This window comes from Micrasema longulum, unplaced genomic scaffold, assembly GCF_059751315.1.
Source record: "Micrasema longulum isolate JH-2025_06_02 unplaced genomic scaffold, ASM5975131v1 h1tg002305l, whole genome shotgun sequence".
Taxonomy (NCBI): Eukaryota; Metazoa; Arthropoda; class Insecta; order Trichoptera; family Brachycentridae; genus Micrasema; species Micrasema longulum.
The window spans coordinates 479-104,083 of NW_028279457.1; the positions used below are offsets into that span (position 1 = coordinate 479).

At 30.8% G+C, this 103,605-nt stretch overlaps 1 protein-coding gene across 1 annotated transcript; it reads left to right on the forward strand.

Annotated features, from left to right (window-relative positions):
• Window positions 1-2,034: 2,034 nt before the first annotated feature.
• Window positions 2,035-78,896, forward strand: CASK (peripheral plasma membrane protein CASK; the record flags this gene model as incomplete). Its single annotated transcript, XM_088239915.1, has 10 exons — window positions 2,035-2,103; window positions 8,131-8,160; window positions 11,079-11,177; window positions 12,196-12,334; window positions 16,105-16,155; window positions 34,297-34,416; window positions 59,635-59,757; window positions 69,997-70,104; window positions 74,125-74,300; window positions 77,930-78,896. Coding segments are annotated over 10 exons (1,095 nt in total), but the record flags the coding sequence as incomplete, so codon positions are not given.
• Window positions 78,897-103,605: the final 24,709 nt, after the last annotated feature.

The window sequence follows — 103,605 nt, forward strand, 5'->3', positions numbered from 1 at the left end:
ATTCTTAGTAGGTGAATCCTTGTCTATAAATAATTGTACAAACTCAAATCGTCGTTTTTTACATTTCGAAATCTAACGTTTATTACTTTTTAACCGTTATATTATATCGAGATTTTTTTCATTTTTTGCTGAATCAAAAGTTATACTTACTATATATATATTATATTGAAGGTTTTTGTGTTTTATTGTATGTTGGTGTATATTTGTATGTTTCAAATGTGTCTTTTATTCTTTAAAAAAAAAGTCACTAATGACGCTTCAGTCAATGGCGCATCCGACATTTGCTATTACTTAAAATTGCTTTCAAAGAGCGTGCTTAGGAAGTCACCGAAAAACACATAACCCAAACACACATTTTCCGGCTTTTTCCTTTTCCGGACATTACTATCATTCTACATCGACTTCAATCAATCAATTAAGTATTTACTATTTACTAATCCCAAGCTAAATATTTCAAAATATAAATGGTAGGGCTTATATTTTTGTACAAAAGTATTATTAACATTTAATTTCTGGCTCTTATAAATTGTATTTATTTTACTTTTTTTCAATTGTATTTGCACATCGGCAGGCTTTAAGTATGATGTCAATTTCATGCTACCAGTCAATAAAATAAAATGTGTATTTATTTTTTAGTTTTAATATCATTTGAAAAAACAGATAAAGCTTTGATAAATAAATTTATATCGATACAAGTCATCAATAAAAAAAGGGGATAAAAGGAGAGGAAGAAATAAGAGTTAAAAGAAGATGTAAGAAATGATTTTTCAGATTTAGTCATGGCAGAAAAAAATATGGATGTTCAATTATTTTTATTTTTATTAGTTAACCTTTACTAAACATGAAAATATACATACAGAAATGATAATAAGAACAATTCAGGTTTAACTTGTCAAAAAAAAGTCATGTTCTTGTGTTTGGCAACTTTACAAAATAATTTAAAATAGAAACAAAAATGCATAGCAAATAAAAAGTAGGTAGTAAATAAAGAAACAATTAAAAATTGAAAAAATACGTAGTAACACTTAAAATTAAACTAATAAACTAATAAAAAAACAAAATTATTTCATTTACGTAGGCATATATATATACATATATAACGTTACATATTGTCTGCATATCGTCGCGTTGGATAAACAAGATTCTATCAAACAAAATATGTTTTTTTTACTTCTAACTTTTTTAGTATTTATATATAAATATCTATTTTCCTCGAAATTTCAAAGAAAAACAAAATCAATCCTTAACTATTAATTAGTTTATTAAGACAATTTTAAAAAATGCTAGAAAAAATAATGTCTTCATTTCAAACTTCCATGTCTCAAATAAATCATGGATATACATAGAACCTTGTTTCCCCAATGCGACGATATGTTTCGAACCAAAAAAGTTGCGAGGGGTGTTCACTTACCATGCGTTAGGTCTAAGGTTCGATTCCTGAGAGGGGCAACATGAAATATTTGTCTATAAGTTGGTTTTACACTGCTAAATTTCACTGTCTCTGGATTAGCACCTGAGCGTTTGCGGCGCGTTGTGAGCGCAGTGAACTCAAATATACGACAATTAAGTGTAGTATCCATAGTGAAAGCGCGAGCGCGGCAAAGCACCACTACTGCGCCCTTTCCGCGCCCCAAACGCTTCGTAATATATCCATGCACTTGTACTGCCCGCCAGATAAGAATGCTGGTACGCTTACACAGTGACCGCTGTGTAAATTATGTGTTAACGAAGGCATTGAAGGAGATACATTGCATGTACTTTACGGGTTTGGTGATTATGATTATCGAATAATGTATTTTATTTATTTTTTATTCAATTTAATCAACTACAAAAAAATTGTAAGAAAATAAATCTTTACATGTATAAATATTTTTTGCTCCTTGTAAGATTAAGCTCGACACAACAATATTGAATTTATACCCTTTAAGACTTAACTGTTTAATTAAGACATTTTGAAATAAATCTCTAATGACAATAAATCCGTATGGCAGGAGGAATTGCGCATTTCAATTAATTAGTTTAAATTTATTTTAGAGAGAGGCACGGGGTTCTGTGACCTTCAAGATCGTCCCTTCCTACAGATCTGCCCCACCCCCCTGTGAAGTAAGTATCTTTTCATCACATTGCTATTTTACCCTGATTTATTTTCTGTTTATTGCTCCGGTCTTGTTTAAGAAAATTATAATCGTTGTCCTTAACTCTATTACGATACCTAGGAAACCTATACAGAATGCAATGAATATGTATTAAAAGAGTTAGGAAGTTCAGTGTTTTTTATATATTTTTTTATTTTATAAGACTATTGAACTAATACAATTTTTTTTATAGATCGTTTTATCAGCGCAATGATTTTTTGAATTTTCGTATTTCTGAATTAACTCCGTGTGCGACGGCAGAGGTTCCCTTTCGCTTATTCTTGATCAGTTCAGCCCATTGGTCCGTTGACGGAAGGCAAACCGGAAATCTTCCATAACTCTCTTCTCATTGGTTGATTCATATGAACTAGCTATAGTTTCTATACAGGGTGTTCTTTAAACTCTGTCACATCTGAAACCACGATGATCAGTATGGGCAAGTAGACATATTAGCATATTTAAAAAAATATTTAGAACGAAGAAAATTTAAAAAATAAAATATTTTAAAAAACCATTTGTTTTTTTTTAATATTTCATTTTTTAAGATTTTAGTCGTTCTAAAAATTTATTTTCATTTGCCAATATGTCTTCTTGCTCATACTAATCATCCTGGTTTCGGATGTGACAGGGTTTAAAGAACACTCTGTATATCATTATCATTTTTAGCATGAACACTTATTTTATTGTAAATTTGTTTATTTTGTAAATTTATTGACAATTATAAGTTGCTAGAACTTCACTCGTCTATGCACTTTGTAGCTGCAAGACGATTAGTAATCTAGCTTCAATAGGTAAATGTTATCTTCTGCCAAATATCTTCACTTAGTAAACGGGGTTTAGAATTCCAACTGTCCATACGCTCAGTAGCTGCAAGACTTGTTGTAATCTAACTTCTATTTTTATAAATTTGTTTTTTTATTTTATATTGTAAAATATCACTAGAACTCTAAACTTCGTTGTCAAATAAAAAAAATGTACATAGGGGCTAGATTTCTTATTGTCCATGCGCTCTGTAGCTGCAAGACGTGTTGTAATCTGGCTCCTATATATCATAATTGGAGACGAGAAACTAGAATCCCAACCATCCATGCGATCTGCAGCTGCAAGACGTGCTGGGATATTTATTTATTGTACAGCGCCTTTAAGGTGATATTCACAAAAATGGCGCTTTATAAATTATCCATAAATAAACTAGTGATGTAGTTTTTAATTAATACATTTTTTGTTATTTTTTTCGTCCATTTACAAGAAACTTTGCCGTACAATTTAATGCTTCAATTTTTACTGCGCGCAAGAAAACATTTGTTGTATCCAATTTCCCGTGGGGCTGAAGTTTTTCATTCAATCATTATTTGAAAGGTTTTTTTAACATCCCATAATAGTATTTTATCCATTGTTTTCTTCGAACATATATTTTTTCTGATATTCGAAAATGAAATAAAAATAGAGTTAATACTTTATGTATTTTTATAATCATTATTTGATTGTTTTTTTTTACTGTAAAGTACTCCTTCCACATCTCGAAAACCATTTTAAAGATTAAGAGTCTTCTAATCGGTTTCAACCATTTTAAAAGAACTTTTCTTTGTTCAAAATCGAGAAAGGTTATATATATTATTTCAATTTTATAAACCGCGATTTAAATTTAATTTTAGTCTACCGCTTTCATTGCTTCTTTTGCTGCGAGTTTGGCAAATTATATAAAGTGATTTTGTCGGATATCGCAATTTTTTCTCAAGATACTGTTTTTGTTTCGTAGAATTTTGGTAAGATTAAAAAAAGAAAACAATTCTTTAGTCTTTTTTTTACAATCCCACTATGACATTTTATTTTTTTTAAATCCTGTATTGTTAGAAAGTTATTTTTAAGTCGCAACCACTATGTGATATTTTAAGTGTTTGTTTTTTTTAAGATGAAGAAAACAAGAGGACAACAAATTAGTCAATAATGTATTCTTCTTTATTATTTTACATAAAATTAGACAATAATTCATGGCATCTTTACTGTACAGTACACTGCAAGAACATTGCGAGCAGCTTCGGTAGTTTTATTCTCTAATGCTCACTTTCGTCTACTTGACATTCCATTTTGAAGGCTTGTAATCAAATAAAATAATAAGTACAAGGTAAAAGCAAGCACAATGTCTTGTAGAAAAGAAAATTTCATTTCGAAAGACGTATAACTTTTACCTTTCTTTTCGATTTGGTGCTCATTTTTAAATTTTATAAAAAAACTGACACAACTTATGTCGATAATAATAATCATAGTTTATTAACAAAAATAACAATTACTTTATCTACTTCATACACACTTAGGTAATAGATTTCTCTGGATCATGTCTAGTCTACCTAACTAGGTACAACCTGTTTTAAGGCAGACATTTTTACGCAAAAAATAATCAATAACATTACTTTCTACTTGTTAATTTACTATGCAGTTATACAATATAAATTTATTATTTAGAAATGTATTTTGAGTAAATTTTCCGAAGATTCTCGTCGTAAACCCAGTAACCAAATTTATACAAATTTATTAAATTGAATCTGGGTCATGGTTTTGCAATCTTTGGGTAATATGTTAAATATTTTGGGGATAAGAAACCTGAAATTTCTTTGCCCAAATTCAGAGATTGTGATAAACCCCATGACCTATCCTCTGGTTTGACTTCTGGTAGTGTGGGAGTGTTCTTTTTGGGATTTGATAGAATAATTTACTTTCACAAATATTATTATTCTAAAAATATATAATTGCCTTATATCTATGATATCAAATTCATCAAATAACTTGACGCAAATAATACCTGATGCATTCATTTAAATCATAAACTACATATTTACATTGATGTTATAATACACACCTCAAAAAAAAATACACAATTAAAAACCATTTATTGTAATTTAATAATGTTTTGGAACTGTACAATGAAATTATCGTGTTCTGAAACCGGTCGCCACATGATTTTTAGATTTTACCCAAAATATTTGCATAACTTGTTACATTGCTAAGTACCGAAAAACACGATGTTAGTGCTAAAATATTATGTTTATAATTTTTTAATTGTATTATTTTATCCCGGCTTAGTCACAATAAAACATATGAATAAAACAAAAGTTACATTTTACTCTAGGATCCCTATTATTTTGAACAGAACAACACCGGGTGTAGTGCCGTACGAAATAATAAAGTATATTCGCCAACACTAATAATTAGCGGCTGGCAGTGCTGGCACACGCGCTGGCACATACGCTGGCGCACGTTCCGTTGGTTGTCGGTTTTTTAACACACACCAGGCACTGGTCATCGCATCCACACGTTGGCCGAGCTTTTAGTACGCCATGAACTACCGGAAAGGGTGCACGATTTTTGTTCATTTTTGACGTCTGCATATTAGCCCGCACCGACGGGTACTGAACGACTCGCCAACGTGTGGGCTGTTTAGCGATTTCATTGCCAATACGCGCGCTAGCGTATTGGACAAAGTATTGGCCAGCGTGTAGAGCCGCCTTAAGACAATTAAACATGTCTAAATAAATTGAGTTTTTCTACTGACATTTCTTGGTTGAACTGCATTTTAATTATAATAACAAAAAAACTTATATAGTTTTATTCCACTTTTATTAATAAATGTTTACCGGTGACTGGGTTTCAAACTTAATATACATTCAAAGAAAACTTAAATTCATACAATTGTTATTACCTTATACATAAATTATTTTAATTTATTCTTTTTTATTTCCATAATTGTATAAAATCATGATTTACAACCCCTGTTGCACTTGTATATTATAACATAGAAATATGTTTAGTCTCCCACCAGTCTGACGATAAAACCCAGTCACTGGTAAAAATTTATAAATAAAAATGTATTTTAATTATTACAATTTAAACATGTTTTCTCAATGCTTGCTTAAACTCGTTTTTATTTCAATATCAGTACCTAAATATTTGAAAAAAGTATCGTTTTTCTGATGTTGAAAATGACCAGGCACTGTCTTTAAAATAAAGAGGTTAAAACGTCTAAAAAAAAAGGAAAATTGACTGTGTAAATTTTTTACTTTTTGTGCAGTTGTGATGGTACTGAAAGCCAATTATTATAAAAAATTACTTTTTTTATTTTTTTATTTGTTTTTAAATTATACTGTAAATTGTAATGTTTTTTCCTGGTTATGGTCCTGTGGAGTTCGTGGACTCACGGATTAACAGAGGTCCGAGGTTCAAACCCCGCTCTATCACAACTTTTTTCTATTCTCATAGTCATTTTCTTTTTGCCATACATATGAAACAAGAGATAACAATAAGATAAGATTACCAATGAAGAGAAAAACAGAATCTCAAAACTCATTGTACAGGGAATTGAAGCTGTACAATGAGTCAACTGAAGGAATAAAGGAGATAGATAAGATCGAAATACTTCAAATTAATTTGAAAAAATATGTTATTGTGAAATTTTGATAAAAAAATAGTAATGTTATTAAAAGTTTATATTAGTTCTTAAGATGTTATGAACTAACTTAATAAAGCATAAATAAATAGTAAATTATTTACAACTCGTTAAAAAAGACCCAATTTTTTTTTTGGTTTTTCGTAAGAACGCAAATATTTATTTTTCAGAAAAAAAAACAGCAAAACAGTTTACTGAGGACGTTCAAATAATAACATAAAAATGTAGGAACATAAAAATGAAAATGTTTTAAACATGAAAATAAAAACAATGAGAAGAGTGATTCTGATTACTTTTTAATTAGCTAATCTATGTAGATTAAAAACATTGTCCAAAAACTTATTAATTAAAAAAAAAAAAAATTAAACCAATGAAAATATTTCGTTGAGTGCATTTTTATGTGCTTCTTTATTATTAGCTTATGCAGAAGAGATAATTGCATTTGAATGTTTAAGAAATTAAAAAAAATATAACATTATCATGTTAAGTGGTAGAAGTTAGGTTATTTTTAAAATTACAACAAAGAAGCATTGTTTACCGCGTGTCACACTTGACATTTTGATTACTTTGTCAATGAGGTTACTGTATATATATTTTTTAAAGAATCATTTGCGTTTTCATGATTTACTCAAATATTAAATTTTGAGGGCCATTTTCAACGAGATGTGAACAACTCACTATTAAAAAATAGGAATCATGCAATTCAATTTTAGGATTTCATTGGTTGCGTGGTTTTAGAAAAAAAAATAATTATAGAATAATGAGAATGCGGTAATCTTTATTATTTCCTGTCTACAAAAATTTTGACAACCCTAAAATATTGTTGATAAACTTTATTAATAAATATGTGTAAAAAGTAACTTTGCAAGAAACACTAGTGCTAAAGGAAAAAGGGTAACAGACATTTAAATCCATGATATTTGGGTGATTTCTTTAAATTTCTGTTTATGTTAAAACACGATATATTTATTTTATTATAATGAATTACCACAAAGTTAGTGCTTCAATTATAAATTTTATAATATATTTTTATTTTTATTATTATCACCAAAATCTTTTTTATTGGGGTCGGACAGTTTCTGCAATATTTTTAAGTATGAAAATAAATTTAAGGTGAAAAATGCTGAAAGCTGTCAACCCACATGGATATTTTTAACATTATGTTAGAAAAAAAATCTCTAAAAAAGATTGTATCGATCTTTTTGGTTAGATGCCTTAAGGAAATTAAAAATTCACCATTAATGATGTGGCATTTATCAAAAAGTCAAATTCCGAAAATTGTGGGTTAGGTGGTTTCTGCATAACATGGTCCGTTTAGTAATGTTATTATAGAAAATGCCATATGATTTCAAGCCATTTTCTGGAATCCTTGGTAGTTATTTTAGTGATTTTTTCTTGTTTTTCTTGGTTTAAGCTAGTGGTATTATTTTTTACTATGTCGACAAACACGCTGGAGCGGGTTTGAGCTAAGGAGATATGGGGATTATGTTGTTTTTGTTACAATTCGTTGATTTTTCGCTTTTCTGATATTATATGTTGTGTTTTTGTGGATAGCTCTTCCGGATTAGGCCTTCTCCCGTTCTAGTAAGTAAATTAATCAAAATTAAAATCACATCATCATTTGCATTTTGATGTAAGACATTGTACATGTTGTGATTAAACACAGATTGTGAAGGAGTTTATTTCGAACTCACATATCAAAAACAATTACAAACTACTACAGTACTGTTTCTATAACCTTTATTTTAAACAACCAACAAATTGTATTTTCAAATATATCATTTCTATATCGTCGCCGTTCAGGCAAAAATCACTAACCCTCTAAACACAATTTAAAAAAAATTCGATTTGAATTTTTAATCAGATTATTGTGTATTGCAAGTTTTTTCTATGCAATACAAGTCCGTCCTGTCTTTTTTATAAATTCCATAGGTAATTTTTTCTATCAGATACATTTTTTCTTTATAAAAATAAATATTTGCGTTCTTATAATTTACGCAAATATTTAATTTTGAGGGCCATTTTCAACGAGTTGTAAATAACTCACTATTAGAAAATGGGAGCCAAGTTGGGGTAGAGTGGGATTCGAACCACGGACCTTTGATCCGCGAGTCCGAGGCACTAGCCACGGGACCACAACCCGATTCATATATCTAGAAGATTTTTAATGCGGCAAGATGGCTAAAATTTGTTTGTTAACTTTTGCTTGTTTATAATCTAAAAAATGCAAGCTACTAAAGGAAAGAAATATTAGAAATAATTTTTATTTTGTGGTTAAGAAATAATTTTAATTTCAAAAAATATTTTTTAACATGTTTTTTTTAATGTTTTATTTTATAATAACATTAAATCTCATAGTAAAAAAACAAATAATTCGGATTTACGTAACTTTTTTCTAACTCAGTTACATTACTGACGTTTGTCTCTTAAAAGAACATAATTTTACGCTTCTAATGGCATATTTAACTGAAAACTGTCATTTTTTAGTTTTGTGACTTTTATCTGAATGGCGAGAACATTATGTGTATCCTGCGACAAAAAAATTACAAAAAAAATGTTTATCGTCGTCTGTTGTATCTAGAAAGTACGTTTTAAACCAAAAACCTTTACAAATTTTAAATTAAGCTCTAATATAATTTATTAGCGCAATTACACGCCAATTTTGAATATAGTTAATTAAAATCGTGTTTACGTTATTTTAATAAAATAAGTAGAGTTGGCGTTGTCTGCGAGTGGGAACAAAAAACATAAGTTGTATTAAAATATTGATTTAAAAACAATTAAGCCTCATTAAAATATAAACGCATTTGAAAGCATCGCAATCCAGTTCTTTGAAAATATTGTACGTATTTTTTTATTTTTCTAAATGCAATCCTACCAGTAAATCACTTATCCGATAAATAATAAACTTCTTCACAATCTTGTCACCTAATTTGCTTGTGTCCACTTCACTTGTTTTATTCGTGTTGTGTTTTGTTCGAGAGAAAATAAGCCCGTCTTATCAATTTGTATAGCCGTAGTTTTTGATAATAATTTAAGCTCTTTTCTATTCATTCGACTTTAACATTTTTACATTTTTATTGTATCTTATAAAACATAAAACCAACAGAAAAAAATCAACTTTTATATGATTTGCCATTTTTATACCATATGCTGTATTTACCTTCATATTTTATGTGTTTATCTTATATTATTTTGCAGTGATGATTAAATCTTTTTATTTATTAATATTCATCTTAAATGTCTGCACTATTGATTCGCACGCTAGTAATTTTGTTTACTCGTCTTATGTTTAGTTTATTTTTAAAGCTTCATTTAACATTAAATAATTAATATTATCATTTTAATTGAGATACAGTCCTTGCATCCACAAAGACACAATATTTATTGTTTTATTTTTCATATTTGCATTGGGTGTGTATTTTATATACTTACATTTTTGATGAAAAATATGTTTAAATTAATTCACTTAAAAATAATTTTATAGGATTTGCCTTTTGATGACGTTTATTCTATATATAATAAATAAAAAACTATTTTATTTCTATGTTTTTGTAGTGAAAAAAGTAATTTTTCTTTATTTTCTTATCTTTCCTGTATAAACAATGTTTAAAATAGTAACTATGTATATATTACACACACTTTGAAAAAAGTCGTGATACTTTTTAAGCTCAGTTGTTAATTTAAAATATATATATATATTTGTCATCATAAAAACATGAGATATTTATTTTAAAAAAATTTAAAAATATTTGTCTATAATATCTTACTGAGTTTTCTCTGTCTGCCGGTTTTGAGACGCATCCGTCTCTTTGTCAGGACTCTATTTACAATAAAATTCAAATACCACTAAACACCTTCACCATAGTTGTTGTACAACAATATAAAACCAACTTGCTGATAGGACACAAGCTGTTCAAAACTAACATCAAAGTACTCTTATTAAAATAAAATTATTTCGTGTATGCAAGTTAGTGTCAGCTTCTTGTAGCTTGTGCCCTATCAGCAAGTTGGTTTTAAACAAGAATTTTTGTGAGATTTCTATTGTGAAGGTTTATAGAGGGATTTGCAAGTTAGTATTACTAGTGTTCTAACGAAAAGGCAGGTACGTCTCGAAACTGATAGACAAAGAAAAATCTGTGTATGATTACATGTAAATATTTGCTAATAGATATTTAAATGTTTAAAATACAAAGTAAATGCTTATGTTTCTTTAATAATACTGAAATTATACTCACTTCGTGTTGGTTTTAAAAGCTTTATTTACAAAAAAAAGTAAATTTTTAGTAAAATCTATAAATTTTCAATAAAATATATATATATATTTTATAATATATATTTTAAGCAAATTTTTTCACTCACGCCCATCGCATTTTCACTTTTTGTTTCTGTGTGATAAAATTCAATGTTCCGAATAAGTATGTTTTTTCACGTAATCTTTTTAATTATCGTTCTTCAATGAATTATTTTTCACACGGAAAATGTAACTTAATAAATTGCAGATTTTTGTACGCGCTCAGTTCGACTACGATCCACTCGACGACGAGCTGATTCCGTGCGCTCAGGCTGGTATAGCCTTCAAAACTGGCGACATTTTGCAGGTAAGAATTTTTCTTTACTAAAATTTTCCGTGCCTATAACGCTTAGATATTATCCGTGACTATATCCTACTGAGTTTTTCCAAGGTATACCTGGTTACTACAGTTTAAAAACATTTTTTTTTAACAGTCAAAGAACATTCTTTTTATGTTCCCAATTACACCCCAGAAGGGCTACCTCTGTGTTAAACAATATTACTTTTGACATTGATATTTTCCACGTCTCTGACGGAGGTTTTAATGTAAGATCACTTGTTTGTAACATTTTCTAAAATATGTATGTACGTATTATTACATATTTTACCTTCTAGAGAGTTACATATATTATGTGACTTACATATATTGCAACAGAGAAAAAGAAAATTTCAAGAATAGAAAACCTGTATTCTTTTATATACATATAGTTTAAATAAAGGTGGCCTCTGTGGTGTAGTGATTGAGACATTTGACTCACGCATGGATGGTTCCAGGTTCGATTCCCGGTGAGAACACTAAAAATAAATTGTGATTGTTTCAAGCCTGGGTGTTAAGTGCTGACAATCCACCACTGTAATTGGGCCTCCTGGTCTGTTATGCTGCCAAAAATATGCAAAAATATGGATGTCTAGGCTTTCACGGGTGCATATAACCTGTCATTGACTGGTTTATGTGGATTTAATTTTACCAAAACATTTAAAAATCATCAATCAACATATGGAAGAATAAAATAAATATGGATCTTCAACATTCATTGCTCGTTCCATCTCAGCACAAGACTTTTAGTCTTATGGAGTTGGGACTTATGTTTCAAATAATATGCAATAAACGAATGTATGTTAATCAATAAATGAATAATGTTAACAATTTTACCTGTGTTCAAATAATAATATCTGATCACGCAAACCAGCTAACGACAGGTCCTGTAAATTTATTTATCTCTGTGTTTTAGAATAGGTATGATCATTTGTTATTTTTTCGTGGAAGTATTAATTTGCGTGTATTCTTAAGCATTTTAAACCTTTCTCATTTTAATTTCCTCCAGATTATAAGTAAGGACGATCACCATTGGTGGCAGGCTCGCAAAGATAATGCTGCAGGATCAGCGGGACTAATTCCATCACCAGAACTTCAGGAGTGGAGAGTTGCATGCTCAGCTCTGGACAAAGGAAAACAGGAACAAGGTAATGTTCTTAAATAACACTTAGCCGATCCCTAGCTCTGAGCTTAACAAAACATTCAACGTGACAAATCATCACATTTTGTTTGTAACATTTGTAAAGATCGTAAAGCTGGAGTTCGCTGCTGGTACAATTGTACCACTAACTGGTTTATATGTATGCACGTTCAATTCACCATGTTTAAATACAATGTTTAAAAGTAATTCGTAGTTTAAAGCTCTTGAATTTAAAATATCTTCCAAAATAATGGAAATTGTGATTAAAGCACACTACCATACATACTATCACATTCTTCTGAACAGCATTCTCTTGCTTTATGATCTCTATCATCATTTGGTGTTTTAAAATGTACATATTTTGCAATAAATAGAATTATACTCCTTGTACAGAGTGTCAAATTGACTTTTTTATTTATTAATAAATCATACGTACATTTAAAACGATTCAACAAGCTTTCAAGATTGCTTTGAAGATACAAAATTAATAATGTTTCAACAATACTTATATTTATTTCTCAATACACTAAATATTTAACACCGAGTACGTTTACTTATGCATACTTATTTTTTAAATCGATTAGTTCCAAAAAAAGATAAAATATTTTTAGATCTTTAAGTAACTACATCTTTCTTTTAAGTTAAAATTATTTGTTACTTTTTTGTGTTTTATACGATTTTTAATACTAACTTATATATTTTATGCAAAATATTGTATATTTTTCATTATTTTTGTGCTACCATTAAAATCAAACCACTATTGCTTTTTGCATCACCAAAAACACAACTTATTTCAGTCTTATTTTGGACAGGATAATTCACGTAATTCCATACATTTGACGTAGGAAACCTTGTTTGATTGTACATTTTCACCCAAAATTCCTAGTTTTTCGCACAAAATTACAATTCACCAAATGTTACCAACGCCATATGAGTTTTAATTTCATGTCTGGTTAAAATCCTTTACGAAATTTTAGTTACGACGTGTTTCATTACCTACTTTGTACAGTTATGTGTGTTTTTGTATATTCGCTCCATTATTTTTAATACCCTTAACCAAAGCGAACTTCAGCATTATTCCTTGTAATCTTGTTATTTAATGAAAAGGTACACTACACTTTGAATTAAAATAGGATATTACAATATCCGCGAGGAAACGGCTTAGGAAGTAGAAGTAACTCCACGTGCATTAATTATTTTCTCACCAGTACTTAAGTTAAGTACGCTCCAGTAATCTTAAGAACTTCCTCTGGATATACGGCTGTTGTAATATGTGGAAACATTGTTATGTATAATTAATATCTGGTGAAGCTGAATTTTTTTGTTTGCTCTGCAAAATTATATCAATCTTAGCGCACGGCATCTTAATTATGCCAAAATTAATCAAGCTTGTCGTTTGCAAATTGGATTGGAAGGGAGTTTTTAATATATTCTGCTGTTTTGTACGTAAACAGTGGAATAAAAAATACAGCACTTTTGTCAGGTACAAATGCTTTCAAATAATGTCTGTTTTGATTAAATTTTATTTATTTTAAGGGTTTTTATGTTTAGTTCAAACAATGCCGTTTATTTGGTGGTGACACTGTTTTCTTTATACTTATCTACACAATATCATCTTTATGTTGAACTTTTGTGTGTTTATGAGTCCCTTTATCTTTTTGTGTTTCTGTAGTTCTTTTATTTATATATATTTTTTAAATTTGCTGCATCTATGTGATTATTATTTCAAACTTCTGTGAGTTGAGTCTGTATATTTCGATGTATCTTTCCTTGTATTTAGTTTCATTATACTCCTTCGGTGTTTTGGATTATACTTTAGATGTCTTTTATGTGGCATGCCTTTTTCTTGAAACTGGCATAGCTGACTACCTGATTACATTTTTCTGGAAGGCTCTGGTCTTCGGGAAAAGCAACCCTGGGTCAGTACTTCATAATCCCATCTCCTCATATTTTCTTTCCTCTCATTTAAAATGCAGTTACAGATGCCGTATTAACATAATTTATTATCAAACCATGATATTTGTATAGAAACCTTTATTACGATAAAAATTACTCTTCGTATTCTTATTGTATACCTTCTATCATTGATACCTCTTATATTGTTTTATTCCTTCTAATTATTTTAAATAGTCTTTTATCCCATATTAGTTATTTAATTATGCTTTTTTTTTTTTTTTTTAATAATGAAAAATATTTTTTAATTGAATTACATGGATCTTAATTTAGCTTTTTTCAGCCTTACAATTTTTTTTTAAGTAATCTTCTATTACATTTTTCCTTCTTTTTTATATTGTTTGAATTATACATCAAAACGTCGGTTCTTTTTGTAAATTTTCAATCAATTACCGCAATTTTCGTTTCTTTTCTTATGTTTCTTACGTAATTTAATTTTAACAATCCTTCAGAAAAATCAAATTTTTCATATAATATTAAAAACTAGAAAGTTGTTCATATATTAAATTCAGGCTTTCTCGTTTATTTTTAAACAGTTGATAATTTTTTTTTCTCTTTAATATTATCAATTAACTAGTGTTTATGTTCTCATTTTTAAAGTTAAGAAATCTTTTTTTTAAATTGACTGCATAATCTAGGTCGGGTTATATTCTTAAAATTAGTATGAATCCATTTCATGGGACATTTCCTACGCTTACGAGATCACTCTTAATTCTTAAAAATGAACTTGTAAGTTCAATGCATACATTTTTCAAATTCATGCATAATGAAATTTGCTGATCCAGTGCAAATCGAATTAGTTCATTATCAACGAAAGTTATCATATTCAATGAAGATTATGCTGAGTAATCAGTAAACTGTTATAAAAAACTTTGGGATTTAATATAATATTTATTGCGTTACATGCTTCATTTAATGCATTTTTGAAAAACCAAATAATTCCATTAAAATGTTTTATTCTTAAAGCTATTTAGCTATTCAGCTCATCTGTTCATCACTTCTAAGCCTATTTGTAAAACTGGATAATCAGGGTATCACAAAGTATACTCAATACGAATCTTAAAAATAATATTCAGGCTTTATGCTTAAGGCAGTATGCCCGCCTTTATATATGTTGTATACGTATATAAAGTGTTAAACAAATAAATATATTTATTCATTAATCTGAATAATCACGTAATCAAATCGTTTTTTTAGCCAGATTATAACACTGTATACTCATGTATAAAGCAAAATAATCAGTTTTTTTACAATCTACGCATATTTAAAAAGCAGAATAATCATCACATTTTGCGCGTATTATTTACGTAGCTAAATAATCAAGTTATCACTTCTATACGTACGTATGCATGGGAATATTCGAATTATCTCTATTTACACATATTTATGAAGCTGAATAATCAAGTTGTCACAATCTACACGCATTTGTGAAGCTGAATAATCAGGTTGTCATAATCTACACGCATGTATGAAGCTGAATAATCAAGTTGTCACAATCTACACGCATTTGTGAAGCTGAATAATCAGGTTGTCACAATCTACACGCATTTATGAAGCTGAATAATCAGATTGTCACAATCTACACGCATTTATGAAGCTGAATAATTAGGATACCACATTGTACACTGAAATTACTGATAATATTTCAAAATAAAGTTATTTCATTCTATATACACGTAAGATACATCTGAATAATCAATATATCTCATTTATCAAGTTGAATAATCAACTTACCCATGAAATATATAGGGTTGTCTCTTTCGTGTTCATCTCTCCCGTTTCGTTTGTGTTGAATGTTTTGTTTTGTTGGCGTTGTGCTCGCAGAGATGGAACCAGGATGTGTTTCCCACACAGAAGGATGTGACAGCACTACAGGTACATCATCACCACCACATTGTTTCTTATTTTGTCTTATCATAATGCACATATTTCCTTGCACGATATCACAGACTCTGTAAAAATATACTTCTTTACGTTAACGTAGATTTTTCGCAAGTCGCATGCTATTATCCCCTCTTATTTTTTGCTAACAATTGTTTCGATACGCTATTTTTAAACTGTTACTACGTATTGCTTTGAATTTTAGAAGATAAGAAAAACACTTCAAAATTGTTTTAAAAACTACCCTGCCTCTTTTTACAAAAAAATCCTACTATCCTATATAACACGATTTACGATTTTAACACCACATGGAAATGCTAATATTATTAATTAGATCTATGTAAATATATATTCCCGATCGATCATTTTAATGTTGATTTAATAAAATAATAATACTTCATAAAAAAGTTAAAATGCCTAATGCTTTTTTTCCAGTTCTATGTGCCCTGTACCAATAAAGTTTCCTCACTGTGGATATTTATTTCTCCATAGCAAAATATTTATAAAATGACATGTCCGCTGAAAATACGTAAAAATCTTATACGTAATGGTGAATTTAAATATTTATGTATTTTTTAACATTTTTACATCAGCTTAGTATTTTATAAAATTACATTTTAATGAATACAGTTATATTTTTATTATTATGAATATAGTGTATGTTGCATGATTGTCTTGTGTGACCAATTTTATTTGATTTTAAAAAACACAAAAATTCCAAAATTAATTATTAGAATACTCTACGTTATCCTATGTTATAGTCATCCATTTCTTCAATTAAATAATTTATTGTACTTTGCTTAAATCTTTGAAAATACTGTTTTCCAACGCGCTATCTTGGTAAACATGGGTGCAGTATAAAAAGGGTAAGGGCATTATAGGCTATATATTTCCCAAAGCATCGAATGTTATTCCCGATTTTTTTATAAAATATATTGTATACGTGTGTTTTTCCTTATTGTTGACGAACTAAGGTATTTAAGATTTATGATCAGGTAGGATGAAAAAATAACTCATATTTCTCTTTATTTAGCCAATAAAATATTTTTACGACTTGTGTTATTTATGACAAGGGGGAGATTGCAATATTTTTTTATATGATTACGAAGCGTTTCTATTTTGATGAATTCCCTGCAAAAAAGGAATTTGGTTACTATTTCTTACTATCCGCTTCTTATTATATTTTTGAGTAGGTATTGTGGAAAATTTGACATATAACAGCAAACAAGTAAAACATTCAATTTACGTCCATTATGGTGTTTTGTAATACGATACCCCGCTTCAACGTACACATATATAAATTATCAAGAATGTGTAAATAACATTAGAGTACAAAAAAAGTGAACAAATTTATTTTCTCCTGTCGGTACATGGAGATTCAGCTATGTGCGTTTTTTTTTTCAAATTTGAAGGTATTGAAAAATTTACTAAATACTAATTTTAAATGATTTCACTCTATTTGTATAATCTAATACATCATTTACTAGTCATTTTCAGGAGTGAGGCAAAATTGCGTCCTTGCACTGTCCATATTCGTTATATTAATGAATTTTATTTTATGTAAATCAATATCACCATCCCAAAGTATTTAAATGGCCTTTTACTAAAGATGTGTGACTTGGAGTACGCAGACGATGTGGTTTTTCTTTAAAAAATGAATGCAGGAAATTGTTTTTAGGCTACGAGAAAATTCTGCTCATCTGGATTTTATATTAATACTAAAAAGACCATGATCATGTGCAACAAGTCCTGTCCTGATCCTGATCATTTACTTTTCTTAATAATGGTCAGGGGATTGAAAAAATTAACAGCTTTAAATACTTGGGAGTTCACATGACAGGATGGTGGCATGCACAAACAGCTCACAGCTTGCCTAAGAATTGTGTAAGTATGTACATCTGAAGCTCCTTCTTCCATAGTTTCTGTTGAGGAGTAGACAACGTGTCCAGAAATATTTCATCCAGGAAAAGGAAAATGTAAAGAGTGGATGGTATTTGAAGGGAAGGTTTTTTAATAACTTAATGGTGTGTTGTTGCGCGAGTTGGTGCTGAAACCTTGTCGGTAAAATTGGCAGCCATGATGGTAGCACGGTACGGTTGGTGTCTGAAGCTGGCGGTTTTGGTGAACGCTGGCACAGCTCGGTTGTAGATGTTTGTTGGTAGCACTTAACTTGGGTAATGTTAGTTGGGTACTGGCAATTTATTTTGACAAGTACTTTCACGCGTAAATATTGTTGCGTGGAGCTGCGCTATAAAAAAATGGGAAATAGGGCGGGTATGGATAGGTTGAGAATATTTGGAACAATATATACAAATATAGTTGGTCCAAACACCCTCTCTAACTCAATTTGTGACCAATCTTTTCGAATGTCTCGTTTTTTAATTTATAATTTCAACTGGGCAACAAATTGAACATTTTTAGTCCAAGAAATTTATAATTTCAGCTTTTTTGAGCTGAATTCAAAAATGTAAGCCAGGAACTATTAAATTAAACTTCATTATCTTAAATAGATGCGAAGGTTTTCACGGTCACTGTTATCAATATGTTTCTTTTTTGAGTGATACCGTGTGTGTTAGATTTGTTCCGACGTTTCAGCTACCATTGCAGGAGCCATCTTCAGGGTAAACTGAGTGAACTCTGAAGTTTACCTTTAAAGTTTACCACTCAGTTCACTCTTAAGATGGCTCCCGCAATGGTAGCCGAAACGTCGGAACAAATCCAACACACACGGTATCACCCAAAAAAGAAACATATTCATTATCTTGAATTTATTCATTTAACTTTTTGTGCATAATGTTATTTTTACACTGGCAGGCTTGTTGCCATATGCCAATTTCTTCCAACCAACTAATAAAATAGTGGGCACATTAGAATGATTTAAATGAAAACTTATTGTTATGTACACATAACGCAGAGGATATTAAAGATTTGAATAGACTGTAGTTGCGTAGGTTAGTCTGTATTCAGCGCATTATTTTGCAATATCTTACAAACATCGTATAATTTAGAAAAAAATCGTAACTATGGGTTTCCGTAAAGTGAATATTGCAAACAGGGGTTCGCCTGAATTGTTAGAGATATGACTTATTTCCTAGAATTAGACTGTGTTTTGCGCTGTGGGCATTATTCCGCTATCTCTTACAAACATCGAGCTTATAAAGTACCTACAGTATAACTCCGTAAAACATTCACGTTCAAAGAAAAGCATTTCTTTTTTGAAAGAATAACAACGTGACATAAATCCTGTTCACAGTTATCTAGGATTTCTAAGGAATATATGTTTTACATGAATAACGCTTAAGCTCTATTTTAGAGGCTTGTTAGCAGGTTGAAAAGAGAACATAGTATTTTTTATTGTACAATGCAAGAAAACAAATATGAATTGTATTATAATGGTTACTTAATGGTCAATTGAACGGGATAAAGACGGGGATCAGGAGCGTGTGGTGACTTTTTCGATTATGGAAACAGACACTTGGTACATACATAAGTAAAATTATATTACTACTAACACAAAATACGAATTAAGTGCTTTGAAATAAACTAAAAAGCAATTTTATGCCATGATTTCAGCCTAAAAGAGTTAAATTTCATAACTTAATTTTGTAAGACCATCTTGTCTGTCAACCGATTTAAGTGCTAAATTTGTTATAAAACCGCCACAATACATGGAAAATAAACCTGGATTGGTTTGGATTTGGTTGGAATTAATTCCACAGAGATATTAAAAATCTCAATTCGCCTATGCGCGGACTTATGAAATTCAGTACTCGGGGACCGCCTTAAAGAAACCGAAACACTTACGCAGTTCCATTTTTCAGAATCAGAGTGAGCGCAGTGTATTTTACATCAGTCCGTCGGTCGGAAGATTGTGTGTACCCCACAATTGCCGTTATTTTTCAGAAGTTATTAATGAATAAACATCGGACCCATCTCAGATCACTACGATTGAAAACAACAAACTAGTTAATAAAAAAAATATTTCCTGTGGTTGTTTAAAAGATAAGTCAACGTAAAGCTGATTTCATTCAATAAAAAAAAGCAGATGCTAACTTTTAAGATGTCAATTTTTATGGAAGCATTAGTTTCATTCAAACTATGAACGGGCCCTGCATGACGGGGATGCATGTTGAGAGAGCAAGAAAAGTAAGGGAGAGTTTAAAAAGTATACATATTTAGTATGTATATTTTTGTAGTATTTTAGTACCTGTCAACCTTCGTTCGCATTTTTAGAGGTAATTTCAGTGCTAACTGTGTGATCTTAATATCAACCAAACATCATTACTTTTTTATGTCAGTTAACTCTGAGGTTTTTTTAAAATAAATAAATTCGCTAAGATTTTATTTTTAGAAACTTATAAACAGGCAAGAAAGAGAAGATATGGAAGAAAGTTATAATATTTTATATAATACACCACAACACTATTTTATTGACCTTGTTTGTGTTTGCTACATATTTATATATTCTTTTTGTTCGGTTTCCTACATATATGTTTCTTCATGTAACTGTTGTAATTTGCTTAGGCCGTATATTTAATAAATTGACAAATATATAAAACACCCAGACCGATTGAGAAAAAAAACATTTTTTTTTTTTGCAACTGGCGGGAATCGAACCCGCGACGCCAGTTTCACAGTGTGCCCTCTAACCAACTGCGCCTTGGCGCCTTTCATTTTCGGCGCCGAGTAAAAAAAAAAAAAGTTTTTGTCCTTCCTTCTGGCTTTTGACTACACCAAAAGCTTTTTAATTTGATCCTTGTGACAATGCATTTTGTTTTAAATTTTTTTTCAAAAAGTTTTTACAGTGATAAGAATATTTATGGTAATAATATGAACGTGTGTTATTTTGCCGAAATTACAGTTGTATCAAATAGGATAGGACATTGAAGGAAGTAACTTAAAATACAGCGAAGCACAGACCAATATAAAAAAATATTTTTTAGAATTTTCTTGGAACGGGGGGGAATCGAAACGGCGACGCCAGTTTAACAGTTGGTCGTCTAACCAACTGCGCCACGGTGCAGCGCCTGTCCATGCTCGGAATATTAATGCATTCCATTATTTTTATACATTTTTATCTAATGACTTTATTGATCGATAAAATACGAAAAATTCGCCTTCCCCCTAATTGCCTCTTCTTACGCCTACGTTTTTTCCGCCGACGACCTTTCAGCTTTATTTAGGCGAACTAAGGGACGCGAGATTGATGTGGCAGGGGGCGAAACCGCTGGCTTGCGATAGGGTCTCCTAGAAGAATCTGGTGATGTCCACGTGTGAGATAACTCCGCCTTGAAATGTACCGGTTAGTGCGTTTGACATACATGCCTGAGGTTTTGGATTCAATTTCAATAAGAGAATAATAATTTATGAATTAATTGACGTTATTATTTTATAGTTTCATAATGAATATTCTTTAAAATAAGCTGTTATTTAAATACTAATGCAGTGCCCATTGCATTGTAGGATGGGGATAGAGAAATAAAGATAAATCTTTATTTTGAGTATGTCAAAATGTTTGCAAACAGTCTGGATTATAAGCAGTGTGTTAAGTGGCCACTTAAACCAGTTGATAGCGGGTCATAAGCTCAGTAAATGCCTAGACTTGAATATTCCATTCTCAAAAATATTCAACGTTTCTGTTAACGTTTTCAAAATAATTCATTTTGACGTATAAATAACTCACTATTAAAAATGCCAATCAAGTTGTGACTCTAAATTCATGAGTACGCAATACTAGCCACCACAACCTTCTTCAATGTGTATAAAAACACTGCCATTTTACAATAATTATGTAAAGCAAAATTCTGAACTTTTCTGTGGTTTTAATATACTTATCATTTGTATTTTAATGTAAAATATAAAGTACTCGGTTAAGTAAAGAACAGCTTTAAATTTTACTTCAGTTATTACTTAGGTTACTAAAATTAAAAGCATACAGGTTTTAGTAGCAAAGTTTTATTCATGTGGGTTTACCTAGATACTTTTTCTTGTTTGAATTTGAAAATCTTTAAAACTTTTCGTTCAATTTTCGATGTGAAATCTTATTTTTGCGTTTCTGATTCTTTAAAATATTTCCATTCAATTTAAAAGCCTTCTTTTGTGAAGTTATTTAAGTCCACGTTATAAAAAGTTCATTTTAACTAAACAGCATTACTATTTTATGTAAGTAAACCCTTAGGTAAATGGGAAAAAAGTTTTGGTACTCCCCTTTGGCTTTCGGCTATATTTCTGGTAGTTGACCACGAGGCGAACAACACCCTTAACGGAATATAATGGAAAAACGTGGAATGATTTTATTTGTACATACATTCTTACCTAATATACTTATTTATCTTACTAGAGAGAGGGGGAGAAATCGAATTATGTTAAAAATTAAATGCTAAGAAAGAGCTTTCATCAAAAGAAAAAACGCAGTCAGATTTTTTTAGAAAAACAGATATAAATGCATTTCAGCATTATTTTTTTACTGAGTTATACTTATAGGTATCTTAATAATATTTAATAAATAAAATAAAAATATAAATAATAATAATAAATGTAACAAAAAAATATCAAATAGAAACAAAATTTAATTAAATAAATAATTAAAATCGTCGGGTTTCTGTCATAAGTTAGTAACTACAAATTTTGGAAAAATGGATGTCATCATAAATGAAATCAAATAATTTTTGTTTAGAAAGTAAATAAAATTATTTTGTGTTTAATGAATACAAAAACGAATGTTTTGTAATATTAAACTTACAGATTTATTTGAATTGTTGATTAGGGATGAGCTTTTAACATTAACAGTGTTATTACACACAAAGTCGAAATAAACGGCGCGCGTGGATGAGAAGATGTAGGAATGTACTAGAAGCGAGGTCTGAATGGAAATACAGACTGATATGGCGTTCTATCCTTTCTGCCCAACGCTACGGGGAAACGGCTTGATGGTTTGTTTGTTTATTTGTTTGAAGATATTTAAATTAATCCGTCCATTTCCATAAATCTTTTTTCATACAATTCTTTGCATCAGACTGAGAGTCTGATGTTTAAAGCTTTCATTCGTTTCGAAATATTTTTTGTATATTTTTCTGCGCTTCCCGAAAGCAGCTTTTCTATAATAAATGAATTCTCGGCGAGAATTTTTTTCCAAACCTTATCCGCCATTTTCTCGTAAAAAATAGTAGAACCTCTCAGGTGTGTTTTTATTCGTCTTTGAGATCTTTTGAATTAACTATTACGTGGAATGTCATAACTTTTTTAAGTACTCGCATTCAGAAACGCTGTAAAAAGAATGGGTAATTGAAGATAATGGTAATTTTTTATACACCTGTACAATCCTTAAATTTGTTTATATTGTAAATTTTAGCCGTGTTACTCGCGGTTGTTTTTTTTAGATATAATACATCTAAGCGTTCAATTTATATCAAATTTATGTGTTTTGAACAGGGAGTTTAACGTTAATTTGATTATCAATTTTTTTTCCTATGTTCATCCCTAATATTTTTAGCAATTTTAATAATTATATTTATCGATGGTAGAATACTTAACACTTCCCTTTCCTGTATTTCTACATTTTTTCTCTTTTACATCTTGATTACAAATGATGATTACATACCAATTTTTTAGCATCTTAATATGATTTAAAATGGTGAGTTATATCAGTAATTGCATTATAAATGTAAACAACCAATGTCTTAAAAAGTTAAATAATTTTTGTATCTGGAAGGCATGTTTTCAAGAGATTAAAGTGTAGAAAAATATGTTAAAAGGAGAGAAAACGCGGGCAACATAATAAACGACGAACTAAACACAGTTATTGCTGATAAAAAAAATAACTGTTGAAGCTAAACTGGCAGGTCACAACAGAGTTTTAGTCCCAACATTTAAGTTTGCAAGTGAAACATAGAACGATCTCTTCAAACGTGTGGGAAATCAATGCATGACAGGGTTACGAATGATGAAATCAAGCGATAGTGCAAATCTGAGACGGGTATAATTGATGAGATTAAGAAAGGGTCTCTAAAATGGTTCGGTCATGTAGAATGAATGGATCACAAAAAAAATGGTAAAACAGAAAAATATGACAAGAATGAACGGTAACGTGGGACGAGGACGACCAAAGGAAACGTGACGTGATTAGAAAAACCAAAATGTTAAGTTTGGTTATGTCAAAACCTGGCAGAACAGAAGCACATGTATGAAGAGATGTATGAACGTAGAAGAAGCTAGGAATGTATGGCAGGATAGACGTGTATGGTGGTCCATCCTCTCTGCCTATCCCTTCTGAGAAATGGCGTGATCGTAGTAGTAGTAATAAGATTCAAGAGAAATGCCGGATATCCAACTTGAAATCTCTTGTACCTACGTTAGTCTAACACAATAATCAATATACAAGTATGTACTATTAGGTAGACACGATTCAATTAAATATTTTTTTTAATTGTTTAATGTTGCATCTTTTGGAATAATTAAAAATTAATATTTTTTGTAATATAAATTGCTGTATTTCTACCAACTAATATTTTTTTTTTCAAATTTTAACATTATACAATTTCTCGGGCACAATGATGCTAAAAAAACAACGTATTGTTCGTAAGTACACAGTACATACGTACAGTATTGCACATGAAATCGAGGGCATCGTTTTGCAGTACATTTACATCATTCCTACCATGAAGAAATGAACAACAAAGGAATGTGGTCCATAAAGAGACCACAGGACGCAGCCAACATCAGTCAGCTCGTTCAGTCAGCCCAACAGGATCAGTGCAGTTTGCTCAGCTCCAACATGTAGTTCAAGTGCAGTTACTTCAACCCATCATCGCCGCTACGCTCGCGCTACACAACCAAGTGCTGTATATTATTCGCCATGTGATAAAAACGCATTAAACAGCAACCTCGTGTCTTTTCTGTCAATCTCTAACTGAGGTAGAAACTCCAACCAACCCTCAACAACCTATTCCTACGCATATAACAAAAGGTTTACATGCATAAAGGTATTTTCTATTTTCAAAATCTTCTTCTTCTCGTGCCGCTCCTCTCGGAGGTTGGCAATCATTACTTGAACTCCTCTTGATCTTGTGCAATTCTGATGAGCATTACTGCTTCTTTTTAATTGTTATTAACGCCCCGCCTACCACCTTTCTTGCCTTCCACTGCGAGTTGCAGAATGGCATATTTTTCTTCACGGAATATGAGGCCAAAGAATACAGCTTTTCGTCTTTTGACAAAAGTTAACAGTTCTCTGTATTCATTACAATCTGTATATTTTTGTTGGACACAAAAATTATTAAAAATTTCAAAAATAAAAATAATAATTTTTACTTTATAATTGAAGACATGCGTAGTTATGTGACAAAAACAAAAAGCAGAGATATCTTGGGTTGATGTTTTGAATACAAATATAATTATTGATAACATTACACATTCATTCGCTGTGAAAATCGATTATCCGCTGCTTTTTAATGCTGTTGTTGGATTTATGTAAAATGGCGGTACATTAAGTTTTCATCCATGGAAAAAGTATTTACCTTAATGCCTTCATCCACTCACGTCTTCAATTATAAGTTGAATTACTATTTTAACAAAGCCTAAAGTAAATTTAACTGAAAAATAAATGTGTTTTTTGTTATAAAACTTTATATTTATCATTTAATCTGAAAACTTCGTTGTATATGACTAATCTGTGGTTTATTTGTTGATTTACAAAAAAACATTTCGTAATTATTTGTTCAAGTTTAAATTCACTTAAACATTCCGGAGTTAAATTAAACTGGTTATAGTAGTATATTTCACATAGTTTTTTATTGCGTGTACTGTTCGACTGTCTAAGCCACCCACAAAGTCTTTTTTTTATTCGTTCGTTTTACACAACCTGAATATGAAATAGGCAGAACAAAAACCTTTCAGATGGCATATCCAAAAAGATCTCACGGGTCACGGGTCGAAAATATACGAGATAACAAAACAGAAAACGATTTTTTCTTTCCAATAAATATTTATCGTTTTCATTTACTTTATTTCCCTCGTTTCAGATCCTTAAATAGTATTTCAAATGTACATAATTAGATAGGGGACATCTTGCTAGACCACTAAAATCAATTCCGACTATTTACTTATCAGTCACATATTCATTGCATCATCGCCATAAAAGCTCATCATAATCATTATCCCCCCTCTACCTGCACCCGATGGTGCATATACTGGGACACTGGAACACTAAATGCAGCGTGTCTTGAACATCTGTTACATGAAGGTATGGTGATCAGCCTTGTCTTTTAGGTACCAGACGAGTTACAGTTTAATATCACAGTGTTAAATCACCTCTGCCAGGAATCAAAATCGTGCGGTAGATCAATGCCCCATACACTATACTACGAGGCCGATTTATCACTCCTTGAATTCCTTTTTCGGGATTTAACCTAGCCTAGCCAATCGAGTCGAAAACACTCGTGCGAAGTTCTGGTTATTCTTGGTTTTCTTGGTTTTTTCACACACAAAACTGTGTTTTTCATCCGCCTGTTTTACATCGCCTCTGCCAGGAACGAATCTGAAACCTTGATCATGGTTGACGAATGCACCAACCAGAAATTTCTGTTGTTAAATCGATTGTTTATTTTGATTTACGTCTTCCAACCTATTTTGTTGACCTCCTAGTTCCGATAACATCTGACTCTGGGAACACCTCAAAAGAACATTTTGTTAACACTTTTCCTTATTGTTAGACCAGAAGTGTGTCAATGTTTTTTAAGGTAAAGCTGAAAGATATCAGCATATCCAATTCTTGAAGAATTCAATCGTTTATTCTATGGGATGTGCATTAAATCTGCAGTATTTTGCATCAGCCTTACATTTAAAATTTAGTTTTAGTGCTGCAGAACAGTGTTTTTTTTAATATTTTTTAAATACATATTGAAATTTGTTACCCACTAAGTCTAAAGACTTTTCGGCAGGACACATTTTTTTTTAAGACAGGTTTTTTTTTTACAATATTTTATTTATATTATACACATTTATTTATTATTGTTTTACAGACACTATAAAGTGTTTAGAAGATATTTTTTCTTTTTTTTTTCAATTGAAGATCTTTCACATTAATGATGGTTTGTAGGAAATCATTGAACAACCTTGGAATAACGCAATTTAATGTTTGTTCTCCGAGGTGATTTATTTATAATTCAGGAAACGTCCATTAATTGGGTTTTAGTTTTTTGTCTAGTGTTGTGATGGTGGGAAACTCTTTTTTTTTTATTCCGTATCAACTAAATCACTTACAATCAATTTGTAGTCACAAAGTGGTTTTATCGGCAGGACATTACAGAATTAAAAAAATAAAAAAAAAAATATTAAAAAATATTTTTTAAATACACCTTCGCCCGTACGTTTCGCCTCACGGATTATGAAATTCGGTACTATCCCTTTTAGTAGCCTCACCTGAATATCATCAATTTTACCCAGAAGAGACTGGAAGTAGAATACGAGTAGATTTCCCCTTATTCTCTTAAGCTCCAGGTTTTAGGCAAAATGAAGTAAATTGGGGTATTAACCATTTTTTTTAATATGAAATATTACTTTGATTGACGACTTTTTTTGAATCTCCACATTCTTAACCGGCCCGATTTTTCGCTTAAGCCCTCGGTACCTTTAAAACGACAAAATAATAAATGTGATAATGCGACATATTTATTTTTTGTATTTTATTCTCAAAAAAATTATTTTGCATAGCTCAGAAAAATAATAGAGCGGAAAAATGGTTTTCGTGGCAATAAAATATGATAACTCTTACATTCTGTGTTTGCCGGGAAAAATATTTGTCGCTGATGTTTCGCCAAAACGGGAGAGAAAATCACAGATATTTTTTTCAGTCTACTATTTTTATTAACCTTCCGTCTTTCGCAAAGATTAAATGGGGTGTTACTTGGAAAATTTTCAACATACGCAAAAGCATAAAATATTTTCAAATAAATTAACGTTTACAATGTTTTTGTTGTCTGTGTAAAATATGAATTAAATTTTTTTTTTTATTCACATATATCGCTTGCATACAGGTTTATCAAAAGTAAAGCGATGAAAACTTCGGAGGCCTCTAAATTATTTTCAACGCGTACAACTGTGCTAAAGTTTCATTATCATCATCATCATTCCATGTTCGCTACCTAGTTGAATTATATAGTATCCACAAATAACCTTCATGCATCTGTGTCGGCTGCCAGTTCTTGTGCGTCCTCTCTAGTCAAGTTCTCGTCCCGAAGTTCTGACATAAACTGCCGACGAACAGTCAGCAGTGGACGTCCAGGACGTCGAGAACCTGATGCCTTGTAAAGCAGGCAAGCCTCGTTAAGACTCCCAGGAAGCATCCCCAGTATATGGCCCAGCCTACTGTATTGCCTCCACTCTATGACAGTTGTAACCGGAGTTTGCTGCTTCCATTATCTTATTACTTCATTCCTTACAAAGTCAAACCATCGAACGCCCAAGATTCTTCCTATACACCTATTCTCAAGACTCAGTATTTTGCTGTTTTAAGCTCTAGTGAGGTGCCACGATTCGCATCCGTCGAGAAGAATAGGTGTTATGCAGGCGTTATATAGGCGTTGTATAGGCGACATTTGGTTTTCACTGAATAAATATCCATTACCATCCAAACAATATCAGATGATCCGAAAGATTAAAAATATGTCGAAAATCCTGTAAGCGCACAAATATTACATATTATATCTGAGTAGTCTAATCGAAAAAAATACACTGGGCCCCGATAACAACGGGAAGTTAACTCTTGTGTGGCTGTGATGTAACACTAGTCGACAAAGGACACAATACTTAATATATCTATCTTATTTTTTAAATTGATGAATTCGTATTTTTTGTAATCTTCTAATGGACATTTTCACACCCGATTTGGAGAGCAAAATTTCTAGAACTATGCCAAATGTTAATACAAAAAATATTTGTCCTTGCTACGAGAAGAATGAATGTCCGCTAATTCAGCAACACATCTATACAAGAAAGAGCACGAAGATATAATTCATAACAAGGAAGACAGGGACGCTGTTCTGTGGCGGGTGTTGTCTAAAACAGATTTAGTCTTCAGTCGGTTGATGACTGTGATGAGGGATGCACGCGCGTAACATGGGCGGCGTATTTGTGATTTTTAATTTATTTTGCTATAACAGAGCAACATTTTATGTTTATCCGCATTCATGAGGGAAAAGGAATTATTAAACAGTACGATTTCATGTTTTTTTTGTTTTAAATATCTGAACTTTCAAATATTCCGTCTTTTGCTAGTGGTAACACGATGTTACATCACCGCGCGTAAAGGGATTATTTACCACAGTCTTTTAAGAGTTAACAGAGATCTTCGACTTCATTAAGTAAAAACAAAATTTACGTTCGAAGATGTGTATATTTTTAAGAATATTTATTCTAATCCCCCTGATCCGTAGTAAGTCTGCAAAACTATCAACGGACAAATATAAAGGTGTGACTTTTCTTCGTACAAACGTATTGCCGTATTTTCTCTCTGCATTATGGCACAAGAGCAATATTTTTTTAAGCACTATATATATCCACCGTTGGCGAGTCCCTGCAATTTGTTTTTTTCTCTCTATAAATAGTCTTTTATAGGAGCTAAGATCATCCAAAAACCCTTAAAAAAGCCTAATCTGTCGTTTTCTGACGTACAGTATACATATATGAAAAAAGCAAAAATTATCGGCACAAATTTTTTTTTCTGATTCTCTTCCTTTTTAAAATAAAAAAAACAAAATCGGTGCCGTTGTCTTTTTCTCGACGCGCGTCGCTTGAGGCATCTGCGAGATTGACAGAGAAAGAATATATTTAAATACCCATTCATCAAACCGCTGTACGCTACATATCCTCTTTAGTGTGTATTTGTTGACGGCTATAACGCACTTTGTGGCTTTCTTTGCTTAAAATTTCGGTGCGTGAATCCTTTTATCAAATGTTACAAACCAGGAATACGAGAAGACGGTTCTATTGTTATAAATCTATAAAAATTTTATAAATCCTAAAAAATATTTCAAAACGATAGTGTATCCTTTAAACATGGTTTTTATTTTCGTGACAGGATAGGGCAGTTTTACGAATTCTATTTTGTAATCGACAAAGTTGTTCCAATAACTTCTCTGCGTAAAGGAATTTGGGTGTAATTTGTGGAAACAAGAGACATTCTAGAATGCTTGAATATTCTAGAACATTTATGAAACTTTAGCTTTACAGGTGACGGAGGTAACAATTTGCAAAGAGAAGTTGTTTAATATTCCTTCTGTCCATTATTTCTTCTATAATATAATGTCTGTCTAACCTTGAGGAAGGTTGGAACTTTATGGACGAAGGCTTTGAGAAAGTAACTTTAAGCATTTTGAATTTCTTAATCACGGCAGCATATTTAGGTCCGTGTCTCAAATAATCACAACAATAAGTAATGTAAATTTTCATCAACTTTGATCATTTTATCAAATTATACGTCTATGATCGAATGAATACGTATATTAATTTTAATTTTATAAACTTTTGGTGCGTTTTGTGTGACAAGGGATCGGGATGTAAACCACGTATTTACATAAATTAATATTTCTTTACAATATCTTTGTCTCTTAAATTACATGTTAGTATTTATAAAAATCTTTCTAGGATCAAGTCGAGTATATTTTGAATACAAAAAAAAGCACATACGGAATTCGAATGGAAGATATGGAATCCCTATTTTGTTAAGGATATCAACTTGTTGGAAAAAGTCCAAAGACGAGCTACAAAGTTGTCGCCGAGCCTAAAACGGCTTCCATATGTGGACAAACTCTCAATCTCACAACGCTGCAGAAACGGCGAGAAAGGGGTGACCTGATAGAGACATACAAGATACTCAGCAGTCACTATAGCTATCCAAATTTAGATACCATGTTCAGGCTTAAACAAGATGTTCGTCTTCGAGGCAACAGTCTCAGACTGGAGAAAACGAGATTCAATAAAAATCCACGGAAGCATTTCCTGAGCAATAGGGTTGTTGATGGTTGAAATAAGCTACCACAAGAGCTGATCTCAGTGTGTAGTCTCAATGGGTTCAAAAATTGACTAAATTTGTTTCGGAAAAGTTAAAGTGCGCCAACAACTAACTTTTGTTTTAATAGATTTAAGCATATCAGCTTTAAGCTGCTCGCTTAAAATGAATATAATAATAAAAATATACACATACACTGGACCCTCTTTTTACACGGTCTAGAAATAACGCGGTAAATAATTTAATTCAAAAGAATATACGCGTTATTTAATTTTATTTTAATATATGTGAGGTCTAAGGCAATTTCAACAGTTAACTGAAAAAACGTACGTACAAAAAAATTAACACAAATAACATAAAACTATGTAGCAAAGACAAGCAAAGGCAATAAAATAATAGTATACAATATATTTAAGCTAACCCATGCCAATTTATTTTCATCCCACACTGTGTTAGATTTAGCGAAGAGATCTACGAAAAGCCGGAAGATACGCATTCTAGATATTGGGGCATAAAAACAAAATGTGCTCGTAGAAGATTTGATAAATAGCAGATTTTGACTTCTGGTGAAACGGTTGGGGACATGAAAAGAAATCGATTGCAAGAGAGATAGGACTTCACGTATAGCATTACGTATTTTGAATATGCATATAAGGTTCATCTCCATTCTACGTTTCTCCAATGAAGACAGATAGAGAGGTTTCTATATTCCAAAATAGGAATAATAAGCCTCTTGCAATCCGAGCAACCATGCCATATTTCTTATAAAACGGTATTTAACAGACTCGATATGGTCAATATGAGTCATATAGAATGTATACCAAACCGGAGAAGCATGTTCTAGTTGGGGTCGAACTAGTGAGCAGTAAAGAGTTTTGATGGTATTAATATTTTTTAAGTTCTTTGTCATTCTATTGATAAAACCAAGAGGTTTGAATGTTTCGTTTATAATATTATCAATGCGTTCACGATAGGAGAGTATACTATCCAAATTAATGCCAAAATCCTTTATATTCGTTATCATCATTCCATGTCTGCTCCCTAGTTGGGGTATATGGTATCCACAAAGAGCGTCCATGCATCTGTATCGGCTTCCAGTTCCTGTGTGTCCTCCCAGGTCAGGTTCGCGTCCCGTAATTCTGACATAAACTGCCGACGAACAGTCAGCAGTGGATGTCGAAAACCTGATGCCTTGTAAAGTACACAAGGCTCTCAGGAGGCATCCGCATTATATGGCCCAGCCAACCGTATCGAATCCGCTTAGTGACAGATGTCACCGGAGTTTGCTGCGTCCATTTTTTAATACTTCATTCCTCACCGTTATAGTAATACTATTCGTTTTTAGAATTCTCTGTATCGCTCTGTTACGTACTAGGCGTTAAATGTATTATGATAGTGATAGTAAATAATCTTTGAGACAATTTTTTTAAGAATTTGATTGTCATATAAAGTTTTATTGTCATTTAAAAATCGGGTTGTGGTCCTGAGGCTAGTGTTGCGGAATTACAGATCAGAGGTGTGAAGTTCAAACCCCAATCTACCCCAACTCGATTACCATTTTCTAAAAGGGACTTGTTTAAATCCCGTTGAAAATAGCCCCGAAATCGAAAAATTTACGTTAATCACAAGAACGCAATTACTCATTTTTTTTCAAATTAAACATTTTCTTTTAATCAAATGAACAAACAGTGAATAGTTTACAACTTTATTTTTATGTTATTCTGTAGTTTTTACACAAAGAAACATATCCGCCATTCTTATTTTTTGCTAAACTTTTTTTCACAGTATCTAATATGTAAAAATAGGTTCTAGTTTACTCAAATATTATTTAATATTATTGGATTTCATTCTAACCTTTTAACCCTATTTATTAACTGTACATTAAATTTGATTAACATTTCAGATTAATGAAAAGAAATTTTGTCGGAATTCCTAATAATCGATAATCAGTTCTTTTTTTAAAAATAAATATTTGTGTTTTTATAATTTACCCAAATATTTCAATTTTGGTGGCCATTTTCAACGAAATGTAAATACCTCACTATTAGAAAATGGAAATCAAGTTGGGGTGGAGTGAAGTTCGAACCTTTTTCCGCTGATCCGTAAGTCCGCAACACTGGCTACGGGACCAAAACCCGATTAATGTTAAATCTTAAACTTCTTATATTCTTATTGTTTATTTATACATATATCAATCTGGTGGAGAGGCAAAAATTACTATGCGACATGTAGCCAATTTTTCAGAAGAGCCGATCAATGTTTTTTTTTCAATTAATAAAAAATCTCATAGTTTACATTTTTATTTAAATTATGTAGTAATCATGCTAGTATAATAGGTAAATATGAGTTTTATTCACCAACTAAAAAAATAATATGTATTCAATTGTGTCTAATGTAAAACTGGCTACATATCGCTTAGTATTTTTTGCCTTTATACCGTCGATATATGTTAATGAGACAAAATGGCACATTGTTAGAAAAATTTCTTGTTATGAGAATAAGCTCAATATATGTAGGGTTTGGCAAGTTAAGGTGCCATACAAAAAATAATACCACTTAAGTTGTAATCGATTCCTTTAGGGGCAAATGCCTGTTCCAAGGAACCGATTTGTTTTTTGTAAAAAAAACAGTATTAATGTTTATGATAGTGGACAAAAAAAGGAATTCATACATGATTCGATGGAATCGCACAATATTTCATTAACGTGTCTACAGATAATGATTGTTGATTCTATTTCATTAATTATATTGAATTAACAAAATGTTCTGGGACATTTCGCTTCCCTTTTTTCCTATAATTAATGTTATCACCACATAGACTAATCAACAACTATCTCTTAAAACATACTTACTGGGATAGCTGCTGAATTACACATATGTAATTATTTTTTTTTATTTTACGTAGAAGTATTCAGAAAACAAATAACCATAATATCTATAGAGGAATTAAACTGTTGGCGCTGTTCACACAAAATTTGTAACACATTTTGAAGTCAACAATAATATAATACCTACCATTTGTCAAAGTGTTTCCAAAGCACGCCCCTGTCTTTTTTGTCCCCTTATTTGATTAGTTTTGCCATTGATAAGCTCTGTATGTTTTAATGTTGTTATTTTTGTTCCGTTTGCAGTCAATTGTTCCATTTTCGCCCGAAAGAAGAAACAGTATAAGGATAAATATCTTGCTAAGCACAATGCAGTCTTCGACCAGCTTGATCTTGTGACGTACGAAGAGGTCGTCAAATTACCCCGTAAGTACTTTTACCATTTTATAAATTATTTTGAACTTAATTTCTTGTTTTACCTTTTTATTAAATTAAGCAATCCAATTTAGATGAATTATTAATTTTACTTTTTGAAAAATTTATTTACTAAAAGTTCAAATACAAAAATATATACATGTTTGCTGGGTTATTTCTAAAGCGATATCTTCTTGCCATTAAAACCTGATATTTAAAAAATTCATCAAATTTATGTTTTTTTTTTGTGTGTATAAAATATAGGTGGTTAAGCCGTTTGAAAATGTGTCACTGCATAAATGAATTCCTATACCTGTCTCCTTTTCTCTCGCCAAATTCAATCCTGTTCCTTTTCGCACCTGTATGAAGTTCCAAAAATGATTTTTTTATTAAAATTGAAAACATACTACACATAATTTCATATAATGTTTCCAAGGAGTTTTTGTAAAAAACCCATTTAAGGACATGCAGATTACAATATTTATTTACATACGTATTTATATTTTAAAACTATAATATCATTTACAAAAGCAAAATAGAAATTAAGATACACTACAAACTAAACGAGCATGAAAAAGTTTCAAAAATTACAAAATAATTACTTTACATGCAAATAAGGCAAAGAAATGAATTCAAAATTATATGTACATAATTTAAGCTATAAAAGAATAAATTAAAGAATTAAAGAGTTTAAAAGTTACACGAATGTACATAATGCAAGCTGTATAAGTATGTGATAAAATTTAAAATAAAAAACATTTTTTAAATTAACAAAATATATGTATTTAATTTGTAATTTTTCACCTAGGATCAGTTTCCGCTTGGAACTCAATGGAAATACACGTTAATCGCAAATCAAAATCAGTAAATACGCATCGCTCAAAAAAAAAATGTAAATAATAAAAATACCAAAATATACTGTAAAAATGAAAATACCATAAGTATGGAGTTCTGGACGAAAATCTTTAAAAAGTTCGGTCCATTTCAATCCAATTCCTATTATTTTAACAATAATTTGAGTTTGTCCAAATTTTTGTAGACAAGGACTGGATTCAACTCCCTAGGGAGCTGTTTATATTAACATATTACAACAGAAAATTTGGACAAACTCAAAATATTGTTGATAAATTACCTGGTCCATGAAGAAGTATAGAAATTGAAAAAATAATATTTTCAGGCGTTGCCTAGTATTTTATTTTATTTTATTTTATTTTATTAGGGAAATCAACAGTTCTACATACATATTTTTAGTAAACAAACAGATATAGTGTATAAACTCAGAACTAATAACAGATTTCCACATAGTATACAAAGTTAGTAAAGAAAATATATATTACATATCAAAATATATTACATATTAGTATGTAGGTGAAATAATTTAATTAGATGAATCTCACCCGCACAAATAAAGGTTTCAGCTCTTTAACTTCACAAACATCAACAGATGAAAGAATTGAAGGAATATAGATATTCAAATATAGGCAGAATGGTGAATGTTACACAGTGTGTAAAGTGGCCACTTAAACCAGCCATTGACAGGTCATAAGCCCTGTAGATGCCTAGACTTCTATATTACCTTCTCTTAAATGTTCTTCATCTCTGTTGTAATATCCTATTATTTTATTTGCGCTCTGACATTGTAAAATTAAATAAACGAACTTTCGGGAACCAGCTTACGCATCGCCAATAGGAACGTATTTATTTTAAAATAATTGTGTTTTTTTAGTGGACAGAAGGTGTTCTACATATAAACTTATTCAGAAAAAAAAGTTTTACACATATGATAAGGAATATGGGATCAGGTTATGAGTTTGAAAGGGGGCAGGAAATGGATTCAGTAAAGAAAAAAAATGTAGGACATTTTTGGGCTCTAAGAATATTATAATAATGTTTTAGACGTTTCTTAAAAGTTGCCGAGGAAGGAGAAAATTTGCGCACTAATTACAGCGATAGATTATATTTTATTCATAGTAAAATCTGATAGTTAAGATTAGAAAAAAAAAATTGACACTACAAATCAGTTTATTGGCAACATTTTTTTTATGAAGAGTTTGCTCATTCCAAAGTCTGGCAATCTGAATGGTGAAGACAAGGAATCGGTGAAGAATAAAGTCGTATGTCGAGGAATGGAAAAGTGTTCTCTCGTGAAAAATATGTAATACTAATTAAATTTGGGAATCTGGGCATTTTAATTTAATCTCAATATTTATTTATATATTCTAAATTATTTTCAAATGTAATTGATTTGTAATTTATTTGTAAATTTTTTTTTGTTCCAAATTTTTTTTTGTATTTAAGTTTTATTTTCCTCAAATGTGGAATACGAGTTATCATATTATGTAAAATAAAAATTCAAGTGCATAATATGCTAGACGGAAAATTGACGGAATATAGGTATACCAAAAAGGAGTGTTTGGTCAGTTCAATGCCTCTCAGGCATTGAGTAACTGATAACAGCGGGATTTTAGAGTTTTAGCGGACTGTATGGAATTGTTACTCACTTTTAATGTTCTTCCGATTTTTTCTTATATGAAGCACTTCATTTGCTGCAGCACGTATACCGGTATCGTGTAGATGGTGTAGATGATGATGAACTGTACAATTTAGTCTATTCATAACACACTAAACTTCACTTTGTTCGAATATGCTGACGCAGTATATGATAAAGATTTATCAGAGAGGTGAATTTTCACATGTAACTTTCTCGCAGAACGGTAGAAGCAACAAAAATATATATTTGCGTTTTTATGATTTACCCAAATATTTCATTTTGAGGGCTATTTTCAACGAGTTGTAAATAACTCACTACTAGACAATGGCAATCAAGTTGGGGTCGAGTGGGGTTCGAACCATGGACCTTTAAGCCGTGAGTCCGAAACACTAGCCATGGGACCACAACACGATTCAATTTCGTAGACTCCGTTTTTTTATTTTAACCAAACCAATATTGTCGTTTGTAATTTAACACATAATACAAATAAACAATACATGATAACATGACTAATTGAGATTGAAATTTATTTCAAAAGAGAGGGAAAACATTTTGGAGAAGGGAAAATAGAACTCCAGGCACTTACAACTGTTATTGGCTGACCACTTTACAAACTGTGGTAAATAAACCATTTTGGTTATGTTTAAACATTTAAATTTCCTGACCTCTTTCATCTGTTGACTTTTGGAAGTAAAAGATCTGAATTCTTTATTGATGTGGGTTAAATTCATCTAGCTAAATTATTTCACCTACTAGGCAACGCCTGAAAATACTTTTCAATTTTTGTATTTCATTTTAATTCTAGCCTTGTCTACAAAATATTTGTATTAACCAATTAAATAAAAGCTAATGATTACTTTGCGAAAGTAAGTTATTGTGTTTTTGAATTGAATTTGAATGAAAATGCAAGTAATTTATTTAATTTATAAGAGTAAATCATTATTTTTACGTTTTCATTTTGTATTTTAATGCAATAGATTTTAGAATTCCTCTATTCGCTAGCAGAATACCCAGGTGTGCGAATATTGCTTACACTTTATGTAGAAGAACATGCGAGCTGAAATCGTATTATTTTTATTCGTTGTCTAGTCAAATACATGAATTCAATTTCAGTTTCTGGTTTGGTTCCAGAAACGCCCACCAAAATGTACTAGTTTATGAATATCTTCTTGTAATACCGCAAATTTTAAATACATGATATACTGAAAATTATTCCCTTAGGTTTGAAGTTCAACAGTTATGTTCATTACTTTTCTTGCTCCAGAACAGTCTTTATTGATTATATTTCAAGCATGTTACAATTTTAGTTACCAACTAAGCCTAGAACCTTTCGGTCGGAAACAATATTTTTTCAACAGATTTGTTTTACACACATACATATTTAATCATCTTAAAATACATCAATCTTATGTACGTGTGATGTCACCAAACTCCTGTTAAACGGCTGAACCGATTTACGTGCGGTTTTTTGAATAACAATTATCTTTGCGCTGCGCATTTCTGTAGATCTAATTTTCAATCTAATCTCTAAAAAAAAGTTAGGAACATAAACGTTTTATTCATCGACCACCTACCAGAGTTGCATTCGACGAGAATGCATAATATACAAACTAATTGGGATGATGCTATTTTTTTGCAAAAAAAAAAATTGTAAATGAATGTTTACAAACAGCAATCGTTTTTTGTGGATCTTAATCAGATTCTTTTCATAAACTCTTTATAATTTCTACACATTTATTTCTTTTTAATGGATTTTTGTTCGTACTAAAAAAATATTTACTGACATTCAATACGTTTTTGCAAATCGTAAACCTTAACAAAGAGAACCCATGTTAGAAGAGCTGAGTTTGACATTTAAAAAAACAGTTCTGAATTTAAATGCCATATATTTATTTATAAATTGATTACATATTTATTACCAGATAATTTATATGAAACTAGAGCATTTGAATGTGCATATGGAATATTTTCCGGGTTAGGTTAGTTCAAAGTTCAAGAACAATGGCGCGTGATAACTACTTTTTACTACAGTGTGGATATCTGTTAAGGATATTCCATCTTTCCTGCATTCTGCTTCAAGATTATGGTGTTGCAAACTGAAAAATGGGCACTGAAATAACAGATGTTCTATACTCTGTGAAGAAATATCATCGCATGGACAATAGTCATCATTCCTTAATTTAAACCTATATAGATAACTTCTCATAGCTCCGTGTCCGGTAAAAATTTGGGTCGTTTCGAAAGTACTTTGGTGATGATGACGGAAGTTTGCTGCATCAGCCAGCGTTGGGAAAAACATTTTAGTGATTTTACCTGCAGAAGAAGCGCGGTAATGATCCTCCCAACGCTGCTGCGTATTTTGTGTTATACAGCGTTTAGCAAAGCTAAGGGGAAATTCTGAGAAGAAAGGTGCCGTTCTTTTACAAGTTGCGGCTCTTGCTGGTACTCCTATATGAGTCCGAATCTTGGCAGCTTACTGACGTTAAAAATACGAAACTTCCGAGTTTTGAAAGTAAGTGCCTCAGTAAAATATTAGGCATAAGATGGTTCGATTTCATAACTAACATTGAAGTCCAAGAACGGACAGAGCAGCGTCCTATAACTAGCGTTTTGAGAATGCAAGGGTGGACCTAGCTTGGATAAGTGCTGCGTTGCCTCGGCAGAGCCTCAACTTAAGCTGCCTCTTCTTCACACCTGCTGGCTCCCGCCATCCTGTAAGACTGTCAATGACGATCTTTCGGCATTTTTATGTACGCAGGATTGACGACGGAGAAGGTGAGAGTGCTGGATTAGCTAGCGATTGGATCTCTAGAAGGCGCTTGGTGATGTCCACATGCTCCACTTAGGAGCGCATGTGAAAAAGAAGAAAATAAATCGTATTGTGAGTGTAGGAAACTCTTTTTTCCATCGAACCACAAGTCACCAAATTGATTTACCGGCAGAACATCTCAGAATTTCAAAATAACGCCTTCGCTGAGGTTTTTTGCCTCAGGGATTAGACTTTTCGGTATTATTCTCCTTAAAAGTCCTTCCTTAATGTACGTATTTTTTAAAATTTGACATTAACGAATTTATTGTTTTGTGTGAGCTAATGATCATAATATGCTGTAGTTTTCAATTCAGGAACTTCCTTTTTTGTTCTTGTTCTTAATAAAAAAAGATTTTATGAGCTATAAATCTTTTCGTGGCAAAGATGTACATTTATCTGAAAACCGCACTTAAATGGGTTCAGTAGTTATTCAGTCCATCGAGGACAACTATTAGAACATTGCTTTAAATATATATATATTTAGATTTGTTACACCAGTAAAATAAAATTAAATTAAATTAAATACATAAAATCCTGAGATGAAAGAGTTAAAACTTAATTTGCGGAATTAATGCTCGAATGAGTTATTAATAATTGAGTCGCAAAATCAACCTCGTTGAAGACTTAAGTTGAGAAGTTTTACGGCGTAAATAAATGCCTTTAATAATGTCTTTCGTGAAGTTTTCAACGCTTCCCTTTCTAAACTGATGCGTCCCCATTAAAGTTATTTAATACTGACAACTACACCTTTTTTACTTGTAAAAGTTATGAGTTTTAGTTCTGTGATGTTAAGCGCCAATTTTTCATGGATTCTTTCACAATCCATCTCGTCCGTAGCCCTCGGTTTGCAAAGCATAAAAATGATAAAACGTTTATTTTTAGTCATAGAACTGTGAAATTTGTCGTTTGAAACGACTGTCTTAAAGTATTAACTGCGGACATTATTTTTAAGATGAAACATCGCTTTTATTACTTAAAACTTTCTTGGAGACGTTTCACAACTGTTATTGTATGGTTTTTTTCTGTTTCTGAAAAAATATGATACTTTTTTGTGGTAAGTCGCAAACCTGAAAACACGAAATTATCATTACATAATGAGTAACCCCAGTGAAGTCACATTATTTTAATTATGAATCATTATTAATAATGCGAAAAAAAATAATAATAAAGTAGTATTGTTTTCAAATGACTTTCACTTATGTAGACGGAATGTCAAAGATATAACAATTAAGATTAAAAATACTAGTCTAACTCACTTATCGCCGTCCGTATTTCAACAAGGCATATCTCGTTTTTTGTCGAAATTAGCTATGATTATTTTAATTAAAATTAAGTTTTTTTATGGAATAAATAAGCATCATACTGTCTTGAAATATTTTTTATAAAAACCAGCAAAATACAGTCAGATTATTTAAAGGCGAAAACTTTCCAAACAAATTCTTGAAAAGTTGTTTCAAAATTTTTTTTAATCGAGATACGCTTTTTTGAAAGATAGACACGATATCTGGACCTCAGGACCCTAATTACAATGGGAAGTTAACATTTATCTTTAATTTTATCTACAAAGTAAAATTAAGTTTTCTGTATGAAAAGCAGAATATGCATCCATTTTTTTCTTCTAAACATGTTCAATGAGGAACTTCAGCCCTACGGGAAATTGGATACAAAAAATGTTTTCTTACGCGGGGTAAAAATTAGAGCATTAAATTGTACGGCTAAGTTTCTTGAAAATGTACAGAAAAAATAATAAAAAATATTTTGATAAAAACGCACTACTTTAAATGACGTCACTGGTTCATGTGAATCAACCCATTATCTGAGAGCTATGGAAGATTTCCGGTCTGCTTGTCGCTTCTGGACCAATAGGAAGAACTGAATGGGAATAAGCGGAAATGAACCTCTGACGTCACACGCGGAGTTATTTCAGAAATACAAAACTTTAAAAAATCGTAGCGCCGATAATACGATATGTAAAAATTTAAAAAAATAATTTTTGACATAGTTTAACAGTCTATTAACGAATAAAAAATTTGAAAAAAAACACTGAACTTCCTCATTACAGGTTAACGACGAAGATAATTTTAATGTTTATGCATATACTCATTTTTGTACACAAATATAGGTTTTTCTATATAGACAGTTAAAGATAACTCTGTTAACTTCCCATTGTAATCGAGGCCCTGGTATTTATTTTATATCAACACTTAAATGGTTTTTTTACACTGGAAATACTTTAAAATAACTCTCTAGTATATATTTTTTTGTTCCAAGGGCAGCACGCAGTATTCTTTTGGCAGATTTTATTTAACCTTTGGTCACTGTCTCGTTTTACCTTATTAAAAAGTGTGTTTTTTTTATTATCTAATTAGATTACGTTTCTTTCTCTCAAATTTGTATTCTCAGTACTTAGTATTTGTCTCAGGGAACTCGACATTTTGTCATTTTGAGAGATTTTGGTGGACAAAATTAATTATCTAATATACCTAAACATATGATTTTCTTATGTGATAAAGTTTATTTGAATATTACAAAACATTTTTTTTAAATATTTATAGTAGTTGTCGAGATATTAATTAATCAATAGCAGTTTGCAACGCCAGTCACATCACAGGAACGGGCGGGTTGATAAACACTTATTTGGTCAAATTAACTAATGAACAATTTTGTAAAAGAATATTGTACTTAAATCTACAAAAATGTAAAGAAAGCAGCCAGCCATAGAAAAGTGAAACATAGATAATAGCACTTTTGCAAAAATAATGAATAACCAAATCTACACCACAGTTGAAATGGTTTTTACTTTGACGAATATTTAATTATATAATTGACCAGTTTGAAAGGTCTTTGAAGTTTGGCTGACCACACAATTCAAAATGTGCATTTGGGAGAAAACATCCAGTCCTGCTAAAACTCCAATGTATCTTGTGTCATTATGTACTGAACAAGTTAGTTTATAATTACATTCAGTTACTTAATTAACTAATGTAATAATAATGAAGAAAACAGCTAACCTTAGTAAACATCTGAAACTTTTTAAGACAGGTATAATGTTGAAAACAAACAATAGTTGTGGACGTTTTCTGCCTTTTATAAAAAAAAATGTAATTCAAACTTTATTGCTAATGTTGACTATGGCTGTTTTCTGTTAAATGTGTTATTAATAACCATCCATATTGTTAGATTTTTCTAGTGCTGTGGATGTTTTCTACAAATTGAAAATTCCGTTTTTGTGACCAACACTTTTTTCAGGTGATTATGTCAGTTTTTTGTATAAAAGCGGCCTGGTTGTTTTTAGCAGAACATAGAATTGACCTTACTGCACCCGATAACACCAATATCAATCGGTTTTTTAATTGTGGACTAGCGCTTTTTGTATAACTATTTTCAAATATAAAATCGAATTAATCAATTTGAAATGTATCCAAACCAAACTTAAGTAGTTTACTTTTAATCTGCGTCCGGGCGGAAGACTTTTAATTTTATTTTAATGGCGTTGCATATTAAATTTGATGCTTTTGTCGACGTCATGTTGAATTATTTTATTGACAAACTCGTTCGTAGTACGCAACTAGGCCCAACTGTCGGGTCTGCAACATAAACATAGGTAAGTTTAACAGTTTCAAGAACGTTTTTTCCTTTCTCGTTTAAAAACTAAAAAGGAGAATCCCTCCACTAAACGATCAATTCTCCACCCATACTCATACTGCTGTCACCAATTCAACAACAGGCCTCAGTCGTGCACTACAAATCGATTCCGTTTTTTTTTTTTAAATTAAGTAAAAGGTTGTACATAAATGGATTCTTGCTCTCTAAGATGGGTTGGATATTTGTAGGAAAAGAAATTAAGTCTTGAAAAAGGTTGTCATTTGGTCATTTATTGGGCAAACAAAGAAGAGGTGGTTGAGATCTTCATCTTCAAAACGACAATCAGAAATGGGTGAATTAAATTTTTTTTATAATTTATTGCCCAAAAAAAATTATGTTCGAAACTCGTTTATTTATCGTAGCTGCTCCAAATTGAATTTACTTTGTCCCCGTTTAGATATTTTTAATTCAAAATTTTGTGACTTCAAAAAAAAACTTTTTGAAACACTGTAAAATAAAACATTTGTCAGTTTGTAATAAGTTTATGTTCCTTTAATTATGTTTATTTTATTATAATATCAAAATTTTGAATTGGTCAACTATATTATGAAAATCCCTCTCTTCCACTCCTCCACTCTATTTCCTTATCTTTTTCAGAGCTCTTTTTTTTCTCATGTCTTATTGATTATATTATTTTTCTCTTTACGGTGTAACATGTTCTATCATTATATTTGTGAAAATTTTTAACTGGATGTATGTATTATTTTTTAATTGTTGTATTTTTATATAACAACTGTTGTTTTTCCTTAATAAATAAAAATAAACATAAAAAAAAAACACAGAAGACTGCTGCAAGATATTGCGTTGATTAATACACTATTAAGCGCTTTGTCCAGTAGCTCAATCACAAATAACTATCGACGTGCTTAAAAACATGCTAAGCATTTGAGCAATCACAATGAACAATAATGAACATTCAACAATGTTTGAGTATGTCCAAATGCTTGCAGGCTGGCTGGATTTCCTCCCTAGAGAGTTGGTCATGTTTGAATTGAATGCCGGATGAATCTCACCTTCGTGATAAAGGTTTCGGCTCTGTTACTTCACAAAAGTCTACAGATGGAAGAGTTGAGGAAATGTGGATGTTCAAACATGGGCAGAATGGTGAATGGAACACAGTGTATAAAGTGGCCACTTACACCAGCCGATGACAGGTCATAAGCCCTGTAAATGCCTAGACTTTCATATTCCCTTCTCAAAAGTGTTTTCCTCTCTGCTGAAATAAATTTAAATAATGAACATGCTTAAGTTATCACAGTCATAAGTCACCGCGCGTGTAATCTCTAAGTCAAGGCTCGTGTCGGTTTGTTTTTGTTTTCTTCGTAAATACGTACAGTTCACTGGCGAAGAATCGGCATTTACTAAAAATAAAAATACAATTTATTGCATTTGCAAAATACTAAGGAGTGTCTAATACAAAAAAGTGAAAATATAATTACTAATACTATGGCGACTGCTTTTCTTGACAGTTGGCTTGCCAACCGCCGGCTAAATGCAATAAATAGCATGATAAATTATAATGTTAATAGTTATTAAAATGAAATATAAATAAATAAAATGACTAATACTTAGGACGGGGTAAATAGTTAGACATTTAAAGCAACTTTGTATAAATGTATAATTTTGTGTATATGACATGATAATGAATAAATCAATAAAATTATGTTTCCTACCCTTTGTAAAAATTAAGGCATAAAATTGTACGGCGAAGCTTCTGAAAAATGTAAGAAAAAAAATAAAAATGAACCACTTTGAAAGTAGTCATTAGTGCCTTTGAATCAACCAATGATAGATTTCCGGTTTACGGGCAGCCAATTCACCAATCAGAACTAACCAAAGAGAACTTGCGTTGTCACTTGCGGAGTAATTTCAAAATTACAAAACTTTAAAAATTCATAGCGCCGATAATACGATACGTAAAAGTATATTTTTTAAATAATTAGGCTTGATTTTATATTCTATAAACAAATGAAAAAGGAACTTCCTCATTCTAGAGTGAGCTCGCCAAGATACGTGGGTATGCAGATAACTGTAGATATGTTGTAGGTAACAGATGTTGTTGGTAACAGATGACTGCAGATATTTTATTGTTACCAACAACATACCTACACTCCTTACAAAACACCAGGTTTGATTATTGTTAAGGTGGACGGGAAATATTTATGTTAAATGTGATTCTACTGTTTTTAAAATGTAAATCTGAATACCTTACCTTCTATGTAACTAAACGATCTAGTTAAAAATAAATTGTAGCACCAATGCAGTACCCTATGCATCACTACGGTCAGATAAGGAAATAATGGTAATACAAATATTTATATATATAAAAATATTTCTAATACAGCAATATTAATTTGTGTAATGTTTTTCAACTTTTATAAATTTACTGAATTAATTACAGAGAATTTAAATTTTGAACATTTATTGTTAATTCAATCGTTTTATTCTTTTGATCAATACGAACCTGTTTATATTTAAAATATTCTAATTTATTTATGTTTTTGTGTTACAATCAAATTCCAAACTTTTATCGAATTTATTACGTTCAAAGATAATACCTTACAGAGCTTCGAAATCAAATTGAATCATCTCTCAATCCTTTTAATATTCAGTTTACGACCCCTATCAATCATGAATTTAAACCGTATTTCTAAATTTATTTGAGAGCAAACCGATGTTTTTCGCGAGGTTTCAAAACATACTTTTGCCTCCCTTTACGTTCAATCAAACCCCTTTGTTTCTATTAACTCGTCTCAATTACTTTTTAAAACGTGACCCTTTGTTGTGGAATTTTCTTCATCAGAATTATAACCAAGTGATTTTAACTCATTTTTATTTTATTTTATTAAAATTAATTTTAAGTGTAATATTCTAACAAAATGTGCATACAATCTATACCAGGAGTTCCTAACCTTTTTGTACTCTAGAGCACATTTTAAAATATCGGTAGGGTAGCGGGCACCACCTATTTTAGATCGACAAACTCCTTCCATAACTTCTCATTTTTCCATAATTTATTTTCTTTTATTCATAATTTTTTAATAAATAATGAACAAAAAAGGTTCAAAAAAAATAAATTATAATTTAAATTGCATACACACAGAGAAACGTATTTACAAAACGTAAAAAAAGTAAACAAAATGCTCAAATACAAAGAAAACATGTAATATCAAGATGTCAATGTGATCTTTGGCATTGCATATCATTGGCCAGTGCCTCGTTATTAGGGAAGTATGACAATAATTCTGTTTGCAAACAATCATAAAGATGCTCATCGGTGAGTCGAGATCTATACCTTGATTTTATTAAGTTCATGTTTGAAAACAATGATTCGCATAAATATGTCGAACCGAAAAATGATTCAATTTTTAGGACAAAAAAAATAAAAATAAATAGTAATTGAATAACAATATAATATCAATGTTTTAGCGCACGCCTGTTCTGCATTGTATGCATACATGTATTATAACAAGGACTACAATTATCCCCACAATCATAATAGATTATCGCTTATTAATATAATAGATTACGCACCTCGCTTTTAGTACTGTCAGCAAAGGAACAACTCATACATACAATATCGCAAACATACGAACGTATTTAATAAACCTAGGCACTCAAAAAAATGAAAACTCTAACAAATTAATAAAAATAATTCACATTTTTAATTTATTTTTATGAAAAAATTCTGTCTCTGTCGAATAGTGGCGGGCACATACGAATCGTTCCGCGGGCCCCATGGTGCCCGCAGGCACGGGGTTGGGAACTTTTGATCTATACTAATATCATAAATGCGAAAGTGTATTTATTTGTGTGTACTTCATGTCTTAACAGAACGATTGAGCAAATTGATTTTTGCTAGAGATATAGGAAATAAAATAGGTTAAAATAAATACGAAACTTCTTTGTTTTTAACCCCTTTTTTTCTACTGACCGGTTTCAAAGCCACACAAGCTTCTTTATTAAAATATTCATTTGATATATATATATATATATATATATATATATTTGAATCGGATTGTAGCCCGTGGCTAGTGTTGCGGACTCACGGATCAGAGGTTCGAGGTTCGAACCCCACTCTACCCCAACTTGATTTCTTTTTTTTAATAGCGAGTTATTTACAACTCGTAGAAAATGGCCACTAAAATTGAAATATTTGGGTTAGTTATAAGAACGCGAATATTTCTTTTTACAAAAAAAATAAAAAAATACTTAGTTAAGTACATTCTTAACCAAGTATACCTTGATAAAAAATCTTGTTTACCTATGTGTACCTTAGTTATACCTTGATAAAAAGCTTGTGCAGGTTTAAAACCAATTGCTGGAAAGTATAAAAAAATAGTGGTTAAAAACAAAGTTGCTTTACATTTATTTTATTATAATGGATAACCACAAAGTTGGTACTTCAAACATTTTTTTTTGTAAAATAGTCTAGTGAAATATGGTAAAAATTAGCAATATTAATTAAAAGTGAATAGGCGGTGAAAAATAATCAATTTGAAATGAATTCTTAAAATTTCTGTAATTTATTTGCTTTTTCTATGGTTAGTTTGGTTTGCTTTTCATTTTGGTTTTGTAGTAGGATTTTGGATTTGTAAACAAAATGGCGATGCTACGTCGCTATAACTAACTGATCATATTTCTTGCACAGCAATAGTTGGACGACCAAGCTCCTTTAATCCCGATAAAATATATTAGGGTATTAGAAGCAATCTTTGAAATCTCCACAAAAAATGGAAAAATTAGTTATGAATGACAAAATAAACTAAACACATAACCGACCAACTTAAATAATAGCATAATCCATCTCTAAGTCTTGCAAAAAAAAACATTTTACTACTTGACACCGCAAACTTAGCATTCTCCGTTGAGATGGTAAAGCATAATTACAAATCTCACAATTCTTTTTTCAAAGTTTTCGGCAAATATCTCAGTAATTCCTACAATTGAGATTTCTAAGTTAGCTTCTAATACCCTGATATAATTTTGCCAGGAAAATTCTTATTGATAAACGACACAAAACAAATTAATTAAATCAATTATTTATCTAATACCGCGTGAGCGAAGCCCCGGGTAAAAGCTAGTATTATATTATTCAGTAGAATTTTGGTAGTGATATAATGCCATCACTCTAAAATATATTATGTTGAAATAAATAAACCATCACGCCATTTTTCCGTAAAAGTAGGCGGAGAGGATAAAACGCCATATTGCTTTGTTTTTGCAAACTGACCCCGCCTTATGCACGCAAGCCGATTATTCCAACTTTTGACCTGTCTATCTTCAAATATTTGTTGGATTTGGTCATGCTGTGTCTTATTCGTTCTTCCTGGATTTCCGCGTCCATTTACATTCCCATCATCTTTTTATCCGTTCTTTTGCCGTTCTTTCGCTCTATATTTCCAAATCAACTCTGAACTCTTCTCTTGTCGATAATGCTAATCTCAGTCGTGGTGGACGGGTTTCAACGTTAATTAAATGTTTAACAAAAAAAACATGTATATTATTTAACATTATTTTCGCGCCCAGCGTGCACGAGGCGCTATATTAGTACTCCGTTGGCAGCGTATCTTTATACTTTTTGTTACATGGAAAGAAAGATGTTCAGCCTTACGTTTCGGATGCCAGTCCAGGAACAATGAATACCTCAACTTACCCAAAAACCGTATGAGAGAGGTTTTCGTTTATACAAAAAAAAACATATTTTTGGCAATAATCAAGTCACTTTCAATTTTCAATTTATTAAACCTTAATTTTGATTGAATTTAAATAATGTATTATTGTCCCTCATGATCATATTGCTATTACTCGAACAGAAGCAAAAACTGTGTTGATGAACACCTTAGAAACTAATATTTCACGTCAACCCTGCCATGAATTGAACATAGGATCTAAAGTATGGCGAATGCTCCAAACACTGGACTGCTAAAAGACATATCTCAATGTGATTTATTTTAAAGAAAAAATCCTTGAAGTATGAAAACAAAATTAAAAGCATGCCACATGTTTTTTTATTTTTTTATTTTTATTCAGAGGATACATTTTCAATCGGTTTTCAATACTCGGTTTTTTTTAATTCCACCCGTGTTGGACCAAAATTTTAATAATGCAATGTAACTGAATGTGATTACACCATAATATTTGTATATTTTTTGTAGGTTTTTTCAAACATTTTTATTAGGTCATGAGCCGCTCCATAAATGCCTAGTCTTTCATTATATCTTTCTCAGAACTGTCCTCCATTTCTATTGAAGTTAATGCAGATGTGAAAAATATTTTATGGAGGCGGGTCCAAAACGATTTTAGAATTGAAAACAATTTGGCAAGGAATCCACGCCATTTGGCTAAAGAAGCAATGTCACTGTGTCATAACGTATATTTTTGAAGAATCCGACAGTTATGGTGTCTTTTAACAAAAAAGTCGTCTCGCCGAGAATCGGAAGATATAACCCATAAAAGTGCAGTCCAATTTTTAAACAGATGTAATACGAGGTTTTGTAACAAAAGAAAATGAAACCAGACGTTTAACTACGTAAGAATAACAACGTTAATTTAATATTATTTATATTGAATAAAATTACCAAAGAGTTGCTATTTATTATTATCTATTATTATCTAGCTATAAGTATCTTTTATATTATTTGTCTATTATATTCTAAATGTAAACAAGGAATGTCTTGAAAAAGTAGAAGAATTTGTGTATCTGGGAAGCATGTTTTCAAAAGATGGAAGAATAGAAAATGGAGTTGAAAGGAGAGTGAATGCGGGCAGCAAAATAAACGGCGCACTAAGCACAGTAATTGCTTTAAAAAAATATGTCAATTCAAAGCTAAACTGGCAGTGCACAATGGAGTTTTAGTCCCAACACTTATGTATGTAAGTGACACATGGAACTGGCAGAGGAAGGATGAAAGCCGAGTGAACGCGGTCGAAATGCTATCTCTTAGACGAATTTGTGAGAAATCAATGTATGACACGGTTACGAATGGTGAAATCAGGCGTGAGTGTTAATATGAGTCAGGTATAATTGATAAGATTAACAAAGGGTCTCTGAGATTGTTTGGTCATGTAGAACGAATGGATGACGAAAGAATGGTTAAACAAGTCTATATAAAAATGAATAGAAACGTGAGACGAGGACGACCAAGGAAGACGTGGCATGATCAGGTAAACCAAAATCTCAAGTTTGGTCATGTCAAAAGCAAACAGAACCGAAGGGCATCTATGACAAGATCTATGAATGTGGAAGAAGCTAGGAATGTATGCCAGGATAGACGTGTGTAGCAGTCCATTCTCTCCGCCTATCTCTACAGAAAATGGCGTGATAGTAGTGGTAGTAGTAGTAGTAGTAGTCTACAAGTGCCTTGGTAGATAGAATTGTTGTCTCCGTACCAAATACAATTTAAACCTTATTCACGCAATGAAACACCCATACGTTTAAATTTTTCTACCAGTAAATTTACCGCACGGAGAGAAACGAAATATTTTCACGATATTCTACTCATTTAATTCTTTGAACACCGTTCCTCGCGGTTTTATTGCTACATAGTAATTTCTGCCAACCATCTAGAAAAGCAATAAATTAAAATAAAAAATATTTACGATCATTTTACATCGGTAATATACAACAAGCATAAATGGTAACTAATATAATTCATTTAATGCCAATCAACTATTATTTTTGAAATACAATTATTATTACTCTTTCAAGGTATTGCTTGTAAGGTATTTTTATTTTACACGAATAATGCAAAAGATCCGTTTTTTGAATGAATTTTTCGAATTTTTTTATTATTTTATTATCTGGGTCTATTGTTTAAGCGGTGATTTTTCCCCAATAAAATGGATAAAAATATTGTAAAATAAAGTTTCAAGTCAAAAAGTTAAAAAATTTATTAAAAAGTTCGAAAGATGTGTAGGTAGACCTTTTTTACATATAACCCGTATAACGCATGTGTCCACGACCGTTGAATGTAATAATATATAATTATTATCGCTCATTTTTATTTTCTGTCAAAACTTTAAAATGAGTGGAAATTTATTTTTCAAAATTACTTTCAATTTAATATTTACATTTTCGATCAGTTATGAATTCTTAATTATTCTATTAAAATTGTAATAACGTTTTTTCACATTAGAAATTGCTTTAAGGAATCTTTATTATTTGCTAAGAAAATACAAATGACCCTGAGAATATATTTATAATATCACATAAATTTCATTCTTTTTCTAGCATAATATTATGTATTTATGTTATTATTATTATGGATAACTTATAAGGGTGCTACAGTTGCCTGCTAGTTAAATAATGATAAGAGGGTGGATTTTTGTCGGCCTCGTGGTGTAATGGTCAGCGCGTTTGCCTGCCATGCGACAGGTCTCGGGTTCGATTCCCGGCATGGTTGATATGAAATATTTATTCAAAAGGGTATTTTCACACCAGCATATTTCATAATCCCTGGACTGATACCTGAAACGTAAGACTGATTATCTTACCTTCATGAAACAAAAATGATTATGATACGCTGCGATTAGTGTACTAGTGCAGTGCCATATGCACCATTAGGTTCAGAGAGTGAATGATGATAATGAAGTGGATATTTATAAATACTTACCTTTGATTTATTAAAATGTTTGACCAAGTCAATGCATATAATATTTAAATAATGAATAATTATCTGTAAACTTTTAATTACATTAAATTTAAAGTAATACAACAGAGATGAAGAACATTTTAGAAAAGGGAATATAGACGTCTAGGCATCCACTCGACTTATGATCTGTCGTTGGCTGGTTTAAGTGTCCACTTTACACACTGTAACATTCACCATTCTGCCTTTATTTGAACATCTTTATTCCTTCGATTCTTCCATCTGTTGACGTTTGCGGAGGTTAAAGAGCTGAATCCTTCATTGTTGCGGGTGAAATTCATATGATTTAATTATTTCACCCACGAACCTACTTGGCCACGCCTGAAAAAAAAAATCAATTTATTTTCTTCTTGAACCAGGGGTGATATTCCAAACACTCTTGCGGCCGTAGAAAACACTTTAATCTCACGTATTTACATACAAAATATAAAAAAGTTTTTTCTACGGCCGCAAAAGGGATTCAGAATAGCACCGCAGGTGGATTTGTCAACAATGTTTTGAGTTTGTCGAAATTTTTGAAGACAATAACTGGATTTAACCCCCTAGGGAGCTGTAAATACAAACATAATACAACAGAGATGAAGAACATTTTAGAAATCTAGGCATCTACAGGACTTGTGATCTGTCATTGGCTGGTTTAAGTGTTTACTTTACACACTGTAACATTCACCATTCTGCCTATATTTGAACATCTTTATTCCTTCGATTCTTCCATCTGTCGACGTTTGATAAGATAAAGAGCTGAAACCTTTGTTGTTGCGGGTGAGATTCATATAATTCAAGTATTTCACTAACATACGAGGCAACGCCTGAAAATTACATTACACTTAATTTCAAAATGACGTAAATGATGTACCAAAACACGTCTTGCAGATACAGCGGTTAAAACTCAATCTCATGTTAAATAGGTTCATCACTTAAATTTCATACGTGAATATGGTATATCAGGTTATTTTAAAGATTCAATAATAAATGTTCGTCTCTCCGCCTTATACAATTCACATTTTATATCTTTAAACGCGCATACGTACATTTATGGCAACCGATATGCATATTGCTGTTTTAGTATAGGAAATTTCAAACAGCTATAAAACTAAGCAAATCCACTTCGGAGATACTCAAGAAACCAATTCCAGTTTTATTTAAGACTAGCAGACCCGTCAGACGTTGTCCTGCCCGAACGTTGGCTTGCCTGCTATTAGTTTGAAAAAGGACTTTTCATTGATAAGCAGGTACCTAGGTACTTGTTTGTGATTAAATTACAAAACTAAAAATTTATAATAAAAGTACTCATAGTTAATTAACAAAAATAACAATTACTTAAGCTACTACATACACACTTAGGTCATAGATTTCTCTGGATCATGTCTAGTCTGCCTATCTAGGTACAACCTGTTTTAAGGCAGACATTTTTATGCAAAAATAAACAATGACATTACTACCTTATAATTCATTTACTATACAGTTATACAATATTAATTTATAAGGAATGTATTTTCAGTAAATTTTCCGAATTTTCTCGACCTAAACCCTGTAACCAATTTTTACAAATTTGTTTAATTGAAGATATTCAAATATTTCATTTAAGTAGGTACTTGTTTATGGTTGAATTCCAAAATATATATCTTTTTTTTTTCAAATGTGGCATTTTTTTTGCAAACGTCCTGTCTTCTCACGAACAGAGGGGTGTACTTATGTGGGAATACGATTTTAAAATGTATGTGTTTAATATATTTTCATTATTATAAAAAATCCAGTAAAACGAAATAAATGGGTAAAAATCTGATTGAGATCCACAAAAAACAAATGCTGTTTGTAAACATTTATAAACGAAAAAAAATCATATACAAAAAAACAACATAAATAAATTAAAATAATAAATTAAAAACATCTTTCCATTATTTTGTAAATGCATTCTCCTCAAATGCAACCCTGGTCGATCGATGAATAAAACATTTATGCTCCTTACTTCTTTTTTTACATATTGGATTGAAGATTTTAATATCTACGAACACGCACAGCACAAATATCTATATTTCTCTGAAAACCGCATATAAATCAGTTAAGTCATTTAGGAGGAGTTCAGTGACATCACACGTACAAAGATATATATATATATATATATAGATATAGATATATATATATATATATATATGTCTATATATATATATATATATTATATATATATATATATATATATATATATGTCTATATATATATATATATATATATATATATATATTACAAATAAAAATAAATCTGCATTTTATTGTTAGGTAATAGTTGTATTTTGCAAAAACCTATGAACTGTGTAACACTTCATGCCTTGATGCCAGAAATCCCCTGACTCTGTCAAATTAAATCATCGAAAGGGTCGAGGATTTCAAATACCTGACAACTTTAAAAAAAAACTGGGATTGTTTCTAGGAATAACAGGCGCCACATTCAACTGTATGAAAGCTGTCTGGAGATTGGATATTTACTTAGTGAAAACCAAATTCCGCCTATATAACGCCTGCATAACACCTATTCTTTTCTATGGATGCGAATCGTGGCACCTTACTAGGGCCCGAAACAGCAAAATACTGAGCTTTGATAATATGTGTCTTAGAAGAATCTTGGGTGTGCGGTGGTTTAACTTTGTGCGAAATAAAATAATAAGAAAACGGAAGCAGCAAACTCCGATGACAACTGTCATCAAGCGGAAGAGATACGGTTGGCATGGCCATGTACTGCGGATGCCTCCTGTTCTCGACATCCTAGAGGTCCACTGCTGATTGTTTGTCGGCAGTTCATGTCAGAACTACGAGATGCAAACCTGACTTGGGAAGATGCATAGGAGTTGACTATCGACAGAGATGCCTGGAGGATCTTGATGGACACCATATGTTCCAACTAGGGAGCGGACATGGAATGATGATGACTTGTATTTTTGTTCCGTTTCCGGGCGGATGAAGAATACAGCTATGTGTGTGTGAAGTAGAACCAGAATCCCGAACGAACGTTTTTTTGGTTTGATGTTGAAGAATGTTTAATGGGCGCCCCATTTGGACAAATTTATGTCGTTTCGAACAATTATTTTTGGTGATTATAAATTAGCAGTGGCGTCTTTGATACCAAATTTCTAGTGAAGCTCAGATTTTAAGCATAAGTATAATATGCGTAAATGTTAAGTAGGTACCTATAATAAATAACACAGTACGGACCATGTTGTAGGCATCTTTCAGCAATTTTATATTGGTTGCTAGTTTTTTATCTACATAATGTGTTGATATAATGCGAATTAAAATACATATTAGGCACTGGTGAATAGCAATGATATCTTAGTGAGGCTCTGCCTCACTTGCTGCTCCTTCGTCCCTGTAAATTAGCTTTTACCCGCAACTTATGATAAATTAAATGTTTTACCAGTTAAGGGTATTTTATGGAGCAAAATTATTATCCAACAGATGTTCAGCTCGATATATAAACATAAATTAGAACACAGCTATCTAACAAGATTGACATCTGTTGATGGCCTAGTAGTACCAAAATTTAAAAATAAATATGGACAACGTACGTTGGATTATATTGTTCCAAAAGTATTCAATTTGTTGCCACTTGACATGAAAACATGTCATTGTAAAAATAAAATTAAGTTTCTATTACGTAAGTGGTTAGTAGATAAAACGTTCCTTTATTGATTTATTATTTATGTAATACATTTCTTATATTTTTTATTTATTATTATTTTTTTACATTTATATACTTTTTAAAAAAAAATTTTTTTAATTTTTTTATCCCTCATTGAATACATTTTTGTTATTTTCTTGGGTTAACCTTTTCTTTTCTTTTATTACTTTCTTACTTTCATATTTCATTTACATTTTTTAGATCTTAATTTTAATATGTACTTTCAATTTTCTTACTAATTTTTTTGTTCTGTAGATATGAATTAAAATTCTCGATTTACTTTACTTTGTTTAATTTATTTTTTTATCTTGTTTTGATTACATTTATGAGCATACACTATTTATATATATGTCTATTATTTTTTTTTTCTTATATTTAAAATATATTTAAGTAAATTACTATTCTTTCACATTAATTGTATTATTTTACTCTATTTTCTTACTTAAAAAAAATAAAAAAAATATCTTTAAACTATTTTTATGTTTATTATTTTATACGTTTACAGTATTATGTCTGTACTCTTCTTATTTGATTATTAATTAAAACTAATGTCTGAGCACCCGATGACAAACTATTATTGAATAGTTTATCGGGACAAAATATATCTTAATACTTTGTTTTCTTTATAGTGTATTAATATTGTAATAATATGTATATTTTACTGAATAAAGACTCTATAAAAACTTAATTCGAATGGTATTAGGAATTAATTAATAATTAGTAATTAATTAGTTTTGGCGTTTATTAATAGGAATTTTTCCTTTATAATGTCTATTTTTTCGGGAAAGAAAGGAGCTTGAATTGATTACCGATCCTCCAACTTTCGCTATGAAAAAATATGGCAGTACGTTAGTTTGTAGTGACGCGCGATGTCGCATCATTATTCTGTTCACGAATCCAAAATCCTACTACAAAACTAAAATGAAAAACAAACCAAACTAACCATAGATAAAGCAAGTCAATTATAGAAATATAAAGAATTCATTTCAAATTTATTATCTTTTATATCCCTTCTTACCTCTTATTTATTTTTAAATAATGTTGTTCATTGTTGGCATACATTTTTTTTCTTTATATGTTTTTAATTCGGCATGAAAAATAAGTATATTTTTACATTGCCAATTTCTTCGGCTATCTCTAAACATAAAAAAATATGTCGATCGATAGCTGCGTTGAGACGTGAAGGAAACACAAACAAACATACCTACGCACTTTCGCATTTATAATATTATTCGTATTTATTTATTTTTGTTCATTCAACATTACACTCGTTTACATATTCATGAACTTATTAAGGCTTTTTAGGCCGTGTTCATGTTAAGCCATAATACCTAACAAGTATAAAAAAATATTATAGAATATAATAAATTATGGGGACGTGTGATGCAATAGAATAACAATCCAGAAAAATAAAACATAAATGAAAAAGAATAAACCGATAAATAATGATATTCCAAAGAAGATAACATAAAAAAAATAATCAGTAGCTCAATAACAAATAACTATCGACGTGCTTATAAGCGACGTGATAACAATTTCTCACCATGGTTGTTTATCGTTTTAGCGATCACAATGCAACATCCGTAAACACCTAATATGAAATGTCAAAATATTTACGTTTTGCGACGTATAACCCCGCTACGCAATCATTTGATTTTCACCGGTATAAATATGGAAAATATTCCAAAACTGCTATTTCTTATTTATTTATTTATTATTTATCATGCTATTTATTTCATTTAGCCGGCGCGCGGCGGTTGGCAAGTCAAATGTCAAGAAAAACAGTCGCCATAGTAATTGTAATTAAATTTTCGCTTTTTTGTATTAGATACTCCTTACTTTATTACAAATGGAATATATTGTAATTTTTTTAATATTGTACGCCGATATTTCGCGAATAAATTGTATTTATTTAGGAGGAAAACCATAAACAAACCGATACGAGCGTTGACTTAGAGATTACACACGCGTTGACTATGACTATTGTTCATTGTATTCGCTCAAATGCTTTGCATGTTTTTAAGCACGTCGATCGTTATTTGTGATTAAGCTACTGATATAAATATTAAATTATAAATCATTCAAATTTTGTTACATTCATAATCAAATATATAAAAAATAGAATCACTGAAATATGTATTAAGTATATGAGTAAATAAGTATATTAGTATTAGCATAATTATGGATTCGAGATAGATGGATTATGTAGGTAAAGCTGAGAAAAGCATTATCGACAATAGCAGGAAAAATAATCTGCTTTGGTTTGGAAGTGGAAGCAAATGGAGGACAAAAAAACGGCAAAAAGATACACGATGCGAACGTTGATAAACGCAAAAAAACTAGGCAAACGCAGAAAGACATGGCAAGAGCAAATTCAAAAGATGGGCATGTTGAAAGTCAGAATTATCGTGGTGCGTGATAAGGTGTACAAAGTAGAGGAAGCGAAGTATGTATGCAAAAATAGTTATATGACATTCCTTATTTCCTACCCCTCCGGCGAAATAGCGTGATGATTTGTTTTTTGTAAATATTTTTGTTTTTTATGTTTTTATAGTTGTTCTTTTGCTATAAGGAATGTAGCATTTTAATATGGCAAAATAAATAATTAGGCTTAAAATATGAACAATATTTTCAGTTTGTCCAAATTTTTGTAGACATGGACTAGATTCAACTCCCTTGGGAGCTGTTAACATTAACATATTACAAAGAGATGAAGAATATTATAAAGAAGGTACTATAGAAGTCTAGGCATCTACAGGGCTTATGACCTGTCATTGGCTGGTTTAAGTGGCCACTTAACAGCTCCTTAAAATATTGTTGATAAATCCACCTGGTCCATGAAGAAGTATAGAAATTTAAAAAAAAAAAAAATTTTCAGGCGTTGCCTAGTATATGAATCTCACCCGCATAAATAAAAGTCTCAGCTCTTTACTTCACAAACAACAACAGATAAAAGAATCGAAGGAATATAGATTTTCAAATATGGTCAAAATGGTGAATGTTACACAGTGTGTAAAGTGGCCACTGAAACCAGCCAATGACAGGTCATAAGCCCTGTAGATGCCTTAACTTCTATATTACCTTCTCTAAAATGTTCTTTATCTCTTTGTAATATGTTAAAATATGAACCCTGAATTAAATTTGGCAGTTGAAAAAAATTTCGTTTTTTTTTACTCCAGTTTAGAAGTTACTGCTATATTATTTTTAACATACATAAGGTTTAAAGAATGTTTTTTATTAGTATAGGAAAAAAATGCCACTTGCAAAAACATAGTAAATTTTTTTTTATTGAATACAAAAAAAACTTTTTTACTGAAAACATTTATAAAACAAACACAAATTTCAACATGTTAGGTAGGTAGGAATCAGGTGAAAGAGAAAAAAAAAGTGGTGTCTAACGAGAGTCGAACTGTCAAAATGTGAATGCCGATTTAGGCGGGATTACGAATGGAAACCTAGCGGAAAAATAGATGCCATAGAGAAGACGATTTCTAGCAATTAGAAAATAAAAAACTGTCATTATTTCTTAATTTATTATTGGAAAAATAAAACCGGAATGTGAGTGTTCGTTTAAACATACATACGGTCTCAAAAGGTTGAGGTCCAACTGCCACAAAAAACTTAAGACTGTAGTTACGAAAAAAGTTTGATTAAAATAACTTTGAAATGGATTGCGTGAAGAAAAATAAAATAAAATAACCCGGTTCGACGAATAAGTAATATTAAATGTCACCTGTTTTTTTTTATTTAGCTTGTTTTAATGCAGCGCCTAACTGCCCAAAAAATTCGTGTTTTTTCTATCAATTTCATTTGGGGGCTAAATATGAATTGGGTCTTTTTTCTGTAATGTTCTAAATATCTGAATAAATAAATGAAATATGCATATCTAATCATGCCAAGTCTTCCTTCATGGTTTTTGTAATATTTGAATATTGATTAATGAGTGAATAATTATTTTTTAGTGTCGGATCCCGCATTCCACAGGAAGACTTTGGTTCTACTTGGAGCTCATGGGGTTGGAAGACGTCACATCAAGAATACCCTCATAGCCAAGCACCCTGATCAGTACGCCTACCCAATACCACGTAAGTTTAATCATTTATAACATGTATACTCTTTTGGGAAAGTTGTGTTACGGATTGTATAAAATATGTCTTCAAAGAGTTTTTTCCTACATATTAAAATATTTGACTGAACATCGCACGGAAAGCAAGGCCGGTCAACAGAGGGCGCTGTCAAACATTACTTAACAAAGAACACCAAACAGATATCTCTATTTTGCACGCCGACAGCCCCCAGTGATTACGTGATTTTTAATCTCTAAAGCTCTTAATTTAAATTACCTTGTAAACTCGAAACGTGAAAAGAAACTCGCACAATAGTAATATTCATTAAATGTTTTTTTTTTCGTTTTTTTACAATATACATAAGTGATAAAACAGAGTATTAAAAAAATAAAGCATAATTACATGGCAATGAAATACATATTAATAGTAAACAAAAAATCCCACAAAGGCATGGCCTGTTCGTGGGTATTTAATAAAAATGACCTACATCACTCTTAATCACTGTAATGAAATGCTAATTTTTTTTCGAGTTTATTGCCAAATAGCAATTTTACCAATCGACCATAATATCGATAAACATGAAAACGTAGATATAGGTAATTATTTACAATCAACAAAAAGAAATATTACACAGCAAATAGAAATCGCAATATTTTTATGCATCAGGAGGAGTTGATTTATGAAAAAAAAACCGTTTGCACAAAATATTTTAATTAATGTATCCATATCAAAAAACGTATTTATTTTTATCCTACATTCATTTTTATAATAGAGACCTGAATGAGTTCTCTCTTTTTCCCGAAATATGGTGTTTTCTACTAAGTATCTCTTCTAGTACTCTATCTTTACCTTTTTACATCGGGCAACAAAGCCAACTTTATCGTTAAGCTCCACTATTAGGCTTGAAATGACAGTATATGTTTTTCTGCCGATGTGTAAAAAACATATATTTTTCATAACGTTATACATGTTGAATTTCGTGCCAAAAAAGTGTATTTGCCGGGAATTTTTTTTCTAAAAAAATTTTCTGCACATAGAATAATTATGGAGACATATTGAAATAACATGCAGAGATTGGTTTTGACGCTTTAAAAATAATGATTTTGATTTTGAAGATAAAGAAAGCGATGGCGTACAGAAAAAGTTTGAAGACAAAGAATTGGAAGCATTATTTGATGAAGACCCGTGTCAAACGCAAAACGAACTTTCAGAGTCATTAGGAGTTGATCACGCAATAGTTTTCAAACGTCTAAAAGCATTTGGAATTATTCAAAAGCAACGAAATTGGGTACTGTACGAATTGCAGCCAAGAGACGTCTAACAATAACAGTACGAACTTGTTCAAGTCTTCAAAATAGTTTTTATGTCTAGATTGCCTAGGTACAATTTTAGTCAGAAAAGAATGGATAAATTCTAAATTACAAATTACTTCGAAAAACGAACATTAAATTGCGTTGTTCCAGGGTTGTTCAATGATCTCCCACAAACCATCATTAACATGAAAGATCTTCAATTGATAAAAAAAGAACTGAAAAAATACTTTATAGTGTTTGAAATATCTTCTAAATACTTGTGAAACGGTTATGAAATATTGTAAAAAAAAACCTGTCTTAAAAAAAATGTGTCCTTCCAAAAATTCTTTAGACCTAATGAATAACATATTTAAAAAATATTAAATAAACGCTGTTCTGCAGCACTGAAACTAGAAAAAATCTATTGCAATTTTAAACTAATAATAGTGATTAGTATGATTATCTATTACTAGTATTTCTTTTACCGTTTTTAACATATAATTTTCACGGTATTTTTTTTTTACAATAAGATAATACGTCATAAATAGTTCTTGAGTTATGTGCTTAAACAAAATATTCCACAACCGCAATCTTGCTAATAAATAAATTTTACTTTTTTTTTAAACCTATTTTTCATCACTATCATTTATGCTTTCTTGAGATAAAAAACAAATAAAATAGACCATGAAATATTTTTCATAAAGACGTCTGAGGTACTCGTATTCTTAAAATAACAACCCGAAAACATTCCCTTTGCGACACTATCCCAATTGAAAACGGACTCAAACGATCAAGTGTCTAAAATTTAAGGCTCTAGATCAACTCCTAGACGTGAAAAATGTTCGGTTTTCAGGAACAACTGGCCGAGGTGCTGAAATCGGTTTATTCCGAGGGTCAAAGAAGGGTACAGTCTTTTGTAAAGGAAATTTAAGGCGGTTGAAAAGAGTTTATTTTACATAACGTAATTTTGCCGGTGAAAATATTTTATTTTATCTTAGTGTAGAGCTGGAAGTCTCGGGTTTTATTCCCGGAAAGGACAACATCGTGTATTGATTCAAAAGGTGGTTCTAAATCAGTATTTTTCAACCTTTTTGAATGCGCGACCCCTTTCTAAGTAAAAAAAAAATCTAGCCATCCTCCAGGATCTTAACTTCATTATACTACCATCAGTCAGAAATTTTACCACGTCTTTTATTTTCTTGCTACTGGGACCATATTATTTTTACTAATCGAAAAATCAAGAATAAGGCAAGAGCGGGTGCAGACGGCCAGATAAGTATAAGATATACTTAAAATGGAATTTGATACGCATAAAATTGACGTCTTCAAGATGAAGAGATAAAAATAATATCCAAATTAGAAATTATTTGCCACATCCTACCTATGTGAGCTTACATTGGTTATTTGCGTCTCAAAAATAGAAACACTAGTTGGTAGACTGTTAAAAAAAAAATTAAGAATAACAAAAATAAGAAGGCTTTACAAATTTAATGCGTATGGCCTTCTTATAAATAATCAAGATACGCTGCATTTGATGAACGAATACAGTGCCCTATGAGCCTATAGGTGCAGATTTGGAAATCGTTATTTATTTTTAGAACTTCAACGAACTACTAGCAACACTCACATATAAAATTAAATAATATGTCTCAGCCAGTAAATTTGAATAACTTTCAATGGTACACAAGTTAAAAAAATTAAGAATAATACAACACTCAATTCTTAAAGAAATTAAAAAATTAAAAAATACATAACAGAACAAAAAAAATATTGCAACAATTATTGAAAAACAAAGCTTTTAAAAACGCTGGACGAGTCTTTAATGTTCTTGATGATGATGATGATGATAATACTACGATAAATTCATTAGATAATCCATAACATTAAAAAAATATTGCATATATTGGTTCAGAAATATATTATATGTAATATTATTGTGTAAAAATATAAAAAAATAATACGTGTACTTTTTTTAAGGCATTTTTAGATCTAAATAAAAATTAATATCATACAATCGAAAACACATGGTTTAAAATTATAAATTCTGTCAAAACTTCTTTATTTTAATAGATGTTTTTAAGATAAATATTTTCGATCTTACAATTTCTGAAAATATATTAATTTTGAGAGCCATTTTCAACGGGTTGTAAATAACTCACTATCATAAAATTGGGAATCGAGTTGGCGTAGAGTGGGATTTGAACCTCGGACCTCTGATCCGTGAGTCCGTGACACTGGCCACGGGACAACCACCCGATTTGTATAATTCGATTATATTGAACCTCGCATCATTTCCACAACAGATCCACTCGTAGACCATATTATCGTTTGGGTTTATTTTTCAATCTTCTTCGTAATCAATTCCGATTTCAAGTTTTCCCAACACATTTAGCATAAATGGGTAAAACCAACCCAAGATCTCTACTCGAGGCAGGAGGAGTCTTTCGAGTACATCCCTCGAAAAGTTGACGGCTAAGTTAATCAATATTCGATTTCTCGCGAAATAAAATTTCCAGAAGAAGATATTCATAATTATGAGTAAACTCCTTGAAATGGTATTTTTTTAATGTCATGTTTTTAAATAAATACATATATTCATTCATTTTTTTTTCTAATAGTCAGTTACACCAAAAAAAAATTAAATTTGATAATTATGTTACAAATGAAGAATTTTTTAAAATTATATATTATAAAATATTATTCTGCGAAACATTAATCACTATATTTATAAAACACTTAAGCTTGTAAGTGAAAATTCTTGAAGGAAGTTGATTGTAGTTTATTACATAAATAAAAAACGAGAAAGTTTGAATTATACAGTGACCGGTTTCATCGCTTTCGCGATATCTTCGAGACTGGTATCTTTATTAAGGCGTTCAATGTATTTATACAAAACAGGGGTAAGGATAAATAATTCAAAATCATATGAAAGTAAATTAAATAAAGTTAATTTTATCTTAAGGATCATTATCAATTTTTTTTCGGGTTAACTAATTTGGACTTTTTACCGTTTGTTTTTCAGAAAATCATAATTGTCTAATATCACACTCACGAAGGAAGGGACACTAAAAATAAAATACTTAAACTCATTCAAATAGCATTATATTTACTCATTAGTTAACCCGAAAAAAATTTGATAATGATCCTTAGGATAAAAATAACTTTATTCAATTTACTTTCATATGGTTTTGAATTATCTATCCTTACCTCTGTTTTGTATAAATACATTAAACTTCTTAATAAAGATACCAGTCTCGAAGATGTCGCGAAAGTGATAAAACCGGTCACTGGATATTCAAAATTCGTGGATTAAAGAATCACTCGTCTTTTATTTATATAATAAATCAATATAAGTACCTATGTTCGAACTTCCAAAATTTTTGATTTTGAAAATTTCATGGACAGTTAAATATAACTCCGTTAACAACCAATTGTAATCGGCGTCCTAATGTCTTGCGGGTACTCTATTTCACCAATATAATAAATTAAGCTTTTTGACATATCTCTGGGAGAAAAAAATAACAAATATTTAACGAGATTTTTTTTTTTAAACGTGTTAGTATAATAATAATTTTCTAAGAAGGTACTAAGAAAGCCCTTTACTTTCTCAGGACCATGTCTATGGATTCGCGAACAGCCTGATATTGATTTTAAATTAAGAGTAGCAGAATTCCATGCTCTGGATTTGAAATGTGGTTTCTTTGTAGAAGGCTTTCATTGGTTGATATTAAAATAAACAGATCACGATGTGTACTTAAGAATTCTACCATTGTTTACTTAGAGGCCAACTTTAATCATTGTACTAGGATGAAATTATTACAAAAATATCATCTTTGTTGTACATCAATATTGGATTCAAATCTACGTAAATATTTATTCGCATAGTGTTTGAACAATTTGATTTTGTTTTTACCCTCTCAACAATATTATGTTGTTAACATATTACAACATAAACGAAAAAAAAATAAGAAAAGGTAATATAGAAGTCTAGACATGTACAGGGTCTATGGCGAAATAATTTAATTAGATGAATCTCACCCGCATAAATAAAGGTCTCAGCTCTTTAACTTCACAAACATCAATAGATGAAATAATTGAAGGAATATACATTTTTAAATATGGGTGGAATGGTGAATGTTACACAGTGTGTAAAGTGGCTACTTAAACCAGCCATTGACAGGTCATAGGCCCTGTAGATGCCTAGATTAGATTTTTGGTGTAAGTCTTTATAGTTTTAAAAATTTACTAAGAAAGACCAGATTTTGTCTTGAGGTAGTAATTTATTTTTTTTGGCCTAGCTTAAATTTTATTTATTTTTATTTTACTTTATTAGTGCCTGTATCTATTATAGTAAAATTGTATTTACCATCGTTGGAATGGACTGCATAAATCCGTCAAATAAATAAATAAAGAAATTACCTTCTCTTAAATGTTCTTCATCTATTTTGTAATATGTTAGTGTGAGCAGCTACCCAGGGAGTTGAATCCAGTCCTTGTCTACAATAATTTGGACAAACTCTAAATATTGCTGATAAATCCACCTGGTCCATGAAGAAGTATAGAAATTGAAAAAATAACCTTTTTAGGCGATGCCTAGGTGAAATAATTTAATTCGATCAATCTCGCCCGCATAAATAAAGGTTTTAGCTCTTTAACTTCACAAATATCAATAGATTAAACAATTGAAGGAATATACATTTTTAAATATGGGCGGAATGGTGAATGTTACACAGTGTGTAAAGTGGCAACTTAAACTAGTCATTGACATGTCATAGGCCCTGTACATGCCTAGATTTCTATATTACCTTCTCTTAAATGTTCTTCATCTATGTTGTAATATATTAGTGTTAGCAGCTCCCCGGGGAGTTGAATCCAGTCCTTATCTACAAAAATTTGGACAAACTCAAAATATTGTTGATAAATCCACCTGGTCCATGAAGAAGTATAGAAATGGAAAAAATAACGATAAAAATAATTTTTTTTCGTTAAATGTGGGTGTAGGGATTCTTTAAAAAAATTCGTTTCATTCCATTTTTACCACCTACACACAAGCATCTAAAATAGACGCTTAGCGGATTACTCCATTAAAATAATTAAGTAAATAAGGTAAAATCGGTCGTGGCTTCTCTTTTGTATAGATTTAACTTTAGAATAAGTTTAATGTCACTGTCTACATTACCTTTTAAATATTAAATTTCTTAGATTTTTAATTTAAAATAAATTATTCTGGGTTTTGTGCCGTGTGTTGTTTACGCTCTTACCGCATGTCGATCCGAAACGTTGGAAAAGAGACACAGCTTAATAACCAAGAAAAACTAATTGTGTTTTTTAACATAGCATATTAATAAAATAAAATTTGTAACCTTTCAATTTACGTTTCAATAATTTTATACTTCAAGTAGATGGTAGTGATTTTGTCCAATATAGTATTTTTTTCTCTCAAATCTATCGATAAAAAACTAATACTTCAGTATTTACATTTTTTACTTTAATATCTAAAAATTACTTATTGGTTATGGAAAGCAAGTTGTGGAAATGAATAAAAAATGTGAAAATTTACATATGCAATTAATAATAAAAATACTCGTAATTTGTGTTATAAAGATTTTCTTCATAATTGTATATTTTTAGGGTGTTAGTGATAATGGAAAAATGTAAATTAATGACTCGTTTTTATTAATAAATATTTACATACTTCGTGCAATTTAATAAAGGTCAACCAAAGGTTAAAGAGTATTAAGACAAACAAACCAATGAAAATTTAATTATTTAAATTGAAATAATTGTTGGTTTTGTACCATGAATGAATAAACCAGTTTAATGACACCATAATTTTATATTACGTATATGTGGGACACCATAACAACAAAATGTTTCCCATTTTGTCGAAAAGATTATTTAATAATACATTTGATGTATTTTTTTACTGCATACACGGAAGGCCAACTGACATATTTATCGAAAGCAAACAAATATAAATCTATAAGTATTAAAACTAATCGAGCGCTAAATAAATTCGAAGTAAATTTAAATAAATTTTTTGAACCCAAGTAAAAACAGTATTCCTATTTTAGTTAGGATTACTGTATAATTGTTTTCTATTTTTCACTTTATTTTGTATACATTTTTTTTGTTTTCATATATATTCAAAAACATAAAAATTCATTTTACCAAATAACTATAACAGTTTAAGCCTTTCTCCAAGCACAAGGGCTCGTTTCTTTTTCGGAAAGTTACAGTTTTAAAATTAAGTAAATATATGAAAGTAGATTGTAATAGAAAAAAAACATGTTTCATTTTATGTAACTATGTATATTAATTAATACAAAATATTTTTTTTAAAACTTGACGTAATTTCTCTGTAGGGATAGTCAGAGAAGATAAAATGCCATATCACACTGTCTTTAGATGCAGACCTCGCTTCTCTACAATTATACATGTTCTCATACACGCACGCCGATTATTCCGACTTTTGACACGTCCATCTTCAAGTAATTGTTAGAATCGGTCATGCCAAGTCTTTCTTTTTGGTCTCCCTCTATTTTTGCATCCGTCAACATTTGTATTTATTTATATTTTTATTTATTTTTGTTTGCATCACAACAGGCCAGGGGGGGGCAATTACAGTGGTGAATTACGGCACAAAACGCCCAGGCTTGAGAAAAATCACATTATCATTGTTTGTGTTCTCACCGGGAATCGAACCCGAAACCTTCCGTGCCTTAACCACTACACTACACTAAGTGTCTTAACCACTACACCACGGAGGCTGCCTTATGTGTAATTATTTATGTCCTTATGCGTCATCTTATTTATGGTCATGTCGTTCTTTCGCTGTCTATTCGCTCTACAGCTTCAAACCGCAGAACTCCTTTCTTGATTTTGTCGATATTGCTCATTTTAACCTTACATAATCTACTGATCTCGGCATTCATTTTATCGTACATAATATACTTTAAAAAAACACCCTCTACTTTAATAATTAATACCAGTTGATTTGTGTTGTGGTCCTGTGGTAGAACTCTGGACTCGCGGACTCCGAATCAGAGGTCCGAGGTTCAAATCCAGCTCTACAACTTGTTTCTTATATTCTAACATGATTATTACAACGAACCGAAAATGGTCTCAGTGCGGAAAAAATTTCTGGGTCATACGAATGCAAATCATAATTTCAAAAAAAATCATTACAGTACTGGTTATCAGGGGCGAATATGTACGTTTCAGTTCTTTTAGCACCAAAAATACATTTTTTAGGGAAACAAATACTTTTAACGCTGTTTTTTAAGACAATTGTTCCTCTTTACACCTCTATTGACCGTAATTAGATTTAATCATCACCCACAGAGAAAAAAATATATTAACGACCTTCTGTTTCTATTTACCGTACAAAAATATGAATAGGGAAAGTAGTGGGGTCAATAGAGACAGTAGATTTTTTTGAAATAATATTGTTTCTTGGGGGAAAAACAAAACTAATATTTATTAAATTAGTATACCAGGAAATCTATTTATTTAATCTGAGATAATAACAAACACAGAACAGTAAAACTGGATAGTGAAATAAAATAAAATAGAATTTAAATTTTTATTTAAAAATGTAAAAATTATTAATAAATGGGGGGCTGGAAGATATTTCTTTTAGCAATAAGTCCGCCAAAGCACTTATTTTATGTACTTGAAATTTTAAATAAATCAATTTCATTGCACGACCCACAAAAACTAGGTCCATGCACTCTCGTCTCTATTTGCAACCCAACTCGTCTCTAATCACCCTTTAGCTTGTCTCTATTCGCGCTATAACTGGGTTATACTTGTAAGTATACATGACAGTATAAAATAATTTATAATTTTATTTGACGAACAACATTTGGCCTTCTTTATAAAATTGTTATTTATAGTAGGTAAAATATATGATATTTAATAGGTTTACAACCGATGTTATATTTTACCCGTTAAATTAAACACTTTAAACCTTAAAACATTTTAAAATGTACTTTTGTATTGGTTTTTTATTACTGTTATTAGTATTTCCAGATGAGAAAATATATGACATTTTAAAAACAAAACAGAATTTAAGTCATAAACTCTAGCCAAAATAAAGTTATATGATTTTTCATTTTTCCTGGCGAACGTACTGGTCGATTAACTAGAGCTGGCGCGTTCGCAAAGAAACGCATTTAAAACCAACGGGATGATAATCCGTGTTAGATAAGAGGGTTGTGTATATGAAAAAAATACAATGCAGTTAAGAAAATGTAATATTTTACACAAGTACATTTTTCATTGATATTTCGTGTTCATAATTTTCGACAAACTTTATTATGAAAAGACTAGTTTTTTGGGGCCATTTTTGGCCAAAAAAATTTTTTGGGAGCGTCACATTATTATTTAAATATTCGACATTTTCTTAACTGATTGTATCTGCTTTGCTCTAATCCAAAAGGGATTTTTAAAAACATAGCGTATTTAACTAAATTTGAATATTTAGGTTCACATTAAAAATCTGTTTGGGTAAGTTTTGCGAACCCGCCAATACTAGATAATCGGCCAATACATGATTAGATTAAATGAAAAAATATGTTTATAAACCAGTGTTTTTAATTCATAGCTAAGCATTGAATATATATTTTCATATTTTTACTCAAAAGAATCGCAGCAAAGTTCAAATGAACGCAAAAGCATCCGGTGTATATTTTATTACCATATTATTAGCAACTAACGAAGCAATAGTAGTCATGTCACGCTCATAAGCGTGTCTGACCGCAAGAGAGAGAGAAATTATGTTCATAATGCGTAGGCCGTGCGATGTGATACCATACGCTTATGGACAGGTACTACAAAATGTGTTTGTGTAAGTTTTGCGAACGCGCCAGTTTTAAATAATCGACCAGTATTTATTCACCCCAAAGTCCCTATTCACTGAAAATTGTGGTACGTATTTAATCCTGTGGTGATTTATTTTCAGACACAACCAGACTTCCGAGAGCTGAAGAAGAGAATGGCAGGAATTATTATTTTGTCACTCATGACGAAATGATGGCTGACATCGCAGCTAACGAGTATTTGGAATATGGTATGTAACAAAACAAACAACTTTAGAAAATGTTTTCCGACAAATTTAAACACTTTTTTATGGGGGTGGTGTATCACCATTTTGCTGTTTTGTCAATGGCACGTTTTTCGTAGGTGGATATCACAGGCGAAAAAGGTGTATTTTATTCAATTCTAACAAGAATAGGAAGTTTAGGAGAATTTAGTAGGATTTGCGTGTTGCGAAGGGGAATATTTGGATATTTTAGAGAGAAAGGAACAGAATCTATTATTTATTGAGCACTAGATGAATAATGCCGTTCAGATCCTCCTTACGCAGAAGACACTCACACGTTGGGAAGACGAATACCTTTATCCTTGCTAAATGGGATTTCTAACCACAATTCTTTAATCGCATGTAACTAATCTTATATGAATTTATTTATTTTACACATGTTTCTATCTTACCACTCACTAACGATTTTTTAAAGGCCAAGTATTAACATCAGAAGTAAAAACTCTTTTAATTTTAAACACTTCCAAAAAAAAGAATAGATTCCAAATCGTTTTTTAAGCCATTTGGATTCTATACTCGATGGTGATTAATTTTATAACGCTCAATTTCTTTACCGTGACCGGCAGAGAGAAGTTTTTGAGATGGACTAACAGACACTTTTTTTTCTCTTTTAAAGTTAAAAATATTATTCGCCATATGATCCATATTATATACTCGTATATTATAGCTTTGGATTTTTTTAGCAATAATTACTTTTGTCGAAATTTGTATTCGAAAAAAAAATATATATTTTAAAATAAATTAAACTAACATGAAACACTTATACATACGAGTAATAACTTCATCGATAGAATTTGGTCATTTTTGGTATTAATAATAGTTCTTTTTTTTTTATTTCATATAGATCATGGAAATGTGTTTCAGAACAAAAATAGACTTTATTTATAAATGCCCACGGGGCTTTAATATGGTTATAAACGTATCAGAATCGGGTTTTGGTCTCGCGGTAGTGTTGTGGATACACGGATCATAACTTGATCCCCATTTTTCTAACACAAGTCATTTATGACTTTTAGAAAATGGACTCAAAATATATATAAATGATAAGAACTCAAATGTTTCTTTCCCAAGTGATAAATTAGGGTTTTTTTTTATTTTAATGCACTAAAATATTTTCAACATTAAAAATATTAAAATAATTTCAATGTTTACGATATTAGAATATTTTCAACATATAAGGTATTATAATTTTTTTCATGGTTAAAATATTAGAATATATTCACCATTTAATATGTTCGAATATTTAAGTAATTTGAATATTTTTATATCTTCTAACTACTCGTATTTAAGCAGGTTTCAAGGTAGTTTAATGATCTCATTTCGACTTATCCATTTGAATATTTAAGGCATACATCACGTCAAAAAAACTGTCTTTCCCACGTAGTTAGTCATACAAGGCAAACATTAGTTCCAGAAAAGTCAAGTCAGTAGAACTCCAACTATCCGAACTCCGACTACCTGAGACGCTATCAGAATTTCAGAAAAAAAATTAAGACGTAAACGTACTGCGATTTGCAAAATAATGACTTAGCTGCCCGAAAACGGATGATGATAGTCAAAAAGATTACTTTGACAGAGATGTTTAGCAAGAAATGACTTTTATTTAGAATACGGGACGTATATACTGTACTAATGTACAGCACTTATAACTACGCTTAGCATGTAAAAGTTTTGCCTTTTCATTTAATTAAATAAAAGCTCATTCTTCGCTTTTAGTAATTCATTTTTATATTCAACATACCTTTACATACAGGAATTAATTAAAATAGACCCTTTTTTCGGGAAAAAAACAAATTATCCGAATAGGCTCCTGTCCCAATTTATTTGGATAGTTGGAGTTCTACAGTATTTTTACTTTCATAAATTCCTCTTCGCTGGCAGAGTAATAATAGTGGTATAAAAAATACCCGATTTAAATATGAATAGAGTTATTTTTTATAACCCTATTTATATTTTAATTGGGTATTTGCACTTTTTTATTATAATTATAAACTAAAAATTGCAACGTAAAGGTTTTTTTCTGTGCGACGTCGGATAAATTTTCTACATTGATTTAAATTACGCATATTTTGAATTACCTAAAAACGAGACGTTTTGCGCCCTATGGGACAAAAGACCCGTATTACATTACCGTACCATACTAGTACGCAATGTGTGTTGGAAGCACACTCGGCGGCCATGATGTGTGATGTCAAAATGACGTGACGCCAATTGCGAGCTGATTTGTAAGTACTTGTTCTTAAACCCGAAAATTATAAATGAAAACGTGGTTTTTATTCATTGATAGTTAGGTTTATCATTAAAATCGTAAAAATCCGTTCTAAACATTTTTTATTTGGTTCCCAATTTGTGAAAATACCCTGTTATAATTATATTACCAACACAATTACTTCTGTCTTTTTCAACTGCTCAAAACACGCACGGTTTAAAATAAATTTCATACCAACGAATGTTTCGTGCTCTCAGAAATAGAATCCTAAATTATTTACCATAACTGGTCTCAGATATTTTCAGTCTTAACACGTACTGACTTCGATTACTTTTTGTACCTTATGTCTCAATATTGGTCAAAAACAGATGAGATCTTTCGTTAATTCAAATTTAACCGTTTTTATTCATGACTTCTTACGTACAGGGTTTATTTACGTGTCATAAAATTCGTTTAAACCTCCTTTTTAGGGGTAATTTTCCTAAAACCAATATCTTAAGTATCTGTGTACCTACCAGATACCGCCATATTCCCAATCTTACCTTTAAATTTAGTACTAAACAAAAAACCCTCTCATTAGATATGCGCAGATGTATGTGAACATATTTATTTTTTTAATTCATTTTTCCAACCAGAATAATTTAAATGAAAACAACGCATACATAAAAAATCGACATATATAATTAAGTACATTAAGGGATAAACCACGTAAGTCACATTGAACAAAATTTAAAGAAACGAGATTTTGTGATTGTGCTATTTCCAAAACACCATAACTTTTTAACAAAATTAAATAATTTCCACCTATAAAGAACTTTCAATGATAAATAATGTTTTTATCTAACAAAAAAAACACATTTTTCACAATACTCTCCTAAACTTTGCAAATAATCTCTTAGGAATAAATCTTAGTTAAGAAGTACACATGTACAATTTATTTTCATTGTATACAGGATAAGATATTTTTTTTAATATTTAGAAAAACAACGACAAACGTAATTCTTTATATTTTGTGTAATTCTACAATTGAAGATATATGCATGTGAATTGTATCGACAAATTGTATGTTTTCTAGTACGTATCATTGTTGAATTACTTTATAAAATAAAATTAAATGTAATAATTGAACATATTAAAATAGCGTATACTACTGATGTTGTTTTCACTAACACAAACAAAGCGAACTTCAGATTTTTATTATAACTTAAATAAGCATTTTTACGACGAATGTGGACTGCCGTGTTAAATTCTTCAAAGCACAGATATTGTATTTGCATTTTTAAAATTGTTGTATTATGTTGTTTTTTTATTATTTCATCAATGTTGTAGGTTTGTTCAGTTTTAATTACAATTCCAACCTTTAATAAGTGGAAATAGCACACATAAACGAGGTTTATTTGAAAATAACCCTTTTTTTACAATTAACATTTTCTGACCCCGAATGAGGAAACCGATTGGAGTTAAGTCCGCTTCGTTGTGTTATGATTGGCGCGTTTACCCACTATAGTTTAAGTCCCGGGTTCGATTCCCGGGATGGTTAGCATAAAATATTGATTCTACACTGCAATATTTCATGTTCCTGGACATGTAACAGATGATCGATATAAGCTGCATTTGGTGTTCCATGGAGTGCCATATGCACCATCGGGTGCAGACAAGAGTATGATTGTAGCATATAAATGTCGTGTTGAAGTTTGAAAAAAATAAAAGGCCAAAAATGTACTTACGAATTATTAAATTTGTATTAGTATTTTAAATGTATTTTTTGTTATTTCCAGGCACCCACGAAGACGCTATGTATGGCACCAAACTGGAGACCATCCGAAGGATCCACGCAGAAAGGAGAATGGCCATCCTAGACGTGGAACCTCAAGCCCTCAAGATACTTCGGACTGCTGAGTTCGCGCCCTATGTTATCTTCATAGCCGCCCCCGCTCTGCAGAATATTAACGATGTAAGACTGTTTCCGGTTATATTTATTGGTTTTTATTTTACCCTTTTTTTACCCTTAAAGGTCAGCGGCGCTGCGCTACATTTCGCTTACTAATCATACTACAAATTATTGCAGTAGCGCGGCGGTACATTTTATGAACTATTTTCATTCATGTTGTGAATATATTGTCACACTCTCTGTATTGTGAGGAGGCAGAAAAAAGGCTTTAAAAGGTTCTGGGTGCATGGTATTCTCAAATCACGCAGCAATAAAGGAATATATTACACACTAATTGGTACCATATATTCGCATACGAATTTCACAAAGTAGAAACGACATATTGGATAAATGGTTTGCAAGCTCTTTAGCTAACAGAGAATCATTTGTTAAAATAAAATTACGTACATCTCGTGCCATTCCCGCTACTAGTAGTCTACCACAGGGAAGCCATCTAGGGCCAGCATTATTCCTAATTTTTATAAATGACATAGTTGAATGTTTAATTGATGTATTTTTTTTTCTTTTTGCTGACGACATTAAGATCTACAAGAAAATAACAGATGAAAATGACTGTTACACACATCATTCGATTTAAATTGATTAAATGACTGGTGTATCTCTAATAATTTGTTTTCCAAAGTTGATAAATGTAAATTATTATCTTTTTGTAGAAATAAATCTCCGATTTTATTTCCGTATTCAATAAACAACATTCAACCAGGGATGACGGAGCATATGAAGCTAGTGAGGCTGAGCCTCACTAAGAAATTATTGCTTTTCACCAGTACCTAATATGTATTTTAATTCGCATTATATCATCACATTATAAAGATAAAAAACTACCAACCAATTTAAAAATGCTCATAGATGCCTAGGTGATTTTCACAAAAATGGCGCCATATAAATTATCCAAATATATATATATCTACAAACATAGGCCGTACTGTGTTATTTACAATAGGCACCTACTTAACATTTACGCATATTATACTTATCCTTAAAATCTGAGCTTCACTAGAAATTTGGTATCAAAGATGCCACTGCATTCAACCAGAAAAAATCACAGAGATTCGAGATTTTGGTGTCATATTTGACGAAAAACTTGACTTTAAAAGACACATCAACCACATTACTTCTAAAAGTATGAAAACTTTGGGTTTCATTCTTAGAACTATAGAGGACTTTGAATGAGTTAAAATAATGACACTCTTGTTTATATCTTTGATTAGAAGCCGATTAGAGTACAACTCTATTTTATGGTTTCCTTTTTACAAAATTCACATAAATAATGTTGAAAGAGTTCAACAATTTTTGAGGTTTATTTATTTCAAATATAGAAAAAATTAACCACATTTCTTTGTTAAATTCTTTAAATTTACCTACTCTGGAGGATCGCAGGATAAAAACAGAAATACTATTTTTATGTAAAATTATTCATTCTAAATTCGATTATTGCGAACACCTAGATTTAATAAATATTAACCTACCAACATGTAGAACCAGACAAAATACTCATATTACTGTCACTCTTCTCAAACCAACTATATTTGTCACTCAACTAGACAGACTAGGAAATTATTGTACCTCCTCATATCGGCATTTTTAACTCGAGGCTCTTCGAATTCAAATCATCTCTTTATAAATATTTTACGATGTTCTATAGTAACGATTAACGATTTATTTGCAAAAGCTATTTATGCTAATGATCTGTTGTTAACTCATTTTATGTTTATAATATACCTACTTTTTTATATCTTTTGTATGCTGACATACATATTATATGATTTATATGCATTTTTTTGTTTTTTTTATTATTTTTTTATAACTGATCTTATTATAATGTTATAATTAATATTTTAGAAGGCACTCGTGCCGTATAATAATAATAAATAAATAAAACATAAAAATATAATATAACATGAAAGTTTGCTTTTGCGTAAAATCATTGACTTTTTTTGTTATATTTTATACGCCTACATAAACTCAATCAATCCAATTGTATTTGCTGCAACTTCGCAAATACGTAATTCCGCTAAAATTTTATTTCACCGATCGATAGATCTCATATATAATAATCAATTTCCGTCAACTTACGATGGTAACGGTAATAATATTTTTTTCTTGCGGTATCGGATAAATTTTCTACAAAGGTTTAAAATATGCATATTTTTAATTATCTGAAAATGGGCCCTTCCGCGTCCTGCGGGACAAACGTTGACGTATGACGTGTTACGCGCCGAACTTGTACGCAATGTTTATTAGAAGCGCAGGCGGCGGTCATAACGCGTGACGTCAAAATGACGAGAAGCTAACTGCGAGCCGTTTTGTAAGGTCTCATTTTTAAACTCGAAAATTCTAAGTTATAACTTGTTTTGAATTCATACAAAGTTTGCATACATCACACTGTGTCCAAAATTTTCCCAATTATCCCCCCCTGCACAACATCCCGCCTGCGCGGTTGCGAGAAGTGGCCACGTAATGTTGTTAGACTGCGAAAAATATTTTTTAATTAATTTCATAATATGTTACGTTTTGTTTTACCACAAAACTACTGACTGGACCACAAAAAAAACAGGTACTTTTAGTAGGCAAACGTAATAAAACATTAAATGATCATTAAGTAATTAAGTAAATTAATACCGTTTAATATTATATTGAGGCTTATCAATAAAAAGACGGGTAAAAAATTCCACCACCCTTGCAATAATAACAAAAATGGCCATCTTGTTTTATTTCACAATCTGACAGACGGTAAAATAATCGAATTCTTAAGTAATATTATTTATGAATTCTCTACTTACACATAACATGTGATCCCACAATATTTCTATTTAATCCCAGCAGTATTTTGACACTTAAAAACGACACAATACGGCATAGTTGAATTTAAATCGGTAATTGCGTATTAAGTAACTTACACAGAGTAACTAATGGCTGAAACGTAAAACTACTCATTTATGATTAGTTTAGTCGGCTTAAGTTCGATGCGCGTACTCGGTTTTTGGACTGTTATAATTGTTTGGTTATATATATATATGGATATTTTTTATAGCGCCGTTTTTGTGAAAATCACCTCAAGGGCGCTGTACAATAAATAAATATCCCACCACGTCTTGCAGCTACAGAGCGCATGAACGGTTGGGATTCTTGTTCCTCGTCTCCAATTATGATATACAGGAGCTAGATTACAGCACGTCTTGCAGCTACAGAGCGCATATACAATAAGAAATCTAGCCCCTATTTACATTTTTTATTTGACAATAAAGTTTAGAGATTTCGTGATATTTAAAAAAATTTAATAAAAACCAAATTTATAAATATAGAAGTTAGATAACAATTAGTCTTGCAGCTACTGAGCGCATGGACGGTTGGAATTCTAGTCCTCACTTACTAAATTTGGAGATTTGATAGTTGATAACATTTACCTATTGAAGCTAGATTACTAATCGTCTTGCAGCTACAAAGTGCATGGACTATCATTAGAATAGTAAAAATCTATTTTAAATATACATTGTATTTTTAATGTTATTCCTGACTTGTGAAAATACCCTATAGGTTAAAAATTATTTTACAATTTTTGTTTTGTAATAAAACCTACTCGATTTTTTTTCTGGTATTTAATCTTACTCGTTTTTGTTTCGACACTTCAGTACGACGGCAGTCTGGAGCGATTGGCTAAGGAGTCGGAGCAGCTGCGGCAGATGTACGGCCACTACTTCGACCTGACGATCGTCAACAACGACATAGAGGAGACCATCGCGACGCTGGAGTCGGCCATAGAGCGCGTCCACACCACCCCGCAGTGGATTCCCGTCAGCTGGGTGTACTGACCCCCGTGCGATAGCGCCGCAGCCGCCGCGGCAGCCGCGCTACTACTTGGGGACTTTCACTACCTCTAGATGGGGTGGTAGAACCAGCTACACCAGCGACCTCACCTACACCAAATGCACCAGCGACCCGACCTACACCGGCTGCACCAATAACCCCGCTTACACCGACTGCATCAGTGACCGCTGACATCAGCTGCGCCAACGACCCCACTCACACCAGTGACCCCACTCACACCAATGACCCCACTCACACCAGTTGCACTAGCTACACCAGTTTTCCCGAGGACCTCACTTGTACTAGTTGCACCAGAAATCCGAGTAGTACATTGACCCCACTTTCATAATATGCACCTGGGACACATCTTTCACCAATGACCCTAATTACTGTAGATGCACCAATTACTCCTTTTTCACTATCTATACCAATGATCCCAATGACATCAGATGTATAAATTCAACGAATACATTAAACACAATGTACAGCATCAAACATTACAACTAAAGTACTGATACACCAGTTTCTTTAGAATAAATACTGTTTTATCAATATTTTATTTTTACAGTTTCTACCAAAACATTTATGTTTGTAAGTGAAAATTCTTGATGGAAGTTCATTGTAATTTATTATATAAATAAAAATTAAACACGAGTGATACTTTAATCCACAAATTTGGAATATCCAGTGACCGGTTTCATCGCTTTCGCGACATCTTCGAGACTGGTATCTTTATTAAAAAGTTAAATGTATTTATACAGAACAGAGGTAAGGATACATAATTCCAAGTTATATGTAAGTAAATTAAATAAAGTTATTTTTATCTTAAGGATCATTATCAACAAATTTTCTATGGGTTAACTAATGAATTGATATAATATAGCATTATATTAATTTTTTGTTCAATTTGTTTTGTTCAATGTTCAAATTGAAAATAGCATTATATCAATTCATTAGTTAACCCATAGAAAATTTGTTGATAATGATCCTTAAGATAAAAATAACTTTATTTAATTTACTTACATATAACTTTGAATTATGTATCCTTACCTCTGTTCTGTATAATTTAATAAAGATACCAGTCTCGAAGATGTCGCGAAATAGATGAAACCGGTCACTGGATATTCCAAATTTGTGGATTAAAGTATCACTCGTGTTTTATTTATATAATAAAAAATAAAAGTTTCTACCAAGTTAAACACCAGTTTCACAAATTTTACATTATCAATTTTTTTATATTTATTTTATTTTGAATCTTAAAATAGGGCACACCTAAACATATTCATATGTGGGCTATAAAAATAACAATGTACATATATTAATTTTATAATTTATTTTAGACATATTCCTTGACCTTTTGCTTGAATTTTGATTTATTTTTCTTCATAAATGTTTCTGATTACCAAATATACATATTCTTCACAACAACTGTACAATCTACTGTTTAAGTATTTATATTGATTGAAACACTTTTACTGGTTGTGTTTGGTGCATGCATTCTGCAAGCTACTCCATAAGTACAAAATATGGTTGTATTGTTACATCAGTTACACCAGTGCATCAGTGTAACCGCACCAGTAATATTTATTATCGGCAATTACTTTTCTTTTAAATATCCTATTATTTTTTTATTGATTTCGTTACTCAACCTGCTAATTTATGTTTAAAATAAATTAATACTATAATGCTAAAAAAAGATAGCATATTACATAGAGTTAAATACTAGAAATAAATTTTGTTAAAACCTACAAAACCCGGCAAAATCCATCTTTCTTTAGTTTGAGCAAATCACAAATAACTGATACAATACTAAACTTTAACTTTTTTAAAACTTCAATATTTTATTATAATCAGTAAATATTTTATACGTAAACAGTGATGACATAAGGATGATTATATCAAGAAACAGTGAAATAGTAAATTTAATTTTATACATTCTAACTTTACAATACTCAAGTAGCGGTTGCCATATTTGCAACAAATCCGATAATTTAAAAGTCATGTTCTTATAAATAAAGCCGTATTTTTAACTGAAAATGTTTAAATCATTGTAAAAAAATGTATTCTTAATAAGTTTCAATTAATATCTCACTTTTTTTAGATTTTGGATTTTGCCGGGTTTGCAAGTAGTACCCTCAAATGTATCTTCTAAATTATATATCTTCTATAAATAAACTATACTCTTCAGATTTTTCAAAACCGTAATTATTTTTGTTCATTAACATCAAGTGTATCGAATAAATCAATTTGATAGACCTTATTTCACTATGAGATATCTTTTTGAAAATGATTGTCGATGAAATTTTTTTAATCAATTATTTTAAATATTTAAATCTAATCAGAAACAATGTAAACGCATTATCGTTCTAAACATGCTGTATTTTCTATTTCACATAAGAATGTGGACGCTTATAGGATAACTATGGTGTATTTATTTTTTTAAACACTGCTGTGGTTGAAATTATAATTTGCTCATACAAGGATAATAAAGCGACAAAAAATACATTGTAATAGATTAATATAAAAAAGTAGATGACTTTGATTAGAATGTTAAAATTGATTCGATTATTGTGTATGAGTCAAAAGACAACTCGTAGTTTTTTTTACATATTCATTACACATAAAAATTTTGGAATTTCATTCTGTCTTTATTGCTGTAAATTTAAATTAATTGCTCTAAAAAGCACATCAGTATTTTGAAATAATAATTTTCACTTCCCTATACTTAAGTGAATTTTTTTATTGGCTCTGTTATTGTATACATATTTATGCATTTATCACTGTTGTGTAATAGATGTAAAAAACCCCTATTAAAATTAAATAAATTAATATTATCAAGTAAAATGACAGAGATCACATAAAATATCTAATAAATATGAATTAAGCATAAAAATTCGACGTGCCACTACACACGTCATAAAATAAAACAAGTTTTCTTTGAGTTGGTCAAATAGTCAAATAGTTCAATTTGCAGTTCCAATATTTAGCTTCAGATGTCTGAACTATATAACCATGTAGTCTTTGTATTTTGTCCGTATACAAACACACGTTGCTATGGTCGCCAAATGAAGTTCACCAATCAACGTTGCGATTTGTACCAACACATTAAATAATCTTACCAACTTTTAAGAACACATTATTGTACATTACACATATCATATCGGCGGCCTCCGTGGTGTAGTGGTCAAGACGCTTGACTCACGTACGGGAGGTTCCGGGTTCGATTCCCGGTGAGAACACAAAAATTAAATGTGATTTTTCTCAAGCCTGGGTGCTCTGTGATGTAATTCACCACTGTAATTAGGCCTCCTGGCCTGTTGTGTTGCAAAAAAAATGTAAAAAATGTAATCTTACCAACATATAAACATATATTACACAAATTATTTGTTTGTGTTAGCGTGCATATTCTTATGTGAAAGCCAGTCTACATATAAAGTATCACATTGATTACATACTTTCACTACGCATTCACACTGTTTTTTGTGTCAATCTTAAATATAATAATTATGTGTAAATATTACTCTTTTATGTAAAAATATTTTTTTAACATCTATATTTCAGTAACATCCGTGTATAAAGTTTTTATGTATAACATTTCGTTATTAAAATCATAAAAATATCCAATACAAGTACTTTTAAAATTATTATGAAAATAAAACTTTGTTATTAATTTTTATTCTTTTACAAGAACACTACTGCAGTTTCGGGAGAGCACTCCTCTCATCGACGGGTGATAAAAACTTTTTAACATCAAACTTCAAACGTTTTTATCACCATTTGTCAATGGAAGGAGTGCTCTCCCGAAACTGTAGTAGTGTTCTTGTAAAAGAATTAAAATTGTGTAACACTATTAACAATGCTTTATTTTCATAATAATTTATAATGAATTGTTACGAAGTAAATGCCGGTTCAATTAACAATATCAATTACTTTTTATTTAACATATTACAACACAGATGAAGAACATTTTAGAGAAGGTTATATAAAAGTCTAGGCATCTACAAGCCTTATGACCTGTCGTTGGCTGGTTTAAGTGGCCACTTTATACACTGTATAACACTTCATCTCTGTTGTAATATGTTAATATTAGCAGCTCCCCAGGGAGTTAAATCCAGTCCTTGTCTACAAAAATTTGGACAAACTAAAACTATTTTTTTATACTTTTTATTTTTCAATTATTTGAAGTGATTATTGGTAATCAATAATACCATTGTGTCATCTGCACCTAATAATGCATGGGGCACTGCCTTGCAGCAATATCTTGGATAACTTATTAAACGACTAAAAAAATCTCTCACAGGTTTCGGGTGCCAACTAACGTTATATGGTAATAACAGGAAATCTCAACGTGCTAACCACAACACTACGAGCTGGATATTTCTTTCACTTTTATTATTTACATAAGAGTTTTTAAGATTTTCCGTAATTTTAATATAATAATACTATAATAAAAATCATGATTTAAAAAAAAAACTATATCCCTATTTGTTTATATATATGTTCCCTATAAACATTTTTCTTCATTCACAAGCCTATATATTATGAAAGTCTGTATATGAAATTATGAAAGTCTTTTTTTCTTTTCTTTTTCTGTTTATCAATTAATTTAGATGTATATATTTTAAACAGTTTTATTGATATATTGAGTTCAAAATTATCATTCCATCTTTTAAACGTTGTGTTTATGAGTATTTTAAACTATAATTATTTTAATAAATGTATTTCTGAAACCTAACAGGATTTAAAAAAATAAAAACATATTTCTAAGTGTAAAATATTTGCAGTCAGGTGGAAATTTCATTTGGAAAAATAGTAATAATACAATAAATCCGAATTTTATCTATGTAGAAGAAATTACGTGGTAAAATTTAAATACCTTTATTCATAGCACAAGTAATAAATTCAGTAGACAAAATTACTCAAACTATTAATTAATATTACAATATTTAAAAATTGACTTTGACGAATCAAATTATATTAATACATTCCATGATATCTACTATAGAAAAAACTTTTGGTAGAAAAATTAAACATGTAAAAATAATTATAATATTTATTTTTCATGTATAACCGTTTTTTTCTTTAAATGTTAAAGTATTTTAATTATGCTCTTGTTATCTGATGCATATAAAATAATTATAAATCTGTTTTATGTTCACAATTTTAAGTCAAATTCATGTGATTCGTTATAGATTATTTGTTAGAAAATATTAATTGTTATCCATATAAAATATTATTATTATTGTTATTTTTGTGTACTGAACAGCAATAATAAGAAAAATATACTTATTTGAAATATTTTTTAGTTAAATATATGTTTTAATCTTTTTTCGCATAATTAAAATAACGGATTGAAAAAAAAACTATATCGTCGACCTAACTTGTAAAACTCGTAAGTCCCAAACTTACTTTTTTTCAGGGAAGAGTAAAACAGTTTTTACTTGTAAGCGAATGTTAGCGAATTTTTTTTTAATCGTTAATATTGAAAAACTGTGTGAATGTCCTGACAGAAAACACCAAAATATCATTTTAACCATTTGTGAACTTGCGAGTTTTGCGAATTAGAGTGACGATATTCCGTTTTTGACTTTTGAAATTATCATTAAACGTATTTTAAAAGACGTTTTTTTGTTATTTTGCTAAGCACAAGTGTATGCAAACCACTTAATAAAAAATTGTAAATTATCTCCTTTAAATCTTTTTCTTCAATTTGAAATAAAATAAAAATATATTTACTAAGGGGAAATGAAAGGCTTCGTTATGAAAAATATTAATTTGGAATTTTAGAAAGTTATACGAGGATTTAAATAATAGTTAAGGGGTGAGTTTAATATTATATTATATTTCACGTGTATCTGATATAGTGTTTAAGTGATAAATATTTCGCATAACCTATTGAATCAACAAATAGGGCATCTCACCACATAATTAAATTATATAAAATAAGTAAGCATAAAGTAGTTTAATAGAAACATACAATTTTAAATAGAAAATAATTAAACTTAATTATAAATGACTTAAATTGTGTGAATTTCGTGAATAATTCCATGTTTGTTCAATTTTTTTATTATTAATTAATTACTTGTCTGTAAATTTTATTCAATTTTGTTTTAAAACACGTGAATATTATACATTCCATTGCTTTTAATTTTAATTTTTACATAATTTAGAGTGTTTTCTGATTTTTATAATACATATTTATTACACTATTGAACTATATATTACAAATTAAATTTTTAATATTGCTTCTCAATATAGTTTGTAAGTGTACGTTGTATATTTTTTAATAACATTATCATTTTAATATCGTTATTGTTTTGAATGTTGATAGATTTTAGCATGTCATTTTCAGCAGAATGTTTTTTTAATCTTATATTTGTCATCATAGAATAGGCTTAAAATATAGGTAGGAAATTTAATATTGAATCATTAAACAAGTTATGTTAAAATGTAAAACTGATAAGTGTTCACATTATAAACAAATGAAATTACCTATTGATATAAATAATAAAGTGCTGATAATTTCAAGACATTATAAGCCAGCTGTTTACTTACTGTTATTTTTACCCTATGTTCCAAATAATACTGCTCTTAATTTATTTTATTTTATTTATTTCGAATACAAACAGATGTACAGGTTAAATTATTTTTTTTAACTATATAAAATCTATACATAGTAGGGCCTGCCATCCAATTATATGTATTCACTAAATAATAAAGCGACGACGGCTTAAAGTTTAAACTATAAAAATAATAAATATGCTACATATTAAAATAAGGTAAATATGGACAGATCAAGGAGATGGTGGAAAAAAAAAAAAATTGATAAGGAGTGGTAAAGGATGATTGAAGGAAAGTAAAAGTGGAAAATTGCATTTGATTTAATGATTTAATGAATTATGAATGAAGAGCATGAATCAAGCCTATTAATTATCTTCTGTACATATTGTATGGAGTGTTAAATACATCAAGACTATTAAAAACTTGGTAAATGTTTCACATATACGAGGGATCGTAGAATATTTCCGATGATTAGTTTTAATTTTACGAATATAGAAAATATCAGAGAGTCTATGTATGTATCCTGCGTTCATATTCTGAAAAGGGGGTGTAACTACAAGGTTAAAAAAATAATCTGAGTCATTGCATAAAAACGGCGTAAAAAATTAATTACAATATTTTACAAATGACGACATTTATTTGAATGAAAGAAAATCTTTTATTGATTTGACACTGCAATGTAAAAAATACAATGGAATCATAAAATTAAAATGGCGTAACTTTATTTAATGACAATATTTTATAAATGACCGTTATTTAAAATGAAAGAAGAACGTATCTTCTATTGGTTTGACATTACAATGTACAAAATACACTGGAATCATATGAAAACGGCGTATGTTTTACGTTATATTAGAATATGTAGACAGATGGCCATTAATTCTAATGAAGGAAGAATGTAACTTCTATTGATTTGACACTGCAATGTAAAAAATACACTGGAATCATAATATGTATGAAAACGGCGTAACTTTAATTAATGACAATATTCTATAGATAACCGTTAATTTAAATGAAAGCAAAATGTATCGTCTATTGATTTGACACTGGAATTAAATAAAAATACACTGGAATTATAAGAAAACGTCGTTACTTTAATTAGTTAAAATATTCCACAGGTGAGCATTAATTTGAATAAAGAAAGAACGTATATTCTATTGATTTAAAAATAAAAGTAAAACACAAATTATATACATAACTCCCTTTTATTGCAAACGGAATTTCATATGTATATTGCTTTTGAAAAATAAATACTCAAAATATAGATACGCTACGTTTCTAAATCTCCTAAATTTATTCTCGCGTGATGTTTACGCGTTAGATTAATATAAAAACGAAAATCAACTTTTCTGCCGTTTCGTGACGCGTTTTGTAACAATAATACTCACTACAACGCACTTACTAACAGTATGTTGCCAATAATTTATTACTCGAACGCGGTGTCTATCTGACTTACCTTTTGTATACTCGTATAACCTACATTTCTTAGTTGACACTTATTGAGTGCCTTGTGTTTTGAATATATTTAAATCACATCAGATAATTTTCAAAACAAAACATCGACGTCACATAAGTTAGATTCCATTGACTCATCTTCAAGTTGATATCAGGCAGAAATAATCATGTGACATTCAATCAGCACTCGTTAAAAAAGGCAAGAATGATCAATTTGTACAGGTAAGCTTAAAATTTTATTCACTTACATATTATTGTTTCGTTTTATTTAAATCTCTCTTTTGCATTTGTGCAATTTTAATAATAATATTATCATATTTCATTTTTGACAAGCCATGTTATTTTCAAATAAACAAATTCATTAAAAGTATTCATTCACTTTGCAATCGTCATCATCATTCCCTCATGGTGCATAACGCACTTCATTGGAACACCAAATGCTGTGAACCTTGATCATAGCTTACATGTAGGTGAAGGGATCAGTCCTACGCTTCAGGTGCTAGTCTAGGGACAGTGAAATATTGCAGCGAATTACCACTTTAGTCAATATTTCACGTCGACCTTGCAAGGCATCGAACCTGGCACCTGAAGTATGGTTGGCGAACGAACTATTCCACTCGATTACCTTCTTTAGAATTTTTCCTGAGATCGAAATCGAAAACGTTCAAACATAATTCAATTATTTAAAATAACATAATTTATACATTACAATCTAAAATTAAAGACGTACATATTATAAAAAAAGAAAAAAATACTCTTGTCAAAGGAGTAGGAGAATCCTGTTCCGAAAAACCTCTTCGGATACATGGAACAGATCAACGTACTCTTGAAGTACTCTTGAAAACGGCTTCCGTTGTGTAGTGGTCGAGACGCTTGACTCACGCCCGGAAGATTTCGGGTTCGACTCCCGGTTAGAATACTAAATAATAATTTGAGTTTTCTCAAGCCTGGATTTTCTGTGTTGTAATTCACCACTGTTATTGCACTTCCTGGCCTGATGTGGTGCAATTACAAAAAAAAAAAAAGATTCCATTATGAATTTTTAAGATACTTGACTTTAAACTCGAAATAAGATATTAATTTATTAACTATGACTTCCTATTAAATACTTTAAACTTGTTAAAACTAACTGAGGGAAGAACTTTTATAGATTTATTGAATTTATTTAAGATTGTCAACTGTACACGGGAATGTCCTAAACTATTAGCCCTCATTAACCTCAAGGTACCTGGACAAATGACTCGTCAAGTACCTTCGTTTAGTTGCAACAATTCGCGAACGGTATACTTATATAATGCTATTCTATATCGAAATCATGTACTCGGCAATAACTATTCTGAGGTTGCTTATAGGTTTAACAAAAAGTATATTTTATATAAATCAACTCTATTCAATTATTTCAAAGATGGTGAACGGTAACTTACATTTGTTAGGCTATAGTTATGTAGGTACTTAAAATATTTATATTTAATTTTGTTTTGCTTTCAATCAACTTTTTGTATATCTTTCTGAATATGTATTACGTTTGCCTACCATGCAAGAAATCTCGAGTTCGGATCCCAACATGATCGATATGAAAGATTAATTTATAAGGGTGTTTTCATACCGGAATATTTCTTAGTCCCTGGACTGGTACCTGAAGTGTTAAACTGATCATCTTACCTGCATGTAACAAAAATTATCAAGTTACGCTGCAATTGGTTTACCAATGCAGTGCCCAACGTACCATTAGGTGCAGAAAGGGAATGATGATGATGATATTTAATGTTTTTTGGGTTGTTATTTTTAACTTTTAAAAAAAAGTTTTTTCCTTTGTATTAATTATTTTATTTTGTTTTTTTTTTGTTCAATGTACCCTATGATTTAAATATGTAAATCTGTCCTTTTTTTAGTTTACGAAAAAAACGTTTACGTTTTTACATGGCCTGAAATAATTGATTTTTTACTCAATATGTTAGCGTGATTATTGTATGAAACTACTGCGTATAATATGTACATGTAATTTTTTATGCTCTTTCTTTTCGTTTGTCTACTGTATATTATTTGAAGTGTTTACTTCAATACTACTTATACGCACTATGTAATTTTTAATAGTTAAAGGCACTACGTGCCGTGTATATACATAATTAAATAAATAAATAAACATTCGGAGCAATGTTGTTTAGCATAACGGTCCAACAGGCATAACCATCGGCAAATTGGTCCATCATATTAAATTATGATACAATCTATGCTGACGCTGTCTTAGGTTATTATCAGGAACATACAAATCAATGCTCATCATAATCTCAAAATCGTCAACCATACCGAGTAACAATCAATAAAAATATATAGTCAATTACACATTCCTTCTAGTCTCTGTTTTAGCCTATCATACTCTGGGGAAACTCGGTTGGGTAGAGCCAAGGATAATGTCCGCACTCTCTCATGTAGAGATATCTCAGAAACGTCTTTTGGATTTTCTCTATTATAAGAGAGTACTACAGTTCATGTGACTCCCAAATCATCGAGCCAACTGTATTCTTTATCCGCCTGGACATGAAAACTCAATTTAACAAGGTGTAAAATCTTTAATAACGGGATAATTTAAGTACTTTTATTACAAAGTAATGGCCGGAAAAGGTATATAAAAACTAACAAAATTGGCTTTATAATATGGGTTTTGCTCATCGAAATACTTCATCAAATACATTTGATATAACGTCATAATTCTATGGTGTTTCTTACAGTGGTGTATTTTTTTATGTATGTGTTTGAAAGGGGATCTCTTGATTCGTAAATTCGAGTAATTAATCTCGTCATTTTTGCTAAGGGTATTGCATCTGTTGTGATCTGCTAATAATTTTGATATCGGCCCGTCAAAGGTCATAATATTATATGATCGTAATAAATAATTCGGCGTCATGAAACTATTTTGCGTTGGTGAGACGGATCCCATAGAAACAAATATGTAGAAAACAGATATCACACTAAACTTAATAATCGTATTTATACTATTTCTCATATTTGCTTTCTAAATAAAGCATATCGTGTCCACAAATTAGCTTTTTTCTTCTGTCGGTAGTTAATTCCAGCTGAAAAAAAAGAATTTAATATTTTTTAAATTATTTTTTAATGTTTGAAGAACTAACTTTTTGGAAAATTATTATTTAATTTATGAGAATGAAATGACTGTGTTATTTTATAGACGATGTAGAAGATTTTTTTTTAAAGAGTTGCCGGATGTCACGAGATCAGCATATTACAGAAACCACAATATTGGAAGTATACTAAAAAATACAAAATAAAAAATAAATCAGGCATTTGTCAGTTAACTTGTGACGACTGTTATTCATTTAATTTTAGAAAAACCTTCTAGAGTTAGAAAACATACGAGATGTCTTAAAAACAATAATTTTCCGAAGTGTGTAAAACATATTTCATAAATTATCACTAATTTAACTTTGAAAATATTATTGAAATTTTACACATATACAAAAACGGAAGTTCACTCAGTAACTACAAAATATTAGAAATTTGAAGGGATGTAAATAACAGTTTAAATATTATTCATAATCAATTTTATTTTAGCAATAGTTCTGTTTCGAATATTTTCCCTCTCTCTAAATCCACACATAAACCTCCAGTTTTAACCCCCTATCTTATTTTTTAGCGATACCCACTCTACACTCGTCGTGTTAATTTCATATATATACATACAATGTTAGTTTGTAATTAACCCTGATAAAGACATAGTGTTTTGCCGAAACTAGTTGGTAATTAAATTTTAAAATCATAAAGTGGTTCATACAAAAACAAAGTTATTTCATTGTAATAAATCGAATTCAATAATTAATCAAATCAGTGGTATACCATAAGCACGATTTAATGGGTCAAGAAATGGTACAAGATCTTGCCTAAAATTTGAGTCAGCAAATGTTGTGTCGTGTAATACACAAATTGGGTAAAATCTTTGGTCAAGTTCATAAAAATTTGAACACCTCTTATTTTTCAACAAACATTTGAACCAAGATCTGCACACATTTTTGCACACTACACGCTCACATCCCCCCACTGTAATACTGATAACTGTCACTTTCAACTGTCAACGCGTATTTGTTGTTGCTCGTGTTACTTTGTTTATCCTCGATCTTATTTGTTTTACAACACTTTTTCACTTCACGCTCGCGTTTCTTTTCTAGAAGTACTGATTTTTAATAAGGTTCATGATCCATGTTATATTTATAACTTTTATGTTGATTGTTGGTCGCATAATAATATACTTCCAGCAGTCGCGTCGGCGTAGTCACAAGATAGCTTGCTTTATCAATAGTGAAACTGACCGTTATCTGTCATGGCATCAAAAACGTCTACGCACAATTGTGCGTAAGTATGCACAGTACGAAGACAACTTTTTTTTTGAATATTTTCAATCCCAGTGACTGTCCCGTGTAAAACAGTGAATAAAATGGCCGAAGATTTAGCAAAATATTTATTGTACAAGAAATTGGACAAGATCTTGTACCATTTTCTGACTCATGTAATACAAGCTTTGAACTTTGATTGTTACAAGTTATATCGGTGTTTTTTTATTTAAAACATTTTATTTCTTATTATTATTAGTACATATTTTTTAGCTAACTTTCTTCTAGTGGGGAAATGCAAGCTGTTTGAATGCTACGCGCGTTATGAATTTATTCTTTAAAATACTTGTTATTTATTCCAGTTATATGTGAAACACTCTTTAAACCTAGTTTTCTAGTTATGTACACACACATTCGTTTACTTTTTTACAAACCCTTGATAGACATTCTAAATTACCAATAAACTGGTGTTACTAGTACGTTGGAATTTTTAATGTGTTCAATACGTCATCGTCAAATCCTAATCCGCATTTAATGGTGCATAGGGCATTAGAAAAAAGTATGCAGTGTATCTTGATAATAGATAATAATAGCAATAGAATCGATGTCTAATACACTAAATTGCGTGTCAACATGGACAAAAGAGTATGGTTTACTAATAAACCCATCTAAAACACAAATTATGTTTGCAGGTAGTCAAAGATTGCTTAGTAAGCTAGACATACCTTCACTGAATCCTCTTATTGTCAATATGGTACCACTATTCAATACAGGAAATCCGTAAAAAATCTAGGAGTACAACCATTTGTAATAAAAAAATAAAAAATATATTTTCATCCATATGAACACCTCTGCTGGCGAGCTCATACTAATGAATTAAGCCGCAAAATATGTTTCAGTCTACACTCACTTAGAAGATTGCAAAAATTCTTACCCATTAGTACTAAATGCACCCTTATACAAGCATTACTACTACCCATTCTAGATTACGCTGATGTTTCTATGACTGATTTAAGCTGTAAGCAACTCGATAAACTTAAACGACTTCAGAATACATGCATAAGGTACATTTTTGGTCTTAGGAAATATGACCACATTTCTGATTATCGTAGGCAACTGAAATGGCTCAAAATTAGACAGCGGAGAGACTACCACTCCCTCTCACTTCTGTTCAATGTACTTCATAGTCCTAACGCTCCTATATACCTGCGTGAAAAATTTCAACGCTTATCAGTTCATGGTTTACCTCTTCGTTCTAATTCTCAAGGCACTCTCTTAATACCCATCCACAATTCCTCCTTCTTCTCTAACTTATTTAGTGTCCATGCGGCTCGACTGTGGAATCATCTCCCACCCACCATCAAAGATGTTACTACATTATCTCTGTTTAAATCACGTTTGAAAAAACATCTCCTTTCTCTTCCTTAATCTCTCCTACTTTCCCTTTTCCTTTTTCCTCTCTTTTTTCCTTTTTCCCATTGAGTAATAGTTATGATTTAAGGTAATTTATAAACAAATACGTTTATTTCTATTTTTATATACTTTTAGCTTTTTAAACTTTTTTCTATTGAATATGTTCTGTAACCTGAATTATAAACATAAAACTTTTATTTTATTGGTTGGTTGGAAGAAATTGCCATTTGGCAATAAGCCCGCTAATGTACAAATAACAAAAAATAATAATAATAATAAAAATAGAGGAGGGTAAGGTAATTAGTATAACCATCAGGTGCCAATCCAGGACAGTGAAATTTACTGAAATATTGCAGTGTAAACCCCTCGTTACAAACAAATATTTCATATTGACCCTCCCAGGAATCAAACTCGGGACCTCAAGCATGTCCGACAAACACTCCAAACACTTCACTACGAAGCGGACTTATCGCCACTTGATTTTCTTTTTCAGTATTTTTAACCTGAAAGTACCCATCGAGTCGAAAACACTCGTAAGGAATAAACCACTGGGCCTCTATTTTAGAGGCGTGTCAGGAGGTGGAAAAGAGATGATATTATGGATTGAGGAAAAATCTTTTCTGTTTTTTTTCTTCTTGTAACTGGCAGGAATCGATCCAGTGACGCCAGTTTTTCAGTTGGCCGTCTAACCAACTTCGCCACGGAGCTGGTATTTTTTTTTCTTTTTGATTCACACACAACTTAATTTTTCATCGGTATGGACACAAAAAACTTGTTTAATTATCTAGCTAAATTATAATGTAACGTTAAAATGGTATAAGGTTTTGTTTTTGTTTATTTATTAATAGCAGTTTAGAATTCAGAAGGATTTTGGCTGGTTTGATATTCTTGGATAGATTAATATCTAACTGTATAGATCCCCACGATATTCTTGCTCAGATTAACCTTAATGTACCTCACCGTAACTTGCGTACCAATGTTGTCTTTGATGTGGGAAATTATAAAACTAACATCGGATTCTTTTCCCCTCTGCCACAGATCCTCAGAACAGTGAACAAAATCTTATAAAACGGTACTGTCGATGTGTTCCTACAGCAAAGGCAAGCATTCAAGAAGAAAGTGGTGTTGTTACTCCTGATTCGCGATGACACGCTTACCATGCCCGCCTAGATTATGCCATAATTATCCCTTTGTAAATTTAAATAGATTTTAAGATTGTTCATATTAAGTGTTATTATATAATATATACTCACTAAAGCCAATCTGTCGATTAGACTAAAAAAAAACTTTAATTCATACATTGTAGATAATTTATATCTGTATTACAATTCTTCACTCACGTGGTAATATAATAAGTTTGCAATTTTAGGTATTTGAAATATCTTGTTTAAAAAAAACTAAACGGTAAAATGGCGTGCGTGCTTGAAACGCTTGACTTGCGATAAATTATTCCACGGATAAATCCCTTTCCGCATATTTTACCACTTACCTTTCTCTTAACGTATTATCTACCTTTGCAGCTATATAAAATTATGCATTTTAAAACTAAATGTTTTCAACAGAAATGAAGATCCTGTTTGACAAAGGATACTGAAGTCTAGGCATTTACAGAAAAATTAAATATTCAGTTCGTCCATCTTTGATCTGTGACTTTTCGTAAGTAAATGTGGATATTAACATATGAAAAATAATGATTATTTTACCATGTGTAACGAACCAATCTTTACCCTTGTAAATACCAAAAATTCTCTGAAATATGTTTTTTTTAATTGTTGAAACATCAATGACTGAAAAAAGTCCGTATTGAGTTAAATCCAGTTTTATTTGTTAGAGAATATATTCTTTACCTCAGAGGCAGACTGATGCAAATCCAAACGTCAAATGTTCAACAAAAGCCTAAAGAATCTACTTTCTAATAATTTATAGCATTCATTTGTATTTTTGTTATCTTAATACATTGCTTCTTTCTCTATGAGACTTACATTTATTTAAAACCAATAGACATGATCAGAAACTGGATAAGAAAATCAAAATGTCATTTCATCAAATTATGGATTTGCATCAGTCTGCCTCTGAGGTACAGTATTATTTTACAATATTTTGGGTTTTTCCTAATGTTTGGATTCACCCCCTTTAGAAGTTATTTATATCTATATGTTACAATAGAGATGAAGAGCATTTTAGAGAAGGTAAAATGAAGTCTGGTGGCCACTTAAACCAGCAAATGACAGGGCATAAGCTCTGTAAATGCCCAGACTTCTATAGTATTCCCTTCTCTAAAATGTTCTTCATCATTGTTGCAATATATCAAAATATTTTATTTATTTATTCACTGACTACACGGTTCATTTCGTCGGGTTTCTGCCACAAGTTGGTAATTATAAATTTTCGAAAAATCAGCTGTCTTCATAAATGGCATAAAATAGTTTTTGTTTAAAAAGTAAATAAAAATATTTCAAAAGTTTAAAAAAAATATTTTATAATATTCAACTTACAGTTTTATTTAAATTGTTGATTCGGGATAAGTTTTTAACTTTCAAAGTGCAATATTTCGCAACTAGTAAAATTTAGTTAACAACTTGTGTCAGAAACCCGACGATTTCATCATCCCAGATTCGACTCCTGACAGAGTCAAAGTGAAATATTTGATTTTAAGGTGTTTTTACACTGCCCTCAGCCCGTCATTCTCAGTCCAAACTGGCACAGGAAGCGTAAGATTGACCACCATACTTTCCATGAAACAAAAACGTTCCATATCAACTACAATAGGAATTCGAAGGCAGTGCCCTATGGGTAAATTAAGAAAGGAAACAATTTTTTTCGCAATAAAAATCTTTTAACATCCATGTGTCTGGAACTCTTCCATTTTTAAAAAAAGAAAATAGTTTTTTGGCATAATAATTTATTTTTTTTACTATTTATAATTTTTCTTAACATACATATTGTATATAAATTTAGAAATAAGCCGAAATCTTAAAATTAAAAGAAAGTTTTTTCTTTACTTTAATAATGTCCGTGGTACACAATTTTCTTCCCGTGATCACTTTCATAGTGCTTAGGCTTGTGGCTGTCGTGATGATGGAACTTGTACTTCTTGTGATGATGAGGGGACCTGACGTCTCTGCTTCCCGAGGGCACCTTGACCAAATCTGACTCGTCTCCGGAAATCAGGTACCCCGCTTCTAGAAGGCTGGTCATGATGTCGGACTCTTCGGGGAAGACGTCTCGTGGTTCCGTCTCTTGAAAGTCCAGGTGAGGTGAAGGGTTCACCTTTGAAATAATCGGCTTGGCAGATACACTGACGACCACCAAGATGACACACAAGATGAAGAAGATCTGTGGAAAAAATATTTGTCAATAAATAAAAAAAAATATCAATTTTTTGATTTTGTTACAAATGTTTGTTGGCACGGACCAAATTTAATTCCTAAGGGATAACATCGTTCATCATCATAATTCCCTTTCCGCACCTAATAGTTCATAGAGCACCTCATTGGTACACCATTCGCAGCGTATTTTGATCATTTTTGTTATATGAAGGGAAGATGATTAGTGTTACGCTTCAGGTACCAGTCCAGGGGCTACGAAATATTCTAGTGTAAAAACACCCTTTTAAATAATCGGCCTCGTGGTGTAGTGGTCAGCGCGTTTGCCTACCATGCGAGAGGTCTCTGGTTCGATTCCCGACATGGTTGATATGAAATAATTATTTGAAAGGGTGTTTTCACATCAGAATATTTCATCGTCCTTGAACTGGTACCTGAAGCGTAAGACTGATCATCTTACCTTAATGTAATAAAAAATGGTCAAGATACACTGCGATCGGTGAACCAAGCAGTGCCCTATGCACCATTAGGTGCGGAAAGGGATTGTTGTTGGCTGTTGTTTAATTAAATACTTCATTTAAACCATGTTGGGAATCGAACCCGAGACCTCTTACCAATCTACCACGAGGCAGACCGGAAGGGATTTATCAAGATTAATATATTCAAACCGAGATCGAAAATGGATGTCTAGGCATTTACATGGCACATAACCAGTTATTAGCTGGTTTTAGTGGCCTTTTAACATTCCGTTTAACGCACACATTATTCTAACGTTTGAAATTTAATCATCCATATTTCTTCGATTCATAGTGGGTTGAAATAAATAATTGAAATAAGGAGTTTCTTCATGGACATTTCTTGTAACAACTGCATTTTTATTATAATGATAAAACAACTATATTTAGGTTTATTCCACATGTATTCATAATTTTCACCAGCTACCAGGTTTCGTCGTGACCAACATTGTAAGCTGGTGGGGGACTTAAAAAAGTCTTATTTAAAAACAAGTGAAGGCAAATGTATTTAAACTTGATCAGTTTGACTATATCGGTCACGATAACACCCGGTCACCGGTGAAAATTATTTTAAAAAATGGAATAAAACAGAAAACAGTATTTTTTAATTATTATAAATAAATAATTGAGATGAATTTCAACCATTTGGTTTCAGCTCTTTTATTTCACCAAAATCAACAACTGGAAAAATCGAATATCACATATTCTTATATTATGTAAAAAATATATAGTTATTATAAGTTTCTACTTAAAATAACGTACCGATATACCTATTTTTGAATTATTGCAATATTTTAAAAACAACTTTTAAAATCCTTTTGGATTCCAATAAAAATATTTTATCATCAGCAATGCTGTAAAAGTGGGAGTTAAATCTCTATTTTACTAAAGTTTTAAAAAAAATCTTTTTGAAGAAAAAAATGCAATTGCAGAACATATTTAAGCTGCCTAAAAATGTTAAATATCAAAATATTCAATAAATTCACATTTATGTAACGAAAAAAAAAATTTTTTCACTAGTGCTTAAAAAATAATTAATGAAATTAATATTTTGTACTCTTAGACTTTTACAAATTATTAAATACACCATCAATAAAAAAGTCTAATCTTGTTTTTTACGAATCGTGTACAGCTGCAAAATTGAATTAGTGATGATTGAAAAACTTCCAGATTTAAATTTAAATTCATAGTTTTTTGTAAACTTACGATCATTATTTCATTAATTTTAAAAATAAGTAAATTTAATAGTGTAGTTTATTCATTCATATTAATTTCTCAGTGAAACAACATACCATACTACTAAATTTCTAACCTTTCTCAAATTATAAGCCGTTTTAATTAAAAAAACAAATTTATTATATAATTTTAGACCACGAAATAAAACTTATGATTTTTTTTAAATCACAAGCAAACATCTTGCGAGTTGTTTGTAAACAAAATAAGAAAATTCTTACTACGTTTTAGAAATAATTTTATAATGATTATACTGAGCTTGATATTTACAAAATATTTATTTACCAACCACATCAAAAAAATAGAATTTTATTCACTTTTAATAAATATTGATATTGAGTTCATATGCTTTGTAAAAACAATTGTTTTTATACATACCGATTTCATGATGACTGAATACTGAATCAGAAGACTGTTGTAAATATTTGGTAACTAGTATCCACCACTCCTCACTCTTTAGACGCCCACAACTGTATAAAATTCCAAGGGTGAATTACCGTCATTTTATAGCCTAAATAGGGGTTCTTAAGAGCTTCGTGAATAACATTTTCGTTCGACTAGGGTGACCATACTGTATTTCTTTATTTACCGCCGCGCGTATTTCAACTCTTTAGGTTAAACCCATGTATAGGTAGAGTGGAATTGTAATTAAAAAAATACAATAATTCAATATGAAATTTATAATTGCGTATTATTGATATCGAAATTACAATAACAAAAAATTATGCATTTCATTAATATCTATAAGTTCATTAAATAATACTTTTTTAAACCCTCAAACACTATTGATAAACGTGGTAGTGAAGTAACATGGTCAAGTTAGTGTCGCACATTGGTGTAATAAACCAAAGTCGGGCTCAAAATGCCGAACACTGTTCTCGTAGAACAGAAGGCCAGCTGATGACTCTTAAGAAGTCGAAAAGTCTTTACTTCTGAAGAGTTTTAAGTGGTTTCCTATTCACTAAAGCAAATGCTTAGAGGTTCCAGATTGGTCTACAATAGAATATCCCTCCTAACCTCGACACTTCAATTTTTAAAAAGCTAATTTAAAAGCTGTAAAATCCACTTTTAACAAAATATTAACTTGGTACTTAATAAAAGGGTAAATAATAATGCAATTTCCATTAAAAAATAATAATGAAATTCGATAATGTCCCCAGCACATCTAATATTATTGATGCCTACACCGTTAACCTTCACGACAAGATGTATCAGTCAGTACTTCTTTAAGTGTCATATCAGAGTACAGGATAAAAAAATAGTTTAAAAAAACACACCCATCTCGGACCCCTCGTAAGTCCTTGTAAAAAGTATTTTCATTTTCCAGCCTAACAATAGCGCTTGATTATTCTCACATCCTACTCATCTATACCGCATCTTTGTGGCTGGCAAATCGTGTAATTTGATCATCTTTTGCGTGTAAAATAAATTTGCGATGGCGGACAGAACAATAAATTATTTTTTCCAAACTGACAATGTGAGCTAGTGGATTATGCAGCCAACAATTAAAGACCAGAAAAAATCAAATTTTAATAACACTAACCATGACAAACCTGGTGTTAAGTCTTCTTCCTTGTCGGCAATCAGTTCACGCTATCAGGGTAATCGGTCTTCAGGAACACTGCTGGCACACGATTCCGTCTGGAGGCGAAGGAGGATAATGAAAGGCGATGGATGATGATATACTTAATGTTTGCGGCGTTGTGCGAGTAAAGTCGTTGCTATAAAAAACTTACGTGGTAAATAGTGGAAAATAGTTTTATCACTTGCAGGATTAATTCAAAAAGCATGTGTATATAAGCCCTCTCGAAAAAGCGAAGCGGCGCGCGCGGTAGCAAACAGTGTCGCCAAACCAAAAATGTCCTGTCAGGCGTAGAAACCTTACAAAACCAAAATTAGCCAGTAACTACTTCCAAATGACTTTTCTTACTTAAATACATTGAAACAAATGATTGTCTGATAGCATTTTAATTAAATCTGTGTGTTTGATTCTGTCTGCTACTTTCTTGTAATATTACTGTGAATAACTTATTTATCGCCATTTTTGTCATATATGCAGCATTTTGTTTAATTTAACCTTAAATTTCGGCCTTTGGTGTAGTGGTCACCGCATCAACTTACCATGCAAGAGGTTTTGTGGTCGATTCCCAACATGTTTGACTTGAATGATTTATTTAAAAAAGTGTTTTTACACTAGAATATTCTATAGTTCCTGGACTGGCACGCGAAGCGTAAGACTGATCATATTACTATCACTTTTTAAAAAAATGATCAAGATGCGTTGCGATTAATGTACCAATGCAGTGCCCTATGCACCATTGGGTACGGAAAGGGAACGATGATAATGAAAAATTTATTTATCTTTTCAGTATACCTATTTACTTTCAAAATCGACAGTTTTTCTACATAAAAAAATTGACTGTGCTAGAACAGATTTACTCAGTATTATTCCCATTCAAATACATGCATTTGGTCACCAGACCAGTGTTGATTCATGCCTATATAAAATAATCCCCATTGGTTTCAAAGAACTGGGTCCCATTTCCTACTAAATTCCTGCCTACCAAATGTTTACAGGTGTTTAAAAAATCAATTTATTATACAGATCGGTAGCTTAAAACTTAAGTTTTTAAAAAATATTTTTATTATTAAAAAAGACAAAAAATATTTCGAATAATAAGCTAAGAATGAATTTTAAATGTTTGCACGGAGAAGAAAAACATTTTTGAGAAGGAGTTATGCAAGTCTAGGCATTTACAGGGCTTAAGACCTGTCATTTGCTTGATAAGGTGGCCACTTTACACCCTATGTAAAATTCACCATTCATTGACTAATCATCAACATTTCCTCAACTCCTTACACAGTAAGTAATGTGGCCTCTAAAACCAGCCAATGACTGGTTATAAGCCCTGTAAATGCCTAGACTTCCATATGCCCTACTCATAAATGTTTTCTCTCTTTGTTACAAAAATATATCATTTAATTATTCCCTGGGGTGGAAATCCAGTCTGTCTTCAAACGTTTTGACATATTTTAAACATTATGTGGGAATGAACTAACTATTACTTTTTATTTCATATTTATTTTTGATTATTTTTCTATTGCATTGCACGTTATTAAGATTTAATTTTTTTAACCTAGTATTTTTAATTATTCTTAAATGTTATGGCTTAACACGGGCACAACTTAAAAAGCGTTGATAAGTTCATGAAAATAATAAGAAATAAGAAAGAATAAATAATTATTTTTAGTTGTTTTTTTTTCCTATAAATGGAAATGGTATCTATATTATACCCCTCCCTTGGGGGGGTATAATATAGATACTCAAACATAGTCAGAATGCTGAATGTTACACATTGTGTAAAATGGCTACTTAAACCAGCCAATGACAGGCCATAAGCCCTGTAAAAGCCTAGCATTCTATAAATGTTCTTCGTCTCTGTTGTAATATATCGATGTTGATAGTTCCCAAGGGGATTGAATCCAGTTCTTGTGTATACAAATTTTGACAAACTAAAAATATTGTTGATAAAACCAGGAGGTCCAAAAAGAAGTTAAAAAACTGAAAAGTATTTTCTGGCGTAGCGTAGGTGAAATAATTTAGTCAAAATCTCACCCGCATTAATAAAGGTCTCAGCTCTTCAAATTCACGAAGATCAACAGATGGAAGGATTTAAGGTATTTATATGTTAAAACAATGGTGAATGTTGCATAGGGCGTAAAGTGACAACTTAAACCAGCCAATGACAGGTCATAAGCCCTGTAAATGCCTAGACTTTGAAAAAAATATTTTTCATCTCTGTTGATAAGTATTGTTTATTTATTATTTTGTAAAACGATGTGGTTAAAGCATTAATTAATAATAAATGACTCACGAGGGAATTCCATACCAACACATCAATACTTTATAACTTTGTTAGCTTTTAATTTCAAATTGGATATTTTAGTCATAGAACACGATTGTTTAATAAAAAATCTTATTTTTGTCCTGGCGGATAAGAAATACAGGTCTGTGCGTGAAATATGACAAGAACCCTGGACGAGTGTTTTTGACTCGGTGGCTACATTCAGGTAAAAATCAAGAAAAGGGAAATCGGGTGGAGAAACGCCCGCCTCGTTGAGAAGTGGTTTGCACGTTCACCTTCCATTCTTGAGGTCCCGGTTTCAATTCCCAATAAAGGTTGAAATTAAATACTTATCTTTAAATGTGGTTTTACACTGAAGTATTTCATTCTCCTTATACTGGCGCCCGAAGCGCGAAACTGATCACCTTATCTTCCAGTTATAAGCAATCGAGATATGATACATTTAATAGCGCAGTACCCTATGCACCACCGGGAACGGATAAGGGTTTAATAATTATGAAAATATTCTCATTATTTATTGTATTATGACATATTTAAGAATGGTTCTTTTATTCCATATTTATTCGTCTCTGTTGAGATCTAATTTATTCATTTCCGGGCGTTTACAGTTTACAAATCTAGGGTCGTCCTATTTATTCATATTCTTTTTTTTTAATTCGGCCTTTTCAAAATGTTCAAGCATTTGAATATGGACGAAATATACCTGGGATTTAATAGTCCAAAGCTTTTTAGAATCCATTTCTCCTTTTACAATAACCTGACCCATAAGATATAATCCACGTCACCTTCGAGAAAGCCCAAAACTTATCACTGTTCATTTCCTAAACCATTTAAAAACATTTGAACAGGTATAAAAATTGTTTCCTTACCGTGTGGTACATTTTACCTGGTCTAGTTTGTCAATATACACTTTTAATTATTTTATTTTTATTTTTATTTAAATCTTAAAGTAGGGCACACATATCATACATATTGTTATGTGTGTTCTAATAATAACATTGAAAATATATTAAATTTATAAAGTGTTTATCACATTTGCCTTGACCATTATTTTAAATTTTGATATGTTTTTTTCTTCATAAATATTTTTTTCCATTTCGTAATACTTTTTAATTGCTTTAAATAAAATTGAATTTTGTGACTTTGACTTTTTCCTAAATGGAAGTCTAATTATGTTCTTTTTTCTAGTATTGTGATCGTGTTCATGCTGGTTCCGATCAATTTTTTTCCAAAATTATGTTTTTTTATTAGAGTTTATAATTTTATGAACAAATATCATTGTATTGTAAAATATTCTTTGTTTATATGTTAATAATTTCATTTCATTTACCATCGACTTTACCCTCGTGTATCTGTTTTTTAAGCAATTTTAGATTTTAGGTCAAGCTTTGAAACGTTTCATAATAAATTTCAAAACAAGCTGAATAAAGAAAAATATTCCACATACATTGAAAAAACATACCTGAATAAATAAACTACGTAATTAATTTAATTATATATTTTATGTTTATTATTAACTTATTATTAAAACCATTTAATGTAAAACTTGAAGTTTTTTATAATGGTATGTACATTATGCTATCTTTCACAATAGTAGCTGCTTAATTGTGGAAAAATCTATCCACAAATTTCAAAGACGCCCTTTCTTTATTCACATTGAAATCACAATTAAAATGGAACTATCTGGATATTTAAGTTTTTCATTTCCTCTCTTTTCATTTTTTCTTTTACCTCTTCCTCTCTTCGTGGTATAGTGAAGATTTCACTTTTAATAAAATGAATTACTATTTTAATGTGGCTGAACATTTTACATTAATATACTTTTTAAAGAAACAAAATACATACGATTCTTTTGAGATAAAGAGGACATAATTACCTTGTTATTATGTCTTCTTCATTTTATATGTTAATCTTATGTTTATCTTAAATGTATCTGAAAAATCCTATGATTGTTCAGTATGTTAAATCCAATATTCCCCCCGTGTGATAATACCCTATTTCTTTTATGTAATATACCCGTTCTATTATCTACGAACTCTTGGACATTCTAGGTAATAAATATATTGGTAATACAAATGAATAAAACGATTTTAAGTACTTTATCAATGCGTAACCCTCGAGCGAAAAAGAAACGCTATCGCAGCCAAAGAAAAAACTTTTTTAGCGTGTTTACCATACTAAATACGCGATATAAAAGTATTTTTTACGGCCGCGAGAGCGTCCGGAATAGCAGCGCCGGTTCTATTTCATAAACAGAACTTTATTTTTTGTCCTCCTGGATACAAAGAAAACCATTTTTTTAGTTATATAATAATTTAATAAAAAATTACAAATAAGTATTATTATTTTTAAAGTAGAACCTATATCATACCTAGATAGATTACCTGTCTACTGTGCATGTAAAAACTTGTACCTTTAAATCTCCCATTAATAAATGAGGGAGATTTAAAACCTGTGACTAATATAATACAATTTTTTTTTTCAAATAACATTTTTCAACACATTTACTCACCTGTCCACTGCTGTCTAACCAATGCTTTCTTTGCTGTGGGTAATTTTAAAACCAGCGTCGGATTTTTCCCCCTCTCCACGGATTCTCAGAACGGTTAACAAATTCTCATTAAATAGTACTTGCGATGTATTCCTACAGCAAAGGCAAACATTCAAGAAGCGAGAGGTGTTATTACTTCTGACTTGAGATGACACATTTTTCATGTCGGCCTAGATCATGCCATGATTACACTTATTGTAAATTTAGATAGATTCTTAGAGTTTTAGGTTTAGTTTAC